General features: G+C 31.5%; 2 protein-coding genes and 1 long non-coding RNA gene across 3 annotated transcripts in view; 1 reads left to right on the top strand and 2 right to left on the bottom strand.

Annotated features, from left to right (window-relative positions):
• Nucleotides 1-7,041: 7,041 nt before the first annotated feature.
• Nucleotides 7,042-79,858, bottom strand: LOC136969215 (cellular tumor antigen p53-like). The gene is made up of 14 exons (XM_067263308.1): nucleotides 79,833-79,858; nucleotides 56,319-56,411; nucleotides 51,214-51,301; nucleotides 50,221-50,291; nucleotides 44,174-44,246; nucleotides 41,111-41,300; nucleotides 40,921-41,031; nucleotides 35,669-35,774; nucleotides 35,474-35,586; nucleotides 34,235-34,320; nucleotides 23,246-23,352; nucleotides 21,782-21,850; nucleotides 15,673-15,750; nucleotides 7,042-7,258 (listed from the first exon to the last, which is right to left on the bottom strand). Exons 1-14 carry the CDS (start codon nucleotides 79,841-79,843, stop codon nucleotides 7,042-7,044), a joined length of 1,413 nt encoding a protein of 470 aa, XP_067119409.1. The 5' UTR covers nucleotides 79,844-79,858.
• Nucleotides 79,859-81,853: 1,995 nt separating this feature from the next.
• On the bottom strand, nucleotides 81,854-86,671 carry LOC136969214 (zinc metalloproteinase nas-4-like). Its single transcript, XM_067263307.1, has 9 exons — nucleotides 86,478-86,671; nucleotides 85,544-85,575; nucleotides 85,085-85,163; nucleotides 84,864-84,981; nucleotides 84,358-84,533; nucleotides 83,902-84,129; nucleotides 82,628-82,789; nucleotides 82,307-82,563; nucleotides 81,854-82,061 (listed from the first exon to the last, which is right to left on the bottom strand). The coding sequence occupies exons 1-9, from the start codon at nucleotides 86,557-86,559 to the stop codon at nucleotides 81,969-81,971; spliced, it is 1,227 nt and encodes a 408-aa protein (XP_067119408.1). The 5' UTR covers nucleotides 86,560-86,671; the 3' UTR covers nucleotides 81,854-81,968.
• Nucleotides 86,672-117,281: 30,610 nt separating this feature from the next.
• LOC136969213 (uncharacterized) overlaps nucleotides 117,282-120,110 on the top strand; it is a 15,017-nt gene continuing 12,188 nt past the window's right edge. The window contains exon 1 of the long non-coding RNA XR_010879788.1: nucleotides 117,282-117,371. This is a non-coding gene — a long non-coding RNA (uncharacterized lncRNA). The remainder of the gene's footprint in view (nucleotides 117,372-120,110) is intronic.

The raw sequence follows: 120,110 nt of genomic DNA, 5'->3' as shown, positions 1-120,110 counted from the left end.
ATCTATACATACAGAACCACCAAATTTTTTTTTCATTTCTTGACATTTCAAGGTGTCCTGAGTCAAAAAATGTAAATCTTGGGAAATCATTTGTTTTTTGTTATAACAGCTGGAAAAGTAAAAATAAATGAGAATAATTCACTCTCTTCTGTAAATTTTTAAGAAAGAAAACCTTAAAAACCACATTAATTTCGTAACATGCAAATGAAAAAATTATGTTTAGCAAAAGTTGTGGATCTAAGTTGTTCTTTTCCAGGTAACTAAAATAACAGATTAATTTACATTTTATATCATTCATATTACAGTATAGCATCGATTATCCGACTCAATTGGGGACTGGGGTTGGTCGGATAACCGAAAAGTATGAAAAAATACATTATTAGTATAGTGTATTAGGCCTGATTTAAATACTAGCCTCCCTTTCATGGTCGAGCCAGTGCTGCCAGCTAAAACATGCAAAAATTTAACAAAAATAATATTAAAGTAGCCAAGACATAACCAAATATTGTAGCGCCACATCTCTAGCGGACATTTGAATTTGCCGACTAGAACGCGGTCGGTTAACCGATAAGTTGGTTAATCGGGGGTCGGATAATCGATGCTCTACTGTATTATTATTATTATTATTATGTTGGGTTAAGTGAGATATACTCGGTTAACACCGGTGGCTGTGTACTATGCCGGACCAAAGTCAAGGCATAGTAACCAAAACAGAAATTAAAGAAGTGTATCAGTGTGTGTGTCTGTATTCAGGAATTTTCTCACAATATGACATGTATTCAATATAGTGGCCTTCTGTAGTGTGATGTATGTGTTTCTATTCAATTGTAATGTGCCCAGGCTTTTGTGTAGTGTGTGTGGTATGACACCTGTAGAAGAGAGAACAACAGGTACAATAAGCACCTTATCCATCCTCCACAGATGCCTTATTTCCTGGGCGAGTTCTGTGTACTTGCTAATTTTTTCAGTGCATGCGTTTTGTATATTGTGAGTGTTTGGAATAATTATGTCTATAATGTATGTGATTTTATTGTGTTTGTCAATGAGTATGATGTCTGGTCTGTTGTGGTAAATTGTTTTATCTGTGATTATGGCTCTGTCGTAGTACATTTTGTGCGTGTTGTTTTCCAATACTGTCTGTGGAATGTATTTGTAGTATGGTTTGTGGATGTCTACTAATTTGTGTTTCTTTGCAAGCTCTTGGTGTATTATATTTGCTACTTGATTATGTCTGTGTAAATAATCTGTCTGTGCCAAGAGCTTGCAACCAGAGGTGATGTGTTGTATAGTTTCTGGCATAATGTGACATTTTCTGCATGCATTATTATTACTACTACTACTACTACTACTACTACTACATGGCAATATGCATATCTTTAACAAAATAATTTTCATTAATTAGTAACCCAAAATCATTCAAAAGTATTAAAATGTGATTAATTAAGAAGATTAATAAGCACACCATGCCAGAATAAAAAAAGAAGAAACATAATAAGATACTTACATGGAAATTTAATGTGTGCTTTAAAACAAATTTATTTATTTCTGCATTCTCAGATAAATTTCAATAGACTATTTTAAAGTAATATTAAAACTGGCCTAAATAAATATATAATAAAAATTAAGATTTTATAAAACAGAAAATATTTTTTTAAATACAGGAAAAAACTTTAATTATTTAATTAAGAATTAGTATATTAGTCAAATTACTGTGTTATGTTGAATATTTTGATTAAGATATTAGTTTATTTCATTAGCACATTTTTAACCATTATAATGAATAATATAAATGATATTCATTTATATTATTCATTACATTCTGTTATAGTCAAATTTCAAAAATTATTCTATTGTTCTTGGTATAAGTTATATATATTATTGATGAAATTCTTTCCATTTGTGTTTTTTTCAGTATCTTTGTTATTAATATATTGTACTGATGATTTAGATTTTGTCGATTTTTATAGCAAAAATCAGAATTATTAACATGCCTTGCTGTGAACAAGTATATAAATACAAAATTACAAGTAAATGAAATGAAGTTTTTTTTTTACCAGGCTAGTTTTAAACTAAACTGTAACTTTGTTAAATATGACAATAAGAATATGATCCCATCAATTTAGTAAGTAAATTTTTAAAATATAATAGTTCTGGTGGTTATTTAGCTAGTTATTCAGATTTATTACATGTATATATGTATTTTATATTATGACCATAGCTTTTTAAATAAGTTACATTAAAATCTATTTAATTCTTTAACAACTCTTTTTGGAAGGGAGTAAGTTATCATAAGAAGCAATGAGTTCTCATTAGAACAATGAACTGAAACATTTTATTTTTAATATTTATTTAGCATACAGTAAAAAATTTTAGAAATAGACCAAAATCAAAAATTTTAAACAAACAAAAATAAAATTACAATTATTTACTTCATCTTCTTAACACAGTTATATTCCAAGATTTTGAGGTCTACATTTTCAACCGTTCTATGTTCAAAACAAATCACTTCACATTAAAGAATTCTCTATCATCATTTGTTGATTCTTTTGTATAAAAGTAAATTACAATAAATTTAAATATTTTTAAAAATTAATTTTATGTTAGGCTCCACCGTGATGAGAAATTATGAAACACAGTCAAATCCCTAGATAAGATATCTAAAACAGTTTAAATATTCATTTATATTTTTTACTCATTTTGTAAAAACATTATTTTTTGCAAAGATCATTTAAACATTTACAATCTTAATACATATCTATTTAGCAATCTCACAACTGTAAAGATAAAAATATGTATTGTTTCTTTGTACTAAATAATTTTTGTGCACTATTTATATAATATTAATGTCCTATTGTTTTCAAGTAAGTATAGTAAGTTTATTTTCTATTATTAAAAAGTATTTTCAGTATGGAATTTTAGAGTTTATTTCAGTACCCTACTATTTTCAGTTTATCCCGATTTTTGTTAATCTGGATTGGTTCTCAGGTACATTTCATCCCAATAAATAAGGTTTAAATGTAACTTTAATTTTATTTTTAATTGATATTTTCATGATTAACTAATGAATACAAATGTAAAGCAATTATACATACAGAAATCAAATATAGAATAAGTTTAAAATACATTATATTAAACATATTAAAGAAACAATTAAATCCTTTATAAGAATTTAATAAAAGATTATTATTGAATTTCTATAACCATGTTTGTAATTTATTAAAAGTTCTTTATATACAGTATATACATACATACATATATTATATTAAAAAAAAATATTCACAATAACCTTCTGATACACTACTGTTGAAGTTAATTTGCTCAGTGGTGTGCTAATTCTAAAAAATAATCTTCAAGAAAATATTCATTAATGAGAAAACCATTGATTTATTAACAAACACATGTTCACATTTTTCAGACCGAATATTATTTATTAATTATAATAATTAATAAAAGTATCAGTTATTTATGAAAGACCCTATTAGTTTTGTTGTCTTTTACTATAATTAAAGTTTTTAAATAAATTGTTAATTTTTCTTTCTTAATATTTCTTTAAAGAAATAAGACTTTAGAAAAGTTCAGAAATATCAATTCATGATCATCCTGTTTCTTTGAAAAGGCATATAATGAAAATTAAAAACGTACTTTTTTAGTGTTTATTTCATTTTAGAATCAAACTATTATTTTTAATAGTTTGATTCTAAAATGAAATAAACACTAAAAGTATAAATTTAGATTATACATACAGAAATTAATTTTTAAAAAAAATTAACTTCTGTATGTATAATCATAATTTGTCTTTGACATTTCATATTTATTTACTTGATGCTGAAAACAATGATCAGGGGGAAAAAAGTTTTTCAAATTTCTTGCAGTGGAGGCTAACATGAAATTTCTACAAATATCTAAAAGGTCTTAAATTTTTTTAAATTTAAAAATAAAAGAATTATTCTACAATATTAAAGTTCAAAATACTCTATAACCATATAAAGCTTAGAAGTGAGGATATTGGCTTTAAGTTTAAAAATTTTTAAATAAAAACTTATATATATTATTAAAAATAATTTAAAGCTACAGTTATGTTTTCTGAATAATTGTATAATGTTTTCTAGATAACATTTCAAGTTTCTTTTTTTATTTACATGATAATTAAACTGATTTATTTAATTTCCTTAATTTCAGAGTACATAATAATGCATTTATTCATCAGTTTATTTGATAAGATAATAAATATAAGAATAACATTCATTATCCCATTAATTAAATTATAAAATACTTTCCTCCATTAAAAATAAAGATAGTATCAGTTATAAGAGTATCAACAGAAAAATTGACACTTTTCTTAAAAATTACAATACTTGCAAAATTTGATACTTTTTTAATTTAAAAAAAAAATTATTATTATGTATCAATTCAATATCTGAGTATAAACTCTCAATACTGTTATGTATATTAATAGAGTATTCATGTTACTTTCAACACATTCTTATAGAACCATAAACAGCATATGTGAAATTCCAAATAGTTGCATAAAATAGCGAATATTTTGTAGACAATTGAAAGTTGATACAATTTTCAAATCCCATTCCCGAAAATTATGGTTTTTCAGTTAGCTGCATATAGTCCTATACATACAATACTGTAATATTAAATTTCAAATTTGATTTAAAATATGAAGTACAATAGCAAAATTCAATTCATTCTGTACAAATAGTTTGAGGGAGAAAAGTCAAATATTTCATTGAATTACATTTCATTCCTGAGCAAATTCAGGCATGCATTTCATTGAATTACATGCCTGAATTTGCTCAAGAATTTATTAGATGATAAAAGCTATTAAATGGATTAAAGGATTTTATTTAAGATTAGTCAAAAACTTAAAAACTTTTTAAATTGGGAATTTAAATAGAATATACACTAGATTATTCTAAAATTTAAAAAACTTTCAATAAATATCAATAAGCAATAGTATCTGAGTTGATAATTAAAATTGATTACTCTACTCAGCTAGGTTAAACTTATCTGATACATTAAAAATTTAATTAATAATAATAATAAATTCGTACATATATAGGTTGTGCTGACACTTGTTTTTTCAGTTAATTTAAAAAATAATGAACTGAAATACATATACAGATTAATATTAAATTAACTTTCCTCCCTTTACTGCATGGAGACTCAATTCAACACACATTTCACACAATACATGTTTCATGAACAAAATGTTTAGTATTGTAACATAATTAAAAGTCATTAGTCAAAAGACAGTCAACTTTTGTCTGGTGTTAATGTAGTGGAAACAACTTGTGAATCTCTTCCATCCCATTATATTTGCTGATAGCCTAACATAGTTTATAAAAATTGTTCAAGAACCTTCCTGTTTGGCTAACAGTGAGATGATTACCCACACATGATAGGGACAGGTGTAAAAATAAAATTTTGAATCATATCATTAAAAAACAAAATTTTAGTGCATGTTGGTGCAATAAAAAAAAATCAGACTACAGAGAAAAAAAGAGATGCAAAGTACCAAAGAACCAGAACTTTGTAAATTCTCTTAAGATGGCAAAAGCTAAGATAATGTGAAACTGTTGTTTAATCTAGAAATCAAGAACTTTATTCTTAGCAGAAGTTATAATACATTATGAAAAATAATGCTTGCAATGTTTCAATGCAAAAAATTTTTAGTATATAAAATTATGTTATATTATACTCTGCAAAAAAAAAAAAAGAAATTATTGTAATACTTCCAAATATTGTAAAAATGATAATGTTACAAGTATTTTATGTTATAAATACATTAAATCATCTGAATGTAAACATTTGGTTTTTGCACAAAATCAATTGAAAATGCTTAAATTGGATATCTAATGACTTTTAGTTATATGTTTCTTGAATAAAATATTTACTGTTGTATTGTGGATTGTGACAAATATTTTATGCTGAGTTAAGATTCCAATTGATAAATTTTTGCAACAAAGAATAATTTTTAAAAAGAATTTTGAAGTTTACAGCATAAGTAAAATTTCTGTAAGAATGTCCTACATAAATTATTACACTTTCATTTGGATAAATTCTTCAGTTCCTTGTTGACATAATTTTATAAATAAAACATCCCATCAAAAAAATAATATTCTTTATATTTAATTCAATGTAGTTGATGTGTACAATAAATCATTATCTATACTGAAAAATACAAAAAACCTCAATAATATTAAAATGAATTAAGAGAAATTACATTAAATGTTTTACCATATAATTGTTCAGATCAATTCATTATTAAAATATGCTAATTTACATAATACTCATAAATATAGTATAAAATCAAAATCTGAAAATATCATTATTGTTGATTAATAAATCAGTTTAAATTCCATATTTATTTTAATATATTTTGTTTATTATATAACTTTTTACTTTTTAAATTTTTGATATTTTCAATTCAATGAACATTAAATTTTTACCACAGAGTTACTTAGCAGTAGTTTTAATAATAATAATAATTCATAATTACAATATAATAATTTCTCAGTAGATTGATGAAAATAAACTGATATGAAACAATTATTCACATGATGATGATAATCATATTTACTTGCTTGAATAGTTGTATTTTAATATTCATATAAAATAAAATTTTTAATTATAACATCATTTAATTACTTCTTGATATTATTTAAAGTTTTTTCTTAGTCAATATGAACAGAAGGCAAAGACTTGCTTACTAAATAAAACATATTAGATAATTTTTTTTAAATTATTCAATTCATTAATTTTTTTCTTACTATATTACTTTTATATGACACATGAAATTTATTTATCATTTCAATAAGTCCTCATAATAATAAATAAAAATATTCAATTTACATAAAATCATTCAATACAGCCCTTAAGCTCACTCAAAATAGTTCAAATATTTCAATATAATGTACATATTTTGACATTAAATTCAAAAGATTAAAATCAAATAACTGAGCTATCATAATTTAAAATTAATTTCAATTTTTAAATTATTTGATAAGATACAAAATTTGATTGTGAAGTTTATACATATTGATAATTTCTAAATAAAATATAATTTATATATAAACTGACTAATATTTGCAACAAACTATAATGTCTTGAACTATTCAATATCTTTTCTATTCTGTAATTATCTATATCTCTTACCTCTTTTATATATTTATCGTGTTGATCTGGATATTTATTATTGAAATTTAATTTATCTGCATTAGTTATCTTTCTGCTACTTGTCACCCAACTAAATAAATATACAATACATATTAATAACAGTCTTTATTAATAGAAACAATCCAATTTATATAATTTTATTATATACAAATCAAAAAAAATATAATACGATTATAAAATAATAATGATTTCTATTTTAAAATAACTTTTGCTAATACTAAAATAATTTTCTCTGTTAATTCTGTTTTTCAAATATACAAAAAATTAATTAAATAAAATATCCAAGTCTTCAGTCCAATCAGAGTATTCCCTGAAAATTATCAAAAATGAATCAAAATAAGTCATAATAAATCAGTATGATATAAAACAAAAGCATATCAGCCCATATATAAGCCAAACATTGTTGTTCTTAATGAACAAAGATTATAAAATTAAGATGTAATATCTACTTCAGTTTAGAATTCTCCCATTAAATTTTGCATTTATAATATAATGCATTAATGCTTTTTTATATCTGGAAAGTAAAACAACTCCTATATCAACTTATTCACCAAAACTATTATTCATGCATTTATTAGCACAATGCTTTCAAGTTCCTACAGCCAATTTTTGGGAATATTAACAGTCAAAATAAAATCACACATTCAAGAGAAATTATGTATGTATTTATATAATTTTATGTGGATAATAAAATATATACTTATGAATATTATTAAAGAAAATCCTTCCGGAAATAACATTATATCCTTTTAACATGTTATTTACTAGCACAAAAAAAATTTGTCGTCCTCACATTATATTTTTTTTTACAAGCTACCCTACTTTCTAGCTATAAAACCCCAACAGTATTATCTCCTTCCTTTCAGTCCTCTTCCTTGGAGTCCAATATCACTCTTATCCCAACCCTAACATCCATAATTTCCCTTTTCCTTCTTTCTTCCCCTCATTATCTCTTAAGCATTCAATAAACCATCAGTCATTATTACTAACAACTATTCTTTTTAAACCATCTTAGAAAATTCAGATGGTTTCCATCCATTTGGAATTTTCTCCCTCTCTTATTGTAACTCTCACTAACTTTGCATCTTTCCATCTCAGTTGTAAATTTCTATCGTATCCTTCCTCTGTAAGAGCCATCTTCTCTTATGCTCTCAAGCTTTTAATTAACCTCTTCTTAACCCCAATCTACAATTTTTTTTTTTTTCATTTAAAGGCACATTAAGAACCCAGACTTTTTCACTAGAATATTCTCTCTTTTGGAGCTAGGAAACATCCTTATTACTATTATTTTTACCAGTCTTTATTTTCTTCTCCAAATTCTGCCTCATCCAATCAGCAAACTGCATTACCATTCTTCCACCAAATCTATACTTTCCCTCAATTATCTTTTACTTTCTATAACTTTACAATTCTTTTCATAATTTTATAATTTGTTCCATTAAGAAAATCCTTATAGCATCAAAAATAGTACTACAGTAATTGGTCAATTCTCAATTTACATAAAATATCTAGTTTTTAAAAAATGATTAATAATTTAACAGAGCTTAAATTGGGAGAGATGATGTGAAGCAAGAACTCACACAGATGACAGCTCAAACTGATGCACACCATCTAGTTTGTAGAAGGTTTCGGTTTAATTGCCAGTACTTGTACAGAGTTGTATTATTTATAACATATAAAAAAAGAGAAATAATTCCAAGTAATTGGTGAGTTATGTATTTGAATATTGTTAGTATATTTTATATTGCATTTTTAATTTTCTATGGATAATGTGTGCATTAAGTACACACAAGTCTACAAATCTCATATATATTTTTATATTATTTTCTGAGATGGGTGCGTGTATTGGGGGTGGTTGATGTTATTTGATCCACCCCCACATGATGTTTGTGCTTAATGCACACCTTCAGTTTCATTTTATCTGTACCTCTTTTTGTTTTTACAATATTCATTGAATCATCATAGGTGGAGCTCATCGCTTAGACATCTTTAGTATCTCTCCATTTCAACAGCATCAGTTTATCCTTATACCTAACTGATGTCTCTCCTTTTTTCAATTTATTTAATGTCAGGTCCTTTAACAAATCTTTTCTTGTCTTCCTGACCATTCCAATAACATCAGTGGAATGACTTACCAAACACTCAAATAAATATACACTAGTATAATAATTGTACTAGTGTATATTTGTGTATATAATAATTGTACTCCCAAATAATAATCCTTATCAAGCAGATCTTCTATAAGAGAGGATAATATCGAGTAGCATTGTTTTGATGGATTGACATTAGTCAGGGTTACGGGAAATTGTGTTCCCTTCCCAGTGTAAATTATGAAATTATATATACTGTATATCTCGGCAGATAAGACGATAGTTGAATCCACAAAATAGAATAGGCCATATGATGTTTTTTGTGAATAGTCAAGGTCATTACTCGAATGCCCGAACCAGTGTGAATGTTTGCAATAATCACAAGGCAGTGCTGCCAGATGCAAGAAAATAAAATTTGATGTTATTTCAAAAAATTACGAATAGGACATAATTTTGTATACGCTATAGTGTCATTATCCAGATAATGATCGCTGATCTAAACGAAATTCATAGGCCATTAATAGTTTGAAGGTCATCTTATAGGACAGATATATGCTAAAACTATAAAACTTTGACAAAAATTTATACCTCGTCTTATCTGAAGGTTGTCTTATCTGCCGAGATATATGGTACATATCTGGTTTTTGTCTTACAAAAAATGAAACACTATACCAAATCTAGCCCTCTTCAGTAAAATAAACATTTTCCACCCTAGTTGATCCTTCCACAAAAGACGACCTTCATCTATCAATATTCTCTATGATGGTACATATGTGCTCTTAAAATTAATTTTAAATAAATCTAACAGTTCACTAATTTTGTACAATTTGTTTGTTTTATCAGTACTACTAGAAAAATGTAAAACTTTAAATAATATAAATCTGTCCTTTGACACAGTTTGCTAAAAAATAGGCATATCTAAGAGCAGTTTTTTGAAAAATATTGCAAGTACAGTTTTTTTTATAATAATACTCATTAAAAGGAAAATACCTTGCAGCAGTCAAATTTCATTAGCAGTTGTATTCTTCCAATTATTAATTCTGCTTCTTTTTTTCATTCCTGTTTCTCTTGCCTCCGATATTAAACAATGTGTATTTATTTTAAAATTAGAAACACTTTCATTATAAGAGTTTTTTTAAACTTGAAACTAACAATGTATAACAGATGTAGCACTGTTGTCAGTAATGACTGCAGGTTATAGCATGTGTTGTTTCTCCCATGGTTTAGGGAACAGTAACACATCTAAATTCAAGAATGACGACATTATGTTTAGACAATGTTTATCATCTCTCTCCAATAGATTATTTGGATTTTACATAAAATATTTAATGAACCAAATAAATTTCACCTCCAATTAATGCGCCAAATGTAATCATATTATTATACAATAATTCTTGATACTTTTCTGAGTTCATATTTTTGTCAACAAATATTAAATCAGTTTTACCTCTCTGTCCAAAACCACTCCAAATCATTACAGACCCATCCCCTTGTTGCCAGCTTATTTTAACTCTGCATTCTCTTCTTAAATCATGCCAATAATATGAAAACCCATCAGGGCAATCTAAATTAAACTTTTCTCATCACTAAACATTATTTCTTGCCATTCTTCAGTCCATCCTATCTTGTCTTTAGCCCAGTTTAAATGCATTGATTTGTTAAAAGTGGTTTCAACTTCATTTTTAAATATTTTACATTGTCATTGTTTTTTAAAATTCTCCAAACAGAAGCATGAGATACTGAACATTTACTGGTAATTCAGCAACAGCTTGTCTTGTTGACATGTTTTTATTAGTTATAAGCTTCAAAACTTGTTTCTCATTCTTGAATGTTTAGGCCGTCCTGAATTCCTTTTTTACCTGTAATTTTCACCTTGTTGCAAAACGTTTAGAATAGCATTCGTAGATCTATTCACAGCTGCAGCAATCTGCCTCAGACTTGCTTAAACCACTCAATAAATTTTATGCATTTCTTGCTCCTGAAGTACAGTTCCACGAGGCATTGTTGAACATGTTTATATTACATTAAATAAAACATTCAAAGAAGCCACCAGGATAGTTAAAAATGATAACATCTAACATAGTGGTAATATTTTTTAATTATTATTATGATAAATTAATTTTTAAGAGACTAAGTGGTGTACCTATATCTTTGTAACACATCAAAAAATGAATATTTGTGAAAAAAATTTATGCTGCTTTATGAAATGTAAAAAAACCTGAAAAATAATTATTATTATTTCTAGTAATAATTTCAAAATTTATTTTGAAAAAACTCAAAATTTATGGTGTTCTATACTTCTGTAACAGACTGTAAATTTAACAGGGAAAGAGCTAGAATAGGAACATGCTGGTTCTTGTCTTTCATGAAATCAACAAAATAGAAGGCTAATCATTATTTTTAAATTTTTATGATGGTAATGGTTTTCAACATTATATGAAATTGGTGATTTTTGATAACTTACTTTAATTCCAGCATTGTCACTATTAAATATTGATATTTCATGGAATAAATACTTCAAAATAAAGTATAAAATATGAAAGATTTTTTCTTTTCAAACTGTTTAAATTTAATTCAGATTTGGCTTATAATTGGGCAAAACTTATTTAAAACTTAAGATCTAGAAATATTAATTTAAAAAGTTTTAACAAAACACAAAATATAAAATAAATCAATTATTGAATTTTGTGTGAATAATTCACGTTTAGAAGGTATTTTCTCATACAATCTGTTTGTCTCCATTTCTTTTATTTACATTATTAGTGCATTGTAGATGTAATTATAAATAAGTAAAGCAGAGAAACAGAATATGAGACAAAACTCAATATTTTTTTACACATAATGCAGTTTAAAGTGTATGCTGAATAACTAAATTTCTATCATTTTGCTTGTTTTATTTCTCAAATAATAGTTGTTATTTCTCAAGTAAATTTGGGAATAGTAATTATAAATTTATCATCTGTGGAATGCAATTCTAATCAAGTTTAATCTGAACTGCAGTTTGTTAGTTATGCAAATTAGCAATTAACTAAAAGCAGGCCTCGGAGTGCTATTTCCCCTTTGAAAAAGTGAGAAAAGTGAGTTGAAATACAGAAAAAGTGAATAAAAAGTGAGTGCAATAGTGACAAAACAAAGTGAAAACACAGAAGGAAAACTCAGCAAAACAGCAGTAAAAATTGTTATTTCTTTTTATTCTGTTATGGTTAAACACATTTTAAAAATTTCTGTATATACTGTAATATAGTAGCCACTCGTTATATCGCGTTTTTTTGGTCCCCTAAATTTTAAAAGCATTTGAGTCAATTAATTTTAAATTACCAATTACCACTGAATTTCTATTTGCAACGAAATACGAGAAAGAGCTAAATATGCAGAACAGGTGGATAGATCGATTGTCATTTGTTTCCTTTTGATATAAAAGTTGTTTATTTATTAGTTTTAAGTACAGTCTCCTCATTTACAAGTTTCTGTGAATTCGAAATTTCATACATTTATGTGAATTAACGGTATTGCGTCAATTCACATAAAGGTGTGAAATTTCGAATTCACCGCATAACGTGTAAGGAAAAGATCTCTCTGATTCTGAACGAAAACTTCTAAAATTTTTATACAGTAGTAACTTCATTTTGCTTTTTAGAGAATTTTTACTCTGTAATTTTATAAGTTTTGATGTTCTATTATATATTCAATATTCATTTTTTTTAAATTTTCAATTACAGCATTTATAATTTTTATTGAAAAATATAAACTACACGAATTTCTAATAAGCGATTTATATAGTACTGTATAATAAAATCGCAATTGATGTTTTTATATCGACAGTATTTGTCTTTCAATGTCATTGTTAAAGAAACAATGCTAAATGGGCGTTCATGGTTTCGATGTTTACGTAAACGTCAATTACCGGTAATTCGATATAACCTACGAATAAAATTCAGGATTGAAAAACTAAGCTTATTTTATATCAGAAACACTTGCTGATGAAAGAACAGAGATTCCATAGCATGTATAATCTGTTTAGTAAAAGCCCAGAATTTTTATTACTCGGTTATATCGCGTTTTTTTTTTTCTGTTTCCCGATAATCAGTGGCTTTTGTATTTTCAGTAAACCATGAATACTTGAAAAGTCTTTGGCTTCTGTAAATAATCAGTCATGAAAGATGATGTTCTTTTATTAAGATTATTCTGCATGTTATCAACTTCCTTCTATTTCGCTTCCTCTTGCTTTTGAACACTTAACACTAATAAGCATCACACGTGCTGCTTGTACTTCATTCATGTTCTTGCTGTTAATAGCCTTCTCCAGTTTTTTTGTTTGCTGCTTCTAACAAAACTTAGACTGTCGCATGTATTTCATTTTCTTCTACATTTTTCTGGTTTAAACTCAGTTGCCGTTCCATAATCTTCATGTTACGAACAGCTTTCTTTTGTTGTTCTTCAAAACATTTCTGTGCTCTTTTTTCCGTTTCTCTTATTCTTTTAACTTCTTTTCATTTTCCAATCGTTCTTGATAATTTCCATGCACCGAGGAAGCTAATTTCAGTCGTCCTTTGCAATAGGTACAAGGTGTGGGCTTTGGTCATACATGTTTAGTCCCTCCTTAACAATCAAAAGTGAATTAAGCATTCTTTCCAACACTGATGCTCTATCAGGAGAAAGTGCCCGGCATAAAATTGATCCTCTCATTCATGGGAACGGGATTTTCGATGCTGATTTCACTAATTTGGCTATTCTCGGATATTTATCATTATCAGAAACTGTTTATTTTTTAATGCTTCGAGATGTGTAAATATTGATTTCCAAATAAAATAATAAATCTGAAATAAATATACTCCAAATAATATAAGTAAAATAATATTTTATTAATGATTTCATAAATAACAAAAAACTTTTTCCTGCAGATGAATAAAAACCAACATCGTTGCAAAGTTGTTAACCTTTGGGAAGCGTGTGAAAATCTTTCTCACAAGCAATTACGTGTTGTACTTTTTACAACACTTCGAATATTTTAATTTATTTGGTAAATTTTATATGTAAATATGAATTTACATTTTCGTTTACTTTTTTAGTCTCTCAATTAATGCACAATTATAATCGGCATAAGAGAAGATTAAAAAATGGATATTTCACAAGCAAAGTAATCACACATTTTATGAAAATAACACTTACTATATGGAATAATTATACTTGTAGTCAATTTAAACATACATTTATGGGAAGATGTAGATGTGATTTAACGTTAACAATATGCTATGAAATCATTAAAGTAATTTTATTAAACTCAAGTTTATGAAATTATTTAAAGATAAATCAAGTAAAAAAATATTTTTGTAAACGACAACTCCATAACCCGATTGTTAATTAAAACCAAATAATCTGCCAAATTATTGGGCTATAACCAGGATAACTAAATGGTCAGAAACGAAATCTTTTTTAGTGGTAGGAGGTTACGCTACTATCTCGTGTTAATTTTAATAATTATATATTTTGAATTTAAAAGCGGCAGCAGTGTTGTCAGCTTGAGAGATTAATCCCTCTGCGTAATGTGCTTTCCCCTGCAAAAGGACTTTAGTGATTTTCTTAGAAAACAGCCAAAACTGCAGGGATGCTTAGAATACTTATTTTTAAACTCTGTAGAAGGAAATGCAATTCGGATAAGGTAGATTTTGGCGAATAATGAAAATATGGCATGAGTACATAACTTTACTCAACACTGGCTTCTGAATTTGTAATGAGAGGGGTTTTTTAAGTGCATAAAAGATTTTTTTAAATACGTTAAATAAATTTTTGTTTTCTATAACCTAACGACACTGAGCGGGCAGTTGCAATTTTGAGTCTGCTCAGGGCCGCGTATTTTCTTCTAAAAAATTCTATTCTGATAGTCCGATAATTCGGCAATTCGTTTGGCTTTAAAATTATTTTTGGTTTGCCCCACATCTTAATTAAGCACGTGAAAATGACCAAAAAAGTGAGAAAAGTGAGAAAATGACCTGAAAAGTGAGAAAAGTGAGGATACTTCAGAAAAGTGAGTACAAGTGAGAAAAGTGAGCGACTCCGAGGCCTGCTAAAAGCTATTTTGATGCTACAGATAAAATGTAATTAACTCTAGCAGTTGTTTTATTATTAGACTATAAATAATACATATAAATAAAACTAAAACAATTTTTTGTCACCTTAAGAATAAACTAAAAATATTGGAATAAATTATTATTATTATAGTTTTGTATTCTTGTTAAATAATCTGAATAAATTTTGCAAGTTTTAGAAACAGTATTTATAAAAGTCTCAAGTTTCATTTTTTTGAAACAATTTAAAGAAAATAACTTTCAAACAAGAATTCTTATTTATTAATTTTCTTCTAAAATTTATAATTGAAACACATACTTTAACTTACCTTGAGTCATCACTAGAGTTTGAATCAAATCTTACTAAATTACCAGTAGATGTTGATGGCAAATTTAAGTCTTGTTTTCTATTCAAAATAAAATTAATGTGTTTAATATTCAGAGGTTAATTACTAAAAAAATAAAGCATATAAATAAATACATATTTCCTAAAAAAAAGAGGAAGTAAAAAGCATAAAGAGTCTAGAATATATAATATTTATTAATAGAATACACTCATTGACAAAAAACTTACATATCCAGATAGAATTGAAGACACGAATGGATAAAGGTGTTATGTTACAAAAACATTAATTCACTCAAAACATTAAGTTTTTATTATGTAATTATTTTGGTGTAAATATATTCACAAAATATTCTGTCACCTAGTGTTACAATATCATTTAATATCTGAGATCTTTGATGGTGGTATGAGAGAGACTGACTTCATCCACTCAGGTCTTCAACTGTCTGATTACTGCAGAAGTCAACACAGCTATATCTCACAAGTGTATGTAAATGATTGATCCAATTCTATGCTAAATAATGCCACTGGTGTCTTAAAATTGCTAGACCAGTATCTTACAAAAATGCTAGCAATGGCTACTGAATCAGAATTTTCAGTGTACCCATTGTTTGGAAGTCTTTGAACTTTGGACATGCCTATATGACTCATATAGACATTATAAACAGCTGACAAAGTTTGAGAAAGGCCACATCAGGCAGGGAGAAACGAGATAATCATTTTGCCAAATTGCCTGCCACCTGGACCATTTTGATCTGAAAGAGGTGTGTTGAAAGCAGTGACTAAGTAAAAGTGCACATACATGGCAAGCAAGCTTTGGATGCTCCAGACAGACCACCAGGACAGATGATCATTTGTCTGATCATGAGACAAACACAAACAGCTACAATGCCTTTGTCTACTATCTAGAAACAGAGGGAAACCTCATTACAGAACTCTAACTCTTCCTATACCACTGGCAGGCAACTAGCAGAGGCAAACATGCATGCATTAGCAACCATTGCATGTCCTGTCATTAGCATATAATCATCATCAATGGTGCTGTGACAGAAACATGAACTGCTACAGACTAGAAGCATATCATCTTTAGTAACAAATCCTGGTTCTGTTTGGAAACAAATGACAATTGTATAGAAAATAACTGGTGAGTACTTCAACTTTTACTGTTGACTGTCACACTGTCCCGTCCCCACTGCTAGCATGCTATTTTGGGGAGCCATCTCTCATGACAGCCCTTGATTCACTACTATGGATGACTATTTATGGTGCAGCAGTGTATTTAGGAAATTCTGCACCCTTGTAAGGAACTGAGTCCGAACGTTATTTTTATTTTATTATTATTTCTGTTTTATTATCTTTTGTTTGGGGCTTATGTTTATTTAGGATGAAGGTTCCCCACCACTCTCTGGTTAGTAATGAAAAATGAAGATAAAACAACTCACGGAGAAATAAGCGCCGTAGGAAAAATCTTGCGCACTTGTGCTACCCGGCAAAAGTAACAGTCCGCAGAAAAAAAATGGAGGGGGGAGTCCCCACAATCACTAGTAGAGAAATACTTGATAAACCATCTTAAACATCCCAGAAAATTATGATAAATATTTTGTAAACGATTTATAAGCTTTGTCGGAAACTTAAAGCTGCCAGAAAAGAAAGTTAATGTTAGCAACTAAGTATTTAAATAAGAGGAGTAACCCAGCTCAAGTGTGACGTCACCTCACAGTATAAAACCCGTACGTTAACCGAAGAAGGAGAGGTGATTTCCAAACAGAGGTGAATTCCAAATCGAGGCGACTGTGAGAGCGAGGTAGATTCGAAAGCGAAGTATTTTCTGATAGAAGTCCAGATTGATAATTGGACGATCCAAGGTGCTAAAGAGGAGTTCGATTGACGATTTGATGATATCGAAGGGATTGAGGAAATAGTTTCTTCGTATAGTGAGGTGACGGATAGACGTTTAATTAGCAAGAGATTTTGTTCATAGTTTCTAAGTATTTGATTGTCGAATTTTCAAAGGGGAAATTAATATTAAGTTAAGCTAAGTAGCTAAGTTTATTGTCGGGTTGACTTGTTGATTTTCGTTAATAAATTTTGTTTGGAATTATTGATATTTGTACGTAGTACATTCTAGCTGCTAATTAAATATATCTGAACTTTTGATCTGACTTGATATTTGTCGTTATTATTACTAATTTTTCGGTGCACGCTTAAAAGCCCAGGCCTGGCAAACTAATCTCGAATCCGCGTAAAGTACCCGTTAGGTTAACGGAAGTTTTACTGACCGTAATTATAGTCGGTTTCCTAAGCTACTAAAAAAAATAGTACTTTACACCCTGATGTGATGCTTTCATCACAGAGATGAAAACAGCCATTTTCCAGCAAGATAATGCTTGGCCACACAAAGCCAAGATTTTCCCAAGAATGTCTATCACATTGCCCCTGCCTCCTTGGTCTTCCCAGTCTCCAGATTTGTCATCCAACAAGCATTTGTAAAACCAGATGAGGGTACCAGCTTAATCTACAAAGTGATAAATCTAGAGTGGTAGCTGCAAAATCTATAGGCAAATTTGTCACAGGATAGCATATGATGCCTGTATACTCACATGCCCACAATTTATATTCCAGCAACAAAAATTCTTATAAAATACTAAAGGTTCCATAAAAGTGTACTGTTGTTTCACAGGATATAGACTATGTTACAAAACTTTTATTATTACACTCATTACCATCATCATTAAGTTTGCATTATAAATTTTACTTGAAACAAATTGAGAATACAAATTGGAATTGGTTGATATTAACAACAAAACCACCTTATTTTTCCAGCAAGTCTATAACAGTTCAAACATTTCTGGGCATATTGACAGCCATGCTTCAGGTCAATCTGCCCAAAACATTTATCTAAACTCTTAACTGTTTAATCAATGAATAAATTTCAGAATATTTGCTTATCCAAAACATTTAGATTAAATATTCATGTTATATATGTTATCAATTTTGCTTTGAAATATATACTCAAAAGCTTCAAGTTTATTAATCTACATTTTATTTAATTAAATGAAAAAAAAATTAAAATTTAAAGTACAGTGGGTGATCAGTTAACAAACAGTTTGAACTGCAAAACAAATTGGACAACAAACACTTTTGTGAAAGATTTTGATGATCGGACAGCAAACACATGTTCGGATAATGAACACATGACAGAACAAACACAGGAAGCAGCAACGCTGCATTTAACATTTTAATATTTCAATGGCTTCTCTGAATAGTTTATGTATACAACTGTGAAAGTCTCATTCCATAATCATTTTTTGGACCAGTTGATTTCTGTTCCGTGAATTTTTGTAAGTGCTTTCCTGAATTTTTCATTTAAAAACTGATAATATTATGGAGCCTAAAAAGAGTGAAGTGTCAAGAACTGTGTTCACTATAGAAACTAAGCAACAGATAATACCCAATGTAGAGAGTGGGCAGATGTCTGATATTGTAGGCAGATGACTTCAATAGGTCTATAGTAGATACAATCTTAGCTAAGAAAGATATAATCAAAAAGACTCAAACAGATAAAGGAGTAACAAAAATCACATCTGAGAAACAAAGATGTGCCATCCATGATAAAATGGAGAGATTGCTTTTAGTTTGTTATTACATGTAAATAAACATAGTAAGAAAGTATATAATTTTTTATTTATTTTTTGGGATCTGCAGAACAAATTAATTAAATCCCAGAAAAATCTCTGGTAAATTGATTATCAGTTAACAAACAATTTGGAATGAATTATGTTCGTTAACCGATCACCCACTGTATAACATGCTCTGTCTCTTGACTCCCCTATCCTGAACCCTTTCATTCCCTCATATGTGACTGATCACACAATAATTAGTTAGAAGGTTCCTGTGTACCTAAAGTTACAGGTGGTGTAAGTCCTGATTTGGGCACTGCTAGCTATTGCAGTGCCAATGTAACAGTCACACAGCTTAGAAGTTGCCATCTAAATAATTCAAATATTCATTTCAATTAAAAATAAAATCATTGTAGATACACAAACAACCAGACCAAAATATTTTATGATCATATTAATTTCTGGATTATTCAAACTATAGTTTAGCTAACTATTAATAATTAATATAACAGTTTTTTCTAAAGGTAAGTGGTTAGACTGCTATCTTATACTAATGTTAACTATTACAATATTTTTGAATTAATTTAATAACTTTATTTTAATAATAAATTTAATTCAAAATAATTAAAATTTAAACTAAAGAGGTCATTACCTTTCTGCTTTATTTTTTAAATTCTAATGTAAAAATCCATCCATTTTACATTAATTAAAAAAAACATTTATATGAAATTTAAAACATTAAATAACTTTCAACCCAAGTATGCGATAGCAAAAGACAACACTTTAGTACAGTGGTGTACACACAAATGTGCACTTGTGTACTGTCTTTGCCAAAGAACACATTGACTGACAGTTTAATGACACATTGTGTATGATACAGTACTTAGCCTTAATGGAAAAGTGGCCATCGAAAAAGCCTGTGAAATACAAGAAAGTCACCTGTACGCACTCATTACCCCTATTATTGCAAATCTTTATGAATTGTCACAATTACAATTGAACCTGTCTATCTCACACATGTTTATCTCAAAAATCTATTTATCTTGAAATTTATTTTCCCCTAAATTTAATATATTTTCCATGTTTATCTCAAATAATTTTTTCCTAAAACCACTATATTTCAAATTACGGACTGAAGTGTCAATTACAAATTCAAAACTCTGCAACTACATTTTGCATAAGTTGTGGTTGCAATATAGACATAGTTGCAGTTAACACTGCTTCTCTTTCATTGGCTACAAGTTTGTCTTATATCTTATTGGTTAAAGAAAGTTGGGCACCACAAACTGTTGACAATCTATTTCTGTTAAGGTATGTCAAAAATGTTAAATATACCTAATGGCAGGTATGGAAATCCTACCCCTACAGGCATGCACAGTACTTTACTTGCTATTGTATTAATTTAATAAAACACCATACCTCCAATCATACCTATTACAGTTTACTGTGTAGAAACCTTTATATCTCGGAATTGTATCTCAAGTTTTTTCCTCATTCTCATGACATTTGAGATAGACAAGATCAACTGTATATGAATTAAGTATAAAAATAAATACAAGTTATTGTTTTTATTTTATAATTAATCTCCTTCATCCAACAACAACAACAACAAAATGAACTCAAAAAATTAAACAGAAAATAATTTTATTATTGATATTCTAGCCATTCGTATAGCATGAATAATTTTCTTTCTAACTAACTTCACTTTCTAGTGGAATTTAATATCAGCATTTAACCCACACCTCCCTTGCAAATTTTATTAACACAGATAATCTACAGCATATCTGCTTGAAATTATAGTAATATGGCAAGAAGTTACTCCAGTAAGATCTGTGAAAATAGTGCCTTATGTATTCATGCACATTGGATAATTTTTAAATGTCACAACTATCACTTTCCCTCAAAAACTCAAAAATATTATTTAAATACTGTTGAATCCACTTAGTTTAATAATAAATATGGAAAATAGTCACCTAGTGTTATTGAAACTAGCATTCCCCAAAAACAAACAAGTTAAAACAAAACTATAAAACATGGCTTAGTATGATTGAAGTTTTGGTCTGAATTATCATTTTCATTCATTTCTATCTTTTCACACTAAGTCTCTATATTTGACTAATGTTCAATCATTATCAGTCTTAACCAGTGCTTTAAACATTAAATATTAATTTTTAATTAACAATTGCTTGCAATACATTACTTTAAATTAGATGATATATTTAACTTTATGTACTAGCAGTTGTTAAAAATGATATGGGAGAAATAGTAGTAAAGACAAAGAATCATTATAAAATATAATTTATGAATTTCTAAGTTATACAAATTTTTATTTTAACGTGTCCTTTTACTGAGCAAGTTATTCCAATACCTAAAATGATTAATATACAGCTAGAATCTACATATTGTAATTATGATTAAAAAGATATATTTTTAATTTATTTATTTAAACAGAAAATAAAAACAAGCCATACATACTTGTTAGAGTAAAATTCTTGTTTACATTGCTGAAATTTGGTACTGTCTTCTAGGTTTAAACTTGATTTTCTAGAAAAATTAGAAATTTAGAGCTTAGCATTGGTTTTTTTCCCTTCAATTCATTTTACTTTCCAATATTCATTTCACATATCTGTTCATAGTTTTTAATTAATTATAAAATTATTTTCTAATAAAAAAAAACATTGCAAATAATATATTCTACATGATATCAGTGATTCCCAGCCTTTCTAATCCATAAACCCACTTTCACAAAAAGAAAAATTTCAGGATTTATGGACATGAAAAAATAGCATACTACAATTACCTATAAATTAAAAATAGTTAAAAAACACTGTCAAATGGTTTTTAACAGTTTCTCTATAATCAGTGATTTTAATTATTAACTTATAGTTTAAAATATCATGGCATTTATCTTAGTAATATAGGTATTTAGTTAGTCAAGAAGGAAAAAAAATTAACTAAAGTAACTGGACACAGTTCTGAAATGCATAAATATAAATCTCATTTAAAAAAGTAAAATAAAGTTATCAGCTTTTATGGACTTGGGTCTAAACATTTTTTGAAATCACCTGTGTATAAACTTATTTCACTTTAAAAAAAAAATTCCCGATTGAAAATTATATTTGGAGGAGATTTCTTTTTTATTGAATATCTTTGAAAGTGCTTAGCATACCCTACATTGGAAAATGTTACTATATAATAATGCTTCATTGGAATATCTTTTAAATTTGTAAATTAATATTGCATGATTGAGATCTTTGGGGAAAATGAATGATTTGTTAAAATTCACCTGTATGGTACTTCTGTAACAGACATCAGTCAAACTATTCGTCTGATCTCCATTAATATGATAAGGGAGTAAGCCAAAACATGTAATGAATTTTTGAATAAATAGTCCTAATGCTGTTGAGTCTTTTGGCAAGATGAAAATACAGAAAATTAATTATTTAAACATTCTTCATAATTCATTAACTAAAAGTTCACAAACCATTTGGAAGAACATATTTATTTTTAACAATTTAAAACATTCTGAGAATGCTTATAAGAATTACAAAAATGAATACATTTATAAACTATTATATTAAATTTGCATTATATATCTATGTTATACTAAAGAAATTTCCAAGTATGTTTACAATAAAAGAAATAACTGTTTTAAAAAATTTTAAATTTATTAATTTGACATTAACTGTAAATTCACATGTATATGTATTCTTGTAAAAACTAGAAATATATGATTTAAATGGTACGAGTACACGTAAGAACAAAATATTAAGTCAAGTTATTAACAAAATAAGTACATATAATTAAATACAGAGTATTCAATCAAAAACATAATTTATATTTTAATACCTTAAAAGTATTTAATGAAACTTGTAATAATAGTATTAATAATATATTTTAAATTTTTGAAGGAAGAAAAAAATAAAAATTAATACTCACTGTGATAGTTTTTGATTTAACAATAATTTTTGTTCTGCTGTCAATATATCCATCATAGCTAATGCATCAAGTATTTTTTTAATACATTCATAATGCCTTCGAAGTATCTGGAAAACAAATATTTATTTATTATTAAGTTATGTATAATAAAGTAAGAAAAACATTTATTATTCATTAGTTGTGTTTTTTATTAAACTAAAATGAGATAGAAAAACAGACATAAAATATTTCAGAATAAAAAATTTCTTAAGATATTTATTTATCATCAGTAAATATAATGGAATGATACAATATTTTTTTACAATACTATCATTTTTCACATAATATTTGAATTAACAAATGATGGAAAATTATCACTTCAAAAATTATAAATATGTAACTTAAGAAATCATTAATATAAAAGCCGTCATCAGTGTGTGAATTTCTTACAACTCCTGTAATTTTTGTCCAATCCAGATGAAATTTTGGTTATATTAATTTTATGTTCTAACAAAAAGTATAGGCTACTTATTTTGCAAAAATGTCAGCTTTAGAATAAACGTTTTATAGATTTAATGATTGGTGATCACACTTACACTGCAGTGACATCAGTGACCTCGTGATGTTCATGCTTGACAAGGAAATTTCCCTTAAGTTACATTTTTAAATATTTTGGCAAATGGCATATTAAGATAACCATATTGCGTCACTTCTATAACAAATTTTTAAAAATGTTTCCATAGTGACCACGTGACGTTCTGTTATACAGTTGGAAATAACGGTCTAACGAGCCTGTTATTTAGAAAGTGTTAATAAATCTAACTAACGTACATACAATTCATCTTTGTTTTATTAATGTGGGTTTAAAAAGATTCGCTATTTTATTATTAAAAAAAAAACACCTAGGGGAAAACATAAGAGTAAAATTGGTTAGGCAAATTTTAGATCTAAGATTAAGAACATCCAAGACCCCTGAAAGGTCATGAAGTTTGACTTGAACAACATCGAGTAAGAATGGTATTGTCAAGGACTGCAGAAACAGCAACTCTTCTTGAATTTCTTGAAATCTCTACTCTATCTCAACTGCTACTTTCTGATAAAAAGCATTGTCATGCTTGACAGGGAAATTTCTAGTATTTTTATAATTTATAATCTGAAAGGTAGTTTTAGCCTTATTCTAATTAAAAAGAGTGTTTAAAACTTGTTTATATATTATGCAGTTTCAACAAATATGACTGATGGAGAATAAATATTCAAAAACATTTTGGATTACAAAATTATGGATTTTACAAGACAGTAATACCTCAACTTACACAAACCTGGAGTTACGTGATTTTTAACACGTTGACTGCCACGTGACTTTTTAGGATTCTGTTGTAAAACGCCAACTTAATTTAATTATATTATATTATTAAAAACTCTAATCAGAGTATATAGTAATAATCAAATAGCATAAAGAATGTGTTTTTCTTAAAATAAAGGTATTACGAATTATCTCGTAGTTGGCTTATGTAACAGAAAGCTCTTTGCTAAAGCCAAACTACGAGTTAATTCGTGCACAGACACGATTCGTCCTGTCACTTCGCTACAGCCAATCGGAGATGTGCGTCTAAATTCATTAGTAATAAATCAGATATAGAGGCGAACACATCACATTACGTCTTTTTTGAGTGTGTTATTTCATATTTATTTTTATAATCAAATTATAAATATTTCAAAATGGATAAGAAAAGACCACTGAGTAAAAAACAACTTGATTACTACACTAATCTAAGTGATTCAGAATCTGACAAAATTTTTGGTGAGGATGGGGGAGTTTATTTGGCAGCGAAATGGTTTTGTTACTGTATGTAAATGGAAAGACAAACGAGAAGTCCTTACCATTTCAAACATGCACGTTGTTGAAATGGTAGAGGTGTTCAATCGCAATGGAAAATGTTCGATGAAACCGAATATAATTCGAGATTATAATCATGGAATGTCTGGCATTGACGATCAGATCAAATGCTATCGTACTACACAGCTCTAAGAAAGACTATTGGATGGCCCAAAAAGGTTGCATTACATATTATAGAAATATATATACATAATGCGCACAAACTCTTTCAAAAAGCAACTTCTTCTAAAATAAAACTTATAAAGTTTAAAGAAGCATTCGTCAAAGCGTTAATTGGAGAAGAGATTTAACCAGTTTCAAAAAAAATTAAATTGCAGAAGCTCCACTATTTACAGAGTATCCCATCTACTCAGAAAAAACATCATCTGACAAAGCCATGTCGAATTTGTACCAAAGCTAAAAAACGCCGAGAAACGCGTTATTTCTGTCCAATCTGTCTTGAGGTTGGTTGGTTGGTTAAAGTTTATTGGCACAAGGGCCACATAGGCCAAGCTGCGCCACAACTTATGGTATATATATGTACATAAATAACAATAAACAATAAAAATCAACAAAACAAAAAACAAAGAACCAATAACAAAAATATACAACAATTAAACTGCATGGGTTTTGTAACAACAAGATGTATATAGATATAAATAAATAAATAATTAATTAAATTTCTTTATAAATATTTGTAACTTTTAAAAAGTTCAATAATTTATCAACATTTGGCCTCTGGCCCAAAATCTCTTTAAAACTTGCATTTCCAAAATGCTGCCTACGAATCCGTTCAGAGGCGATGCAATTGCTCAGTATGTGCTTAACACTTACATTACAGTTGCAATACTGACATACAGGCTGGTCATCACCCTTCAAAAGGTATTGATGAGTCAGTCGAGTATGTCCAATTCTCAAACGAGTAAGAATGACCTCAGATCTTCTGTCATAGGGTTTCTTCTGTGTCCAATTTTCTATCACAGGTTTGATCTCGTGTAGTTTATTGTGGACTTGTACGTTCCACACATTTTGCCATCTCTCCTCTAGTCGTTTTTTAACAACTAGCTTCAAGTCACCTCCTTCAATAAACATTGTATGCTGAGAAGGTCTTGCTGACTTTGCAGCTGCGTCAGCTTCTTCATTTCCTCTTATACCTACATGGCCTGGGACCCAACAAAATTTTATAGAGAAATTCCTCGCAAAAAGATGGCAAATCAGCTTACGAATTTTAATCACTATGGAGTGAAAACTAGGTTCATACGAGATCAAAGCCTGAAGTGCACTAACTGAGTCAGTGTAAATCATGCAGCAACAATGACCTTTCCTATTTATATACTTTAAGGCTAAATAAATAGCTTGCAACTCCGCAGTAAAAATGGAGGAATTTGGTGCGATTTGTTCTGCCACAATTTCATTCTGACAGACAAAGGCTGACCCAACGTAATCATCCGATTTAGACCCATCAGTGTATATAGGAATTAAATTCCTGTTCCGATGTCGAATTTCAGCAAAGTACTGTCTATACATGTAATCTGGGGTGGATTCCTTAGGAAATTGCTTTAAGCTAAGATCGACATTTATCACAGGAGTTGACCAAGGTGATATACTATAAAGCTCAGGCTGTGAAATGTTACCCATATCCAGGTCGATCGTGCTGCTGACATTCTCCATTCTTATGCTGAATGTAGGGACACTACTTGGGCGAGCTGCAAATAATCTTATCAGCTGAGTATCTGATACTATACAATCAACTGAAGATTTAATCTGAGATTTCTGCTTAATATAATAGAACAGAGACAACTGCTCTCTCCTGAGAGATAGTGGAGGCTCATAAGCATCCACGTACAAACTTTGGACAGGAGAAGTTCGAAATGCACCAGTGCACAAACGCAATGCTTGATGGTGGATTGGATCCAGCATCCGAAGAGTAGATTCTCGCGTAGAGCCATAGACAACGCTTCCATAGTCCAGCTTAGAGCGAACGAGGGCTCTATATATCCTAAGCATCAAACATTTGTCTGCTCCCCAGGATGAGCAGCACAGTACCTTTAAAAGGTTCAGAGATTTTAAACATCTACTCTTCAAATTGCGCAAGTGTGATAAGAACGTCAGTTTTTGGTCAAACACAACACCCAAAAACTTTGCCTCATTGACTATTGGGATTTTAACCCCATTTAGGTGAATTTCCGGGTCCAGGTGCAAACCACGCCTTCGGCAAAAGTGGATACAGGAGGTCTTCTCTGCATTAAAAGTAAAACCATTGATCTTGGACCAATTGTCTATGCGGTTTAGCGAGGTTTGCAGCTGTCTCTCGATGAAACCCATGTTACTAGACTGGCAGGAGATCTGAAAGTCATCCACATACAGAGTGTGTTTCACACTGGGAGGAAGACACTTAGCTATGCTGTTAATTTTTACTAGGAACAGAGTCACACTCAAAATACAACCTTGAGGAACACCTTCTTCTTGTGTGAAAGGCCTAGAAAAAGTGTTGCCCATCCTGACTTGGAATCTACGATTCTGCAGGAAGTTTTTTATAAAAATTGGCAAATTACCCCGCAATCCGAATTTGTGCAGATCACGGAGTATACCGTATCGCCAGCAGCGATCGTAGGCCTTCTCTATATCAAAAAACACAGACACTAAGTGCTGCCGTCTAACAAACGCTTCGCGTATAGATGTTTCAAGAATTACTAAATTGTCTGTGGTACTTCTGTTCCTACGAAATCCACTCTGATGTGGTGAAAAGTAGTTCTTTTCCTCTAAGAGGAACATCAGGCGTCTGTTTACCATTCTCTCGAAAAGTTTGCAGAGACAACTAGTCAGAGAAATTGGTCTATAATTAGAGGGATTTTTGTGGTCTTTACCTGGCTTGGGTATGGGAATGATGATAGATAGCCTCCAAGAGTCTGGAAAAGTATGTTCTGTCCATATTCTGTTAAACAGATTCAGAAGATTACTGAGGGAATTGTCTGATAGATTTTTAATCATGCTGTAGTGGATTTTATCCGGGCCTACAGCAGTATTCCCCGAGCGAGAGATTGCTGTACATAGTTCTATTCTGCTGAATGGCACATTATATTCCTCATTAGATGGGGAGTGGAAGTTTAGATATTGTTTTTCAGATCGCACTTTGTAAGCCTGAAAATCCTTTGTATACATAATATTGCTGGATGAGGACGAAAATGTTTCACCCAAACAATCAGCAATACCTTTTATGTCACTGATTATTGTGCCATTATTTTCCAGCATGGACAGAGAGTGAGAAGCATATTTCCCGTTAATTTTATGGATTTTATCCCAGACCGCTTTTGAGCTGGTGGAAGATGTTATGCTAGATACATACTTCCTCCAAGAATCCCTTTGGCTTTGCCTCCTTATTTTTCTGGCATTTGCCTTTGCTTTTTTAAAAGCTATCAAATTCTCAGCAGTGGGGTATCTTCTGAAGATCCCCCATGCTTTCTTTTGTTTTTTAAATGCTACCTCACAATTCTGATCCCACCATGGTTTCGGATGTTTTGGATATCTGGTTGACGTTTTCCCCATTGTTTTTTCGGCTGCCTGAATAATACTCGATGTGACAACTTCTACTGCATCATTGATATCGGCAGTATTGACCATTTCCTCAGTGATGTTAGCCAAAGAGGAAAATGCAGGCCAATCTGCCGTTTCAAATTTCCAGCGTGGTGGACGGGCTGTTTCACAGCTTTCTCTGCCTCGATATTCTAAAAATATTGGGAAGTGGTCGCTGGAAAGTGGATTACATCCAACCTTCCATGTAAACGCTGAAAACAGATTTGGACTAGCTAATGTCAAATCAATGGCAGTAAATGTTCTTGTTGGGGCGTGGAAGTATGTCACTTCTCCAGTATTAAATAAATAGAGTTGGTGATTGCCTATAAATCTCTCAATGGCCCTGCCTCGACGGTTTATGTCGGGACTGCCCCAATCTGTCTTGAGAAGCCAGCCCTTTGCGTAGAAGATTGTTTTAAAAATTATCACAAACAATAAAAATATCGTTTTGCTTTTGATTTTAAATAAACATTTTATAATATTTTCTGTTCGTTTAAATTTATATTTCTGTTTTATAAATTATCACAAACAATAAAAATATTGTTTTGCTTTCGATTTTGAATAAACTTTTTATGATTATATTTTCTGTTCATTTATTAATAAATGTTCTGTTCATGTAAGCCAAACTTGATTTTTTGTTCTTGCCCCTGAAGCTATCTATTCATATTTACACTGATATACTACGAATTACATCGTAGCTGTACAAATATGGCAAGGAAACAAACTACGATATAACTCGTAGGTGGCGTCCTAGGCAGAAACGGTAACTACGAGTCATCTCGTAGATGGCAGTCAACGTGTTAAATTTCGTTAATTCGTCTTTTGTTTGAGTGCCACGCAACTCTTGATTACTTACTCCCCTCACTATTGTTCAGCTTACATGTTCGGATGTATCACGCGGAATCGACACATAGCTACAATTTATTTTGTGTTATTTATTTCTATTTGTTATATCTACAGAGACTTGAAAGACTCTACTATGTCATCCAAACAAAGTAGAACTGATTCTTCTGCATCAAACAAGAAAAGAAAAACTTTATCTTTGGAATGTAAAGTTAACATTATTAAAGACTTCGATACAAAAATGAAAAGGGGTTACAAATCTTAGAAAATATAGACTCCAACAAAGAGAGCATTTCTTCTACAAAACAAAAAATAAAAAAATTATTAGCATGCTACGAGGAATTCTTGCAGGAGAAAAAAAATCTAAGCCGTCAGAGAAATTTGTTAGATTTTATGAAGCCTTCTACATCAAAATAACTTGAGTTTACAATTTTAATAATTTGTTGTACTGTACATACGTATTATCTAAGATTTTATCAAACATTTTTTTTCTAAATTATTGTTTTCTTTAGTCTCCGGCCCCAATTAAAAATAATTTGTATGGATTTATATGCGAAATTATACCCCGACTTACGCAAATTCGACTTATGTGGTTATCGCTCGGTCCCACCTATCATGTAAGTTCGGGGTATTACTGTAATCAAATTTCTATATATTTAATTTGTCAAATCATTATAGTATTTTGAATATTCAAAATATGATGGATAAAAATCAAATAATCAGAAATTTACACCATAATAACTGTAGCCATTTTTATTTTGAATGTACAGTACATGCATATAAAAGTGAAGCATCTAAATAAAAATGCTAAAATAGTTTGATCACATAAATCTAATAAACATTTTCATTTTCTTATAAAAACTGGGGTTATTGAACTTGAATATGATTATATCTTTAATATTAAATTATAAAGCTCAGTTGAAAGATTGATTTTTTTATACAGTGGGTGATTGGTTAACGAACATTTCAGCTGTGCACAAAATCGGATAATGAACACTTTCGCAAAAGATTTTTATGTTCAGACAACGAACACTTCACAGAACAAACAGAAAAAGAAGTGACGTAAAATAGTGAATACTGATTGGTCTTCCCTTGCCTTCAGGTGACAATTCAAAACTCTTCGGAGCTCTGAAGACATCGACATCAATGCTCAACCCGATACTGATCGGATAGTATTCCTCCAAATTTTGAAACTCTCCCTTGTAATTCCAGCTTTTTGTTTAGCTTTCTGACAAATAATTTTTTTATAGTCTTCGTGAGACTATTGGGCAGGTACTCGTTAAGTTATGCATTGGTTTTTATTTACAAAAAGTGAGAGTTTAACCGTCCCATCAGATATTCGTTAACGTTTTAATACCAAATTTTGAATTTCATCCGAGCCTTACATTTAAATAATTTTTTGTGTGCTAGTTGGTTTCTGTTCTCTGAATTTTTGTAAGTGCTTTTTTTGAACTTTTTATTTAAAAAAAAAACTGATAATATTATAGAACCAAAAAAAAATAGTGTCAAGAACAGTGCTGCTCACCATAGAAACCAAGCAAGAGATAATAACCAAGGTAGAGTGGGGAGAAGATGTCTGATGTTGCTAGGCAGTATGGCTTGAACAGGTCTACAGTAAACACTAGTTAGCTATGAAAGATATATCAAGAAGTCTCAAGCACCTAAAGGAGTAATGAAAATCAATCCATCATCTGAGAAATAGAGCATTGCTCTATTGGAACCTGAAGCTGATGTGATGTGGCTGAAGCTCATAATGGAACCAGAAACTGATGTGATGACAGAAAAACTCCAAGAACACCAAGAAACTCAGTGAGATGTGTTTTCTTTTGAAAAACAGGAAGACGAAAGAAGACCAATGCTGACATCTGCTATTAAAGATCTTTCGAAGTGGGAGGATGTCAGAACAACAGTCATTCAAATTGCATCCAAACCAGAATGGAGGTTAATAGGCTTGGGGATCTCTACAATTGCAATGCTATTAATTACTTCTGAAAAATCCTGAAGAAGAGACAAAAGCAACTGACATTAGACAGATCTTTAACCCCACAAATGGATAAAACATGACTAATAAAAATGCAACACTGTGTGTGCATGTGTATATATATATATATATATATATACATATACATATATACAGGGTGGGCCAGCGAAAACGAAACGGCAGAGTGTTCGTGTTCGTCCAAGCAAATCGCTCGGACAGGTCGATTTTATTCTCGAGGGGACATCTTATGCAATAAAGTTTTTGCGAATCTGAATATTAACTAAACAAACATTTTTTTTCGAAATAAATGTTTATTTAGTTAATACAAAATAAATGAGTTTTTAAAATTTTTTGTTGTCTGTTGTATTCAGAATCGCAAAAACTTTATTGCAAAAGATGTCTTCTCGAGAATAAAATCGACCTGTCCGAGCGATTTGCTTGGACGAACAGGAACACACTGCCGTTTCGTTTTCGTTGGCCCACCCTGTATACACATACACACACACACACACACAGTCTTGCATTTTTATTAGTCATGTTTACATATATACATATATATGTATGTATATATGTATTTTTATTATTACATATAAATAAACATAGTAAGAAAGTATATAATTTAATAAAATATTTTTTATTTTTTGGGGTCACCAGAACAAATTAATTAAATTCTCATAAAAACCTATGTTAAATCGATAATCAGTTAACAAACAATTTGGATAGCAAACAAAGTCTTGAAACAGATTATGTTCATTAACTGATCATCCACTGTAATCAATTTTTTAAAAAAATGAGAGCTATAAATCCATCAAATTTGTAGAAAAACATCAACTACGCACAAGGTCTATTAACTCATTTATTTTAACAAACTAGAAGTAATAAGGCATATAATTTCTGAAGTGACAGTTATAATGAACCAATTTTCCTATAAATGCTTCTGGAATAAGATTATGTCATTCATGTTATGACATTACATTTCAGATGCATAGTGTACAAATACTTTACAAGTACAGTCAAACCTCAGGTTCTCAACCTTAATTCGTTCCTAAAAGTTGTTCTCAAACCAAAACAAATTTTTCCACAAGAAACAATATAAAATGGATTAATCCATTCCTGACTCTCAAAACAAAGCCTTTGTTTTTTTTTTAACCTTCTTAGCTATATTTCATGCATAAAAATGCATGCAAATGCAATATAATATTATATATAACACAGTATTATCTATATATCTATATCCATCTTACATAAATATTAAAAGTAAAATGTTCCATCACCACCAACCAAAACCATCACTTTACAAAAAAAGTGCTATAAATAGACTCTACTCTGCCTGGATGAAATATAACCAAAACAATCAAAAATGAAAACAAGTACTTTAGCCACACTTTCCAAAATATTGTGTTTCAATTTTATTTTAGTTTCAATGTAAAGGCCAGTTTTAATTATTATTTTATTACTTTAAATTAATTATAATAACTGGCTACCTAATATTAATAAATATTAAATGTTAATATTATAATATATATATATTATATTAATAAATTTTTGACATTTAATTTAACTTAAAGTATATTTAAACAAATTTTTGTATGCTATTTATATTATGTGAATGTCAATTGATGGTTTTTATTAATTAACCATAGATGATGTTAATCAAATTAGATTTCAATGTGCATGCAAGTAAGATAATACTACCATGCTTTGGTGTGCACCACAGATGAATTTAAATAAAAAAAAACTTAGATTTAAATTCAACTGTGGTGCACACTAAAACATGGTAGTAGTATCTTACTTGCATGCACATTAAAATCTAATTTGACTAAAATTATCATCTATGGTTCATGTCATGACATCTAATGACACCAGTGGTACAGAGATTCGGCACCACTAACTTCTGAATTGGTAGTCCTGTCACTGATTGGTTGAGCTATCAACTTTCTTTAACACAGGAAGTATATGGAGTTTTGTCTCTATAATCTGTGGCTGGCCTTTGCCGAATAGCTTGTTCAACAACAGAGTTATGCAGCAACTGGGGGCAAATATGGCATTCAAAATTTTGTTCATAAACCAAATTGTTTGAAAAACAAAATGTTCAAAACTCAAAGTTTGACAGTATTGCAATACCATTAATAAAATAATAAAGCCAAATTCATTATTAGACCACCTTTTAGCAAGAGAAATTTTTATTTATAGTTATATTTAGTTACTTACATTATTTTTTTCATTTTGCTTTAGTTGTTTTGACATTTTGGAATTGAATTACGTTAAATCTCAACTGCTACCTCAACACTTCCTAGTATTGTACATCATTTGAGTAATCTTACACTAACATTTGCATTATGAATGAAGTTGTATTCCACTAATTTAGGGTTTAAAATGATTAAAATATTAAATAATACTCCACTCTATTTTTGTAAGTAGAGACCCAAGCAAAATTATTTTTCATCAGCATCTTTAGGATGCTAATCAGCAATATATGTAAGACTATTGTCAAACTAGCATTCCCTTTTTAATGGTCAGTGAATTGCAAATGACTTAATTGGGGGGTGCTGATTAAAAGATTTTCATCTAACATTTCTTTCCTTGATTACATAACAATTGAATTTATAGAATATAAACTAATATAAAATAAATTATATATATATATAATTATTTAAAATTAAATTAAGTAACTAAGTAATAAAAATATATAAAACACTACAATTAGCTAATAATGAAAAAACTAACTACTACTTACTTTTATTACAATATAATCATCTCCTAATTTTGGAATTTTAGAATGACTTGGCCCAGAACAGGATGTTAGATTGGTTTTACTATAAGCTAAAATTGATAAACATAACAATTAAAAATGAATATCAATTTAAATAACATTTAAAATTGATTTTTAAGTTAAATTGGATAAACAATTTTAAGCCGCATAAGAAAATTCCATGACCTAAAGTTGAAGATTTAACATAATTTTATAGAACAGAATTTGAGTTAATTAATCTCCTCTTTTTTATTTTTAGTATTATTTTCTAATTAAAAGCATTTTGCATTAAAATAGCAGAGAAAAATTTATACCAAGATTGAACCTGTCTACATCATACATGTTTTATCTTTAAATTTATTTATTTTTCCTGCATTTTCAGCCTAAATTCAACATATTTTCCACATTTCTCTCATAATTTTCACCCAAAACCTCTAACTCAAATTATAAACCGAAATGTCAATTACAAACTGAAAGCTCAGTGACTATATTTTAATAGCATAAATTGTACTTGAGAATCATCTCTTGCAATACAGTACATAGTTGCAATTAACACTGCTTTTCTCTGGCTACAAGTTTGACTTGCATTATATAGGTTAAAGAAAGTCAGGCATCAGGATCTATTGACAAACTATTTCTGTTAATGTATGTCAAAATGTTTTATTTATATCTGATACAGATACACACTGTACATGCTATTGTATTAATACAATGCCATACCTCAATTAAAACCTATTACTGTTTACTGTATATCTTGAAACCCATCTCTCTCAAAATTTTTTCTTGTTCCCATGATATTGAAGATTCAACTGTAGACAGGTTCAACTGTATTTCTCTCTTTGTATGTATTTCTATTCTAAATATGTAGAGTATACAAAACATTTCAAAAATATTGAATATATTACATTTTATTATGTAATATACTTTATTTCTTTAAAATGTAATTAATTGTTGAACATATTACATTTTAAAAGGATAAACAAAACAGTTCAAGTAAACATGTTTAAGAACAAACCATTCTTGAGTTGTGTGTGTGTGAAGTTTTAACAAAGACTAAATTTCAGAAATAAACAGACTTTATGCCAATAAACTAAATCACAAAAGTCAATTATAATTATTTCATACTATAAAAAGATTTAAAATTGATTTTAAACAATTCCATTTAAAACAATAATATTAAAGTAAGTAAATACCAGAATTAATGTCAAATAAATAAATACAAACCTCTCTTTAAATTTCTTTGCAGTTTATTATGCTGCGTTTCTTCTAAGTTTTTATCTCTAATAGGACATGCACATATTCTTACATTTAAGACCTTTCGACCAAGCAGGTCACCACTAAAACAAATAATTTATATAAGTTTGAATATCTACTATTAATTTAAACATATTTAATATACATATTTTAAATAATACTAACTCTTTCTCCAATGTAAAAATTGCTTGAGTAGCTCTTCGATTAAGTCCTCCTGTGCAACTACTACGGCACATAAATCTGTATATGTATACAGTGAAATCTGTTCCAACTACATTAAATGAAATATCAATAATTATTCAAAAATCTGCATAGGATCTAACTTCAAATAAATAAGAGACTAAGTAAAAAACATCTAAAATCACAAAAATTTTATATTAATCATATTCAAACTTTTACAAGATCTCATTTGATACTTCTGATAAATTTTACTTGATTCTATTAAAAGTCATTATTGTTTAAAAGTATTTGCTATAGTATAGATGATTCTAGATAATAATAAAATTATTAAATTTATAATCAATAGAGTTTCATTTTTTTTAAATTCAAACTCAGTTTTAAACTCAAACTCTTTCTTCTTACTAAATTTAAAGCAATTTTTCTCCAAAACCTCAGAATATAGTTAATTCAAGATACCTTTTGTCACAATCTCAGATATGTTCGATAATATATTAATTACTGCCTCTTTGATTCCCCAGGCTTTCAAACAAAATTTTAAAAAAAATTAGTTAGGTATGTATATGTAATGAAAGCTATCATTTTAAAGAATCTAACAACTTAATTGTTAATTATTTGAAATTTTTTTACCATCAAATCCAAGTAATTTTAAGATCCTCATTGATTATAGTCCATCTGTGGAAAGAATCAACTTGATAGTGTAATGTTGTTTCAGTTAAAACAATAAGCACATTTCCTAATGATATAAGCACTTTTAACTTAATGTCAAGCAATATGTGAATTTTATTTCCTGTCATTACATGTCAGAATAACTTCCATTAATTGTATTAATTTTTTACAGCATGCATTAACTATAAAGCAACATGCATTTAACAACAACTATAGCAAACTTCCTTGTATTCCACTACTAGTATTTCACTATGTGAAGCTTCCATAACACTGTTTATAATGGCAGCAACATGTAAAACAAATGAGGAAGAAATGGGAAATACAAAAGCTATTTTTTAACAAAGGTCCGTTTTTTAATAAGAACAAAAATACTGTAAATATCATTAAAATATTTTTTTTTCCATATTCTACATACTTTTATCTACTTTTCTACATAATTTCCATTCTTGTTTAAACATTTGTCATACCGCTAAACAATTTTTTGAATTCCGACCTCAAAGAAATCTGCCGCCTGTGAAGAAGCCCAATCCATGATTGCAGTTTTCACTTCGTCGTCATTGAACCATTGACCACCAAGGAACTCCTTTAAGTATTGAAACAAGTGAAAATCACTGGGTGCAAGGTCTGGACTATAAGGTGGATGATCTAGTTGTTCCCATCCAAAAGAACTGATTAGACCTTGTGTTTGTGCAGAAACATGTGGCCTTGCATTGTCATGGAGCAACATTACACCGGAAGACAGTAGGCCACGCCACTTGTTTTGTATGGCACGCCGGAGTTTTCTCAAAGTCACACATATGTATCAGAATTGATTGTTGTGCCTCTTGGCATAAAATCTACTAACAAAATCCCTTTCATGTCCCAAAAGACGGTTGCCAAATCTTTCGTGCTGAAATTGTCTGTTTGGATTTCACTTTGGTTAGCAAAGATGTGTGTCGCCATTCCATTGACTGTTGCTTGGACTCAGGAGTCATGTGAGACACCCAAGTCTCATCTCTTGTAACAATGTGGTCCAACAATTCATCTCCTTCCTGATCGTATTGAGTCAAAAACGATAAAGCACTGTCCAATCTTTTAGTTTTGTGATCGTCAGAAAGCAGTCTTGGAACCCACCGAGAACACAATTTTCGATAATTCAGTTTCTCCGAAACAATGGTATACAAAACTGATCTTGAAATATGTGGAAATTCAATTGATAACGTTGAAATTGTGAATCGTTGATCCTCTCGAATTTTGTTATCCACATCACAAACCAAATTTTCAGAAATCAGAGAAGGTCGGCCAGGACGTGGCTCATCATGCACATTAACTCACCCATCCTTGAACATTCTTACCCATTTTCGAACTTTACTGTCACTCATAGCATTATCACCGTAAACTTCACAAATCTGATGGTGAATTTCCACTGCTGCCAAGTTTCTTGCACTCAACAATCGAATAACAGATCGTATATCACAGTCGGCGGGAGACTCAATTTTCTTAAACATTTTAAACTTCTACAGCTCAGCATACAGACAGACAATATGGCTGCAAATGGCGTCAAAACACACACCAAGCTTGCTCGAAGCAGAAGCACATGAGTACTGCCGTGATTGCGCATTATTCTCACTCTCATTCACAAACAGACCTTATTTAAAAAATAGCCCTTGTAACTTGCCACAACTAAGTGACCAATGACCGATACTCATTGGTTATACCCAATTTATAATAATACCCAAGTTAATTCTTTCCATAGACAGACTGTATATCCTAGGAATTAATGTATTCACAACCTGTAACTAGCTTTTATATATTATCTTTTATTTTATATACCTTTCTTATTTTACATTACTAATGCTCTTAGCTTAGGTATTTGTAATTCTTGTACAAACACTTATATGCTGTGGTAATTTCTCTATTCACCACCAATTTCCTGGCAGCTGTTTTAATCCAAAATGAAAGAAAACCTACAATTTCTGCAACAACCAGATTTGTTCACTAAATGGTTTAGATGGTATTGCATGTAGCACATTCATTACATTGTAAATGTCTCCATTCTATGCAATTTTTAACTCATTTTACTTGTATTTAATAACAACTAAAGCTTCTGAAACTGATGCAGGTAACTATTACATCAAACATAAACATTAGTCCATATTTAATGTACATATTTAAGTTTCTAGCAGTCCATAGAGTTTTAAAGACATGAAAAACATATGATTAGTAGTTCTAAATATACTGTTACATTGTTATTACAAGCCTTTAGTTAGTTCAGCAAAACTGTTAATCCAACAATGTTTTGGAAGCAAGGATATCAGAAAATCAGTATTGTTAGAACTAATCTAAGTATAACTATATGATAAATTATGAACTGTAAAACTTCTCTAGCTCAAAACTTGAAGGGCAGGAAAAACTACAAGTTACAGATGACTTGAGTTAGAGAATAATACAGTTAAAAAAACATGCAGATTCTGAATAGATTTGTACTTTTATCTCTCTTGCATTATATAAAGAATCTTTGATAGTTTTTTTTTGTTTTAAGCAGCCTGTGTAACACTTTCAGCAAACCATTCAATGTAACTAATGGAAATGAACAGTTTTGCAGCTACATCTTATTGAGTTAAAGCAAGAGGATCGCTCACTTTGGACTGGAATGTTGTCTGAAAATTGGTGTTGGAAAGTAGATACAACTAACTGTGAAAATTTCATGGAAATCCAATAATTAGAATCACTTTAGATAGAATAAATATTACAATTCAACTGAGTGAAAGTAATAGAAATCAGTGTCAGGAACCATGAGAAATTTCAACTTGAATTTCTGAACTCAAATTTTCTCCAAGTTGGAGATGTTAAATCCCTATGCTATTCCATTGAGACCTACCAAGTGCTTTGTTTTCTTTGAATTTAAAAAGTTTTACTGTATTTAAATCAACATTCTCTCACAAATGCAGTGTGCTTAAGGAATAGAATATATAAGATTCCTGATAGTCAACTCATTATTGAGCAAACACACAAAATGTTTCATGTTATTAACAGAATTTTTCAGGAAATTTCTCAAACATTTGTAACTTTCCCAATGTACTGATCAATAAATTCAACAACAAAATTGATAAAAGCTGCAAGCTTCATACAGTTTTGTTTCTATGCAAAAATAATGATCAATTAACTATTTCCATGAACTACAATTTCCCTTAATATCTAATTATCAGTAAAATTCTTTATATTCTTAATAAATAATTGTTTTTCATCAAACAGAATTTATAAAGCAATATATATTATACAACTGTGTTCTCAATATTAACATGTTTCATCAAATTTCTGAAATCAAGTGTAGTAATGCACACCCAAGCTATTCAAATTATCTTTTTATACACTTTTGTTTACTTGATGACAAATTTCAGATATTTTTATGCTAATGTTTTAGCTTGGTTAACTAGCACCCATCCAGAAATTAGACTGAGTATCCAGTTCAGTCTAATTGTTGCTAATTGCTGATACTATTGATGATTTATATTCCAACCAATAAATCATATTGATTGGAATAATATACAAACCTATACTTCTCACAACTTATTTTTATTCCCTTTCATCTTTTCCCCTTTCATCTTTTCCATTGGTACAACCATTAACTTTCTCATCTCTCTGTTTAAGTCAACAATAATTGTGACATTTCAAGAACTGAAACAATTAATGTTAACAAACACAAATAACTAATTCAGAAGATTAGTAATACTAAAAATCATTTTATATCTTTGAATTCTGAAATATGAATGTACTATTGTTAATATTTATAGTAAAATAAAAATAACAGCTTAACTATTTATATAGAGTAGACTTGCTTTATAGTGACCTTTATGAGACTTGTCAATAATGGATATTCTATCAAATAGTTATATTGAATTTTTAAATATTCTGATATTGATGGTGAAAAATACCAATCATACATACCACACAATTTTGCATCTGCATAAAAAAAGTACTCAAACTTTAAATATAATTTTAAAGGATAGTTTAATTAATTAATTTTAAAAATTAAAAAAAAAACCCTATAAATTTGTTTTTAATAATTAAATAGCCCAATTGATAAAAAAAAATTAAAACTCAAACAATAGTTACTAGATTCAATGAATGCATGCATATTATTATACTGGAATTACCATTGTGTCTTATGTGCAACAGATTTTCTTTTAATTTTTCACTTTTAACTTTCTCTGACCTGTGGGCACTAAGAGGTCCTTTTAATCATACCCATCATAGATTTGACCAAATTCAAATGACCAGGTAGAGAAGTAGAAACATCTAGGACATATCACCCACTAAAAAATTCCTGGGTTGCTGTTCATTTAAATTGATTCTGAATTCTCTGAGCAGCAGGCTTATGCCTTGCCAACAGTTCTAATGATATTCTGACAATATACAGATTTGTTATATCAATAATAAAATTATGTTTAAGGAAGATTGGCTTGGACCCTCTCTACTGGTCATTGTATTGTGGCAAGTCACTATGTTGAAGTTTACTAGAAAATGATGTCTACTGTACATTATTATTTATTCTAAATAGAATTTATTTAAATTATAAAATGTAATGATACCTTGAGGGTTTTCATATGGTACAACAACACTCTGCCTTCCAGTGACAGGATTATCTACATATTGTGCAAATTCATGATCACATCGAATCAAATGTTCTGGTGCTGGATGTCCTGAAATAAACATCAATAAAATCTTTCATAACTGTTAATTACAAAACTTTTAAAATTTTAATTTATTAAAAATAATTACCATCGTTATGACTATTTGTGGGTGCAGAATGAATTAAACAACGTTTGACTACTTTTGTTAAAAATTCTGGTTTGCTAAATATAGGCATTGCACGAATTTTTGATCCATCTGGTGGTGGTTTTTTCAGTTTAACTCTCAATGAACATGCCACATTCATATCAACAAACAGTTTATCTTTGGTTTCAGAGTACTAAAATAAAAGAAACATAAATTTAAATAAATGTATTAAATCATTTTAAATGTTTAGAAAGTTTTATAACAATATACAACTTTAAAATTTCTTTAATGTTGTACATACTTAAAATTATTTGTACATAATTCAACACAATTTATAATGGAGCTTACTTAATTCCTTTACTAAAAATAATTCAAATCGCTCATACAACACTATTTCTACAGCACAGTTTCGCTCTAACAGTTTGAAAATGGGAGATATCTCCCATACAGCACAATTTCTGGTTTTGCTCTAACAGTTTTGAAAATCTTCCATACAAAATTTCACAATTTTATCTATCATGTTATATAAATGATATCTGTACATAACTGATTATGTTTCATATTTAATTGAACAAATTTTAATCATCATATTAATTAAATTATTAATTAAAAAAAAACCAAAGAATAAACCAATTGTACTATCAGAATCCATAAGATTTATATCCATATTTTAATATAATCCAATATATCCATATATCCATATTTTATTTAAGTGAAACTAATTTTGATAAATTCTGTACAACTAGTTCTGACAAATTCTCAAAATTATATGCTTCAAAATAATTAAACATTTACATATACATACGAAAAAATTTCACAATTTCAAATTTCATATTTAATAAATGTAGCTGTAAAGCAAGTGTCAAAAATACAGCCCATCTGTTCTTGTGTGACCACTGGTATTTTGACATACCTGAATGCCCAAAATCTGTTTTTATTAGCAACAATTATTTTTTTATTTTGTTACTTTTCAACTAAAAACTAATTGAATACTAACTGCCAAGAATATATAAATAGCAAAAAGTATAATAAATTATTTCAATCTAGACTTTTACTTTAAATTCATATATCAAACTTTTACATTGCTTTTGTCTCAGCAGTATGGTGTAGTGTTCTCACCATCACCAATATTATACAATTTGCACATAATGTATTTTATGTTATAAAAATGTCTGTTATAACTTTATTCTTATACTGGAAAATTATGCATAAACTTTTAATGTGAAACTTTTCTTATTTTATAGTAATTGTGGAACCAATCATATTTGATCCTTAATTGATATCAACCTTTATTGGTATCATCTTCAATTATGGACACCCACATAATGTGCTTAGTTTTTGTTGCCATACTGTTTTTGCTTCAGTACATGTATTTACAATCTTACTTTTAGTTATCGTCTGTTTATTATTTAATTGTCAATGCAACAACATAACCTTCAATATATCTCCACGAGAAAACAACACAAGAGTTTCAATGGAATCCATGTTTGTTATATTTTTACATCATAACAGGCTTGGATGTGCAAATGCCATCTAATGTTTGTGTTTATAATCATAATGTATTTTATATTATATTTATGAACTTCATATGAAAACTATTATGCATATGCTGTCTTATTTTACAAAATGTGAGTAAACTGTAAGCTGATTTATTTTTAAATTATACAAACAGTTGAAAAGGTACTTGTTTTTAAATTTTTTCTATTTATTTTTATTTTTTGAATATTTATTTTCTTAAAATTCAAATGATTTGAATCCATTCTTTGGTTTCAAGCAGCTTTAGAACACCAATGCAAACATACATTTGATTTAGACAACTATCATATGAGATCTGAACCTGAAATTTAACGTCTTGAAAAACATTTTCTCTTTAAAAAATTGATTCCTTAACTGATTTAGTATTCTTATTTTGCATATTGCTTTCAATTTAAAAAAAAAAAAAATATGCTAATGTGAGATCTGGAATTCCCTCAGAATTAAACTTGTAATAAGTCGTTTTAGGAATTTTTCCCTAATATAAACATCCTGTCTAAAAACAGCCCCAGACGAGAAAATGTGTGTCCCCGGCCAAATAACTGTCAACAATCCTTTGTTCTTAAGCTTTAAACGGATCATCTTGCAACCTAAGTTTATACTTAACATTCGAATTTGTCATATATTTTGAATCCCGGAAACACCTATGACCCCAATCGCCATTCACCCACGATCACGTGACCGATTTTCCCAGCCAAAGGCTATAAAAGACACTCCTTTCCCTCCCTCTGGGGAGTCTCTTATCATCTGCCGGACAAACGCCATCGCCGGTCGTCACCGACTCAGACCTACTGTCCTAACATCTCCACGCGCAGTCACGACCTTATAAACTGTGCCAATTTCGGATACTAATCTCCACATCGAGGATATCAAAGTGATAACGATAAAAGGAACTACTAATGATGTATGAACCGAACCTGTAAGCTCTCTCTCTCGAACCCTATGCGACTTAGGGAATTTAGTCAGATTTTGTATTGGTGTCTTTTGTTAATTTTAATAAATCTTGTTTAATTGTTAATTGGTGTCCTTTGGGTCTCGAATATCGCTTTCGCCTTATCGTCGTCCCATCTCTCCTCCTATCCACTCGCCAGACAAAGTCCCGATTCTAGGGACCGAACGAAACTTTAGCCATCTTGACAAGTGAGTTACTGGAAAGGGAGGTACGACTTCTCCTACCTCCCCGTTCTCACATATTGGTGTCACTCGAGTGGGGTTTCGACCTTTTCGGAACCCTGGTAGGCACCAGAAATCACATATTCCTCCCGCTCCGATCTCACACTAATAATTATGAATCAAACAAAAATTATTTTGCATAGTAAATAATTAACAATCAAAAATATCTCCGAAATTCACACAAAATCATCTTGGTATAATGTTTTCAAACAATGTTTAAATGAGGTTAATTAATTTGAATGAAATACATACACAAATATAATAAAATTAACAGTGTTATAATATATAAATCCTATTTTCTAATAATATATAAATCATACAAGAACAACTTTTTTAAGATTATTAAGAGAAAATACTTACAACACAGTTACTATTTTTGTTCTCTTCAGACTGAAATGAAATATCAAATCCATATGGTCCTTCCCAATTAGTGCTGGTAATTGAATAGAAAAAAGCAAAAATTTAATCTTTGTAAAATTTGAAATAAAAGTTTGATAATTTAAGTTATATACAGTTAACTCGCCTTAACCTATCCCATGCTGAAATTTTTTCCATTGCATGTCGCTCCACGTTGAACTTTTGTAGATGTTAAGCCTAACAAAAATTCCACGTTTTTAGAAAAAATAATCATGGCTGTTGTATCATCCAAAATTATTTTTTTATTTTGCACAAACAAAATAGACATATTAATAAATGTAAAAACAAAAAAATTGTATTTCAGTAGTTAGTTTTAATATAAAAATTATGCCAACTAGCGACATCTAGGGTCAAAAACGTCCCGATGCAGGAACAAGATATCTCGGGTTCACAGGTCAAGGTCATTATGTTTCAACCCGAGATATGTTGGGAATACCTGGGAATAGGTTAAAACAAACCCAATAAAGTGAATTCTCACATTAAAGCAAATGTTGCCGTTGTCCTGGCAAAACAATTATCCCAGGGTTAATTTTTATGCAATAAAGTGAACAAAAATTTTATCAGACTTTGTTAAACTGAACTGTAAATTACCATTATAACACCCAAGAAACAACTATTTCCAATAATGGTTGCTTTTTACATTTTTCAATGTAAACAATAAAAAGTGAAAGTGTAATAAATGTTCCATTTTGAGTAGAATAGATTTTCTTCTCCTAGTAAGCAAAGATGGGTTCAATTTCTGATTGTATACAAAAAATTTGTTAACATCACTCCTCTAACAAAACACTATAAGCAGTTCACATTGACAAATAATAAAATAACAAACCTCCAATTGTAAACAATTGAAACATCTGGTTTTAGCAGATCATTCTATTGTACTAAGAAAACAGAGTTTAAAGTTTAAGGATGACCACCTATTTAAATGAATATGCAAACATGCTAGCTTGCATATAAAAGAGTGCATATAGTGATTTGAAATTAATTTAAAACAATTTGTTTTTGTCAATAAATTTCATTTTATTTAACTTTATTTCATAAGTTAATTCAAAATATTAAAATTTAGAGATTTTGATTGCCTATTATTCCTCAACTACCTAAATTATACAACCCTAACCTTGATCTTTTAGGATCAAGGTCAGGGTTGTATAATTTAGTTGTTAATACAAATTTTCAATAAAGCAAACTAACTGCTGTTCCCTTAGCAATTCATATTAATGCGAGTTGACTGTATATTATTAATTGAATTCTTGTTAAGGAAAGCACACATTAATGACTAAAAACATAAATAAATATGGGTATTTAAATAGGCTTTGTATTTTCAGAAATTTATAATTAAAAAAAAAAAAAAATGTATTTAGCAACTTGGTGGACTAAAATTGTCATTTAAAATATTTTGCTAAAATGACTAGTAATTTTTTTGGATCTGACCTTGCTATAATATTTCCAACTAGTTTACCTTTTTCCCAAGACTTATTCTTTAATACATTATGAACCGGTGATGGTTGTAATTTAAGTATAATGATAATTTTTCTCACACTTAAACCTTCTGTATGTAACATTGATTATTTTTGTCTTATTTTATCCAAGAGCATTTTGGCATCAAGTCCTATAATATATAATTTTATTGTGTACTAATTTAATTTTTTATTCTTTATAAAATATCGTTATGTGCAAAATTTAAGTGTAACAAACACTTTTGACTACAGTTAAGTACTTAGGTGTATTATTTCAATCAAATGGTTATTTTTCCAAACATTTGAATTTATATTTGAAATAAAATGAAATATTTTGTATAGATAAGATACATGTTAGTAAAATTGGTAGACCAGTTCAATGAAAGATAGATTAAAGAGGGAGGCTTGTTTAGATTTCAGTTTTATATGATTCAGAAGTTTGAGGTCTTAGATGAAATAACCAGTTTTTTTTCTTTTTGAAAGAGATTATACCCAGATATCTTTCATTAGAGAGGTTGTGGCTGAGGTTTTCATCTCTAAAATGTGAACGTTGAATGTTTAGCGTCGCCTTCCTGTAAGCCTAGAAGTTTGACAATGGCATTTGGAACATCGAGCATGATTCCAATGACGTTACAAATGCCACTGTCAAACTTCTAGGCTTACAGGAAGGTGACGCTAAACATTCAACATTCACATTTTAGAGATGAAAACACCTCAGCCACAACCTCTCTATTAGGCAACTTTATACACAAAAAAAAAGTTGAGAAATCTCACCACCCAATTTAAGATAGTCAATTCTATAATGATGAATTCAGTTGGTTATGCTTCATTGGTTTGGTGTTTGACTAAGTACTGAAAGTTAGTAGTAGTTCAAAATAAATTTATTCATGAGATGTTTTTGTTGGAATATAATATACCTGGAAGGAGCTATCAGACTACAGTTAAGTAGATTTAAATTTTGTCCGTTTTATATAGTTTTTAAAAAGATAAGAAATAGTGAGTTGCTACCATCAAAGTTATTGAAAATATTACACCAAAAAATGTGAATTAGTTCTCATGGAAATAATTGGGTTAGTCAAGTATCTAGTATTTGAAATTAATATGGCTTTTCTATAGGGCCATTTATGGAGAGGAATGAGATGAGTGACTTACTTAGTTCCCAACTGATCCAGAACGTTTTTGAGATATTCTTGGTACAAGAGATAGATGAACTTAATATGGAAAAAAATTGAGAATGGCAAAAAATTATTTTTTTACTATTCACAAATTAAATAGTTATCTGTTCAAAAAAATTTTTTATACCATTGAGATTAAATAGGGACCTTGTTATAATTAATAAGTATATATACGATTTATCTAATGATAACTGTTATAGATGTAAAAATGAATTTTCAAAAATTGATATTTTTTATGTAAAGAAGCTCATGAACTATGTTACATATATAACCTCTAAAAATTCGAAAACATTAAAAACGAAAAATGCATGTATACCTTTTTTTCAGATGTTAAAACTAGTGTTTCTCATTTCCCAGTCTTTTGCTTGTCCCGGGATCTCAGGGAAATAATGAACCGTTTCCGGGATTTCTCAGATCCCGGGATAGAAGTAATTATTTTTAAGATATACAAAATATCTTCAAATCAAATGATATAATTATATTAAACTTTTTAAAGTAATTTAATATGTTCTGCAACCTCCAAAATCATATTAATAATGCTGTGTAAGATATATATTAAAATTACCTTTGAATTATATAGAAATTTTCACAAATAGAAAAAATTTATTAAAGTTTGCTGGAAACTGTATACAACAACAAAAATGCTTTGAATTGAGTTAAAAATTAAAAAAAAAAAAAGGACTTAGATCCAACTTCTAACTTAAAAGGTAACATTCGTTTTTTAAATAAAATATATTATAAAAAATTTGCAATAAAATTTTGTATTAAGATTTTAAAAAGCAAAAGATGGTCAAAACTCCGATCATTCAATCTGATTCTTATTTTAGTAATGAAAAGTCCTGCTATTAAAAATGCCCTTTTCGATTCAATTGATGTGAGTGGAATTGTTTAATGCATTTAACCTGTCCAGTGTTGTTAGAGTATTTTCGTGTTGACCTCATTTGACCCCAAATATACTTGTTTCTGCATCAGAATGTTTTTCATACTAGATGTCGCTATGCATCATAATTTTTGTATTAAAACCAACTTTCGAAACATATTGAAAAATATAAAAACAAAAAAAATTATAACTTATTTTGTTTGTGCAAAATAAAAAAAAAACAATTTTTACAATATAGCAGCCACAATTATTATTTTAAAAAAAAATTTTGTTAGGCTTAACATCAACAAAAATTCAACATGGCAGCTACATGCAATGGAGCAAAATTCCAACATGGGACAGGTTAAGAGAAGACAGATGTTATGTGTTTTTCCACCTGTAGCCTGGAAGATTTCTAATTCGTTTTCGAGATTGCAATACTTCTTTTTCTCTCTAGTACTCTTGATGTGTTTACCTCAGCTGATGTAATAGAAACATCAAGCTTATAGCCAAATAATTCGGCAGTTCGTTTAGCTTTAATAATCAGGTTTATGAAGAAAAACTTCATACTTGCAGACTTTGTATTCCTTTGTATCCTTGCCCAATTTGCACAACCTGGCATACACAGTTATTGAAGCTACTGGGCAAGGTTAAAAATTAAGACAGCATAAGCACAATTATTCCAGATATTACAGGTTCTGACAAGTAAAGAATTTTCAGAGTCCTGTCAGAAATAGTGTACATATTGATTTTTGACCCTTTGAGACATGCCATAATGAGCAAAAATTTAAAAAACTAATAAATAGGTTTAAAATTAATAAATATAAATGTATTCTGACAGTTTATGAGTAAATTATACTTTCTATTTGCAAAATTTCCTCAACCTTAATACAAAATAAGAAAAAAGTGAACTTTTAAGAAATCTGCGGGATTCCCCAGGACGAGAAGAATTTCCTGGGTTAAAAAAAAACAACCAGGATCCTACTTGAGAAACTGTAGTAAAAAATATATATATTGTGTATAACTATTTTCAAAGATTTATTGTTTTAGAGTACAGTATTTGTAAGATTACTAAAAGTCTAATTAATAACAACAGAAAAGGTGATTTCTGTTAATAATTAAATGAAAATAGTTAACATTTTATGAATTAATTAAATTAGTTATGTATTTTTTTAAATTAAAAGAAAATTACTGTAATGTTATAGTAATTATATAAAGACTGTCTACCCCAGATGTAACAGGAATAATCCTAGTACAATAAAGTTTAATTGATTGATTGATATTTGTCAAGAGACAATTTTTTCAGTCTTTTAGTTGATATTAATAATGTTCATCATAAATTTAAAAATGTTGTAAGTCCTAATCATCTTGTTTTTTTTTTTGTAGTCCCTAGATGAAATGTTACATAATTATGAAAATAGTGTTTGTTGGTGTTTGGTCAGCAGTGAATCTCTTGGCAACACTTCATGAAAATTTTTTAACTTCTAAAATTTTTCATTTTTATTTTCTAAAGAAAATGTTTATCTGTTTTGCATTTTGTATTTATATTTATTACTTATACCTAGGAATTTACAGCCAATAATGATTTCTTGTATTTGTTTAATATTTATTGTGAAATTAACAATGCTTATGATTTAAGACAGGTCTGGCCAACCCGCAGCCCGTCACATTAAATTGTGTGGCCACTAAGCGATATTATATATCTATTAAAACTTTTGTTTCCCGTTATGTGTATACCAAAACAATTAAATAAATGAAAATTTGCATGTGTCAATGTTATAATGCGCAATTGCAAGTACAAACTCTTGGTATAACAATAAAATCTTATTCATTTTGTATTTGTTTTACTTTTTTAAAACTTTTTTAAAATACTTTTTTTAAAAGCATGTTTTCCTAAATTGTGACCCACCATGATGTTACACAAGATCAAAGTGGCCCGCAAAACCATTTGGGTTGGCCAAGCCAGATTTAAGTGTGTTTACTTCATTTAATTTTTGTTTTGCCCAATACGATATACAAAAGGATATATAATTTGTACTATTAAATAAATGAAAAGATGTTGGGTTTATTTGAGAGAAGTTTAACTAAAAGAAACATCTTTTAGTTAAACTTCTTTCAAATTAAATAATAAATTAAAAACCTTATCCTGTGATTCAAAAACTTTTTAAGATAAATGCTTTAAATATGTAAAAGTATCACTCAAACCAAAAGTTAATAATTTAGAACAGCTTAAACAATTTGAAATTTACTATGTTTTATATTTTTACTATTACAAAATTTACTATACCATTCATTGTCAATCCCTTTATGCTTGAATCTAAAATACTTCTGCTGAAGAAGAGTTTAATTTCTGTTGTTATATGAATTTTATATGTATTTTATGATTTTCAAATTGATAACACACACTGTTATTTAATCTGTCAACATAAACTCTTCTTTACTATATTTAAATATTAAATATATATTTATAATTATTGTAAATGTACAATTTGCTGTACTTACTTGGCTGGAATATCATTAACTTGATCTGAATTTAATACATTTGGATTACAATTTTCTTCTGTTACTGGAATCTGAAAGCAAATAAAAAATTAAAATTATTACATAATAAAAAATTTTTTATTCGACAATTTTTTGAATATATAAATTCACTAAAATAAAGTTTAAAATCACAGAGTACAAACTTTAAGTTTAAAACTTGTCATCTTTCAATAAAAGGTTTAACTTTCCAATAATCTTTTAATAATAAATAGTGAAATAGTATTCAAATACTATCAACCAATAGTTGTTGGCTGTCCAATACAGCAGACTATTTTCAACTATGTATTATACTACTATTCATTTAATTTTCATCAAGAAATCTTGATATGTAATTGTAGAATATAGTTCTGCAATATCTTGCCACTGTCATTTTAAAAATTAGGACATATTTGGCACTGAAAAGTATTATCATATTTCCTCAATTCCAAAATAAAAATAAAATTGAAGTTTTTTTATATATAAAGGAAATATTTTTTAAATAATCAAATAATAATAATTTATAAAAATAATACAAATCAAAAACCTGAAATCACACACCACACAGTCTACTCATAATGACTGCTGATTGCTATTTTAAACTGTAAATGTAAGATACATCTTTATTTCAAACACATAGAAATTAGTATAATAATAATAATAATTTTAATTTTAAAAGACATCTTAGAATCAAGGAGACAAGGTATATTATGATACTAATAAGAATGTGACTAATCTTCATTAGTGTCATGAATAAGAAGTTTAAATGCAAATAAACTTTGTTAGTATATTTAGTAACATAGCAAATGATAACTATTTTTCAAATGAAATAGTTTTAGTAATGCATTATATAAATGACAATTTAATTTCAACCTTGATTAGTTCTATTAATCAATTTAAACAGTTTTAAATTTACATTAAGATTCGATAAAATCAAATTGTTAAATAAATCAAAAATATATCATATATTACACTTACCATTTGTTGTAAATCATCTATTTCCTTATCATGTGGAAGATTATCATTTAATATTTGTGATATATCTTCAATTAATAAGCTGTTCAGTCTACAAAAATATGATAATTACAACATTTGTAATTATATTCTAAATCATTGCTTATTACAGAAAACAAATTGAAAAGATACTTTATTTTAGAAATAACCGACTCCCATAAAGTCATCTTCAACCTTAAATACATTACAGAATAATAAATGAAACATAAAAATTTTAAATGTAAGAAACAGGCACTTTTAAATTTGAAATACATTACCATAAACAGATGAATATAAAATCATTAATATGAACTTACAATTGATATGCATATAATTAAAATATAAATGAATAGCAATTATAAGCCAATAGAAATACCATCTTGTAAGTTCATACTTCATAAAAGCAGAATGCAGTGACTAGTATATATTGCTATCTTTCTATAAAGTAGAGAATAGACAACAAAATAATTTGCTTATATACAGACAAATCATAAGCTCACATATTCCTTGAGAAAAAAAAAAGTTTAAAATGTAGAATTGATTTACTAGCACTGAAACGACTAAAACCAGCTTTGGAAGAACCCATTATGTATAATATATATATGCGTGTTATATATATACACAGTGGATGATCAGTTAATGAACAATTCATTCCAAGACCATGTTCACTATCCAAATTGTTTGTTAACTGATTATCGATTTACCAGAGATTTTTGTGGAAATTTGATTAATTCATTCCAGAGACTCCAAAAACTAAAAAATTATATACTTTCTTACTATGTTTATTTACATGTAATAACAAACTAAAAGCAATCTCTCCATTTTATCATGGATGGCACATCTTTGTTTCTCAGATGTGATTTTTGTTACTCCTTTATCTGTTTGAGTCTTTTTGATTATATCTTTCTTAGCTAAGATTGTATCTACTGTAGACCTGTTGAAGTCGTACTGCCTAGCAACATCAGACATCTGCTTCACAGTCACTATAGAAATTAAGCAAGAGATATTATTATGAGGTCTAAAAAGAGTGCAGTGGCTATTATCAGTTTTTTCAAATAAAAAGTTCAGAAAAACACATAAAAATTCAGAGAGCAGAAATCAACTAGTGCAAAAAATGGTTATGTATACAACTGTGAAAGTGTCATTCCATAAACCATTTAGAGATGCCATTAAAATATAGTTTTACAAATCTTAAACACAGCGCCACTTCTTCTTGGGTTTGTTCTATCAGGTGTTCATTATCCGAACATGTTAAATTAATAAATTAATAATATTATCCGAACATGTGTTTGCTGTTTGAACATAAAAATCTTTCACAAAAGTTTTCATTGTCCGATTTGTTTGCAATCTGAACTATTCGATAACCATAAATACACTGCACTAACCTTATAATGCTTTGAAATTATTTTGGAATTTAACACAAATGTTTTCAGTCCACCCTAGGACCTTCTTCAGGTGGACTGAAACCATTTGTGTTATGTTCCAAAATAACTGCAAAGCATTATAAGGTTAGTGCAGTGTATTTATGATTAATGCTTTGTTTATTAAATGGATTTTATTCGTTAACCAATCACACACTGTATATAGAAAACATGAAAGTATAAGAAATGCCTGTAAGGAAATTCATTTTCTTACGGGTATCTATTGGATTAATTCTTAATCCTTATAAACAGATAAATTTTATGGGGGAGAAAGAAAATTAATAAATTTTCATTATAGATGTAATGTAGAAGAATTAATCAGATTAAGAATTATTTTAAGAAATTTGTCTTTAACCTATAATACTTCTATATTACAAATGTAAGTTACTCTCAATAAATACCAATTAATTTTTTTACATGTGCAGTGTGTCCATTCAAACATCTAATCAGGAGCAAAAAAGATCTATCCAGCATAGCATGAGAGCAGTGCCGGCCTGAGGCAAGTTTTAGGATAGTGCGAGATCCTATTATGGCACCCCCCTTGGTTGCCCCTAATTTATACCAGTGATGCATGCAAGCAAGTAACTTGGAAGATCTGGACATCTTAATTATCTGTCTACTTTGTCGATTGAAAACAGTTGTACTCATTGGCACTGCACTCCTCACAGTACCTATAGGAACAGTTCATGTAGAATGAAAAAAAAAATATATGTAGGATTAAGGTAAATTTCTTTATCACAAATATTACTTTTATAATGAGATCACTCATTGGTATTATTTTACTAACTAGTTGATGAAAATTCAGTCAATATTCATTGACAAGATCAATAAGCATTGTCAACTTTGGTACTGGTACTTACAGTATTTATTATGTTCACTAATTAATGTAACAATACTTATAAAATTCTTAACTATTTAGGCTACAGGCTCCTAATAACAACAACAATAATAAACTACTTAAATCACCTGGAGAACAAATTTTAATTAAATCGCTGCTTACGCACTTTTGCATTTGCAATTTTTTTTATGATCTCCTCATATGATAATGTCTGAGCTGTATCATTTTCAATGGACAGAAAGGCTAGATCAGAAAGCTTGTCTTCTGCAACAGTCGACCTAAGGTACAGTACTTTATGATTCAATAAAGAAATTATAATTTAAAAAAAAATTGTTTTCTATTTAATTCAAACCTTGCGTAAATTTTGGAACACCCTTTATAATACATAGTAGGTACAGTACATCTCATAGATATTTCTGTAAAGTATGAAAGAATACCTTAAAGAATAAAAAAATACTCACACGTCAGCCGACAAGTGAAATTCACGCAGAAAGTGCGGGAACACGTTCGGCAGTGCTGGTGCTTCGAAATGGACTCGCTAACTAAAATGGCAGCGCTGTGGTGGCAACACTGGTGATGTAACTGAGACGGGGGTGGAACTCGGCCCACGCACTCGACCCGTGCACATCTCAACAGATAAGGCCATTCACATACTGGCCACACATTCGCAATCAAAATATCGAAAAGTGAAAAATATATTTTTTCCTTTCATTTTCCTTACCACTGAGGCGCCCCCTAGGACTTAGTGCCTGGAGCAGCTGCTCCGTTCGCCCTATGGTAGGGCTTTGCATGAGAGTACACGTGTGATGCATGCTTGTTCTAGCAATAAAATAATCAAAGGGAATAAATTTAAGACAACTTAGCATAACAAAAATCTCTGATTGTAAATGTTAAAGACAACATTACAGAAAACAGAATAAAAAAAAAGCTTTTTTGTTAGCGAACATGTTCAAGACAACTGCCTTAAGCAGCAAGAATAACAAGGAGAGAGCCAGACATTCAATTCAAACAAATCCAAAAAAACAGGTCTCTGAAAATTGAGTGATTAACTTATAAGTCTGGAAGTTCCACCACATCTCATAACAAGGATAGCTGAGTGAATAAAGGTGATAGGCACCAGAACTACAGGTTATAGGTTTGATCCATTGTAATTTTAGTTTTTTTTTTAATGTGTAATATAATTATCTTATTATTTTACTGTATCATCAGCATTATTATTACTATTATTATTATTCCTGATGTTTAAAGCTTATAGAACAAGAGATTACAAAATCATGACATTTCCTATTTAGCGAAAAAGAAGTCTCTGTAAATTTAGCTTTTATGTTGTTCAATAAAATTTTTTCTTCACATTTATTTTCAGATATTTTTACTCTTAACTACATACTATATCATCACAAGCAAATAAGTTTCAGATGTTACTGTACACAGACAAAAAAAGAAGTCTGATATGAACATAAAGTAGCATAATCACAGGTTTTTTTAAACTGTTTAATATTACGGACAATTCTCTCATGTGTTCATATTTGTTCCACTTCAAAAATAACAATACCACCATATCTGAAAATAAATATAAAGAAATAAACATTTTATTTAATGTCATAAAAGAGTTAGATCTACAGAGACTTCTTTTTTGCTAAACAGGAAATGACATAGAATAAGTTTTAAAATTCTTGATAAGTTTTAAAAATGATGAATAATAATGCTAATAATCCAATAAAATAATTATGTTAAATGCTAAAAAAATAAAATAAAATTGCAAAGAATCAAACTCATATCCTGTAATTCCAATGACTAGCACCTTGTGCAATTGGCTCTCCCTGTTCCAAGGAAGAGACATGGAACTTCCAGACTTGTAAGTTAATCGCTCAATTTTCAGATGCCTGTTTTCTTTTTTGAAATGCTTGAGAAATAGGTCCTATTATTTGGAATAGGAACTGTGTGTTTATGGCTACATGTTCATCAAGTTTTATTCATATCAGAGACCCAAATGGCCCTCTCCTTATAAGATGTAGACAATCAAACATAGCATGTTGGATGACACCTAGCATTCCTGGTTTCACAAGCCTCTCATACACATATGTCTACAGTTTGCCAACATCCTGTGACACTTCTGAATATGCATCATACACAAATGTTTTTAGGTGACCCAACAAGGAAAAAACAGAGAGGTTAAGTCTGGGAAACATAATGACCATGGAACAAGGTAGTGTTGTCCTATCCAGCAATTGATATACTACTCTGCAAGCTATTGACATGCATCTGTCCACGAATGAGGTTGATACACCTAGCTGGTACCAAGCAGGCTGTAGTTGTATCAATGGCAAATTATCTACTGTCATGTTTAGGATGTTCAAATATCAATTGCTATTTAAGGTGCCATCAATGAATACAGGACCAAAAGGCTGCTCACTCCAAATTCCCCATCAGACATTTAGATTAAAATGCACTTGGTGTCATGCATTTTGCATGCAAAATGGAGTGCACACTACCCAGTAATGTACTGTACATTGTGACAGTTATACACTCCTTTCCAGAAAAAATAGTACCTCACTAGTTCATAAAATGTGCTGAAGGACTTTTTAGTTTGCCATGCTGTAAATCTATCATGTTGAAACTCAAATCACTGTGTAGCATCCTCTGCATGTTGTGCTGCTGCTACTATCCTGTAGAATGGGTACATCATGGAAATGGAATATCTAGTATATTTGCATCCATTGCAATCCATAGCCTAAGGCAATCAATGCTAGAAAGATCTCTTTCCCCTGGATAGATGTTTAAGTAAGCATTCTGTACACAGAATAATACAATTACTGATAAATGTTACTCACCTATTTGAAGAATCTCCATCCGGCCATAAATATCCAAAACTTTCTTCAGATAAAAAAAGAAGATTTTCATCTGCTGAATCCATTTTTAAAGAACTAAAACATAAATAAATAGGGAAATAAAATTAACTCAAAAAACCTTTTGGCATAAACATTTTCATTCTATGTCAGAAAGCTACAATTTTATATAAAGAAACACATGATCTACAGCAGGCAAAGCCAACAAGTCAATTATCACATCATTTTTGTTGAATCACAAATGATAAAGCCTGTTAAAATGCAATAAACATTTGTTTCAATAGAAATAATTCTGTATTTTCCAGGCAAAAATCTTAATTATCATTATGATTTGTCAGTATTGTGCTATATGGGATAATGTATTATCATCCTTGTTTCTGATTGTGACAGAGAAAAGAGCATATGCAGATATCATATGAGATGGAATGGAACATGTGTGGAACATGATATCTGTATCATATCTAGGTTATGCTATTAGTTTTAGAAATTGCTTTGTTATATCTTAAACAATTTATTTTACTCAAAAGCATTCTTCAGTGACCCCAACAAATAAAAATTTTTTATTATGTTGTGGCAACTATGGACTAATTCCAAAATGTATTTTACTGAACCATTCATCCTTCCTAAGATGTTTATTGCTCATGATTTCCATAATATTCAACACAGCAAAAGATGTTAGTACATCTCACCAGATACAAGAAAGTAACAGCTCTTGCCAAGGAAAATGTATACTCAGCATACCTTATGTTCTATTGGATTTATCATCATTTGCTATTCTGAGCAGTTGGCCAAAATACATTCAATCACAATCTACTGAATTATATTGAGCTACAATATGGCTACTATTAATAATTAAGTAATAAGTAATTTTACTAGAGGTAGACAGTTATGCTGCCATCTCTTAATAAATTAAATAATTAAATTTTTAATTTAGAGAATTTTCTGGAAGAAAAGCTTTGGCATGGAGCTAGACTCAAACCTGCAATTCCCACTTAGGGTCTATTTAGACACAACAGTGACAAGACCATGCAGTGTCCCACTCAGTGCAGTGATTTTTTGCTGGTGGGAAATCGTTGACATGGTTTAAACCACCCTGTTCAGACTTGTCCATCACAATGCCGTGCAGTGGCAGTGGCACGACCATACCATGAAAGTACATTTGACTGTTCCGGTCAAATGTACTTTCATGGTATGGTCGGTGTCACTGCCACTGTAAATTTTGTTTTCCAATGACGACGAACATTTAATTGAAATTGTGCGTCAACACCCTGTTCTATTTGATTTATCTCATTCAAAATATATGGACATTGGTACAAAATGAATATTTCTGTTTTGTTTAATAAAATATGAAATGCATGTCGGGACTAGAGGATTTGATCCTGGGATCCCGACCACTTTTTAGTCCCAAAATTTTCGGGATTAAGTTTTCCTGATCCCGAGATTTTCGGGATTGACATTATTTTAAAGAAGTTGCAAAACAGACTGCATGAAACGAAACGTTCAGTGCCAGTGCTCTTAACAGAATTGCTTGCAACAGAATTGAAATCAGTTAAATATAAAACTTCTTGTATTTTGAACTAAAATGATAGGCAAGCAGTTCTCACTGGGTTACCTGGTAATGTACTTCATTTTGCATTTTTGAATTTTTGCGGGCACCAATCAATTTTCTGGCGCAGTCAAGAGCACTTTTGGTTGGCTGTAGAGTCCTAACATGACCCTTCAAAAATTCTAATAAGTCATTCAATGGAGGACTATCATCACCCTTAAGTGAGCACTCCCACCAGCCTCTGGTTGTTGCATCCAATTTAAATTGAATAACGAACATAAATAATATGCTCGAAATCTATATTAAAATTTAGAGCTTCTAAGGATCAAATACTCTCTGTAGTCAATTAAACAAAATTGTAACATGTGTCAGGTGTGTTTATGTTATCTAGCATTGATGTACAGTCCACAGCTCTGTCACATGTGTCAGGTATGTTATGTAACTGTAGACTTAAGAATGTGGAGTGAGTACTTCCCGCCTAGTACTCAGTGCGTTTTACCTGTCAATGTATCAGCCATCTTGTTTTTCCAGCGGATTTTAGTAGCGTTTGTTGACGCAAACGCTACTAAATAATTCCGAATAAATAATCCCAGGATCGACTAAGTATAATCCCAAAATCCACGGATTAGAAATAACGACCAGAATTGAATTCCCTAGTTGGGACATTTGAAAATATTCATAAAATATAGATTTGTCATCTCAATATTTTATAAAGCATATGAAACTCTAATTCTGTTGATATTTTTTGTCTATGCTTGATGTACCCACTTGCGGTGCTTTCTTATTGCATTTCTTTTTCTTCTTCATCCAAACATATAACTATCATAGCAAATTCATCCTCAGAAAAGTCCATGACCACTCACTGACAGACAGTCATGTCACTGTTGTGTGTAAATACTCATCACTGTGCCATGCTCGACATCACTGACACCAAACATTACTGTTGTGTGTAAATGGACCATTACTGTGCAGATGCAGGTAGTCAGGAATTGTTATCCAAAGTTCTATCTGATATTCATCTCCATAACTATTAACTGTTTATATTTGTGTATGATTCTACATACATACTATGTATACATATATATACATATACAGTAGAGCGTTGTTTATCTGAAAGCCGGTCAACCGAAAGCTTTCCAGTCGGACTGTGTCATGCTGAATCGAACGTTTTTGATACTAGATTAACTTCTAAAGTATAATTTTTTTGTTTTTATATTTTTCAATAATTTTATTTTGTTTGTACAAAATAAAGAAATAATTTTTAACAATACAATAGCTTTGATTATTATCATAAAAATTTTTGTTAGGCTTAAAATTGACGAAAATTCAACATGAAGCAACACGCAACGGAGAAAAATTTCAACATTGGATAGGTTAATATATTTTTTTCATACATAATCAGTTATCCGAACAACCCCAGTTCCCAAGTGATTCGGATAAATGACACTACTGTATATACAGTAATACCCTGAGTTATAAGTAATAGGGACCGTAAACCTTTATGTAACTCAAATTTTATAGAAGTCAAATTTGTAAATTGCTTAAGTGTAACTACATAATTAATAACTCAATACTGTATGACAGCCATTAACAAACCTTTAAATCTGGTAATAAACATTTGATAAAACATCCAACAAACACTTTTGACCTTACCCAAGGTCTGCTTCAGATTTGAGAACCAATCATATTCCAGAATCGAAATGTTTAGAACAGAATGTTTTTAAAACATTAATTTTAAACATTTGAAACATATAACACAAACAACAGAAACTTAACAGTGGCAAATACGTGAATTCAACATATATACATATAAGGCAACCCATATGTACTGTACTGTACGTATTGTATGTACTGTACTTATATAAAGGAATAGATGGCATAACAGGTACCAAGTTGGTTTACAAAAAGGTCCTAATCAATATATATATATATGTTATTACAAAATGCAAAGGACAAATCTGATGATCTTAGAACCCCAAGTGTTTACAGTGTTCCGGTGACGGACGTCAGGTTTCAGAGAGATTTGGTGTACATTGGTTCCACCTGACATTCCATTGAAAAAAGAGTGCAGAAATACAAAGGGTGTCAACAAAAGGCACACCACCAACCCAAAAGTGCATGCTGACCTACATAACACCAGGCTAATAAAGCAGTCCTTTCATACCAACCTTATTAGGGCCTGAAGGCCCTAGAAATATACAAAGCCAGCCTGAAGGGCAAGTTCATCAATTTTAATGATGGTAATACAATATTGTATACCTGGCAATACTTGTGTGAGGACCTGGCAACGCTAACGCAAATTGACTTTATATTATTTGCGACTTTATATTAATATAAAATCAATTATTAAAACCAATGGGATCGGTGGTAATATTAACACACTAAAAATTTTTTATTTTTAGTGTGTTGACTTTATATTATTAACGCAAACTTTATATTATTTGCTGTTAGGTTAGATCCTCAAATAATATATACATACTAGCAGGTAAGCCCGATGTTTCCTGGGCAAAAAATAAGAACAAACATTAAGATTAGCTAATTTCATACTTCTAACCCTTCTATTGTATTATATTGTAAAATTTGGTTTATATAACTACAAAGGTTATTGTACATAATCAATTTTACCCATTTTCACTGGGTACAAGAATTAGGTTCCCCCTTTTCCAAGGCTAATTAAAGAATTCTTAGATGGGTCTAAAAATGTGTTTCATTTCCTGAAAAAATGAAAAAAAAAAAAAAAACTAAAATAGTAGAGTAGAAGCTGAGCTCTTCAGGGTAAACTTCAACCTTCTCCCTTTCCCCCGTGAGCAGAATTTCCAAAAATCTCTTCATAGTGTGAAATTATCATCATTAATCCATCTTGATTATAATATAAATCAAAATGGATTGATGATAATAAGTGCAGAGCCTAAACGGTTGATGACGATAATAAGCCTCAACACATATATATGTTGAATTCACATATTTACCACTGTTAAGTTTCTGTTTGTGTTATATGTTCCAAATGTTTAAAATTAATGTTTTAAAAACGTTCTGTTCCAAGCATTCCGATTTTAGAATTCGGTTGGGTTCTCAAACCTGAAACAGATCTTGGGTAAGGTTGAAATCGTTTGTTAGATGTTTTATTAAATGTTTTATGTTACTGGATTTAAAGGTTCGCTAATGGTTGTCATTAGTTCCAGTAATTGAGTTAGAAGTTATCTTTAATACTGTACATATATTAGTTATAGTTTTTTTTTTGTATAAAAGAATTGTTCATGATAAAGAGTGCCTGGTATACTTGCATACATGCTTACAATTAAACCAAAAAGCAAAGGAATTAGCAGAGCAATACAGTAATAAATCAATACAGTGCGAAAGAAAGAAAGAGAGAGAGAGAGAATAAATGAATGAATATTTGAAACAGAATAATTCTTTGTAAAATTACATGTTACTCTACTCAGATTTTTTCCAAATTTTGAGATTTTCATTACATAACTGCAAATTTATGCAAGTTGCTTGTTATATAACTTGGGTTATTACTGTATACACAAACACCATATTTTCTACAAATAGAAATAGTCATTGTTAGTACATAATTAATGCATATATGAATTTGTACATATAATGTCTTTATGAGAATTTTTCCAATTACACTAGTATCATTGCAATTCATAAAACTCATCATAATTTTTGGTAACTTGTCACCTTCCCAGTCCACATTAAACCAAATCTGCAGAACTATACTGTACAGTACTGTACTTCCAATTTAATAAGATCTATTTCCAAAAACGGAGTTCCCATGTGGTTGCCTTTATCAGTCATTTTAAAACTTATCACAAGTGATGTCTAATTCAAAGTTTTTAGTGCTCCATTCACAACTCGTTATCCTATTCTCTACTTGATGTATGTTGATGATGATTTGTTGGCATGGAAGGACTCCCATTAAAATTTACTTATATTTATAAAGCTTTTATTCTCAATGTATCTAGTCAATCTCACTATTAAGCAGAAAGATCATGACCAATCTAATTTCTTTTCAGACTTCTCATGTTTAATATAATAATATAAACATATTAATATGTTTATGTCATTATATTAAAAATGTTTATATTTATTAGTACAGTAAAGCGTCGAAAATTGGTGTCAATTGGGGACTGGGGTTGTTCCAATTAGTCATTTGTTCCAATTTCCGACTTTGTACGAAAAAAAATATTAACCTGTCCGATGTTCAAATTTTTCTCTGTTGCGTATCACTTCCTGTTGAATTTTTCTCCGTTGCATGTCGCTTCGTGTTGAATTTTCGTCGATTTTAAGCCTAACGAAAATTTTTATAATAATAATCGAGGCTATCATATCGTTAAAAATTATTTCTTTATTTTGTACAAACAAAATAAATATATTGAAGAATATAAAAAACATGAAAATTATACTTTAGAAGTAAATTTAGTATCAAAAACATTCGATTCAGCACGACACAGTCCGACTGAAAATCGTTCCAATTTCCGGCCATTTCAATTACCGACGTTCCAATTAACGACGCTCTACTGTATTATAAAAATAACTCATATACAGTAAGACCTCATTTAACGCTACCTCAATTAACACAAATTCAATATAACATGGTGTGCTCAAAGTCTAAAAAAAAGCTCAAAATTTATGTTGATTCAAATTATCGAGGAATTTCATTGATTTGTATATAATACAATTATTCCTGAACACGAACCAATCAGCAAAAGATGGCAATTTGACATAACACTGTATTTTCCTTAAATCTATGTTTATGTGGTGCAATTTTGGAAAAAATATATCAAGATGGATGCCATAGGCAATATCAACTTTGCTTGGCAAGAATTAACTGATAAATGCATTAACAAAGTGTGGAAGAAGTTATGGCTGGAAGTATACAAGAATTCTCAATGAGAAGAGCCTATTGTATCGTTTTTGACCAAAGTCAACCTAATCGATACAGCAGAACTAAGAGATGTAGACAAGCAAGATATTGAGAAATTACTGCAAGTTTCTGATGAGAGCCTTACCAACAACAACCTTCAAGAACTGGCAGAACAAGGAATTCATGTAGAACTGGAAAATAGTGGTTCTGAAAACAAAGAATCCAAAGAATTTCTCTACAGATTTCTTTAGTAAAAGTTTGATAACCAAAATTGTTGATCAAATTGTAGCAAATGATCCAAATTTTGAAAGGAGTGCAAAAGCAAGATGAGGCATTTTGGATGCAATCTCCTGCTACTAACATTTGCTTAGGAAAGAAAAAGAAAGTGACAAATGAAACTACATGACTTCATTGCAAAAAATGAGAATTTCAGAAGAGCCAGGACCTTCATCACAAAAATGAACTATACATTTCTGTGTGCATATGTTTGTGTTATTTAACATATATTATTATGCAAATTAATATAAAAATAACTTAAAGTAAAATCTGTTTATTTTTGGTTGCATGTTCCCCTTTCTCTATTTACTCTGTGTTAAAATGACCTCGTTTAATGCTGTTTCATTTAGTGCCTTGTCATCTAGGAACGTATCCGCTGTGTTAAGCAGGATCTTACTGTATAACATTTTTAAATTTCCTCTAATATAGCTACCAATTTTGGCTATTAATCAGGACTATCATACCACAATCAAATTTGAGTTATTTAAAAAATAAAGTTTTTTTTAATCTGGTCATCTTGATTGTGGTATGATAAATCCTGATTAATAGTCAAAATTTGTAGCTACATCAGAAGAAGAAATATATAAAATTAAAAATATTCTTATAAAAAGCTTCTTGTCTTTTAACTATTTAATCTAGTGAGAGGTGTGGCCTTATGTGCAGTAGGATCTTTAACAATACCTCTAAATTAAGTTGAGGAATGTGGTTATAATGTTCTTATTCATATTTATTTTGGTTAGATAAAAGAACAGGCATAAAAATTCTATACATGTGTCATTGTTTACATATTCAAGTTGCTCATATTTTCATCTTTCTCTTGTTATTCACAACTGAAAACATATGACCTCACTCTGGTGTCAGTTTCAAAAACTGCTGAAAATAATATTGGAGTCCAAAAGTTAGTATTGTTACACACTGTTAACTGTTTTTACTTTGTTTATTTTAGTGTTTCCTTGAGTTCTTTCTAAATTATGACAAATTTTAAAAAGAAACAATTGCTTTTGCAGCATACCACAATGTAAGAGTAAAGAAACCGTGAATCTTTTGAGAAAAGGCACAAAAAAAAAAATATCCAATTTATCTAAACAGAGGTTGCATATTTTAAAATTTGGAAAGAAACCACCCAAGAGCACTTTTATCTATTCTATTTTCATACAACTGATATATTGCCAGGTAAGATATTTTTTACTATGCTAATTGTCTCTATGATTATTTCAGAAAGTATTGTGCACATTCACTGTGAAATGGTTGTTTAATATCCTGTAACATATTTTTATTTTTGCATCTTTTACCATTTATTACTATAAACTTTTAACTCTTATTTATGGTATGATATTATATTTTAGTTCAAATCAATCTTTCCCTTCTGAACTTATTTTTGTTCTGAAAATGCTATTTTTTAAATATTAATAAAATAACATAATATTTAATAAGTCCTCACAATTTCCTGAGGACTTGATACATTAGAAGATTGTAAATACAAAACTTCCAACTTTGACATTCTGAATAGTGTAGAAGACCATACAAAAACAGAGTTTGCAAACACAATTTAAATTAAACTCTATTTAGTTTCTCTTCCTGAAATAAGCTAATATATTACTCAATTTTATTTTATTAATAAATATACACAATAGCTTTTGTGAAGGCCTTTACTTCTGCTACATGATAACCTTAAAGAGCACTATCATCACACTCGAGCCACCTTAATGAGGACAATCTTTCTGAAACTCCAGAAGAACATATTATTAAACAGACAATTGGGCAGGATCTTGGACCTGTGCTTGGAATTTGAGTGTCACTATATCATCATCCTACACACCGGGGTGTATAAAATATAAATCGAACTCACTTGTGCCTATTGACCGGTGTGAAATAAATAACTTCAATTCAACGAACGTTTTCTGGACGCCTTCCGTGTCCTTCTTCAGGTTAACTGCTGGATTCTATTATTTTTAAAAAACTGCGTTCCGATCTTTTAAGAACAAATTCAAATGAAGATAGTTCGAAAGCGCGATGACCATCGCGCATGCGCTATATCTGTCGTGCTCCTTGTCGTACTGTATCATATTCTTTTTAATCTTTTTATTCTTTTTATTCTTTCTTGAGTGTCACTGTCCACAAGAATGAAAGGCTTGAAATTAGGAAACTGGCCACCCTGCTATTTGTGGTCTTAAACCAGTTCTATGGAACCTTACAGGAACTATGACAACAGCAGGAGACATCTCCAAAAGAAAGCCTTTCCTACCCATTTGCTGAAGTGACCTGTAAAAATGGTAAAGAGAGCAATTTAACTAGAGTCATCGTAAAAATACTAAATAAGAAAATCAACGCTGAAGAATCAGGAGGTAACCATACTTTGATTGTTTACCTGAAACAGGATTCAGAAGAAAAGGTTGACATGGAAGAAATCAAACATATAGCAAATGTCCATCCCAATAAGTTCAAAGTAAATGTCAAATAGGGTTTGGGTCCTGGGACATCTTGTGTCTCAAAGTCCCAGGACTTTTGCTAAATTTAATTGTCTCGGGTCCCAGGACTTTCGGATCAAGACTCGAGACACACTTGTCAAAATTGTATTGTAATAATTTTATTTTCAAAAGGTCATAATAAACTTTATTGGCTTCCCACACTCCGTCATTGAGAGTGCCATATGTTAGCTTAACAAGTGATTACTTGATACTCCTACATAACTTACTGAGTACACAATAAATGCGTTTGCCGACATATTGTTATTTTGTGAAGTTTATGAGATTGTGATATTTGGGACTAGGGTTTCTTATTTCCCGGTCTTTTGCTTGTCCCGGGATTCCGGGATAAAAGTGAACTGTTTCCCGGGATCCCGGGAAATCCCGGGATATAATAAATTATTTTTAAAATATAAAAAATATCTTGAAATCGAATGATATCATTATTTTTCATTTTTTAAAGTAATTTAAGTGTTCTACAACCTCCAAAATCGTATTAATAATGATGTGTAAAATATATATTAAAAATACCTTTGAATTACATAGAAAATTCACAAATAAAAAAAAATTTGTTAAAGTTTGTTCGAAACTGCTTATAACAAAAATTGCCTACGAATTGAGTTAAAAATTTAAAGAAAAAAAACTGAACTTTGATCAAACTTCTAACTTAGAAAATGATATTTTTTATTTAAATAAAACATAATACAAATATTACTGTAAATTTTTATAATGAGATTTTAAGAAACAAAGATGGTCGATACTCCGATCACTCAATCTGGTTCTTAATTTGGTAATAAAAAGTCCTGCTGCCGAGAATGCCCTTTCTGATTCAATCGATGTGGGTGGAATCGTTTTTAACGCATTTAACAGAAGACAGATGTTGTGTGTTTTTTCACCTGTAGCCTCAAAGATTTCTATTTCGTTCTCGAGACGCGTTTCAGTACTGCTTTTGTTGTCCACTTTTCTTGATCTGTCTATCTCAGCTTCTTTGATAGCAGCATCAAGCTTTTCAGCTAAAGTCATTGCAGATGAGCTTGCGACATCTGGTAGTTGATCTGTATCACCGGAAGTAGAATCAGTAGATACTTCAAAAAGACGATCTAACATCTGTTTTGCTGATAAAATTAACATAGTCTTGGTTGGTAAGGCTGGCAAACTTTTTTCACTTGGGAAAGTTGAAACTTTTCCATAATTCTTTCCACTATTGAGATATTGTATGAGGCCAGTCAGTTTTACATTTCTTCTCTCTGCTATGCGTCGAATAAACGACTCTTTTAGTCTTCTTGAAAAAGGTGTGTTTAGTTGATTTAACTCATTTATAATAAAAGAAAAAATACCTTCCGATGAAAGTAAAGTCGATCCTCTGTTGCCAAGCTTTTCTGCTCCAGCTTTTAATGGCTGCAGTGATGCCACGATGTCACGAATTACAGTAACTTCTTGTTTGTCAAGATCAAAATTGTCCGTATCTTTATTACAGTCAATGATTGCTTTCGATATGGATGATCTTATTTTAATAAATCGCTCTAACATGGCTAAAAGGCTATTCCATCGGGTTTTGGAATCCAGAAATAAGTGCAAATTTTTCCCATGTTCCTGTTCAACGTATTTTTGTAAGATGTTATTCTTTAAAGGTGATTTGCGAAAAAATTTTGCTATTTTTCTAACCTTATTAATGATTTGAGAACAGACGATTTCATTACCTAGTGTGTCATGTAATTCAAATGAAATATCTATATCGAAAGGATCTTCAGCCAAACGCTCACACAAAACACTTTCAAAATCAATACTATAACTAAAGTCTTCTTCATCTTTCTCAATATCGTCATTGCGCTCTTCATCTTCAGTTTGAATTTCTTCAGAAAGAGGGACTGCTACTGAAGTGGTTGACTTTTGGTACAAAACATCACATACCGCTAAATGAATTCCGTGTGCATAACATAACTGATGCTCACATTCAATTAACCTTCCAAATTTCACCATTACAGCTGCACCATCAGTAACACAAGCCACCACGTGTTTTTCTAAAGATATGTGAAATTCTTTTAACTTTTCTTTGATTACTTGGACAGCAGTTTCTGCAGGTAGAACATTGGAAATCTTCACCATTCCTAAGTTCCAAAATGTTCCGTCACTTTTGTGTATGTTTATATTTAAATACCGGCGATTGTTTAGTGAAGTATATTCATCCAAGGATAAACTAAACCTTGATCCTCCATTTATTTGGCTATCAATTTCAGAACATAATCGTTGTTTGATTTGTTTGTAATGCGAATGGATGAGATCCATTACATCTGATGGATTTTTTGGTAAAGTGTATCCTCTGTCTGTCAATGATTTTCTGATGAACTCACTTTTTGTAATAGAGTTGATAGAGATGCCATCTAAAGTCGCAAGTTTTGTTACTATTTCTTCACACGTTTCTTTTTTAATAAAAAGCGATGGTAAGGTTTGTTGAGAGGCTAATCGCTTACTGCTAGTTTCTCCAGTTTCCTCGGCTGTACGCTTAGTACTAGTGACAGATAATTTGTCAATATTATGCTTGTTACGCAGATGTCTGATAAGGCCGCTTGTTGAAAAACCTTTACACTTTATCTGTGTTTTACATTCATTACAGGTTGCAAATTCTTGTTTCAAATCCTTAACGAAATATTTCCAAACAAATGATTCTGACATTCTTGATTAAAGGGATTGGTTACGAACAAAATAAATTATAAATTATAACGTAGTATAAATGTAGATAATAGGCGATTACAGGAAAATCCTTGAGTTAACTCGCAGCTCACAAATTCACAAAAGGAAGTGTGACATATGCACAATTTATAAATAATTTTAATTTCAGTTATTCACATCAGATTTGTTAAATTTTACAGGATTGTATTATCTTTCAACTTTAGGGGAGTAAAGCTTTTTTTATTTTCTCCCGCGAAAGTAATAGATTCTACTAGTCCCCCACTTTGAACGACAACAAAGTGCTAATCGTTTTATTACTTTGTTTTCAAAAACTCCCTTATCTGTCAGTAGTGAGTTAAATGACTAACAAATTGTTTTTGCACTCGGGGGAATGTTTTCTTTTAAATTTAACAACTAGTATTGACAGTAATGAAGTCTATAATTTTGTTTTTAATAATTAAAAAAATATTGATAAAATAGCCAAATAAATGTTCGGGTCACAATTACTAAATGGTATTGCTACGTAATAAACATAGATTTTAATTGTTGCAAAATTGAAAGTATTAAATTTGTAAATAGCGTCCCAACTGAATAAAGTAATGAATAATCTGCCAAGTATTGAATAATGTCACCGTAGTGTGTCTGTAAAAAAGCAAAGTAAACTACAACACGGTTTCATCAGAATCAAAAGTATTAAATTTCTTATCGTGTTATGATCGCGAGACAGCACAGCGATAACACCGAGCGAGAAAATCGCGTTGTCAAAAAAGCTGCAATAACTTATTTGAAATTAATTGGGATTTGGCCGGTCATTGAAACCAGGAGAAAAAGATAGAATGTGTAGTATTATGGTAAAGGTTAAACGTTCCACATTGTTATTTTATTCAATTGCAATTGTGCTCATAATAATCGCGAGAATACAGAGCTCTCACTCTGCCAGATAATTCACTGCAGGTGGTAGTAAGGAATTGTTTTTCGCAAAATTTCTGTAAATATATATATATATATACAAATTTTTAAAACCTCTGTTGGAATCACTTCAGAACGTATCAATTGAGGATTACTACAAAGCCCGCAGTTCAACAATTATTTATTTTTGAGACATATAAACAAAAAAAAACTAATAAGCAGGCTTAAATTAATAAATATAAATGCATTCCGGCATTCTGACAGTTTATGAGTTAATTATACTTTCTATTTGTAAAATTTCTTCAATCTTAACACAAAATAAGAAAAAAGTGAACTTTTAAAAAAATTGCGGGATTTCCCGGGATGAGAAAAATTTCCCGGGATATTTCCCGGGGTAAAAAAACAGCCGGGATCGCGGGATCCCGTTTCAGAAACCCTATTTGGGACTGTGTGTCAGCACTGTCAGCCCAGTCAGTCAGTTGTCAATTTCACTTTATGAGGTGAAATGCTGTGTGCAGTTGTGTTGTGACACTCTTGTGGAAACGATGCCCATCTCACGCAAGTTTAAACAAACACTAGATTTTATTTACTTAGATGTTTACATTGGATGAGATTTGTTATTTTATAAAAAAATAATTGATATGATAGTGATACTCAGTAAACAAAGATATAACATTAATTTTGGATTATTATTATTATTGTTACAGATTGTCAACAAATTTAAATAGATACCAACCTATTCATTTAATATGGAACATATAGCAAAAGTGTGGAAACATTATAAAAAAAAAATAAACAAGTCAACCGCACAGTACTCATTATGTCCAAAACAAATTTCTTGCAAAGGGTCGACTACCACAGGCACCTCCAGAGTCCATAATATTTTTGTAAATCAGCCAGAAGAATCAAAATCAGTTATACAGCCTGGGACATCCTGTGAACCAGAATAAAAAAAATTAAAACTGAAAAGCAGTCTACAATAATAGGATATGGTGCAAAAAAGTCTGCCTGAAATAATTTCCCACTTGGCAGCAGAGGATGGACTTACAATAAGACCAATCACAAAGAGTAAATTTGTTTGTGAATGTATTATCGAGAGAGGTTATAAAATGCCTAAGAACGAAACTGATATCATGAAAATCATATTGAGTTATTATGAAGAGAGAAAAGAAGAAATGATTCAAACTTTAAAAGATTTTGTCTCTTCTAGTACACGTTTCAGTCTTTCAGTTGATGAATGGAGTGTCCAAAACCAGAGGTACTTTAATTTGTGTCTGCAGAGTGTGAATGGAGAAGTTTTCAATTTGGGAGTAGTGTATATACCCGAAAAATGCAGTGCCAAAGAGACCAGACAAATAGTTGAAAATACATTAAAAGATTTCAATTGGATTTTGAAAAATATATTGTGGCCACCACCAGCAATGGTCCAAGGTTAATGAAGTTTGAAAGGGAAAGCCCCAGCAAGATGATCTTATGCTTGAACCATGCAATACATCTAGGAATTGTAGACACATTTTATTAAAAAAAATCAGGCTACTGCCACATCCGCAGCTTCTACCTCCGTAGATACCAGTGGCGTGCCGTCATTGGAAGCGATGGAAGCGCCGATTCCACCTTCCAATGACTTTCCCTTGAATTTTATAAAATATAAATTTTCATATTTTAACATACTTTGAATTAATTAAAATTAATATTTTATTATAACTGCATTATGTATCTTTTACAAATTTCTATACTACATGTGAAAAAAACGATAAGATTGCTATTGTATATTCGAATAATTCGGTGGCGGAAGGAATGTCGAAACCGGGTCAGTCTCCAATCAGCCAGATTATATAGGCATTAGCACATGCGGTTTACAGTGCACCAACCTCACCCGGTTTAGCTCACCCGGCTAAACTGGGTAAGCGACACACTCGTAAAGAGTACAGCTTTATATCCCGGAGCGGTTGTGGGCTGTTAGCCACCTGCCTGTCAACTTCCAAGCAGCCAGATTATAGGCATTGGCGCATGCGCTTTACAGAGCACCAACGTCACCTGGTTTAGCTGGTGGATGCTTCACACCTAAAGCTTCTAACTTTATATCCCGGAGCGGTTGTGGGCTGTTTAGCCGTTTGCCTGCTAGATATTCGGCCGCTTTCGCCCCGATTACGTAAATCACGAGTAGACTAGATCAACGGCGGGCAACCCCGGCCCTCGGGCCAGCTACGGCTCGCGAAAAGTTTCTATCCGGCCCGCGAGATCTTTAATAGATTGTTAAATTGGAAAAATAACTAATTAATAGTTAATTTTCCAATTCTTTGTAATTTTCGAAAACGATAAGAGAAATAAATGTAGTATAAACTTTTTATTTATTTATTTCATATTTGCAGACTAAAAAAATTACGAGTCACAAAAAGGCGTCAATTAACTACTACGGCCCGCGGAAAAACGTAAAATTTATTCTGGCCCGTGTTATAAAAAAGGTTGCCCACCCTAGACTAGATTTATAACTTAACCCAACCGATAGGAGTTTACTGGCATGTTTTTATGATAGTTCTGTATAGTTGACGGGAGTTTAAAAAAATCCATTAAAATATTTGATATATTTATTCCGCTCTCCCATCTTATATTACTTACGGGTTTCAATGTTAAACCGGTGATATTACGATTATAGTATGTCCCATCTGTAAGGGAATGCAGAAAAAACGTGTACAATTCTTGTATAATGTTAAAAAATTAACTGTTACTTTGGCATCATTATTTACAACCAAATTTAATGAATGAGACGTACAATAGTACAAAAAAAGCTCTAGAATTTATTTTCCTTAAATGTACGATCTAAGTATCGGTTGTCATAAAAATTTCTTTCCACTTTTTTCCCAAGACTACAGATATTCGAGTACAAAGTAACTGGTTTCGAGTTATTTCTACTAAGAAGTAGTTAAATAATTAAGAGATTAGGGAATGGTGACATAAGTAAAACCCTGCTGACTTAAACAAAAGCTTAACCGAAGCAATTACTAGCTCAGTACAGTGGGGAACTGATTTCCGTGTACACCTGGTACTAAAACGAATTGCAGTAGTTAGAAAACAAATGACTATTAAGTTTAACATATTTACATCTATGGTGAGAAACGTTTAAAATTTACAACGGCCCTGTCGCGTCCTTTGAGATATACTAGTGATGCGACAAAAGAGGCATTTGACATTGACCGGTATCGGCACCCTCGGGATTTGTCATGCATGCATTCACTGTACACCTACCAAAATCGTCTCTGTTTCCATTCGTGAGCCACTCGCAGGGAGCAATTTTAACTCAGTGGATTGTTTAAATATTTAAAAATAAACAATATTTTATGTTATTTTTATATACGTTTCTTCGCAAAAGTATATTCATACAATTGAATATTTTGTACCAGGTATGTATAATTGTATATCCATCACAAATTTTATTTTACTAAGTAAGTTTTAATAATTTTATTTTTAATTTTAGCCCTTATATCATGGCTAGCGATTTAAACTGTAATTGTGATATTGAAAATTTACTTAAAAAAAGTTTTGGCTCAAGACAATATAATGAAAAAGAAGCCATTATTAAAAGAGAAAGACCAACGCCTAAATTAAATATAAGTACTTCGACAAAAAAATTTGTTCGACATTTTCACGATAAAATTTATCAAGACGTAAAATGGCTTTGTGGATGCATAAAAATGCAAAAATTGTTTTGTTGGCCTTGCCTATTATTTTCAAATGAAATTAGTGTGTGGAATAAGAATGGCTTTGACGATTTAAATAATTTGAGTAAAGCTAGAAAAAGACTATGAAAATCGTAAATGTCACATCGATTCTTTCGTAAAATTGAAGCAATTTGGAAATCAAAATAGAATAGAATTTAACATTAGTAAACAATATAAAATTAATATTGAAAATTATAACAAGATAGTTACGGCTAATAGATATATTGTATCTAAATTAATAGATATTACATGCTTTTTAGCAAAGCAAGAATTGGCATTTAGAGGGCATAGGGAATGTATTGAATCTAATAACAGAGGTAATTATATTGAACTCGTTTCTTTATTAAGTACGTCAGATAATCAATTAAAAATGCATTTAGAGAAGTCTACAGTTTTTACTGGCTTATCGAACAAAATTCAAAATGAGCTCGTTAATTCGTTAGGAAACGTTTTATTGCAAGAAATTAAAAAAGAAATTGAAAACGCAAAATTTGTTGCTATAATTGTAGATGAAACAACGGACATTAGCCACAGAGCCCAGATGTCGACTGTATTTCGTTACGTGAAAGAAAACGGTAACGTCGAAGAAAGATTTGTGGGCTTTACTGATGTGAGTGAGAACAGAGACGCAAATTCGTTATTCACTCACATTAAGAGTTACTTAGACGAATTTCAATGCACTAAAAAATTAGTGGCACAAACATACGACGGTGCTGCCGTAATGGCCGGACAACATAATGGTGTCCGAGCTAAAATTAAAGAAATATCCAAACATGCTATTTTCGTACACTGTTATGCTCACAGATTGAACCTAGTTTTCTCTCAATCTGTTGGATATATAAAAGAATGTAAAATATTTTTTCAAACTATGACAGGATTTTCTTCATTTTTTTCTAAATCTTCTAAAAGATCTCACGCCTTAGACCTAGAAGTCAATAAGCGTTTTCCTTCAGCCACACCTATTAGATGGAATTACAATAGCAGGATTGTAAACTGCGTTATGGAGTATAAAGAAGAATTAAAACTTTTGTTGTTGAATATGGTTGAAAGTCCAGAACAATGGGATTCTGATACTACAATTGCCGCAAGAGGATTATACCATTATTTAATAGATTTTGATTTTCACTTTTTATTACTAGTTTTTCATCAAATATTTGCACATTCAGATATCCTTTTTGATATATTACAAAAAAAAATTTTAATATAGCATATTGTATTACTAGAATAAATCACTTTATTGATTTTTTACGACAGAAAAGAAATGATTTTGATTTGATTTGGGACGCTTTGAAAAAAGATGAAACTTTTTTAGAAATTCAACCAAAAAGAGGAATGAGACATACTGATATTGAGTCTAAAAAGGATTTATATAGACGTCTGTTTTATGAAATAATGGATACATTGATACAAAATTGTATTGACAGATTTGCCGACATAAAATCTCTAGAATTTTTATCACTTTTAGATTTTAATAATTTTAAATATTATGAAAAACAATTTCCCGAAGAGAGTTTTAATGCTTTACGTAAATTTTATGGAGAATTTTTTAATTTATGTAAATTACGTAGTGAATTGCAATATTTATATTCGTGTCCGGACTATATTGGCAAGTCACTCTTAGACATAAAAAATATTATAATTAATGATGACCTAAACAAAGACGTACTAATAGAATTATATGGTTTAATATCATTAATTTTTACAATACCATCTACCAGTGCGTCTGTTGAGTGTAGTTTTTCAACAATGAAGCGAATTCATACATTCGCCAGGAACACTCAGTCGGAGGAAAGATTGTCGTCACTAGCGTTGCTTTCTATAGAAAAAGAACTTTTAAATACGTTGATGGAATCAACGACGAGTGACTTTTATGATAAAGTAATTAACGACTTTGCGAGAAAACATCGCCGAATAGAGTTAATTTATAGAAAATAAAAAAAAGAAACAAGTTTTTCTGTAATTGTATTATGTATGTATTATTTGTATTTTAGAATTAAAGTACATAAATTGTTTATTTTTGTCATTCGCACGTACGAATGGACCCTAGACCATCACTGACGCGCAATTAACTGATTGCCCCTGAAAGTCGGCTTCTTACAGAAACACAGCTTCCCTGTCATCAAATGTCACGGCACGCCACTGGTAGATACTGATGATAGTGATGATGAAACCATGAAGAACAAAAACTCTTCTGATGAAAAAGAGGACTGCAATGCCAGCTACGAAACAAACTGCCCATTACAACCAATTGATGAAATTAAAATAGTGCTTGATGAAACTCAATTCCTAGTGAAATTGTTTAGAAAGAATCCACTGAAAAACAGCCAATTACAGAAATATGTTAAATCAGAATTTGGGAAAGAACTCTGTTTATTACTGAATGTCAAAAGAAGGTGGAATTCTATAATTGTAATGGCAGAAAGGTTTCTGAAGATCAGAAATTGCGTAAAGAAAGCATTGATTGATTTAAACGTGTTAGACAAATGGAATGAAGACAATCATCTACTTTTGCAGTCAATCGTTACTTTATTGCAGCTAGTCAAGATAGCTGTAGAAGCCTTAAGCAGACAAAACTCTTCGTTACAGCCGAAGCAATAACTGATATTTGACTGAAAAAAATTCAATCAACAACAACAAATGATAATCTGGCGGTACAGTTCTTTGAAACATTAAAAGCCTGTCTAGAAAAAAGATCACAACAGGTTATATGTATGTTAAAATATTTGCACACTGGCCACCACAGCTCAGTCCCAAAATATGGATTTTTTTACTTCAAATTTGAATAAAACTGCAGTTATTGCTTTTGCGGAAGATCTGTATTGCAGACTTTTTGAAAATATCCCTTGTGTCCAAACACCAGATTTGGAAATAATGGACGCCGAACCCAGTACCAGTAGCTCTACAGTCCACAACAAACCTGATGAGTTGTTTCAAAGTCAAATGGAACAGGCAATCAAAAAAAATTGAAGAAAATGTACCTGAAATTCTTGCAAAAAAAATCAAGAGCAACATTAAAAGAGTTCCAGTTATTTGAAGCAACCGGAAAACGTACTGAAAGTTTGGAACCACTTTATAAAGCTTTAAACACAAGAAAACCGACATCTGTTGAAAATGAGAGAGTTTTCTCCTTGTCTGGAGGCATTATTACAAAAATCAGAAACAGATCATTGGACAAAGCTGTTAATGCTCCAATTTTTTTAAATGCCTATTTTATTAAATCAGAAAACAAGTCTAATTGCTAGTTCATTATATTATTTATATGACTAATGAATAGAGACTAGGTGATAATTATTAATGATAGTATGATCACTAAGTTGGTTTTATAATTATAAGATCTTACTGCCAAAAAATCAATTTATGATTATAAGAATTGAACATGCAAATTGTTTACACTTTAATTAATGTTATAAATGTTAGGATTTGATTTTATGTTCAAATAAATGTTGATTTTTGCTAAAATTGCTTTTTTATTGATATATCTCACCAAAAATAAACTCTATTCTAATTTTATTCTGAGAAGTCTCAAACTTCTGGGACATCCCGGGACTTTGATCGTGGGTTGTCTCATGTCCTGGAACTTTGAGATTGTCGAAACTTCCAAACCCCAATGTCAAATCAATTAATGTGGGAGTGGAAAAAACGGCTATAGCAAGGAGTGGAAAAAACTCTCTGGGACAGGTTTTCCATGTTTTTGCTGTTTAATAAATTATTACAGGTTTTCTTACAGAAGTGCTAATTCTCGGTTGCACAATTCTTGTAGGGAGAAACACCTTTGCTCAGTTACAACTGTTGGCAGCCAATGCCATAATCACAGAAGTCTTCAATATGTCATCACATTTTATGAATAAAACAAAGGGGCCTAAATGTTTCATATATAATGAGTTCAGTCATTGTGAAATTTTATGTCCTCTTGATAACAAGCATGATAAAGTCAATCTAAACATTATTTCCACTAATGAAGTCAAAGCCATTGACTCAGGAAGTGAAATATCATTGTTTGAGAGGATGTTTACAAAATGATTGGATCTTCCAGGCTTTTTATCTCTCATTTAACTGATTAGCCTTGGTAATAACAGAATGAAGACAGTTAATTACTTTCTTACAAGGTTTAATACTTTTTAATACAAATTGATGATTGTAAATATACATCTAATACTAATGCAGTTCAAGACCATCTTCTAAAAAGAAAATATGATCATTGTACATAAATTACATTCACATGCAGAAATCGTTACAAATAGAAAAGGAATATCTGTTAGGAAGATGAATTAGATTTGATGATAATAAATGTAGATCAAGAAAACATTTAATATTGGTTTTGATATGAAAGAAGCCTAAATGAAACTAAGAGATCTTCCCAGAAAGATATCTTAGTGGATCTGTAGATCATTAAGTGAAAGAAGAGGAGAGCAAAGAATGCAAAAAGAAATGGATCATCAAAAATCAGAAATTACAGAACTTAGTTAAGTTGAACAAACAAAAAAAATTAAGAATTCAAGTATAATGCTATGAAATAGAATTAACTGAAATTAAAAAAAATGATAGATGCAGTTTTAGAAGCAACAAAAATTGATTGCTGAATGGAATTTAACACTTGACAAATTGAGGAAATTACAAGAATCAGTTGATTTGGAAAGATTACATGATATCAATGAACAGCTAGCTAGAAGAAAGTGCAAAAAGTAGTAGAGCTAGAATTAACATTAGTTGCAGACATGGCAAATTTTAGTTTCTGAGGTTCAATATAAATTGGATCCAATGCAAGAAACATTGATTATTATGAGCAGACAATACAGAATTTTAGAGATGAATCTGAACATTTACAAGAAACATGGTAAGCAATCAAATTAAAAAATAATCTTATCATTTCAAAAATTAATTCTGCAGAAAACTGGTTTTATAATCAACTAGCAGATAGGCCCGGCGTTGCTCAGGCAAAAGTAACGATAGCGAAGATTAAGATTATTACGTTATAGTCACAGATGAAAAAAGTAATTTCATCAAACTAAATATTTCTAAAGAAAGGTTGAATTTGAAAATTGAATATTCTAATGTTGTTCAATTTTCACGACGTGTTCTGATTATATCGTTTGATTTTCATCGAATGTTCTAAAGAAGAGAAGTTGAGAAAAACTGAATTAATCTGTTTAAATTTGAAAATCAAATATGTTCTAACATATTACTCTTTTTCTTTTTTTTCCTCCAGTGCCTGTAAATCTTGCTCGTCGCTTTCTTCATTTTTATCATATATTCATTCATATCACATAAAAATTTACTTTGAGGGGGGGAAAAATCTTCAGGTTGAAAAATAAATATATTTTTATTAAAAATTTATTAGTAACTAACATATTTATAATTTATTACTTAAACAATATACCCTATGAACCAATGCCCGGTGTGTGACAAAAAAAAAAAAAAAACAAAAGAGAAAGTTTACCACTAATGTTTTCGTCGCACACCGATCATCAGTTCATAGGGTACGTTGTTTACTACACCCGTGTTGTGTGTTGTTGTTTACAATTTATTACTTGTTTAATAATTGAACTAAATTAATTTACAAGTTCAAAAATGCATAAACAATATTTAATTTGATCTGGAAAAGTTTTCAGAACATATGTATTAATCCACCTTTTTGCTTATAACAGTAAACATCTTATAAAGACATGGAATGGCTGCACCACAAATTTCCTTACACACATTGGCTGCGTTCAGCTGACTCAACAGTTCTGGAGCTCAACAGTTCGCCCTCTACAGTAGCACTCTTTCAAAACATGTTTGATGTTTTGACGTCACATTTGGTAGCATCTTTTGCTACCCGAAACTGACCAACAAAGCTTTTTGTTCCAATGTAATGTCACTCATTGAGCTGTTGTATAGATTGTTCGCCATGGAATTTCGGGATTTTGAGCATATATCTGAACTTGGGACCAAGACTAGTTCAATATGATAACTTTCTTATTTTTCGTTTCCGGTCCAAAAGTAGGGTATCGTCGAACTCGTCTTGGTCCCGAATTCAGATATTATCAAAGTTAATGTTACCTTAGGTAGCCAAGATGGTGGCTCGTCTCTAATTCCAGCAAGGAAACAGTGGGACTGCCGTTCTGGCACTTGTGCAGTTTAGGGGGTACGGCTGTTTGAGAGGTTTTCTTCCATAAAATTAATCAAATCTCCACTAATTTCACTCGAATATTTCCAAAACACGTATAATTTGTTGGAAATGATCGATATAAAATATGCTACGAACAAAAAATTGTCGGAATACTTATCGAATGTACCCCGTTCGAAGACGCCATTGCTTAAGCTTGTTTTCGTCGCGGAGCATCGCATCGGATGGGACGCGTACGAAGCGTGTCACGTGACATTTGTCGGCGCTATTCGGTCACGTGACTACTCATCTCTGACGTGTTTCCTGAGAACTTAGTATATTATGATCTATCACGTGATGTCTCCAAAGTTCAGCGAATTCTTCGCAAAAAGAATAACCTAACCTATTCTAATAATTTGGTTGCTAATAATTATGGTAGTTTACTAGAATACGTTAGGTTAGGTTAGAACATGCATCCCACTATTTCCTTGCTGGAATTAGAGACAAGCCGCCATCTTGGCTACCTAAGGTAACGTTAACCCAGAAAACTAACTGGACAACACAGGAAATTGGAGAATAAAGCAATGGCTTGAAAGCCTTCACATGAATTAGAGAAAAGACAATGATGATGTTTTATAAATTCAACATACAAGTTTTATAAATTTGTCTTCTTTGTATAGTTACTTTTTAACAAAGGGGATTTTAAAATGGATTCACTGTCACTGTACGCCATCTTGTAAATACTAAAACAAAATATACAAGGCTGGAATTTGTCCTATATGTACGGTAATAAGGAACGAAACAACGAAATCAAACGGCTAAATCTGAATTAGATCATTACCGAAATCAATATAGAAAATATAAATACTCGACGAGCAATAAATAAATCGAAAATGCGACTTCCCTAACAACATGGCGTCGGCTCACGGTATAGACCAGTTACTTATTTGTTATACTTTTTTAACATTTATATCACGTGGTCATCGCTAAAATCTCGATATTCTAATATTTTACCATTGTTTTTTAAACATAACATCTACATTAAATTTATATAAAGGTTAAACTAATCGAAACTTAAAACGAATACAATACTTACAAACAACTACGGTTTAAATCTGTTTTCTAAATGCAGCTCCGTCTAAATTAAGCGGGTGTTTGACGTAACAACTACTTTGGGTCACGTGACTTAAAGTAACGAATCACAAATTATTTTTAGATATGATGAAACAGCATGAAGCCTGTAAGTAAGTGACGTGATCGGTTATATATGAAACAAACAATGTCATTGGCTTGCTTGACTAGTGTCGCCTGCATATTTATTTATTTATGTAAATAAATAAACCGTGTTTGAAGTAATACGTATCAAACTTTTTTTATTTGTGATTGGGATAAAATTAATATTAAATTCGTTTTACCGGTAATGTCGCTTAGCACTTTGACCTTTTTCGTTCCGAATTTATTAAAAATCGAATTTTTATTAAATTATTTCTCATTTCCCGGAATTCTCATAGGCGATACTTATGTGTCGCCATAGTTTTAATAAGTTCAGAAATATAAAAAATTCATTAAGAAGTCTTTTTATTTTCAATAAAAATAAGAAATAAACAACGAACTATATTTTTCATTTCACACCTAAAAAAATGCTGCTATTCGGTCCATAGAACGGGCGCGTTTTTTTATGCAGCGAAAGTGTAGCGAAATGACGTCACGAGCAGCATTGGCCATTTAAAAACGGGTTTCAGAGGATTAGCTGTAAAGCGCTTCTCGAGCGCTGCATAAAAAAAACGCGCCCAACGTTTCGCCGCTAGTCACAAGGTGTTAGCTAATAGCTATTCACTTCTTCTTTGAACTAGAGAGGGCGCTACGTCATCTGGTTTTGCTTCCCATTTATGCTAACTAGTTGTGTATCAAGAAATTTTATGTAAAGGGCAGGGCGTATTGGTTATATTCAGCAGTTCTAATTGAACAGAGATATGATAACGGTACTACCGTCGCCAACCAAATATCTAAATTTATTACAATAAAAATGCCTTTTTTTAAAACTTTTTCGTCTTTGGTCACTAAGAGGACCTCTTATAGCAAGCCCATTATGGGTTCTGATAGGCCCACAATGGGGTAGCGGGTAGCCGGGTGGTGAGGCACGGGGCCCGACATATCCAAACGGCCCAACCCCGATAAATTCCCGGGGATTTTTCGACCCGTCCGGATCCGATCTCGAGTCCCCCAGAGCGATAGGTTGCAACCTTGACCGCTCGGCATCCGGCCTTTCTGCGATACTGCTGCTACGTAAAGACAATGACGATGGTTATGAGTTGATGCGAGACGCTACATTAGCTTCTGCTCTTTTTCACAAACTTAAATACATTCGAAATAAAATAAATTCATTCTTAAATGTAAATGTACATATTCGTTTTTAGTTGTTAATAGCTTAGTGTGGATGACGGCCAGATGACCGAGTGGTTACGATAGCAGCCCTCTGTGTCCCTAGGAACAGAAGATACTCTATACAATTTTACGATTTCGTGAACTAATAATGTCTAATAGCAGCAAGAGAATTATTTATAAATTATAATATTTCTTTGCAACGGTAAAATTACTTAATTTTTCCAGTTTCCTGGGTTTCGAAACCGGGGCCCATAGGCATGTGCCTCACTTGTCTAGGTGGGCAATTCGTTACTGATTGCATCTTTCGAGCTGCATTACTGTAGCTTCTTTTCGTCACGGAATAGTCCGTTAACTTATTAACTCCATTATTTTGGTGCTTTGTCTCCTATAGGCCTACTCCCACTTAACAGACATATTAATTACAAACATCACAATTACATTTTAAATATTAATTATAAAAACTTTTTTCAGTTTACAGCTTCAGAATTACTTGTAAATAAATTACTTCAGAATTACTTCAGAATAAATAAATTAATTTTCTATTGTTAAACGTGCAATGAATATTGACTTGAAATAAAAACAATTTATGATCTGTTTTGTATTCTTTGTTTAAAATATTTTATTAATAAATTAAAATTTTAATAGTTGTTTATCAAATACACATTTTAAAAGTAATCACAGTACGGGTTACTGGAAATAACCGGTAATTATTTGCAGGGAATCCATTGAAACATGACATCATCAACAGCAAATATCCCTCCAGATTGATTTGTTGGTGTTGATACAGCTACAAGTGCTATCTGAAATTAAAAATCAATAATTAAAATCATCTCTATAATTTTGTACATGAATGTAATTCCTTACACTTGAAAAGTCTGCTTCGCATCACTAGAAGCCCACCAGTGCAGTGGTATATTATGATCACATTTATACGTAAATGTAGCGTTTAATCATTTGATCGATTGATTGAGACAAATTTATATAATCTATACCGACGAATTTATGTAATATAAATATGTTGGTACATAGGATTTTTAAAACTTACCCTAAAATTGCTTATATTCAAATCAACATTTATCGAAGCTTTCTCCCAGGTACCAGCAGCAGTCGGGCTTCCAGAGAAAATTATGGAGCTGCCTCTAACAGTTTGACGTATACCAATAAAGGCTTCTGTTCCCGGTCCTCGATAATGATAGAAAAAGGATAAACATCCTTTAGAACGCCCATTATCAGGAAATTGAGGCATATACATTATAGCTTGCTTTCCGGCGGCATTTTCCGCATTGACAACCCAATAATATCCTAAAACAACCATTTGTTATTTATGTTATGTTTGTTAATATGTTAACGTAACAACTATTCTTACCAAATCCACTAGTAGTATGATCCCCTGGAAGAGTTCCTCTTGGTTCATTAACTTTCTCCCAACTAGCAACTTTACTTCCTGATTGCGTGATAATATCGCAATCCCCATTTTCGAAATCACAGGCGTATTCTGGAGGATCTGGTACTGCGGGACGTTTTTCACCTTAAAAAGAAATAACAACAACGATACGTAAAATATTAAAATTTTTTATTCGAAAGATTATCACTAAGCAATTGAAAAATGGTATCTATGCAAGATAGGAATTAAACCTCTAAGCAGGACACCCTGTATAATATATTAACTTAGTAAATTCACTAAATAGAAGTGGCTAATCTATATATATAAAAACGAATGTATGTCTGTGTTTGTGTGTGTGTGTGTGTGTGTGTTTGTCCTTCATGCATTACCACACCATTTATCCGATTGCCATGAAACTTTGGGAAGTTGTTTAATACATTCCCGCGAAGGTTTGTGGCATATGTGAAGATCACCATTTTCCCCCTTTCAAAAATATATTTATATATGGATTAAGGCTTTTATGTCCAACAGATGGCGCTAACTTCAGACGACCTAAGTTTGCTTTTCTGTGAGGCATTATGCTTTTCTGTGAGAATGGACCTAAGCAGATCATTTTCTACCTATCTATATAAATAAAATACAACGTTTGTTTGTTCCTACAGATTCCTTTGAAATTTTGACACAACGTTGCATTCAAATATGCACGTGTTTTTATATAATATACATGTCGAAATTCTCCCTACGGGGGGAGATGGACAGGATTAAGGCTTACCGTGAAGAACTCGGCTTCTATTTATACTATTTTACATGCGGTTTTTTGCGTTTTTAATTGCGTTTTAATAGGTGACGTCAACAGAATATACACTAAAAAGGGATTTTTTGAAATTTCCCCCACGGGGGAAGTGTTACACATTTATAATAGATAGATTTTGAGCCACAACAACGCGTGGCCGGGTCAGCTAGTTGAATATAAAAACAGTGATCCCAACTATAAGAAATAATTACTTAAATAATTGTTTTCCACATTTTTGTTTACAGAAATATTTCTAATGTGTAGTGAAATAGTTTTTCCTAAAGAAAAGAAGGAAGAAATGGTAGCAATAGGTCTGATTATGGGTCATTTCAGGTTGATATTACACACCCACACAGGCGACATCAGTCCTGAACTGATATGTAGTGAATTACCCCATAGACCTATAAAGGTTTTAATAAACCTTCGTGAACATTATTTTATGTTAATTTTACTAAAAGCTTACCGAAACACTGATATAATCTGTTTATCCTGATAATATCAATGTCACTTAAACGTGTCTTATCTTCGACATCCTTCAGGATTATTCCTGGAGTTTTAGGCGTTATAGTAGGTTCATGACTATCTAAAGCAAATGCTTTCGAACCATACATCATGATTGAATCATAATCAAAGGGTGTATCAAGTAGATTGTGTTCCCACGGATGAAGTTTATGAAAGTTGAAATCCTGCCCTGAAAAATAATTTTGAATATTAAAATATAGTTCTACATGAAATTTTAAAAAAAAGTTAACTATCGTAATATTTTCTCATAATTCAGCAGACTAAAATGTAATATTAATTAAATGGTAAACAAATTATATGGAAATAATATATTAAAAAAATCAAACTTAATATTAAATTAAACAACTAGATAATTATTGATACGATTAGTTTGTATTTAATAAACTTGATTATTCACCGTGCATTATGTTATTCCAATGGATTTCTATGTAATCATCTCTGTCATTACGACTCATTTCGTGCCAAAATCCCAAGCTATGTAAAAGTTCGTGTAAGATTTGGCCAACAGTTCGACAAAATATTGATAAATATAAATTCTGTTTGCCACCTTGTCTTCCTAATTTAGACGAACATCTAATATAAAAAATGAAAATTAACAAGACCAATTAATTATATATGTATTTCCAGATTAGATTTGAATCCATCCCTCACTATTCTTCCTATTCAAAGCTGGCTATACTGGTTATTACTCCTATAAATTAATGTTATTTTTATTAATAAAAAATAGAATCTTTAAGAATTTAAGGAGGCTTGATAAGGAGCAAAAGGGGCCCATACAAGAGCTTGACGGCCCTGATCCGGCCCAACCATCTACGAATTAGGCTATATATTTATTCATCTACAGCATTTACATGCTAATAAATAGATAATTTTCAAAATTCATTAATAAGTGAAACATCTTACTTTAAATCGTCCTTGATGAATATATAATCTTGGTATTGTCCCCGCCATTCTATAAACTGTAAGCAAGTATGATTTTCGATCATTGTCATCGCATTCTTCACTAATGGACCTATGTCATCTATAGAAAGAAATGTATACGCGAATCTACATAAAACAAGACCCTACTTTACCGATTAAAAATCATTAAAATTTTCTTGTTTAATGTAATGTATCTTGCATACCTATTACATCGTCGTGTATTTTGTAATAAATGGTACTATTTGTCCATAATTTTCCAATGTCGTAGACGGCAGCTCTATTCTAAATGAGATAACATATTTTGCATATTTAAATTCAATTAAATAAATTAATACTATTATCTTGTGCTTTATTTTGGATGTTTGATTGCTTTAAAATCAATTAATTTTAGTGCCTTATTAATTGTGATAAAACTTCAAATAATTTCAGTATTTTTCATGTGATCGAAATGATCTTCATCTGCTTTTCTTTTTCTTTTTAACTATTTAAATTATCGATAATACTTTACATCTTGAAAATACTTTAAATCGCAATTAATTTCATGTACTGTACTTCAGTAAATTTTTGCCAATCAATGAAGTAATTAATATTTTATTCACTTTAAACTACAAAAACAGCCATTAACAAATTAAGATTTTACTTAAATTGTAGATTAAACTTACTATTTCGTGATTGTCTTCCCATTGTATCCATTCTGAAATTAAAAAATGTTATTAACATTTTTATAGCAAACAAACATATATATTTATTTAATAAAGCAGTATATCGTACACAACTTCTATTCTAATTCTTTTTACCTCTCGGTCCTTACTGTTTTACATTTCTGTTTATATATTGTTTACTTGGACTTTGTTTATTAATAGGGCTTATTACACTGGTACATATTATTATATGACATTATTATATTTATTTTGTACCCGTTCAGTTTTGTATTGGGTTACTCAATATATCTACATATTTATGAAAAAATAATGTTTTTATAAAACCTCACACTTAAAAATCCTGTTCACAGGCTTGACTGCTATAATAAATTAAAAACAAAAATATTAATAATAATTTATATAAATACTAGCAGATAGGCTCGGCGTTGCTCGAGCAAAAGTAACGATAGCGAAGATTAAGATTATTACGTTATAGTCAACCATACCTGTTTTCACAGAATGCAAGAATTGGATTCCCCTGTTTCCAGACTAATTAGAGAATTTTTAGATGGGTCTAAAAATAAGTTCGATTTCCCGCAAAAACGAAAAAAACTGCATCTGCGTCATGCACGTCGCTTTCTCTTAACAATTCCATTGTTACGTAACACTTCCATTGTTGACACTTCCATTGTTACTTGACACTTCCATTGTTACTTAACACTTCCATTGTTGATGGAAGTGTTAAGTCTTAATCTTGTCCCTCTCCCCCGTGGGGAGGAATTTCGAAAAATCCCTTCTTAGTGTGCGTTTTCGTGATGTACCCTAACTGTGTACCAAATTTCAACTTTCAACTCCTAACCGTTTGGGCTCTGCGCTGATTATTATTATTATTATTATTATTATTATCAACTCGTCTCGATTATATATATAGATATAGATTATAATGGCTACTTACGTTTGTTTTTAAAACAGCAAACAAGCTGTAAAATAAGAAAATAACCCAATATGTTAAACAGAGTTTTAGCAGCAGCTTTCATTTTTCTCAGTGATTATAATTATCTGATGAGCATTCGGATCTATTTATAATTAAGTTTAACAATTTTGACGTCAGAATTAACCTTAAATTTACGTACAATTGCTATCTAAAACCTAGTCGATGTTAATTTTCTTAATCCTCCAGTACATATTATAAATTTTACTACTGATAAAAACATTTTTTTCCTTTTAATTTAAGTGAATAAAATCCTGTTTAAATAATTTTGTAACAAATTTCAAATATTTTATAAATTTTATATGGAGCAATAAGGATCCAAATCTTTATTGTTCCATCTTCATAAAACACTTTTATTATACAGAAATTTTATGCAACTATTTAAAACGGATTTATGATTTTGCAACATTTGCAAACTTTATTTTAAGCTGCTAACAAAAATTTTTAATATTTTTATTTCTACAAAAATAAATAAATAATAAAGTTGTAGACAGAAGTTATATTGTAATATGCAGAATTATAATATAAATAATAATTTTTCTCCTTTATAACTTCTTATATTTTATTTCAGTATTTGAAAAATTTAAATTATAATACATTTTTAATTATTTTATTTCAGCATAAAATATTTAAAAACATAACTACAGCTTTGTTTACTTTACTTTAGAATTAATTTAAATATAGAAAACATCACTTTATAATTAAAGGATAATTTCCAATTTTAATTTATCTTTGAAAATACAGTATATTAATAATAACATATTAAATAATTTACATGTTTATATTTCTTAAATTGATAACTTAGAGAATAATAACATTTGTTTTTAGATAGGAAAAATCGCTTTTTAGAAATTTTATTAGATAACAAATAGAAAATACAGTATTTACTTGAACGCCTACTAAAGTAGTAAAACGTTAAATTAATAAGTATAAATTACAAGACTTTTTAGACTGGAACCTAATTTCCAGATACCGAAAATGAAATGAAAAGTTCATCGATGACTTTCAAAATCGCCTTTGTCGGTGTCGTATTTTAAAAAATATCAAAAAGTGATTCGATACGCTTTAGAGTACATTTTATATTTATTTATTAAGATTTTAAATTCATATTTCTTATATGTAAAAATAATGATAACATAATACAAATAAAATAAGATGTAAATGCGGTAAAAGTTTCTTTCGTAAATTTGAAATAATATAAGAGTGCTTTTGAGCACACTTATGCTTTATTTTCACCAGTGGCGTGCCGTGACATTTAATGATAGGGAAGCTGTGTTTCTGTAAGAAGCCAACTTCCAGGGGCAATCAGTTAATTGCGCGTCAGTGATGGCGTAGGGTCTATTCGTATGTGCGTGGTGGCGGAAGAGACGTACCAGACAAAAACAGACCAAAAAGAAACATAAAATAAACATATACTATGTACAAAATAGTTTGCTTTAGGACAATCAGCCGTTCGGACATCCTGGGCGTCGATGTGGTTCTTCGATGGTCGATCGAAGGTGGCCCCGGGACAGTGGCGTTGACAAGTCTGTAGGGCACGGGGAGACTTCCTCTAGTTGGTGTCGGGGACACGGTCTAAGTCCGAAGTGGCACGGGTTACAGGTTGGCACAATAGACGAGAAATTGTATTTTTTTTTTTTTTTTTTTTTTTTGTGCATTGACACACGGCACGGCGTTTTGGTTATTCGGAACGTTAACCGAGTGCCAGGTGTTATCGATTGTCAGGGATTATATCAATCTCTGTTCTTTCTTTCGTCCATTTAATTGGTCGTTCTTCCTCAATCACGCTTCCCGAGTGGTTGGTCCCTGGTTACTAAACGTAACGAGACTCTTACCTGGAACGGGAGAAAAGTCAAAATCGAAGACGAATTCGATCTTCCACCGATCATAGGACGACTTTCTTCCGCGATTTATGGTTTCTGTCTCGCAGTTTGATATAAACAATGGGTGTCCGACTACAAACGACTTTTACCTATGTTTCTCTTTTTTAACTAATAAATTTTTCTCTAAATTAACCGTTTTTTTCGCGTCTTTCGTGACGAGTCAGACTTGTCCGGAACATCACATTTCCATAAAAGTTTTAAACAAACACTGGAAATGACAAAAATAAACAATTTATATATTTTAGTTCTAAAATGCAAATACATACACAATAAAAATTGATACGATACAAACAATAATAGAAAAACTTGTTTTTTTAATTTTTTATAAACTAACTCTATTCGGCGATTTTTTCTGCAAAGTCGTTAATTACTTTATCATAAAAGTCGTTGGTCGTCGACTCCATCAACGTATTTAAAAGCTCTTTTTCTATCGAAAGCAACGCTAGCGACCACAATTCTTCCTCCGACCGAGTGTTCCTGGCCAATGTATGAATTTGCGTCGTGGTCGAAAAACTGCGCTTAGCAGACCCACCGGTAGATGGTACCGTAAATATTAATGATATTAAATCATATAATTCTTTTAGTACGTCTTTGTTCGGATCATCATAAATTATAATACTTTTTATGTCTAAGAGTTACTTGTCAATAGGCCTATAGTCCGGACACGAATATAAATATTGCGATTCACTACGTAATTTAAATAAATCAAAAAAATTTCCATAAAATTTACTTCATTTGTAGAATTAAAACACACTTGGAAAAATTGTTTTTCATAATATTAAAATTATTAACATCTAAAAGTGATAAAAATTCTAAAGATTTTGTCTGAAAATCTGTCAATATAATTACAGTATAATTTTAAAAAATTATAATAAATATAACTTTGCAAACAAAACGTACATAAAAATAACATTGAATACTCTTTACTTTTTAAATCTTAAACAATTCACTTAGTCAGATAGCTCCCTGCCAGTGGCTAAGAAATAGAATCGTTGGAAGCGTTACACGTGTGTAGCTTTCACCAACTAAACCGGCTGAAGTTGGTGCTCTGTAAAGCGCATGCGCCAATGCCCACTGGCTGCTTTACACCATTCAGTTATTCTCACCGTGAAAGCTGTCTCGTAAGCGCTTCCATTCCGCCACTGATATTCGAATATACAATAGCAATCTTATCGTTTTTTCACATGTAGTATATAAATTTGTAATAAAATACATAATGCAGTTATAATAAAATATTAATTTTAATTAATTCAAAGTATGTTAAAATATGAATATTTATATTTTAGAAACTACAAGGAAAGGTCATTGAAAGGTGGAAGCGGCGCTTCCACCGCTTCCACCTTGTACTGATTTTCACTCATCCTTACTATTAATACCCTCCTCAGACTCAACCATATCGGCGGTCCTTCTTTTCTCTCCTTTCACTTTTCATCTGGCTTTCCACACCAAACATTATGTTATATAAGTTTCCGACAGGTATTTGAAACTGTAGGAAGACAAACTAATATTCAAATACTAAATAGAAAAACAGAATTAATAAATCATACAGTTGACTTGAAAATGTAATAATTGTTTCGATGCTATTATTACAGAAACAATCATTGTACTGTAAAACCGTTTATTTCGCCATTTATTGTTTAGAATTTCGAGTGCCCGGGTTGCACGTTAAACAAAAGCGAGCACGCTTTCGTTTAACGTGCAACCCGGGAGCTCGAATGTGACCTGTAATAAAAATATCGTAATATAGTTACGATATTTTTTATTACAGGATAACGCCAGGTATACCACAAATTGCACGCTCCATCTGACCCAGTTTGGACCGCGATAAGCTGTCCTCGGCGCCAGGTAGGTATTAGTTTATCAATCGGAACGAATTTTAGAATCCGGAAACAAATTGATGGACAAGCTAGACGACGACCTAAGAAAAAGGACCGACGACGTAACGCTGGTGTTGGCAGAGGAGCGGAGAAAAGATAAAAAGACATCGAGGTCTTCGGTGCACGACTGCACTATGCCGAGGACGAAGAAGCGCGAATTTCGTTATTTAAACGATTTCGACGGTTTCGTTACAACACATCCTTACAAACACCCCTCGCCGTAACATTCACAATTGAACCATTATTTAGTTTGTTCGTCGCGTCCAATCATTTACATATCACGCTTCGTTACAGTAAACGACACCGTCACATAACACCGACACCGCTTCCCGAAATCCAACCCCTAGGTCCTCGTCCTGGGAAGTGGAAACGTCACTCGATGTTTTCGAGTGGCGGCTAAAAAGGCTCTGGTACAAACACTACAGTTGTCTTAATTAATCTTCTCTGTGAAACTGTCAACACAGATGTAAGGGATATTTGCAAAATGCTAAAACTATCTAAAGATATTTTCATTGAAGAGCACGGAAACTGTTTCATAAGCATAAAGGAATCGTGTAATTTATATATGAATATGAGGATGTTTGTTTTTTTTTTTTTTTGCTATACACTGCTAAACCGTTTGACCAATTGCTACGAAACTCGGTGGTTCCGCTTAAATACTTCTAACTTAGATCATGTCGTACTGTACATCCCACCCCAAAATATCTATTGAATTTTCGTAAATCAATTAATTTCTATCTACATTCAATTTTCTGATTTACACATAGCGCCATATACAGTAATACAGTAATACAGTACCTCAGTTATCATCGATTATTTTCGCGAAAAAGTTGTTTCGGTTTTCGTCGATTGCCTCGATTTCGTCGGCGTGCTCAAGTGATCTTGCTGCTAATTTTGCGAAAACAAAGGGCGACCCACGCGTTTTCCGGCGGGGTATGGTGTTGTTTCTCGTTGTGTGAACATTACCCCGCGACGGCCCACTATCGACCAACGCTTTCGTTCCCCGAACACTGGGAGTTCGGTCGTGAGTTCGCGCTTCGCCAGGGCGGACTGGCCACGTGAAGTTTTCCGGGTTTTGTCCACGTCTGTAACGCCCGAATAGGAGCCAGTTACCCTTAAACGGATTTCCCGGAAGGCATTATTCCCCTCGATACGATCATCATAAACGGATACAACTACTATTACCTGACAATTACGTCACACTTTACCACGGGGCGATATAGGCTAGAAGCTCGTGTCTAACTAGCTTCTACGAGACAAGACAATACCCCGCGTGTCTAGCCGAACAATTCCATTGTTTTCATCTTAATGCTAATTAGTCTTTTACGTTAATTTCTTATTGCTTTTAGTATTTAACGCTATATTAATTCTCTATAAAATGCGTTTTTGGTTCGTATTTTAGAGTGTCTAAAACGAATTAATTGGATTTACATTGATTCATATGGAAATAATTGCCTCGGTTTTCGTCGGTTTCGGATTTCGCCGATTGTTTTCGGACGGATTATCGACGAAACCCGAGTATCACTGTATTAATGATTAATTGTTGACCATCCTCTCTTCTGGGAAGAGGTCAACGACTACTTTTAGTCGAATTAACTTTAACCTCAATCCGCAGCAGCCCTTTCTTTCTATAGGACCAGCGGCATTCGAATAGGAAAATTGCATAATATAAAGTTACGGAGCAGCACGAAATATGTTTTTTATATGGTCTTCGAGAGTGCAGAGTTTAAATATTTGGTTCGTTTTTTCCGAAATTTGATTGGTTGGCAGAATACCGTTCGATATTCGGCTGTGAATCGACTTGGCGGTCCGAATAGAGGTACTAACAATGTCTTAAAAAGCTCCTTTTTCAACACGAAACGAGCAATTAAAGATCTCGATTAAACAATGAAATTTTTTTTTGTATTGGTGCTTGACGAAGAGATTATCGGATGGTTTTTTTGTCAACCTGGGAATAACTTTCACCCTCCGGTTTCATTCGTACTCGCCGAGATTCACCTTTTTTCCCGAAATTTTTGGCCGAAGCTGTGCCGCACGCCCCGGGGCCGTCGATTCGCAACGTCCGTCATCGAGGGACAGAAGGAAGAACTTCTTACGGAACGTTGGATTCTTGTGTAGACTTTTAGCTCGCTCCCCCGAGCTGGGTTACGTCGAAACGTTGTAAGAAACTTTTGTAATATTAAACGGTTTTAAGATGGAAAACCCTCCTCAGTGAGTCTTTCCTCTCTCACACGACAGTATTGACCGCTCGATTGTCGTGACATTTTTCCACCCAAACGGCTAACCTCACACTTGTGTTTTGTTCCTTATTCGCTCCTTTAATCCTCACACTTGTGTGCCTATTTTTTGTTAGGCACACAAAATGATGTTTTTGTTTTTGACCACTAGGATAAATTTCGTGAAGCGTGCTCAGCGCCATCAGAGATCACTGATACTATCACTTTAATACCTCTGTATATCGACATGGACTCGTATTTTTTACATTTGAATGGACTCTCGTTACATTGTTAGATTCCTCATCGCAATTAACGGAAAATGACAAAGTTTTATCAAAATCGGCTCATTAAATTTTGAGATCGAACATAATTCTGTAAGCCACACAGAAGAGGCTTCGCTAAGTCCCGCCTTAATTAAAGTAAGCGGTCGTTATGAGTAAACACTATGGGCATTTTGATTTTCATTAAAAAAAACAGTTCTACTCGATTAAAAATTATTTATTTTTGTGAATTATTATAGACCTAAGTCATACACGTAATGTTATTAAAGCGTCATGTTTGACTCTTAATATCTCAAAAAGCGATGAACCAATTCGGATGAAGTTTAACATATTTAGTATCCATGATGAGTACTATGGACCTCTTCAATTTTGAACAAATTTGTTGAATCGTTTTGGACTTACCCAATAGGCATTTTGTCTCCTAGATTTACGAGATAATGACACCAAGCTTCATAAAGTCCGACCCACTCCAGATACGACAACGTCTATCTTTCTACCCCCTTGACCATTAACCACCAAAATTTAATAGCACAAATCCCCCCTAAATGCAAACCTCCATGCAAGATTTCAGAAATTTTCGGCGAAAGGCACAGGCGTTATTAAGCTTTCAAATTGGGTGAACAAAATCGTGCATCCCACACATCCATAAACTAGCATATAAAATAAAAAAATCCAGCAATGAAAGTTAACGAACTTTCGTAACTTTCTCGGGTGTTATGAGTTTTTATTAAAAATAGAACTTTTATATTATTAACAGAGCTGGTTGCTTTACTTGTAACACAACACGCTTGCTCGCAAGCAAGATGGCCACCGAACTATCGCTATTGGGGTTTCACATTTGGAGGCGAATATCTTGGGAAGGGTCGCATGTCGGACTCTTCATTCCTTACCGATAAATATCGTTAGAATGTCTGACCAGTGTTGGGTGTACAGTACATTAAACTTAGCGAAGCGTGCATGACTCCCGAAAGTATGCCGATTTAGGTGAACTATATCACGCGAAGGGTCACTTAGAGGTATACAGTGGTACCTCGTATAACGTACTGTACTATAAATACCATTGCAAAAAAGTTACGTAGCAACTAAACTTTCGTCGAGCGGACTACGGGATGGCCGTAACTCAATTTCTAATTGACGTGTGAACACAATTGCATCACACATTGCACTGTTTATTCAAATTATTAAGGTAGAAAAAGAATGACCGGCATGGGGCGCGGGGAAGTTTGAGAACTTCACTTTCGAGCGAAGGTGCGTCGTCGCGTCGACGAATGATTAGTTATCTAGGGTTAATAGCGGTCGCTCTGCGTCTCCGCTATTACGCGAGTGCGCTGCTGTTTGTAGGCATTTAGGAACGACAGTGAAAGAAAGAAAAATGGCGGCGCCCGCACTATCGATAGTATCGTGATGGAGGAATCTATAATTCTAAACTATGAGTTTTAAAGGCAAAAGAAGGGTCCCAATTGTAAAATTTAACCATAAAATGGATTATTTGTTGAAAGAGCATTTAAAATATCCTCGATAAAAAATTCGTAGAGACACTTACATCACCGCGTGCGCTAACTCCCGCTTTCAGTTTTCTAAATTCTCATTTATAAAACCACATAATGGACCCGGAAACGGAACTATCCGGGAAACATGAAGGACGCCATGTTGTTTTCCACCGTATAAACTACTGCTACAAGCGGCCGTTTTTGTCGTTCGACGGCGCGCACTCCCACCGGAATTTAGGAACGCGTTCCGCAGGAATTTTTAAAAGGATGTCGCTCGCTCAGAGTTACGCGGAAAAATAAAAGAACGCACCCCGTGTTCATTTTTTTATGATACAGTACGGTTATTTTATGCTGCGGAACGAATTAGATGTTTTATATAAGTTTCCGACTGGTATTTAAAACTGTAGGAAGACAAACTAATATTCAAATACTAAACAGAAAAACAGAATTAATAAATCATACAGTTGACTTGAAAATGTAATAATTGTTTCGATGCTATTATTACAGAAACAATCATTGTATTGTAAAACCGTTTATTTCGCCATTTATTGTTTAGAATTTCGAGTGCCCGGGTTGCACGTTAAACGGAAGCGAGCACGCTTTCGTTTAACGTGCAACCCGGGAGCTCGAATGTGGGATCTGTAATAAAATATCGTAATATAGTTACGATATTTTTTATTACAGGATAACGCCAGGTATACCACAAATTGCACGCTCCATCTGACCCAGTTTGGACCGCGATAAGCTGTCCTCGGCGCCAGGTAGGTATTAGTTTATCAATCGGAACGAATTTTAGAATCCGGAAACAAATTGATGGACAAGCTAGACGACGACCTAAGAAAAAGGACCGACGACGTAACGCTGGTGTTGGCAGAGGAGCGGAGAAAAGATAGAAAGACATCGAGGTCTTCGGTGCACGACTGCACTATGCCGAGGACGAAGAAGCGCGAATTTCGTTATTTAAACGATTTCGACGGTTTCATTACAACACATCCTTACAAACACCCGTCGCCGTAACATTCACAATTGAACCATTATTTAGTTTGTTCGTCGCGTCCAATCATTTACATATCACGCTTCGTTACAGTAAACGACACCGTCACATAACACCGACACCGCTTCCCGAAATCCAACCCCTAGGTCCTCGTCCTGGGAAGTGGAAACGTCACTCGGTGTTTTCGAGTGGCGGCTAAGGCGCCTATATTGGTAAAAAATTTAACAAAATCATAAACTAAATATAATTCTTACCAAACAAAACAAAAATATATATTACATTCGCTCAATTACTGTGACAGGTAGCACATAGCACTTTCCACACGTATTTTTGCTTTTCGAACGATATTTTCGTAATAAGTGTAGCCGAGTAGACAAAACCACTGAATACCGGTAGTTAGCTTGTAGTTTGTCGTGAATTCGGGCATAGCCAACGGGCCAGCCAAGAGCAGTTTTCCGATTTAGTAACACCTAAATAGGGTCCAACTTCTCATAAAAGTCTTCCCTAGATGCATCCCCTCAGCAGATCGCTCACGTGTTGCGTTGCCTTAACCAGATAAACCAAATTAATTGTAACAAGTCATTACTTATTTTGAAATGGTCATAATGCCGAGCTGCAACTTTTCGTCAATTCTTTTAGTGGTGGTCTTGCCCGTGTACTGTACATCATACTTTTCCCGTTAGCAATAAAGTCGTGTCGGTCATCCATCTAACTCCGTTCGGAAGAAAAGTAACGTTACTTCCGTTCTAAACTGGATATTCGTATATCTAAGTCTCCTGCCCTAAGCTTTCCGCTTCTGGTATCGACTTTCATCTATCTAACTCCTTTCTCGCGATTAAAGAAGGACAGGTAGATAGGTGACGACAGCGGGTCTACAATTTTTTCAAATTGCAGCCCAATAATTTTTCTATAAACGCAGTATTTACGAGAACACACTTCCCGCATAGTTTATACAATCTGTTTCCAAAATTTTTAAAAATTTATTATCACATAAAAGCAATTATTCTAGTATTTTTACAAATTTTTTTCTAATTAAATATTAAAAATTAAAAAAGAACCATCGGACGAAAAAATAACAAATTATGACTGTAAAGTATCGTCGCCAGGGGGACCTTTTCAATCTACCTTTGCCTTTGGCTCATAGAGGAGTCTATTGCTTTTCGCTTATACTCCGGAAGAACAGGAAGATGATCGCTCAGCGACTGAAGAGTCGGCCTTATGGAAGACAGCCAATCCGAGAAGACAGATGAGAGATCACGGATGCGACCAAAGTCAGCCTTATCGGAGACGGCCACCGCGAGAAGGGGAGATAGGAATGCCTTCCGGGAGGACTTGGGGGAAAGCTGGCCCCTATTCAGGCGTCATTGGCAAGGAGGAAAACCCGGAAAAAACTCCCGCTGCCAGCTCGTCCGAGTGAGGTGCGAACCCCCGATCGAACTCCGGTGTTTAGGGTCTGGTCACCGCCAGTATGAGCGGAGACGGAGTCCACTCGCTTTTCAATCTACATTTTCCAGCGCTCTCCTCTCTGGATAAAAAGACGAAACACTCCCGAGAAGGCAAGATCAACACGTGGCGGCGCTGGAGCGCTACATTAGCCTCACTAGCCGTTTCGCTTAGCAACTGGCAACGTCGATCGGAGAAAGAGCCGCAAAGGCTATAACCTCCATATTAAAAGAATAAGAAGAAGAAGAGAAGGCAAGATGGTAATAAAGACACTCGTATATCACCAGTTCCGATTTTACAAAATTTTTGTGTTTTTTAAAATAAATAAATAAATAAATAAATAAATATAGCTGACCCGGCAAACGTTGTTTTGCCATATAAATTATTTCTAGGTAATTTCTAGCTGACCCGGCCACGCGTTGTTGTGGCTCAAAATGTATCTATTATAAATGTATAACACTTCCCCCGTGGGGGGAATTTCAAAAAATCCCTTCTTAGTGTACATTCTCTTGACGTACCCTATTAAAACGCAATCAAAAACGCATCTAAAATAGTATAATAAAAGCCGAGTTCTTCACAGTAAGCCTTAATCCCGCTGGCCTTCCCTCAGTAAGCCTTTTCCCGCTAGGGAATATCGAAAAATCCCTTTTTAGTGTATATTCCGTTGACGTAACCTATTAAAACGCAATTAAAAACGCAAAAAACCGCATGTAAAATAGTATAATAGAAGCCGAGTTCTTCACGGTAAGCCTTAATCCCGTCCATCTCCCTTCAGTGGGGAGAATGTCGACATGTATATTATATAAAAACACGTGCGTATTCGAATGCAACGTTGTGTCAAAATTTCAAAGGAATCGGTAGGAACAAACGAACGTTATATTTTATTTATATAGATAGATAGAAAATGATCTGCTTCAGTCCATTCTCACAGAAAAGCATAATGCCTGACAGAAAAGCAAACTTAGCGCCATCTGTTGGACATAAAAGCCTTAATCCATATATAAATATATTTTTGAAAGGGGGAAATGGTGTAGGGGTATGAAAAATAGATAGTAGCCGATTCTCAGACCTACTGAATATGCATATAAAATTTGGTAAAAATCGGTAAAGCCGTTTCGGAGGAGTAAGGTAACTAACATTGTGACACGAGAATTTTTAACATTGTGAACGATATTAATATAATATATATATATATTATATTAATATCGTTTATACTTGAACTATATTTATACGATTAGATAAATGATAATTTACTCTTATGGGGAAATCCCGTTTTATATAGAAGAATCCGCCAACGGGTATTCCAAGAGGAATTTTTCCAAACCTTTTCATAAAGTCGTTTATCTTTAAAAAACAAAATTATAAAATATTAATCAGTTTCTTATAAGTAAATCTTGTATTTCCTTGTTTTTTCGTTGATGCTGTTTATAATTAACCTGATTCAGCTTTTTCAAATTCATTTTTATACAATTCTCAATACTTTTATTCAGTCTGTACAATGTACTGTACAATGCCAGCATCGCTGAGCACAGCTGAGCTTAAGATACGGTATAATACATAATAATACGTTTTTAATTCACAACATTTGTTTAATTAGCTTCATGCATTTTAAGGATGATTTTCTGGGTTGTCAAAATTGCAGCGTTAATGCAATTCCGGCGCTCTTCCGAAGACAGTGCCACCATAAACCGTGTCCTTTACATACCCCGACAGAAAGAAATACCACATGGCATGAGGTCCAGAGATGTATTAGGCATCTGTTTAGCGGTAATGCTTTACCCACTCAGCCACTGGTTTGCTTTTACGTTGCTCTTAACCTTGCTTTTTAACGGGGGGTTTAATCATCAAAGTAAAGTGCAGTACGGGAAGAACAAAAAGTTTGTAAAATCTTTTTAATAGAAAATAGAAAAATCTATTTCAAAATAGAAAAATTATCGGAATAATAAGCAGTTTGCACAGTAGGTTCCTTTGTTGACTGGGTAAAATTTAGTTCTAAAAATTACCGATAGGTAGTGTTGATAACAAGTAATAACGAGTAAACGCGCAAACAATGAAAATAATTTTCAATGTGTTTATCAAAAATAAGTATTCGGCATCGCGTATAACTTAATTTAGTCAAGTAACAACGGCCGTGATTGCATGATGCAGCATGTCCGAATACTTGTTATCTTACTTTTCAGAAACATGAAACATACGAAGATATTCTCGGGCACTCGACATTTAATACCAGTTAAATTTGGTACTTTTAGCTTATTAATTAATGATACCGCCACATTTTGGTAGTTTTAAAACTAATTTTTTACTCCTTATCAACCGAAAATGTCTTGTGGTAACAATATTTACAATGCAAACTGCGTTTCATTCCGATAATTCTGTGACTTTTTACGAATTTTTAACAGTACGAAATTTTTTACCACCATGTATATATTTATCCTCTTTTCGTACTGAGAAAAGTTTAATTATATACACTATATTTTCTATAATTTGTTTATTTATTTTCATATTCGTAAGTAAAACGATCTACAATAAAACCTGGCAAACCTTGAAAATACTCTGTATATTGCCATTCCGGTTTAAACAGGTTTAACTGTATATCTTTTAAGTTTGGTGCAAATGCATGAAATCTATCACACTGAAAGTTTATTTAATATGCCACACTTTGTATATTTAAGCTGTCTTATTAAAATGTAGTGTTCTCAGATTATTCTAAATGATTTACTTACCTTATATTTGAAGATCAACGGTAGATTTGCAGAAGAAACCTTTTCAATGCTGACAAAATTATCGTACATCTGAAAAAGAAATAATAATATTTCAAGCTGTAATTGTAGCATTATGCAGACTGGTCAGAATTAAACTGACGGTACTCATACTCAACTGAACCGAATCGAACAAAACTAGGTACACATTCAATGCAGATCACTGGAAAGAGTTTTAGAAGGAGAAAATTAGTTAATATTTTTTTTATCACCAAGAGAAAATGTGACGCTGAAATAATAACAATTTATAAGAACAGAGGAAGAAATGTTATTAGAAGAATAAAATTACATTTTAAACATTTATAGCATGTGCTTATTAGAATCCTTATCTCTTCACTACGTTGCAATGTAAAACCACGTTATCAAATGCGGCACGTAATATTTCCGTAGAAATCCGGAAAAAGGATCGCACTGTTCTGGCTTTCATATGCGACACCGAGTGCACACGATGAATACGATCTTTTAAATAACTTCACAGCATATGTTTTTGAATGAACAGCGTCACATACATATTCCTTCAATACATTCTGTCCTTCATTGGTGAAAATTTCAAATAATTTACCCCATAAATTCCTTATCTCAAAGTAAAGCTTTTATCTTGAAGATGATGTCGCTGACGAAAGATTTGAGAAAAGTTAAATGGTTGTGCAATGTAAAGTATAAGGGATAGACACGGCGAGCTTCCTCTGTTAATTTTACTCCGAGTGTTTTGTGTGTGTATGTGTTTACTATCGTAAATACCGAGGTATGTAAATGTACATTTAAGTTATTAATACTATCGCTGTTATCACCCTCTCTTAATTCACTAATTTCTCTAATTAAAAAACATTATAATTAAGAGATATTATAATTCAACCTCACTAATTTCTCTCCCCTGAAAATCTTGAACAAGGCCGAGTACACGCAGCTAGTTTAATATCATGGAAAATACGTTTTTCTTATCGTTTTCAACAGAACGTCTGATTCTGAAGAAAATTACTGACACTTAACGAGATATGCCTGGCATAATTTCTGATAATATTATCTCATAATGTTAAATCAAAAGATTTATATATAATTGTCAATTTCCATAGAAATACAAATACTTACCAGAGATGTTAAACGAGCAAGTGAGTCTTTGAGTCGAAAATGATTCTTTGCTCTTGTTTCGCTCTCCATGCATGGACAAGGAATCCAAAAGTACAGACCAAATACTTTAGCTGAATTTAATACAGGGGCTAACATATACCCGATACAACGTTGTTTTTCTCATTGTGACAGAATTTCTTTTCTTAATAAGACGAATTATTTTTAGTCGTCGAAATTCTCTATTTACGAAAAACACTGCAGCACAGCAAACACGTGAAAATAAAAGTCCTGTGTGGTGTTGGTTGCTATGGTGTAATACTGATTTTATTTGAAAAATTGAAGGCGTATTTATTACCTTTTAATTAGAGTAAGTGCTCTATGATGTACAATTAAGAAAACAACTTAATGGAACTTTTATCTACTTTCAATTGAATATTTTACTTTGTGTACCTTATTATACTCTAATTATCCTCTAAGGAATTTGTTTCTAGTAGGTAAAAATTTTAAGCCAAAGTTATGCGCAGAATAATTTTCTTCTAATCAATTTATGGATTTTGTGCTTTTCTTAAGCTTAGGTATATTTAATGGGTTGCAGATAATATAAACTTTTAAAATTCCTGAGATACTTTGCAGTACTTTTGGCTCAGTAATTAGTTTTTTCGTAAAGTCTGTTTACAATTCCATACAAATAAGAATATTTTAATGATAGCGAGATTGAATACAAATATTGATTTTTATATTATTATTTATATTATTGCTTCGTGTCAAAAACACGAAATTATCTTTAAAGGCATCTGAAAATGATTGTAGTTAATGCGAAGCTATATCTAGAAGTCATCATTGTCTTCCTCCTGTTTCACTCTGTTCTGTTATTTATTGTATTTGTCTATTACTTTATATTTATTTTTTTCCTTTTTCACTTCTTTCAATGTTTGTTTCTCTTTCTGTTCACGTTCTTATTTCTATTTTTACTTTTCGTGTTATTATATCTGAGAGAAGGAAAGTGTGGCGATCGGTCAAAATGGACCTATCAGATTTTTAAATTTTCGACTCGAACACCTGAAAACATCGAGAAAAGCATACAAATTTTGAAGTTTTTCTTTCTATATGAATGTTAGTGTGTGTGAGGGGCCACGATTTTGTTCATCTATTTTGAATCTGTGCCTTTTGTCAAAAATTTCTGAAATTTTAAATCAAGTTCCTGTAAATGATGGATTGATACCACTAAATTTTAATTGTTACAGGTCGAAAATGGGGAGGTAGAGAGGCGTCGTGTATCGTAACTCGATTTTAATCAGATTTACTGAAGATTTTACTGGTCATTATCATTTACAAGATATCATAAGACTCGTCTCTACCCCTAAAATCAAGATTTTTGCGATTTTATCATAATTATTAACGTAAAATTTAAATAAAATATCGTAAGAGATGGTGCCACACACAATTTTGAATGTTGTTGCGAGAAAAGTTACGCAACTCGTTGCTAGATTTTGGGCTGCAATCTGAAAAAAAATTGTAGACTAACAAACTGCAACTGTCCTCCGACTGTCAGTTTGTCTGCATTTTCTTGATCTCGAGTACAGATGAACGTTGAGCCCAGCTATGGAAATCTTAGGCGCTGTAAGCTCTATTCAAAACGAATCGAAAACACACGGATATATAATAATATTGTTCGACTGCAGCTTGATTAATTATATCAAACAGATATATAAAAATGACCAACTTTGAAAAAAAGGATATATATTAATACAAAACATGGGTTAAATTTACCTATGGTGCCAAAATGGCGGCTCGTCTCTGATTCCAACAAACAGAAGAAAGGAAACAGTGGGAATGCATGTTCTAACCTAACCTAACCTTCTAATAATTTGGTTGCCATTTTGGCACCATAGGTATATTTAACCAAAAAATGAAATTGTTTTATTTTTAAAATTATTATTGGAAATTAACTGATTTTGATTAATTCATAAATATCCTGTTATTTTTGTGTGGAGCAATAGTATAAATAGTCCGTATAAGAGAATGGTTGATACATCGTCGAGAACTTCTTTTCGCAAGAACCTAGTATACAACATTATCTAAGAAACATGCCTTTAAAAAGTAAGTATTGTTTTTAAAGTTTGACTTACACCTAACTCTAGATAAATGTAAATCTTCGAAAATTCACAAGTTTAACATTAATTTATGGAAGTAGTAGAATTCGTTCACAAAAAAAAACAATGAGTATAATCAGTTTCATTTATTAAAGTTTAATATCTTTAAATTTTCCCTTAATTATGAAATAAATATTACTTCAAAAAAATAAAGCAATTATAGTTTAATATAAACAATATAGTAATTCAAAGTTCAACGAGTTGGTTTGATCACACAGAATAAATTCAATTTGAAGAAAGACCATTTTTTAATATTATTATTATTGCTAGTGTACAGTTTCAGTTCAATTCTAATATTACATTTTTTATTTTCATTTCATTTCTGTAACTATTTTTTAAATTTTAAAAACATAAGTTTCGTTTCAATTCAATTACAATATGAATTTTGAAAATTATATCTTTATAGATTTCTCGTTAACAATTTGATTAAGTGGATGAATATAATCGTGATATAATATCAAAAATAGGAAGACAAGACAACATTTGGTATGTCAACGAACATTCTAAAGGGCAGTAAAAAATATTTATGTATGAAATCTTTTCGTCATTTTATTATTAAGTATTTCTTATTAAATATAAAATAATACTAATCCTAATTTTTATTTATATAAAATTACAGAATGCGATGCTAATAGATTTTGAAGCATTTCAAGTTAACGATCGTCAAATTATTTATCGACAGTTGGCCATAAAACATGACACAGTCGTATAGAAGCCGTAATAGACATTTATATAGATTCTGTTAAGAAGTATCAATTATCAGCGAAAGATCAATGGCGATTTAATTTTACTACAAAAAAATTCATGGATTAAATTTTATAGACGAAAAACCATCGGATATAACTGGCTGGATTTTAAAGAAAAATTTAGATCCCAGCCTGACAAATAAAATCTCAAGCGTTAAGTATTAAAATAATTTACAATAAACGCAGTTTTCTTTGTATATATTTCTTTGTGTGTATATATATATATATATATAAAATTCAAAAATAAAAGCACTTCACATAAGTAACGCTTAGCACGTGCTGTGATTTGGATGACGTAGGCAAGTTTCTAATTGTTGCATAAACAATAAATATTAAAAACCCCTGCCAGCACTCCGGCATTATGGCCTGTCAACACAACTGCCAGAATATCGGCCAGCTCAAGAATTATCAGGATACGAGCTGCCACTTCAGCTGTCCGAGCTTCAACAACAAGCAGAAATTCCCGAAGAGAAATTTTCTGCTGAGACTACTTCAAAAATACAACTAGACCAAAAGATCTCAGAAAATTCCGATCTTTTATTTGTTCCAGCGATCACTTTCTTAATGGTAAGTTTTATTAATATTATAATTGTAATAATTTGATGTAAAAAAGTATATTAATGCTCACGAACTCGTACCTACATAAACAGTTGTATCTCATATAACTGTTCTCGGGTCCAAACAGAAGGGTTAACGTAATATTGAATAAATGTTTAAAAAGTTTGTATTCAGAATCGAAATATTCGAATGTCTGCATCTGAAATCACTTTGCTTGTAAACAGAGACTTTGTAGAACTACAACTTCGAGCATTTGTTGAACTAGAAGACACGTCTTTGGTTTCAGACGTAATATACGAAGAAGAAAAACCTGATCCAAAAGATCATTTTGCAGAAAGTACTGACAACATTCAGGCAGAAATAATACAGCGTAAACCTCAACAGCGTGATGATTACATTAACACAAAGGAAGAAACTGGCGTGTATAGTATTCGACAAAATACACTGCGGGATTGTTTTTGAATTTCCTCAAGTCGACCAATCTTCTACCGTTGTAGTCTGCTATTCAAATGTAACAGCGATGAGTACGTGAGATCATTCTGAAGAATTTTCTGTGGATGACCATTTAAAGGAATTGCCTCATTTCGACGAATGCAGCGAAACATTTAATGTAGATGAAAATATTATAAAAAACACATGATGCAGATGATAATGAATTAAGTAATAAATCTGAGGTCATGCAATTTATTTCAATTGAATCGCAGTTTTATGATACGCAAATTAATGAAAATGTTGCTGGAAATCACCTGGAAGGAGAAAACTTTGGAGAAGGTAAGACTACAATCAATACAATTATTGTGTTATGTTTGATTTTTTTTCTTTGTTTACTCGACATTTGTTTAGTTACTAGTAGCCCGGGTCATTTCCTAGTGGACGTTGTAGCAGCAGTGGTGTCATTCCGTAGTATAAATAATAAATTCATATCAATGGGGGAAAAATTTCCCATTGATATGAATGGAAAATTTTTCCCCCATTGAATGAATTTATTATTTATACTACAGATTTACAGATACTACTGTTTTAATTCTGCTATATTTTATGATGTTTATAATTTTACTTAAATTTAATGACAGAATTATAAGTTTTAAGATACAAATGATATTACGAAATTATTTTTCTCAAAGAACGATGAGAATCAGAAGAAAACTCAAATGCTAAACAAATTGACTGACTTCAAAGAAATGAAAAATGATCATGATTCAACTGTAGACAAAGGTGAATTCGGACCAGAAACAGAAGACGAAGTAAGAAAACATTTTGCAGTTTCATTCTTATTCAGATTTAAGTATTGATTTATATCTTTAAGAAGTAGAGAAATTTAATTAATTCTAATGATTTCGAGTTCCGTGAAAATAAAATTTATGATATTTGCTATAACAAAAGTTTTATTCTTTCCTCTTGTGGGCTCTAAGAGGATCGTTTTTGTAAGCCTGTTGTGTGTTCGGCCAGGCTCACAATGCAACGAGGCACGACTTACCCGGGCGAACCACTACCCCGAAAAATTCCAAAAGTTTTTCTGACCCGTCCGAATTCGATCTCTGATCCCCAGAATTATGGACTGCCACCTTTACCGCCACGAAAGAATATAATTGAAATGAAAGAAGGAAAGATCGTGATGCATTTTGAAGAATAGTCGAAAGAATAGGAACAAATATCTTCGATAACAATATGCGACGCTCCTTTGTTTAAAGCCGGTTCCACACATTCGGTATTTCCCTATTTGTCCCAATTGGTTGGACACAAATTACCGTAAAAAGGTGGAAAACGTAGGATACCGAATATCGAGTCACTAGTAAATCTTCCACTCGTCAGGGTCAATTTCCAAATTCTTGTCTCGGTAAATTTCGATGCGTGATTTTCACATAAACCCACGAGTTTGATGTACAGATATTCGATGCAAAATTATTTTTAAAAAAGTGCTTGGGATGAATAAAACACCTTGTAATAATTACAACAATATTGGACAATTGTCAATTTTAAATATTAATTACTTATGTTATTGCATAAATTTTTTGGAGATCGTTTATTTTAATTATTATAGTAATTTAAAATTTCCATTTTAAAAAAATTCAATAAATATGTTCTTAATTCCATTTTGAAGTTGAATTTAAAAAACGTTCGATATTATGTTGTTCCCAATTCGGACACAATTTACCTGACGAGGGCTCATAAATAGAGCCGAAAAACGTTTAGTAAAGAAATTTATCTACCCAAATGATAAAGGGTTTTTAATATTTATATAATTAAAACTTTAATTATTTAGCCAGTGAAGATGGCCAAATTCTCCCAGCTTTTGCATTTCGAATGGGTACTTCAACCGTTTGCATCATAATTAATGAAACTTGTCAAGCTATTAAGCATGTGTTGGCAAAAGATTACGTAAAATTTCCTGGCAGAAAAGAATTTGCCAATCTTGCGACAGAATTTTAAAAAAGATAGAACTTTCTCATTGTGTTCATGCAATGAATGTGCTGAAGTAAAAATTGCAGTGACACAGCGGTAGAGTTTTAATATAAAATTTTCAGAAATTAAACAAATTTACACTACGTGGATCGGGTTCACACGTTACAGATGGACCGGCCACGTGCAGTTTTCCAAGATTTCTTTACGCATATAACGCATAAATAAGGACCACATTCCCTGTAAAAAATATTCCCGGATAGCATTTCCCTAAACAAATCGCCCACGTCTTTCTTTATACCTCACAAAAAATCAAAAATAAAATTACTTCACATACGTAATCTTAGCACATGCTGTGATTAACATGACGTAAGCACGCTTCTAATTGTTGCGTAAACAATAAATATTAATAATATATTTTCGGCTATTGTCGAAGCTTATTGTTCGATGCTAAGTGATCGAATGCGAATTTTATTTTGGAAAATGAGTTTTATGAGTAAGTTAAACTATATTTTCATTGTATAATTATATTAACTGTTTTGTAACGTGTTAATAAAGAATATAAAAACATAAAATTAATAGTAATTTTCGACCAGATGTTTAAAAATCCCAATAAAATGTTATACGGTGATAAGAACGGCGAATATATTTTTCCGTTGAATGGGGATGATTACAAGTATTTCCAATTACAATTAATTACATTAGGCGCGCTTCCATATTTAACTTTTAGTAACGATATTTAACTTTGCATTTATTTTCTGTTTATTTGGTCTAAATTGTTTGTCATTTCCTTTGTGTTTTTTTTTTGAAATTCTTATATAATTATTGAATTCATTCGAATAAACTTTTACGAATTGCTGTGTTTATTGTGTTTACTTTTATTCTCTAGGTTCTAATTCTGAAATGGACGTTCCTAATGGACGTTCCATAAGTACGGAAGATTCCGTTAATAATGTATTGAATGCTGTCATGGAATTGCAAAGTGATAGAATTGATGATGAACCGGAAGAACCAGAATTGTCTTCTTCTGTAAGTTACAATTCAATCGAAATAATTGAAACTAATTTAACAATTCTTATCATTTGAAGGTTTAAAACTGAAAAACACAACACGACAATGCACAGTCATATCAAAAGTGTTGTTTGTAATGGCTGGAAATAGTTTATTAATTATTAAATGAATTTTTTCTGAGTAATAAAAAAACAACTCGGGTACTGTAAGATTATTCTATCAGGTATCAGAATTTTTCACTTTTTACAGGATTCCGATGACGAAGATGAGTATCATTTTTGTATCGCTACGTATGATTTTATTCGTTGTGACGAATACCGGAAAAGACCTTTGAAGAGAAGATTTATATACTTGGAAAGATATTCTCTGGTCAAACAAATAATATACGAAGAAGACGAAGAATCATCGAAAGAGGATGAAGGTGAGGTTACAAAAAGATTATAAAGAATTTTCCGATTTATAAAATAATTTGTTGATAAATTATTAAGAAATGTTTTGATGTTAAACTCATTCTGTTTCAATTTATTTAAATTATGAAACTTAATATTACTTATCCATTTGCAGTCTTTCACGTGTGTTTTATGTAGTCGTTTCTTATATTCGAAACAATTCAAAAATAGACAATTCATTTCAAAACGTATGACACGATTAATTAGGAGTAGACCAACAAATAAATAATTGCAACAGACACGACCTTAACATTGAGGAAATAATTCATTGTTTTGGCATTTTAGTCGCTTCTCACATCAAATTTAATTGAGAATTAATTTATCATCCGTCAGAGTATATGTCGAGAAATTTCCAATAATTTTAATACAGAAGAAATATAATTGAATTAATTTTACTCTTCCCGGCCGTTATAATATTCGAATCGCGTCACATTTGACCTTCAGAGTTTTTGGAATCGTCCTGACACCTCCGTACAAAAAAAAGTCAAAAAACGAATCCCCGAAATTCACGTCTATTTCGTTTAACATTACAAACCGAAATTTGCACGGCGATAAAGGACATCGAGAACATTCAATTTTGGTAATAGAAGGTCGAACAATGGGTGACCCATTCGAAGCTTTCTCTGGATTCTTTGAGTGTGACGTAGACAGATAGTGTATAAATGTAAAATAAACGCTCGTAGAACCGAGACATCGAGAACTAAATTCGAATTCTAATGATATGTCGCACGAAACTCCAATATAATTTTTTGTATATAAACTGGTTGGGATTATTATTACCGACATCCGGTGTATTTAATAGAAGTCGTAGATAGCACCTGTATTCAAATTTACTTAAAAAAAAGACAATCCGTGAAAATTACGCAAAATTTCGTATTAATAATAAATGTATTATAGATTTGATTCATTCACAATGGGAGAAATCCGAGTTCACATTTATTTACATAGTAATTATATTGTATTACCTCACTGTTTACACAATAATACTACTTTCTGACTTCCTGTGCAGTTTATATAGAAATATATCTGTATATTTCTATATTAGCCTGATGCAATTTCTTATTACGAATGTGTTTGAATGCGTAGGTATTACGATATAAAATTAAAAATGATAAATTGTTAAATGATTTTTTGTAGAAAAGAATGAAAGCAAAGAGATGACGGGAAAAAAGAAACAGTCGAGGAAATTAATTCAATTAGAAAAGAGAGGAAATGCTGATGCAGAAGATGATGATGATGGAGTAAGAAAATATTTTCTAACTTTATCTAATTTACACTTATCAATTTCACTTTCAATATTATTTTGAAATTTTAAGACTCGTTTTTTCTCCTGTGTTCACAATGATTATGTGTCCAGCATACATTTTAAACGATAGCATGAAGATGACATGAGATTTATAAAGTTTATGTTCGAAGTTTCAAACTATAACGAGTATAATCAAATTGTAAATATTACTTTGAAAATAACCAAAGCTTGGAAAAGACAAAATTAGTATATTCAATTATTGGAGACTTTTGTTTTACAAGCGAACATTTGATCATTTGTGCGTGTCGTTGATAAAATCCGTCTAATTTGATTAAAATGCTTTCGTAAATGTTCGGCATTTAAATTTATTTTTTGTATTTAAACATTTTTGATAACATTAACAGAAGAAAACTCGAGTCTCTCTAATAGGAAACTTTCAATTCATTGAAAAGATTTAAACATGTCATTTTTTATTATTTATTGTAATTATGCTGGCATTACTTTCGTTATATTATTTTTTAACCAACATTCTATTTTGAATTTGCGGATATTTTCATCTTCATATTTTATTTACGAAACGTTTCTATTATTTGCAGGAAACAACAAAATGTTTCGACGCTTTTGTGAAATTTTTTCGCAGTATTCCGTCATTCATCTGTTGTCGTTTTAGAAGAAAAAAGTAAAATGGCGGAATGTAGAAGATAGTTTGGATTTTAATTGTTACATTCCGTTCATTTAAAAAATTTACGTTATATTTACACTTCATATATTTAATGTTAGTTGAAGTGTTTATTCGTTCATATAATTATATAATGAAGGCACATTACGAAATTCTTCAGTCAATTTTTCAGTTGAAATTTAACGGAGAAAATGAAATAAACAGTTCTTTAAAAATTCGAATGAATTAAAAATAAAATTCGAAACGTAACAGCTTATACAATTCTATAAATTATATTTATAAAAAGGCAAAAGAGAATTTTCATAACGTCTCTCAAATTTGATCAGGACATGCAAGTAAATTTGTAATTACAACATACATTGTTGAAGCATCAACAGCACATAAAAGACGATGCAAGAAAAGCCATTGCCACGGCAATAAACATTGCTCTTACGAAAAAAAAGGGCCATCGAAATTAATTGTCAAAGTGTTTCTTCGTGAAGACGTCATCAAAATGCTTGTCTTCAGAGGAAGGAGAGAAAATGGCCATCGGAAGAAATTGTCAAAGGGTTTCTTCGTGAAGACGTCATCAAAATGCTTGTCTTCAGAGGAAAGAAAGAAAAATGGCCATCGGAAGAAATTGTCAAAGTGTTTCTTCGTGAAGACGTCATCAAAATGCTTGTCTTCAGAGGAAAGAAAGAAAATGGCCATCGGAAGAAATTGTCAAAGTGTTTCTTCGTGAAGACGTCATCAAAATGCTTGTCTTCAGAGGAAAGAAAGAAAATGGCCATCGGAAGAAATTGTCAAAGGGTTTCTTCGTGAAGACGTCATCAAAATGCTTGTCTTCAGAGGAAAGAAAGAAAATGGCCATCGGAAGAAATTGTCAAAGTGTTTCTTCGTGAAGACGTCATCAAAATGCTTGTCTTCAGAGGAAAGAAAGAAAAATGGCCATCGGAAGAAATTGTCAAAGGGTTTCTTCGTGAAGACGTCATCAAAATGCTTGTCTTCAGAGGAAAGAAAGAAAATGGCCATCGGAAGAAATTGTCAAAGGGTTTCTTCGTGAAGACGTCATCAAAATGCTTGTCTTCAGAGGAAGGAAAGAAAATGGCCATCGGAAGAAATTGTCAAAGGGTTTCTTCGTGAAGACGTCATCAAAATGCTTGTCTTCAGAGGAAAGAAAGAAAATGGCCATCGGAAGAAACTGTCGATCTGTTTCTTCTTGAAGACGTTATTAAAATGCTTGTCTTCGCAAGAAAGAAAGAAAAGGCCGTTGGATTAGTACGAAAGAAATCTGTTTACATTCGATAATATTTCCGTAAGTAATGGAGTAATGAATATCATAACAAGTGCTGTTACTGCTGAAAAGAATATGAAACTTCCAAAGCGTCACCAAAGTTCCTATTTTTTTCTTGAATCAAACCAGGACTTACTTGTATTTGTTCTGAAACAATGGAATTCGTTTGTTTAGCCTAAATATTAGAAATTCAATTGGAATGCACACCGTTTAATATCTATTTGTTTTTCTCTAAAAAAAAGGTGTCTTTCTTTAGTTTTATTATAATTATTTGATTTCAACTGAAAGTCGTTAACCTTACTGTTACGTTTCTTAAACAATAAAATTAATGTGCCTTTCAACTGTTTATGATTCATTTTTTAATAAAGTATATCCAAAAAGTTTATAAATTTATTCCACTAAATACAAACAAAAACGTACAGACACTTGCCCGTATACAAGTTTAAAATAGAATAAGAAAACTAGTTTTTTGTACCACGGAAGTGAGTACATAACAGTTTCAGTTATCCGTTCGTGTAGCGCATACGAAATGGATTATGATATGACTGTTGAAATGTATTTAATGATATTCTAATGTATTTCTTATATAATATTATACCTTATTGTACACAAAAAAGAATATAAATTTGTATAATTAATACAAACAATGTATTTATTATAGAAAATCCTGTCAGTCATCGATCAATATGAAAAATTTTAAAACGATTTCTAAATGTTTACAAAAATTCAAAAACATTCAGTGGGAACCGAGTGTTGTGCGGCACATGGCTACTCGGTTAAGATATTGCCATACACAAGCGTGCACGTTTACTTTCGATGAATTGGGTGGCAAAAGCAATACTTCGTCGTATCTATGGCAGATGTGGCAGAGACGTTAACGTAGACAACATCCTTCACATATCTACAGAAAAAAAGCTCCACTGAATAAGATATGGTGACCCCAATCCAGCCGCGGATGTTCGTTTAGAAAACTTCGGACTTCGTTTTGAAAATGGAAAGGAACCATTCAGTTGGAAGAATTATGAATTCACATGCACACAAATGCAGTTTGGTTGAACGGATATTACAACTCCCATAATAATATTAGGTTACAGATAATGAAGCGAATTAAAACAGTACCTGTAAAATGTAATGCCTGGTAAGCGAGTGGAATGTGCTTTGGTTGAGCAACCACAGATAGTACAACTTTGCATCATTCTTCTGTTTTAACAAATAAAATAAAAATATAAATTTGCATATATACAGAAAACATATAGTTTCTACTACTCAGTGAATTTTACAGGGTTGCTACTCATCTGGAAATCAGAAAAGATACAGGGAATTTTAATAGTATTCAGAAAATCAGGGAATATGTGTCCTTGGCAGCATTATTTTGGCTGATATTATGGTTGATCAGGTCTGCAGACAGCAAGAAGTAATGAGGTGCAATGAAATTTATAAAAATGGGTGCAGAATATTTTCAGGGCTCAAAATTTCATCCAAAATACACAAAAGTTTCCCAAAAATAATTGCACACAAAATACAATTATAGTTTACGAGTTCATTTATTATTATTATTACAGTTTGAAAAATTTAAATTAACTCATATATATATATGAGTTAATTTAAATTATATATATATATATATAAATTATATATATATATATATATATATACAAATAGACTACACTAAACCAGTTATGTTAACAAAACTTAGATTTAAAAGAACTCTTTAGTTTAAGCATATATGATCATTATCACAGGATAGCAAATATAATTATAAACTTGATGCAATATACAAATATATAGAAATAAAATTAAAGTCAGTGCAATGAATGATTATTTTTACTTTTAGCACAGACAATAAATACAATTTAATACATATTCGTTAAATATAAAATACATTTTCGTTAATTGAACTAATTCTAACAGCTTTATTACATTATAACTGAAAGAATTTCACTATCACTCTATTGCATAATGAATATGAAATTTGTATTTTGTTCTCATATATGAACAATTTAACACACTACATCATGGATGAAAACATTTTACACCAAGGAATTTGACTTCTGAATTTGTTATTGTGGAAATACTTTGTTTCAATCATATAGTGTTTCGTTCTCTCTGTTCAAAAATCAGTATGGATTCAAGATAATCAGTACTCAGCATCGCTTCATTAAGAGATATTTATGAATTATATAAAACAAATTCTTATCTCAATTGATTGAAAGTCTCGAAATCTCGGATCTATAAAATTTTAAAAATACGAGTCTTGAGAATTTTTTTCTGTGGAAAAACATGAAAATCCTATCTGAACTATTAAAGAATCAGATGTAACAAATTTGCTATCTCAGTCATATTGAAGTAATTCAAGTATGTAAACAGGCTTACAAAGACATTTTTTAAAGTTTACAATGTATAAAATTCATTAAAATGATTAAGTATTATTAAACTTGTTAATGATGGGTACATTTATTTCTAATAACGATTAATATATTTTACCTAATTCTTCTAATCTAAAGTATTCTAACACATCATTTAATGGTAACGCCCTAATAACATACAAGGATATCGAAGGAAATGTAAACAAACATCTATCACCTTGTCTTGTATTTTTATGTTGGACAAGAGTTACTAGGTATGGTGCGCCGTGGTAAGTTGTGACGTGAAATGTGACGTAGCTAGTAATAATACATATTTCTTTATACGCGGGTAATAATGTTTTTCGGGAAATCTTTTAAGGCCCCTATTCAAGCGTTACAGACGTGGAAAAATCCGGAAAACTCCACACGGCCAGCCCGTCCTGGCGAGGCGCGAGCCCACCACCGAACTTTCAGCGTTTGGGGAACGGAAACGCTTGGCCACTGGTGGACCATCTATCACCTTTTCTCCGAAACTTCGAACGCCCGCTATAGAAAATGGGGTTTCCAATACACAACTATTCGAAAATTAACCTCTGCTATCCTATGAAAAAACAAGAATAAAGATAAACAGTGTTTATTATACAGAAAATGTACGAGGAAATCATATATTTTGTCGTGGCATTATATTCTGTATCCAGGGCCGGATTTTCCAATCCAGGGGCCCTGGGCACAAATTCGGTGGGGGTCCCCCCCTTTAAGAGTAGGCAAATTTGATGATTTAGAAAATTTACACAAAATACTGTACTTTCAATTAGATTTGAACTAAGAAGTTGTAAATTTCATTTAAAAATAAGGTTATTGTAAACATACATATATTTTATTGTGTAAAACTAATTATTTTAATTTAACTGAAAAATACCTGTGTGAAATTTTTTCCCGAAATTTTCCGATGTTTCATAGGATTTTTCCCGGGTTTGGTTTTCTTTGCCTGTTGCCCTCGTGAGTAGGCCACACTAGGCTGTCGCGGTAATAGAAAAAAATTATGTTTAAAAATATTTTTTTTTAGTTTTGTGGGGGCCCTTATTTTGTGGGGGCCCTGGGCACAGGCCCCAAATGCCCTTATGTGAATCCGGCCCTGTCTGTATCCCCTCATCAAAGCAGTTTGGCCTGTGGTATTTCACCAATCCACCAATTTCACCAAGTTTCTCATACGATTCGAATTGCTGCATCCTAAACCATATATTTACTTTTGGAAAGAAATTAAAGTCATTCAGTTCGAGGGTAGCATGATAAAACAACTTCCATTGAAAGTGTTCGAGCAATCCCTGTAGGCGTTTGTTGTTGTGAATAACAACACGCTTTGTCGTTTGTTCTCAACCTCTTTTCAAACTTTTCTTAGAATTGCAACGTACAGAGGAAACTATTTCTGGCTCCATAAAATTTGTTAAAAACACTTCTTAGCAGTCCCACAAAATTCTAGTCAGCATCTCTTTCTGGATAAAGATTGCTGAAAGTTCTTTGAAATGCGACTTAATTTCATTAACTACGAAATTGAAATATGTTCTTTCCATGTTTGCCCGTGCAATTATTTTCTTTCTTCAAAATCCCGCTTACTTCAATACACGAAGAAAGTATCGAATGAAGTCCACTAATTACCTGAAAATAAAGATATTTAATTAATATCATTTATACCTGGCGTATATTTATAAGATTAGAAAATATGACAATTTACTCTTATGAGGAAATCCCGTTTTATGTAGAAGAATCCGCCCATGGATATGCCGAGAGGAATCTTTCCAAATCTCTTCATAAAGTCGTTTATCTTTTCAATAAAAAGTTATAATATATTAATCAGTTACTTATAATTAAATCCCGTATTTCGTTGTTTAGTCATTGAGGATCTATCGTTAAAACGTATTTCCGGTTTGGTTTGAAGACTTAAGACATATCGAGGACAAGGATTATTTCCTTAAAACAAAAATATTATAAAAAATACATTAAACAAGTCATACGAAGTCTTTCGGACGTTAAGGTTAACAACTTCAATCACTTGCGGGGGCGGTCACGACCCATCCAACACGGATCACTTTTTAAATATTAATATTGATGATTAATTGTTTACCATCCTCTCTTCTGGGAAGAGTTCAACGACTACTTTTAGTCGAATTAACTTTGACCATTATCCACAATAGTCCTTTCTTTCTATAGGACCAGCGGCATTCGAATAGAAAAATTACATAATATAAAGTTACGGAGCAGCATGAAATATGTTTTTTAAGTAGTCTTCGAGAGTGCAGAGTTTAAATATTTGGTCCGTTTTTTCCGAAATTTGATTGGTTGGCAGAATACCGTTCGATGTTCGGCTGTGAATGGTACAGTTTCATAGAGTTAACATTACAAAATATTATGATATCTGAAAAATTTAAGACATATTTTCGACTGTTACATATGCAAGAACTGCACGTGGCCAGCTCGTTGGTGGGGCTTGAACCCGTGACCAATTACCAATATTCGGTAGTATTATCCGCAGTGGCGTAGCGAGAGGGGTGTAAGGGGGTGTATCATGTACCGGGCGCCACTCGCAGAGGGGCGCCAAAATGGTCTCCAAGACAAACTATATGTGTTTCTGGAGGGGGAGGGGGACTCCAATAGTGTCGTGCACCGGGCGCCAGTTATGCTCGCTTTGCCACTGATATCCGCTCGACATATAAAAATGTTCAATATGAATTTTTTGTTTTGCCATTTGCTACGAACACATTCGTACACTGTAGATCGTAAATGGCCGGATGGCCGAGCAGTTAAGGTAGCAGCTTACCACTCTCTGGGTCCTCCATCAGATCTGGAAAGGTCAAAGAACCCCAGAAATTTTTCGAGGGTGGTCAGTCCGAATACGTCGGGTCCCGTTCCTCACCACCCATAATAGAGCTTACAATAAAGTGGCCCATTTAGTACGCACAGGACAAAAAGAGTTAAATATAAAAGCCAAACTGAAATAGAAATGACAACGAGGAAGCATTTACCTGTATTTAATTTGTATTCTTATTTTATATTGTTTTCGTCTTCCCGCTGAGAAAGTTATATTAAACCTGACCACCCGCATAGCAGGCTGCCACTGTACGACTCGATCGCCAATACCAAGTTTATAGAAAATAAAGCGATCGTGTCGCTTCCTCCAATGCAAGGATGTAGCCACGTCGGGCGCCAATTCGACAATATTTTTCGTATTATTTTTCTGTGTCTGTTTTTAAAACAATTTTTGATGTTCAGTATTTTGTATTTATATGATCGTATACGGGACATATTAATAGTAAAGATTATTAAGAATATAATTAATATATTCTGAATAATCCTTACTATTGTCTCTCTCTCCCTATATAAATCAAAAGTTTGTTCGTTCTAAGCCATTCGTCCAATTGCTGCGAAACTCGGCAATTACGGAGCATTTAGCACTTGCATGAGCGGAATCGAAAGCGCTACCCTGTGAAAAGCCTATAAGTATTCAATTTTTCACATCTAACAACGAGTTTTTTCATTTCCCAACGATACTTTCTTAATTATAATAAGCGCCGTAATTCGACGAAACATTCACCAGATAATGCGCATCGTACTTTGATTAGAAATAAGTAGCTCGATATCATATTATCTCGGTCAATTTATTAATTTAATATTACCTTCAACATAGAGGATCGTTATATTTTTAATTATAATTTTTTCGCTTGTATTATGAAAATGTATGAAATGCTCAATTATAAACAAAAAAGAATATTTGAATAAATAATTTTTAAACATGTTTGGTTTTTGTATTAAAAACAAATTTAAATTATTTTATATAATATTTATATCAAAGGCTATTTTTGGGCGATTCTTTTTAATGTTTTCTGTTATTTTTGATACTAAGTTGGCAAATATTCAAAAGAAGCGGTCCACTATGCCTGGTAGCGGTGCGGTATCCGTCTTGAAAAGTTTATATTTTGATCCATTTAAATGGTAACGTCTGTTTTTGAATATATTTTATTTAAATTAGTTTTAAATTCTGTATAAATGAATTTCAAATTAGTTTTAAGAGATTATTTTAAATATATCTCGACTAATGTTTAGTTTCGTAAATTACGAAGTGCACGTGTTTAGTACGGAATTGCCAGAAAGACCTTGCGTGAGGTTGCCTGGGGTTTTCTGTAGTGATGGACAAAGTAATTATGTATAACAGTATACTCAGAACACCTTTGCAGCCGTGTTTATTAGGTACTAACGAACGTTCTCGGTCGTATTTAACGACCTTCTTCAGGAAATATCAAAAAGTCGAACCAAGGGCGTCGCCAGCCAATGGGCCAGGGGGGCAAGATGATATAAATTGATAGAGGATATGAATTGTATGTAGGTAAAATAAAAACGATTCATAAATTTTAAGAAGCTTAAGAAGATTATTTTAATTAAAACATAATCTTCTTGGGTTTTTCGCGCGGAAATTATAAATCGGGCAATAAATGACTTAGCATTTAAATAATTTTTTTCGCATGTCTAGAGAGGGGCAACTGCCCCTCTGCCCCCCTCTGGCGACGCCCTTGAATCGAACACAAAGACAATTTGCAGTAACGAACAAGCGTTTGGAACGTTTTTAAAAAATATTCTAAAGAGAATTGTGTGCGCCATCTCTACATCGATGCGTATTAAATAACACAATACATGAGAATAAAATAAAAATAAATAACTGACAATGAAAAATAATATGCTCCATGGAGACATTAAAAATAAAATACAGACATAAAAATACAGTGCAAACCGAACGGCGCAAAGAACATGGGGAAGGAGAGGAGCTGTGCGGAGACAATAACTAACGTGTTCTGCCCTTGAGTAAGCTTCTGCTTATCCGCTTTTCTGACATTTACGTACCACCTGAGCACCAGGCTGCAGATACTTTACTAGCCTCTCTGAAGTTGATAGATTGTCCTTTTTGGCTTGCTTTGCAGATATGCCAAGCTTCTGTATAACGGAGGTGCTTTATGTTGCGAACTGTTTGTATTAATCTTGCTTGGGCCCATTCAGCTTGGACTTCTTGGGGATCTGCCAGGACATAAGTCGCCAACGCTGTGCATGGCTATTCGCTTCTTATATTTCTCTGATGTTCTGCCAGCCTTTCCTTGAGTGATCTTCTGGTGGCTCCGATGTAAAACAGTTTATTCTGCCTCCATGTGTCCGTAATAGGGATTCTGTAAACCCCCGGGAGGGAGTTAATGTCCATGGCATCTTTATCCGCTCTTAGCAGCTGGTATATAGTGGGATTCCGTTTATATAATATTCTTTTGTTTGTAGCGGTTCCTATACGTCTATAGATGCTGCCCAGTTCTGCCCTGTAGTCCATCAACGTAAACTCCTCTGTATTTAGGAAGTTTCGCCCCTTATTGCGTGTTGTAATCTGGCTAGTGAAAGCTTTAGGACTGATCCCGTTCTTCTTAGCTAGCTTAATGATGTAATTCATCTCTTCGTTTTTGTCTTGGGTACTACTACAGTGTGTGTGTAGCTCGTGCAGCGAGCGCTCTGAATGCTGCGAGTTTGTACGCCGGCGGGTCATGCGAGTTCCATGGGATAAAGATCGGGTTGTAAGTAGGCTTTCTGTATACCTTAGTATGGAAAGCTCCTTGACTGTCAAGCTGTATAGATAAGTCTAGAGTATAGATAAGCTGTATAGATAAGTCTGTATAGATATTCTGAGTATGTTGTTTTGATAAGTTATGCAGTCTACGATGAGTTATTTATAACAGTAACGAATTGTTATTGTTGTTTAAAAATATAGACGAAAATAACTTACTAGTGCTGTGCAGTCATCAACCATGGATCAATGATTAATTCTGGTCATAGTCTAGCTTGTTTATTATCGGTACAGGTTAAATTTACCTATGGTGGCAAAATGGCGGCTCGTCTCTGATTTCAGCAAACAGAAGAAACAATGGGGACGCACGTTCTAACCTAACCTAACCCTAATAATTTGATTGGCAATAATTATGGTGATTTATTAGAATAGGTTAGGTTAGAACATGCATCCCACTGTTTCTTCTGTTTGCTGGAATCGAGATGAGCCACCATAGATAAGTTTAACCTCGGTAGAATTTTTCCTTATTAACTTTGACTCTTCGCCTATAGTAAGGATTCTAGACAATCCCGGCTTTGCTTGTTTTTAACATTTGATTGTAGAATCAGTCTTCTGATAGAGCAATTTTAATAACACATCAATATAATCAATTTATGGATCAATAAATTTTTGAAAATAACCGAAGTTCAGTCAGTTTTAGACCCAATTTTCACTGATTTTGAAATGTATCCCAGGTTGGGTTGTAAATGATATGATCCTCTTGCCTATAGACATTAATAAGAGAGCTTTTGTCTTTTTAATCGTGTCTGTCATACCCGTAGTTGGATGTTGACAGACTGACTGCCTGTAAAAAGTACTGTTTTCGACACTGAATGAACCCAAGTTGGAAGAGTAGAAGCTTGTTTTTGAGTCTTTTTTTCTACAATTCACTGTTACAACTGTTCTTCTGTTGTTTTAAGTAATAACTGCAGAACAGTCATAATAGTTTCATAGCCAGTTCAAAGTACTGCGTGATGTACTGTACTTCGAACTGGCTGTTCTGATAATGCTATCAATATTGTGAAAGCAATAAAAGATGGTTTACAAAGGACCCATTTCGGCTGTTTAGCTTCCACACTAAATCTTATAGTGCAAAATTC

Source organism: Centruroides vittatus, unplaced genomic scaffold (genome assembly GCF_030686945.1).
Source record: "Centruroides vittatus isolate TY-2023 unplaced genomic scaffold, ASM3068694v2 contig_1758, whole genome shotgun sequence".
In the NCBI taxonomy this organism is placed as follows: Eukaryota; Metazoa; Arthropoda; class Arachnida; order Scorpiones; family Buthidae; genus Centruroides; species Centruroides vittatus.
Note: the sequence above shows the minus strand (reverse complement) of the source record. Positions and strands in the feature narration are given on the sequence as shown.

Excerpts from the sequence above, each read along its gene's own strand:
- LOC136969214 (XM_067263307.1), bottom strand. The coding sequence starts at position 86,559 with ATGAAAGCTGCTGCTAAAACTCTGTTTAACATATTGGGTTATTTTCTT. Across the intron at positions 84,982-85,084 it reads AATACACGACGATGTAATAG|ATGACATAGGTCCATTAGTG; the intron begins GTATGCAAGATA and ends TTCTTTCTATAG. Across the intron at positions 82,564-82,627 it reads TCATACTACTAGTGGATTTG|GATATTATTGGGTTGTCAAT; the intron begins GTAAGAATAGTT and ends TGGTTGTTTTAG.
- LOC136969215 (XM_067263308.1), bottom strand. Across the intron at positions 50,292-51,213 it reads TAGATGATTTACAACAAATG|ATTCCAGTAACAGAAGAAAA; the intron begins GTAAGTGTAATA and ends ATTTGCTTTCAG. Across the intron at positions 21,851-23,245 it reads TTAAATCAAAAACTATCACA|AAAATCAAGTTTAAACCTAG; the intron begins GTGAGTATTAAT and ends TAATTTTTCTAG.